We start from the raw sequence: 103,977 nt of genomic DNA on the forward strand, positions 1-103,977 counted from the left end.
CCGTGTCCAAGGGTAGCACACCCCGCCTTTTGACAAAATGATTTTTCAATTGATGATTGTATAGGGGTCCTTTTACACATCTCAGTCTTGTGCGATTGACCCCCAAAACCCCTTTCTGCCATGTACATTTTGTAGTTTTACTTAAAGAAATCCTAATATGATGCGAATACATTTATGAATGAGGCTCCTTAGAAGTGATAAGTAATCTATAATGTGCTCAGACTTCTTCCAGGTAGGGATGACAACTGTACCCTGTCCATCGATGGTCACCATAGATGGTGATGGTGGCACAAACATCAATAGTAAGTAACTATTCCTGTGGTACCTTTGAATGTTTTGCCATCAGTGTTTTTTTGCATGTGTACATGTGTGTTCAAGAGCTGGACTTGGAATAACCACTAAGCCTGTCAAGGAGACGGCCCATCCAATTCCCCAGCGAATCAAACTATGTATATTAATGCGGGCAGGGCAGAACCTGCTGGCAGACAGTAAAACTGTTAATTAAAAAAGAAAAAATGTTCCATGGCTACCATCAATAGGGAGAAACCAACTTGCTCTCTTCCACTGATTGTATAATTATTCAACATCAGTCAGATCATCAATGGTCAGTTATCAATGACCATTCCTCCTTCCAAGTGGCACAAGATTGCTTCCTCTGTGTCTAAAGGTGGCCATACACACGCAGATTTATCTGCAGATCTGTCTGGTCAGAACAAAAACATGGTAATGGATGAGAGCAAATGACAGTTGACCATTTGCTTGGAAATGCTGGAAAACTGCCAAACTGTCACTCATCCATAACCATGTTTTTGTTCCAACCAGCCAGATCTGAAGATAAATCTTACTAGTGTATGGGCACCTTAAGATGGGGACACACCTTAACATTTATCTGTCCAATCTGTCTGGTGGGAACAAAAATCTGGTAATGTATTAGAGAAAATGACAATTGACTAATTACTACCAAATACTGGAAGAAAAGACCGTTATCGTTGACACAAATGGGTTAAATTCATTGGATTGTTTGGGAGGAATGGTTGATTGTCATATGCTTTTATTCATTACCAGACTTACGGTCACACCAAATCTGTAGGTGTGTACTCTGTTGTACTGCTGGGAATAGACTCACGAGTTGTCGGCACCCAGGGGGTTATTTTGGTTCACTTCTGACAAATTCCTTCTTGGATGAACAAAATCATGTGCACGGCAGGGGGGGCAGATATAAAATGTGCAGAGATAATTAGATTTGGGGGGGTTATTTTGGTTCTGTGCAGGGAAAATACTGACTGCTTTATTTTTACACTGCAAAATATCACTTTGAAGTAAAGCCCCACCCAAATCTAACTCTACACAAGTATCATCTGCCCCACCTGCAGTGCACATGGTTTTGTCCATCTAAGAAGGAATTTGTTAGGAGTGAACCAAAATAGTCCCGATGTGGGGATGCAGTTACAATCCCGGCGTTCAAAATCCCGATGCCGGAATCCCGACACTTTCTCTCCCTGTGAGTGTCCACGACACCCATAGAGGGAGAATAAATTAGTGGGCCGAGCGATCCACGTGTCCTTCCCCCATGTCGGGATTTTGAACGCCGGGATTCCGACCACCGGTATTTAGAACCAATCTCCCGATGTGATGTGACAAAGAAGACTACGCTTCTCAATTTAATATGCGACACGTTTGTATACAGTATCTGTGCGACTGAGTTTGACTCTGTATATAAAGTACCACAATGACACGGTAATAACCCCGACACCTTCACTGGTCAGTGATGGATGGATGCCCAAGCTGGTTTTGCCTTTACATGATTGCTGCTGTATAACATTGGGCAGACTTGACAACATTGAGCTGATGTCTGCATATCTGGTTATTACAAATCCCCCTAGCATCAGCAGAACTATGAGATGGTCGGGGTGTTCACAGAGCCACCAATCCCAAGGTCAGATCAGGAACGTGGGGACAGCTATTCTGTGGCTTTGCTGAGGTTATGCGCTCTCTATATAGTTATTGCAGTTTGTATCTAGCATCCATGACATCAATATTGCTATTGGTCACTAAGGTCTCAATTTAGGAGGAGTGACATTGATAGTCTTCCTGTATATGGTCATTTAGGTTGACATGAATTGGGTGGACCACTGAAGGTCGACAGGCCTTAGGCCGACACCTGAAAGAGGTCGACATGAGTTTATCAGAGTTTAATTTAATTTTATTTTTTTTAGGCGAGATTTCACACCAGAGCGTGGAGGGAGAATAGAATAAGGACTGTGCCCAAAGCATGGCGAGCGGTACACTTTGTCGGTGTCCATGTCAACATTCAGGACAAAAACTATGAAAAACTCACCTTTTGACTGTCAACCTTGCCACTGTCTACCTAATGCTTGTGTCGACCTTCCAACCCTGTTGACTTTAGCCACATCTACATATTTCGTGTGTCCACCTAAACCATGCCAACCTTAAGTGGTTGACACAATTCATATCTACCTAATATTGGTCGACCTATTGACCCATACCCTCCTGGCCATAGTCTCCTTTATGTCCTCGTAGAACACATTGTCCATTCCGGAGGTATTCTCCTCTAATGCAATCTCAAACTACCAGTTCAATTGGTTTTGTTGTATTGCACGAACTAGATTGCCTGGTCTCAATCAGATCTGCAACCCTGAAAAGAGCCGGTAGAACCCACTACAAAAGCCTGCTATTAGAACATCACTGTATCCGATTACACTTGCTGCTAAAGCGCACTACAATTGCGCCAAGCCTGTAGGGAGAACATAACACAATACTATTACATTATGTCTTTCCTGCACTAGAACCACTTGTATCGTCTGGAGTGTTTAACTTTTGTTTCAACCTTGGAAAGTGTTGCTGAATATTTAACTTTAAACACAACTGTATTTAATATTTTTTTGTTATGATTCTTATTTATAAGAAAAAAATGGGATGAATATAATTGTTTGTCTTCATTTACTCTAGTGTGTTTATCGTACAGAAAACATGATTCCCGTTGTATACACAGTCGTGTTTATTTAGGTTTAGAGAGTATGTTTGGAAAAGGGGGAAATGCATTATGCGATAAAACCGAACTGCGTCATTTTATAAATATATTCACCAGCACTTAAATATATTGCACATACTTATTATCGGTACTTGTTTCCTATCTGGGCGCCCGCTAAGTTAATTGCGCACCATGCTATTCTCCGTATAAAAATCGGATACCACAAATACACATACACGATATTGAACGATGCGATGCGATCCGATTCGATTTCCCATAGGAAACAATGTTAAATGGATCAATTTACCCAAATCAGCATAGGGAAGAATGGTAAATGGGCCAGAAACCCCAAAAAAACCCACAGAGCAGTGGAATGTCCCCCCAAAAGTAGTTGACGTCACCCCGCCATCAACGTGAACCCGAAGCGTGGCGAGCCCGCAAGGGGCGGCGGTACGCGTCCTCCGACCTTTTCATGCCCTACTATCCACTAGGGCGTGGAGTGAGAATAGAATAGGGTGGCGAGCGCAGCGAGCCACCGAGCCCCGCGAGGGGACGCGGATACCTTCACAGGTAAACGCGTCCCTTCGCGGGCTTCCCAGGTGTCCGCGTCGCCATGGACACCTGGGAAGCCCGCGAGGGGACGCGTATAACTGTGAAGGTATCCGCGTCCCCTCACGGGGCTCACCACGCTTCGCGCTCGCCACACTATTCTATTCTCACTCCACGCCCTAGTGGATAGTAGGGCATGAAAAGGTCGGAGGACGCGTACCGCCGCCCCTCGCGGGCTCGCTGCGCTCGCCACGCTTCGGGTTCACGTTGATGGCGGGGTGGCGTCAACTACTTTTGGGGGGACATTTCAATGTTCAGGGGTGTTTTTGGCCCATTTACTATTGTTCCTATGATAATTTGGCTAAATTGAGCCATTTCACATTGTTTCCTATGGGAAATCGAATCGGATCGCATCGCATCGTACATCATCGAGTACCAAATCCGATGCGATCCGATTTCATTACGGTGCCGTACGTAGAAAACCTGGGCGCCCAGATAGGAAACAAGTACCTTATTATCTGCCCTATATTTAGTTTACATAAAAATATATTTAATCAGCCACACTATATAATAAAAAATGACCAAAATTCTGTTTTGATTGTAAATGAAGTATAGGATCTGCTAGTGGAGATTGTTGTAGTTACACAGACCTGGTAGACTGTGCCCAATACAAGCACTCAAGCACAAACCAAAATGTATTTGATGATTGCATTGAAATATATATGTATTTTTTGTAACCAACTTGAGTAAGGTTTGTGTAGAAATTAGGATTTAACCAAATGTGTACCTGTCCAAAACCGATAATGAACATATGAGAGCTTTGTGTATTTACCAATATATGTATGTTATTATACTGGTAAACATCTAATATATTGGTATTTGTGTCGCAGCAAAACAACAATGACCATGTTTGCGGGTCATTGCTTGTAAGCACTTAATGTTGTGCGCAGATCATGGTCACTGTTTGTAGATTTAAACAGTAAATCTACAGCCAGACTTTTACTAATGATCTATGCAAACGCTTGAAATATTGTAATTGATCTCCATTATGGCTAAGGTGAATAGTAAATAATTTACAGTTTGAGTAATCAGAAAATACTATTGTGCAGTAAAAAGGGGCATACACATGGGGCAATTTCAGCTCCTTTTTTTCTCTCTCATTTGTCTAAATATATGGATTACATCACTAAATACAGCAACTTGTACAACGTTTTACACATATACAGCATGAATATTAGAAAATACTATTTTCTCTGCAGGATCCAGTGGATGCAAGATAAGCTACTGTCTCTATACTGTGTGCAGTGACTGAGAATGTGGTACTAGCGGCTATCCGGAGGCTGTGGAATACAATCTTCACGCTGTAAACTGTGATGTAAGTGAGCTGTCAATTCTTTAGTAAAATTATACTTCTGTGTTACCCACTGCGTGCGCCTTCTATTCTATTACATGAGCTGGTATTATTGCCTGTGATTGAGACTAATTGGAGGTAGCGGCACTTGACATCGGTTACCATTGGAAACGGCAATGAAAAAGATTAATGGAATAATTTGCACAATCAACTGCAAAACATTTTGTTCGTTTTTCTCTGGGTTGTTTATATTTTAATCTAAATATGTTTTTATGTTTGTTTGTTTGTTTTTTACAGAAAAAGATTTTTCAGTTTTGAGTTATATGTATTAGTTCTCTTTATTGTTCATTTGGTTTTTGTTTCTTACCCTTTTATTTTATATTACAACTCATCATTTATTTCTTCCTTTTCTTTTGCGGTGGATAAATAGTTGGTATTAAATATGCAAAAACAATGTTTCTAATGATTATAGGCACCTGCACCATTTAAAAAAAATATATATATAACAATTTAAACTGTCTATTAACCATTACTAACACCGTGACATGTTTGTTAATGACTGTATTATATTTTAGTTATCCCCCATAGCTTCTTATACTAAAATGTAGCAAAATGTTAATTCTCATGTTACTCATACAGGTGCCAAAAAAACAAACATCTAACCTAACCTTGCTATATATAATACCCTTGCTGTAAGTTAGTTATCGGGTTCAAAATCATACTGTAGCTCTGAAAATAACACTGACCCATTACAACATTTGCTGCAACAAAGGCCGGTACCCCACAAATAGAAGTAATAAGTTACCTAATTATGAATCCTATCTACAAAATACATGCATGACTGATTTGATGGCTTCAGGGGTAGATGTATCAAGCAGTGATAAGGGAGAAGTGATAAAGTGCCTGGTACACCGGCCAATCAGCTCCTGACTGTTAATTTACAGGCTGGGTTTAAAAAGGGACAGTTAGAAGTTGATTGGCCAGTGATAATGTACCAGTCACTTTATCACTTCTCCCTTATCACTGCTTCATACATCTACCTGTCTGTCCTGTCACAAGTGGGGAACATTGCACGGAGAAGTCTCACCTTTGTACTAATCCAGGTGCGACAATGTCATATTCTTGTGGGTAAGTATTACACCGGCCGAACAATAACCTAGACCTATTTTAGACCTTTTTTGTTGAAGGGGAGCACGTAAAATGCCAACTTTATACATTCAGGTTTTACTTTCTCACAGTGACCTACACAACATAAATGATAAATCACACAAATAGAAAAGGTCCTTAGTCATTCCGGCTTTCTTGTTTAGGCGCTGCAGGCATCTTTTCCGAGGGTCGCTCAGCTTTTGTGTCGCCTCTGCCTGCGTCCTGAGCTGTGCTTAGAGCAGCTGGCACAACAAAAGCTACTGTAGTATTCATTGGCACAGAGTTGGGCATAAACAATAAGGTCACAATTAGCCAGTTCAGGACGGTCAACACATTCACTGTTGGTATTCGTGTTTTTAACTGCGGTAGCTGAATGGAACAAATAAAAAATAATTCACTTTTTTTATTTCTTTGTATAGCCAGCAATGGAGTAAACATGTTATTTTCATATATTCATAAATAATTATATTACAATGTTTAAGGGCTTAATTTGAAATAAATATATATCTGGTCATACATTTTTGTTTGACGTTATTTTCATCAGTACACCTGCTTTTATTCTGTCTTTTCAGGGTTAGGGGGCTATCCATCTGTGCCAATATCCTGACAGGGGAGATATCGTCCACTCACCTATTCAATGCTGCCGTTAACGACAACATTGAAGGGTGTCAGATTTGGCTTTTTGTAAAGTCTGATCTGTTTTGTCGGAAATGGCCGCCGATTGTCGGATTTGCGGCAGTTTTTCACCAATCTGCTGACTTTTTAGCTGATCCATGGACTTTCCAACACTAGACAGTTTGAACATTGATCCAACAATGTTTTGAAAGTTGGAATCCCGGATTGAATAATCCAGTTAGGGCTGTGTATGAGTTCTCACTGGTGGAAAATATCCAACAGATGGGAGAAGAAACACGTCATCTACATTAGGAGATGAGTGTCCACTTTTGTTGTATTGTTATATGTGGAATAGGAGTGGTCTCCTGAGTGAGACATTGTGCAGTAGTCTTAGGGCACGATATAAAAATATCTGGTTTTATGTTTTCTAGAACATTCCTGTTCCTTATGTGGGAAGACACTGAGATTAGTCCCAACCACATGGGTAGAACAGTAAAGAGTGCCGATGGCAAGCGCCATTGGTTAGATCATGGGTCCTCAAACTGCGGCCCTCCAGATGTTGTGAAACTACAAATCCCAGCATGCCTTGCCACAGATTTAACATTCCCTTATAGCAAAACTGTGGCAAGGCATGCTGGGATTTGTAGTTTCATAACATCTGGAGGGCCGCAGTTTGAGGACCCATGCGTTAGATAGAATCCAAACATAGGTTTGCGCTAATGGGTACTTGTGTATTTTGGCGGCGCCCCCGATCTCCATCGTGCAATGTTGTAATCACATCGCATGCCATGCACCCGATGGCATGCGATGCAACGCGATTTTTGCCCCCTATGCGATGAAAGATTGTATAAGCACCCTAAAGGGTGCTTTTAAGCACCCTAATGGGTGCTTACAATGTTAAATGCACCCCCACGCCACCCCCCCAATATAAACGTAAACCCGAAGCGTGGCGAGCGCAGCGGTATGCGTCCTCCGACCTTTTCATACCCCCACTATCCACGTTTGCGTGGAGTTGAGAATAGAAAGTGTGGCGAGCGCAGCGAGGGGACGCGGATACCTTCACAGGTATCAGTGTCCCCTCGCGGGCTTCACAGGTATCCGCGTCCGCTCGCCACACTTTCTATTCTCAACTCCACACAGACGTGGATAGTGGGGGTATGAAAAGGTCGGAGGACGCATACCGCCGCCCCTCCCGGGCTCGCTGCGCTCGCCATGCTTCGGGTTCACGTTTATAGTGGGGGGGTGCATTTAACATTGTAAGCACCCATTAGGGTGCTTATACAATATTTTATCGCATCGCATTGTATGCCATATAGAATGTCATACAATTTTTAAATTGTATGGCATTGTACAATATCGCATTGCATACCAACGCATGCCTTATGGTATGCGATGCGATGGGTGCCGCCAAACTACACAAGTACCCGCTAATGTTCGATGGGCTAGCCGATTTTCGCTTGATGGGACTTTGTGTGCACCACAATGGATGAGAGCCACTGTTTACGGCAGCGCAGTAAGATGGGCTACATCATTAATGGAAAAAAAAACTGCAGGTTCTACTGTACTACTGATTCATGCCCTGAGTTACTGGAAAGGAACAGAGAAAGCCACGTACAATTTACACGCGGATCAGCAATGACAAAAACGCTAAACATTACCCAGTACCCAGATAGTATCAGAATAATGACCTACCCACTGGCTTCTGCCTGTTCACTCTGATTTCAGCACTGGCACTAACTGAGTGAGTGCCACTATAGGCGTTGCATGTGTAGGATCCCTCATCTGCTGCCTTGGTATTCCTTATGATCAAGCTGCCATCATGAGACACATAGGTGTGACGTCCATCCGGCTGCACAGGAACACCATTCCTATTGGTATAAATAGCAGTCTTGTAATAACGTGAAACAAATGATGATCTAGGCAGCTCGTGTTTCAAAAAAGTTTGGGCACATTATTTACAGATGCAAAAACAGCAGCAGATTTGGTCACACCTAACATGTACGTTTATATAAAACAGGAAGAGGTTACCTTGACCACTGAACATTAACGTTGTCACCTCTCACCACACATCTCAGAGAAGCGTCTTCACCCTCTAGCACCGCAACTCTGCTGGGCGCTTCAGTGATTTTCAGCTCCCCTATGATAAAGTGCGACAGAATCACATGTTGTGGTCTAACAAGAATCTGTTCTACACCACACTATATCCTTGGATTTCCTGAGCATTGCTTTGGTTTCCTTCCTGCATTAGGTGTTTTTTGGAGTGTTCACTCATGGTGCCAGCATTTTTAATTCCATCAACACACACTGGCTTTCTCCATAAAGTATATTTACTTGCCCTCACCTCTAACTAGTGGCGGCTCCAGGGGAGGGGCTGCAGCACACCCACTGGCACCAACTGCCATTCCAAATTGACTCACTGGCAGTGGATGGATATTTGAATTTTGAAATGTGCTGCAGCCCCACCTCTGGACCCGCCACTGCCTCTAAACATGTCTCATTTGGATTTTAAGAGATCTAATTGGAAGTTGAATAGATGATGATTTAAATGTTACTAAAATGTAAACAAATATTAGATCTTATCTGCAATAACATGACACAAAGACCATGTTGCTGACCATGTGACCTTTAAGATGTGAGCTTTACCAGGACCCTTGCAAATCCTTTGATCAGTCAAAAAAGCAGAAGAATTTCAAAGTAAACAAATTAGTTCGCTTATCCATACGTTATTGTCTTGGTTCTAGTTCAGTTCCTTTAAGTTGATGCAGACTTACAGCAACCCTACGAATGGATAGCTACCATGAACACTAGATCTTCGGTGTATCAGCAAAGTGTTGATAGTTGTTGTTGTAATAGTATCAAGCCATCTTGCTGCTGGTCTTCCCTTTGGTCATTAGCCTTCAACTCTTCCATGCATAATGTATATATCTAGGGACCCTGTTTCTTCACATGATGTGCCCAAAGTAGGAAAGATGTAGCCTTGACATTGTGCTTCTACGGCGGAGCTTAAGTTTTAGGTCATCGAATATAAATAAATTTGTTCTTCAGACAGTCCATAGTATACGTAATATGCTTGAACAAGTATGCAAAGACACATCTTGGCCCTTGAAAGATCACTCCTGGCTCTTTCATCAATTGATATAGGTCGTTAGGACAAATCCTTCAAATAGTCCTAATGTGTACCCACTACATTGCTAGTAATGTGTGTTTCCGTGGCTTGCTAGTGACATCCCCCATCATCTGTACATGCAGCTTAATTGTGGAATGGCAATATAGTAAAATATATCGGTCAGAAGGGCCCTCCTGAGCAATATATTTTACTATATCGCCTGATGGGGCTTTAGGTCTGCTGATCTCTCTTGTGCCTCTTTCTTTTGTGAAGCCTGCTTGTATTTTAAACAATTCACAGTCTATATACTGTACATTTGTAGTGTTCATTGGATGATATGGAACAGGATCTTGCAAGCATGCGATATATAAAAACAATTGTTCAATAATTTCCCCTGTCAGTTGGATCATCCCTCTACAGTACAATACTGGTGTGAACACAGATCTTTTCTTACCTCATTTTATCATTATTTTTCAAATGACAAAAATGGGTCTGATTTCAGTATGAATCCTAGAAGTGTGGAAATTGCTATTAGGTGATTCTCGCACCTCTACACACGTGCAAAGCTCAAACTGCAGTTATTTCCCATAAGGCTGTAATCGCATTTTGACGAACTATAGTACATCCCACAAGTGGCGACAAAAGAGGGGGGAGGGTACTTTTTACCCGAGCCTAGTGGCCCAGAACAAAGAAGTGACGCGGTACTTTGTACAAGGAGAAAGTAGTGACTGCTGGTACAGCAGTCTCTCTGCCAAGCCCAGCACACACTGACTTACAGTTTTGCACAGAAGGCCTGTCCACACCTTGCAGAGTTGGCCACACCCCCTCATAGTACCAGCGCCCAGCAGAGCTTTCGGCAGCCCTGCATCCCACCTGTAAATAATTAGTTATTGCCACAAATAACAGCAATACAATTTTTTTCATAAATAGAATAAACCTGATTAGTAAATGGGCCCCTATACATCTTTGACCATGTATATGTACTGTAGGTAGTAGATACCAATAAGTCCTGATATTTCATACTTCTAGATGACCATATACAAACCATGATTTTCATTAGCTTTAGTGGCATTACAGACTAACCTCTGATGTTCAGTTGAATTTGTCTGAATTCTCGGCGGGTTCCAGTTGTAGTTGCACATGTGTAAATTCCAGAATCCTCTGAGCTCAGGCGGCTTATGACAAGAGAACCATCTGCTTGTTTCCTATACCTGAAAACAGATTACAGTCCCATGATGATCATCATGACTCGCATGGTGTTGATTCTTTCCCCTTGCATCCTGGTACTTATTAATGTTAAATCTCCCCTAACCCTTCTCCAATAAATTACCTGACTGAAGGCAATGGCAGGCTATCTTTCTGCCATTCCACAGTGGTGCTGGGAGATATTTCCAAATGACAAGAAAGTTTTGTTCGATGACCTAGATTTGCTTCGACTACCATGGGGTCTGTTGATGATGTCCTAAACAAAAATAATGAATCCTTTTTAAAAAAAAATGTGTATATATATATTTGCACTCTCTATTGTAGAAGGTTTTTTTTTTTCATCATATAACTCTACTTTGTAATGGTTCCGCTATCGCGGATCGACAATGTCTAGATCAACAATCACGTCGTTGACCACTCATGGTCAAACACATCTAGTTAGATGCCTAAATATAGTCAGCAGTTTGACAGTAACAGAAGATTGCCGTCAACAAAAGGTTGATTGGAATGTTGTCGACAGTGACCAGGTCAACGCCCGTTTTTCACTATTTTTGTTGTCTATGTTGACATGGACCACTTATAAGTGTACTCTTGTGCTTTGGTCTTTAGGTCCCCTCGTGCTTTGGGCACACAGTGCTTGACACTATTTTATTCTCCCCCGATGTCCACTGGGATGGTGAAGTATGAACAAGTCCAGTGGCAGCTCCTGCCTTTAGGCTTAATGGGGGCTGCAATTTCCTGGGTACTGCTCGTTGCAAACAGTCATTAATTATTTGCAGGTTATTAGTTTGATTTGCTCTGTACCAGTGTTTGTATGCAATTACTGTAACTAAATGATGTACTCGTATGCACATAATCACAGGTACAGAGCAAAATACACACTTTTAATAACTTTATTAATTAAAGTACACAAAATGATACTCTTAATAAAGACCTACCCACACAAATATTATTAAAATAAAATGCATACCTTCCTTCAGCTGCATCACACACTGAAGTCTGGGCATGCTCACTGCAGAGGATTGCTTCTGGGCTGCACAGACAGCAGCCCATAGAAGCACTGTAGCTCTAGTGATTTGCACAGAATGGCTTCCTGCTGGAAAGCTATTGCTGTCATCACTCCACTCCATGTACTGGCAGCCCAAGAGAGGGAGGAGTTTCCAGCTCTGTGTATGATGAGCAGTATCAGTTTCAATAAGAATCTACTACATGCTGAACTCCTCCCCACAGGGTTGGGCTGTTGCTGTGTCTGACCTGCTGCTTCATGGAGCCTGGTGAGAGGAGGTTACCAGCGTGTCAGAGACACAGACAGCCTGCACCAGAGCTCCGGAGGTAGGGGGGGTGCCTGTGGGGGTGTTGTGATTTTAACAGGAGGGGCTGCAGCCCTATAGCAGGAGCCGCCACTGAACAAGTCTATTTAAAATTTTAAAAATCATGAAAAACTTGTGTCGACCTGGTCACTGACAACCACATTCCCGTTGACCTTTTGCTTTAGTCTATCTTCTGTTAATGTCACTCTAGGCATTGCCGATCATTTTTAGGTGTTCAACTTGATGATTTTGACCATGAATGGTCAGCCACGTGATTGTTTATCTAGACATCATAAACACATTGATGTATTTTGCTTTTTATTCCCTAGGGGAAAGCAGTCTTTTCAATTGTAATTCAGCAGATTACCTTTTTCCTGAGTGCACAGTGTGACTGGCGTGTGGGTTATCCCTCGATGTTTGAGCAGAAGACTCAGTCCTCCTTATATTGTCATTAAACCCTCTCCCAGCGCCATGTGATCTTTGTCCTCCATTTGATTCACTTCCTAGAGTAAAGTCACAAGAAAAAGATTTCACACCCAGTAAATACGTTTACATATCGACACCTCTATGGACGTACGATAAGTGCATAAAAATGACTCAGCTCCGTCACTGAACAACTTACAATATGTAGCAGAATGTCTCCCTTGCATTACAGCATATAGCGCTAGTAGCAGTAGACTGCTTCGGTAACACCCAGGATGGGAAGCATGAATAACAAAAATGCAGTCTCTATTAGCACTTCAGAAGTGCTAGCATGCATCAAAACTTTCCAGAGCTTGTATCTGATTGCTATTGATAGTCTGCTTTGCCTAGAGGCCTATGGGATTCTTAACGCAGACTTCCCCAGAAAAGTGTCCCTCTCTGATTGCTCCACACCTCACCTCCCTTTCCCTGCGGCTTGCATATGTGCAGTATTGCAAAACTCAAATAGTAATCTCTTATCGTAAGAGTTGTCAGTTGTGTTTTTAATCAAATTTGTATATGAATATGGTGTTACGTGGGGGTGTGGGCTGTGTGCTGGCGCTGCATCTGCCTCTCTCCCCCCCCCTCAGCACACGGTACTGAGCAACGTGTGCTGAGAGAGGGCGAGAGGCTGGGCTGCTGCAGCAGCCTCTACCCTCTATTCCCATTGCAGACTCACTTAAATGGACTCCTAACCCCTTGAGTGGTGGTTTTTCCTGGGGCAGGACAAACCTACCAGGGCAGGTTTGAAATGCCTATAAATACTCACCACAGAAAGGGCAGCCGTTGCCTACTGCTGACTGCTTCTGCTGTTTACGCCCGCATGGAGAAGTTCGGGGCTGCTTGGGGGGGCACTCAGACATTCATTTGTTTGGGTATTCCTGTGTTTGGATGCCCAAACATAGGAATGGCAGAGTGCAGCCAAACCTCCTCGAGCAGCCAGTGGTTCACCGCTGAAGGCACCAAAGGCCCATGCTTTCTTTACAGTGGCATGCATGGAAATTTCAGCTTAGCCCCATTTTCACTTTACAAAACTTTTGAGAATTGCATAAACTTCCAAGACTAGTAGTTAATATTAGATCATTTTTAAATTAGTAATGTTATACTTTTCATAGTAGGTAAGGGCTTTAAACATACCCTTCACTTCCAAGTGTACTCTGTGTGTTTCTCTGCGGTTGCCGTTGGACACCACACACATGTAGCTACCAGCGTCTTCATCTCGAACATGACTGATCACTAAGGAGTTGTCTGATTGGTACGTGTGCCTGTTTAAAGACAAGCAAAGTTAATGCTTATTGGCTGCAAGTTATGGCAGACGGCTATAAAACCAAACTCAATTTAATCAGCAAGCACTTTAACATGCATAGGCAAAATGATCTAAGTTCAAAGGATACATTATATTAATGTGGTTAGTTATTCACCATTGCGTATTATATAATAAAATTGTTGGGTGAAAACAGTACCCCTTTTACAAAGAGCCAAGAACCTGGGTTATTGCTGAGGAAAGCCATAACTATCCAGGTCCAAGCTTATTGTGAAAGGGTCAATCTGGGTGTTGCATCATGGGCCAGAAACTAGCGTTCTACCTAGGTCACAACCAGGGTTGTGTACGGGGCAGCTACAGGGTGAATGGCATCATTGATGACACAGATCATGCCTAAAAGTCTGCTGATTGCTGGTGCCCACAAAGATGCTTTGATCCTGGTGGCAGTGTGACAGGATTAAGTATATCTGAAGTTCCAATCCGCATTCAGTGAGTGTCTCGGGTTGGTGCTTCAGTGTGAAATGGATTCCAAATTATATATATATATATATATATTTTCATTATTGTTGATTTAAGTATTTTAGTCCCAGACCCAGATAACGTCAATCTTATAGATTTGTGGTTACCAGACATGTATGTTCACTTGGGCCCTTTCCTTCTAGATTTATGTATATTAGATCAAAGGTATTTTATTGACAAACTCTGTTATCAAATTAAAAAAAAGTCATAGCCACAATGTATAAGATCTGCTTACTGCAGTCACTTGTCTTCTGCTATCAGCAAGTGCTGCCTGCTCCCATAAGTAAGCTAAGCTGTCTTGTGCCAGCATGATGGTCGTCAGTCATTAGGTCAACATGGGAAAAGGTCGAAAGGTCGTTAGTTCAACAGGTCATAAGTTCGACAGGTCATAAATTCGACAATGTCTAGGTCAACAGTCAAAAGGTCGACATGGGGTTTTTCACTGTTTTTTTGTGCTGACGTGTACCGACAGGCGGTATTTCATGACCTACCATCCACTAGGGTGTGGTGGGAGAATAAAATAGGGTGCCGAACGTAGCGAGGCACCGTGCCCGATGCATAGCGAGTGATGTGAGGGGATGCGGTGCACTTCAAACTGTATCCATATCAACTGTGTTGACAATCAGGTAAAAAAAAACTAGTGAAAAACCCCATTTTGACCTTTTGACTGTCGACTTAGAAATTGTCGAACTAATGACCTTTCAACCTAGACCCATGTCTACATTTTCCCATGTCGACCTATTGGTGTCGACCTAATGACTGTCCACCATCATGCTGTAGACCAGTGGTTCCCAACCCTGGTCCTCAAGTACCCCCAACAGTGCACGTTTTCCAGGTCACCCAGCAGGTGCACTCATTATTCAGGCACATTTTAAAAGATCACAAGTGGAGCTAATTCTCACCTGTGATTCTGTGTGGAGACCTGGGGGTACTTGAGGACCAGGGTTGGGAACCACTGCTGTAGACCAAATGATCCCAACCCCATATATGGTAAGTGCCGCTCAGGCAGAGAGTGATAATCTGCATACCAGGAAAGTCATTGTTACTGTTATCTCTAGCGATTAGGCTACTTTCAGGATATATCTGTTTATAGAAAGTATGGACTGGTGGTGGTGGTGCTGCTGCTGACAAGAGGTCTAAAATATGGGTAGTGCCTGATATTAGTTCCAACACCTGTGAGATAAGAGCGGCCATTTCAGTGCTCAGGAGAAAGCACAGTCCAGTTCTCAAAGATAAGGTTTCAACCAGTAAGACAGAAGTAGAGTGCTGCTCTGAAGTGGAATCAGAGACCGGATAACAGGCTTCATATGGCTGTATAGGAGACTTTACTGAAGATTTGGAAGGACCAGCATTTTTATTCCTTTGTTGCGAAACCTAAAATATTGTGACCATGAAGCAAGACCAATGCATTGGCATCAGTAATGGCAAAGGCACTTGTTACCAAAGATCAAGCTTCTAAGAATATATATTAAGATATAGGTATATGTAGTAGGCTTTGCATAAAAGTGCTAGTTGGCATTTTTGCACAACCAAATTTATTAGTTACAGGATATTTCCAGCAGCTTGAAATCCTCAAAGTATTGGTAATGATATCAGGACGCAGTGGCTCTGCAAGATCACCTAGTGGGTTTAATTATGGTTTGCAAGTATGAAATTCTAAACAGAAGGTAACATTAGCTAGTGGTATGTGGGTCTTAGTCACAGTATATCAATGTCTGACCTTGTAGAGGACACAGAACTTCCGTCTTTCTGCCATTCCACTCTAGGAAAAGGGTAATCGCTCACTCTACAGAGCAGACGGATTGTCTGTCCAACAGATGCCACCATAGCTGAGGATTCCGCCTTGTCCAAAATTATTCTAAATTGGTGAAATAAATATAGAAGCATTGTAAATTCAGAAAAAGGCCACGTTCTTCTCACATCTAAGTGCCAGGCTAGCCTTACAACTATTTTGAGTGACTGGACAAAGAAATAGGATAATATGGTACTTGTTTCCTAGCACGGCGCCTATCTCGTTGATTGTATGCCTTAAGTTTAAGGCACTTAAAGGCATACAATCAACGAGATGGACCCGATTTTGTGTCAATCACCAGCTAATTTGCCGGTGAAAGACAAAATCGGGTTGATCGTGTCCATCGCGGCCCCTAATAAGGAGCCGCGATGCGACCGACGCGATCAACCCGATTTTCCCATAGGGAACAATGTTAATTTTTTTTTAAAGTGAAAATCAGATTGATCGCGTCGGTCGCAGCCCATTATAATGGGCCGCAATGCGATCAACGTGATTTTCACATTGAATATGGTTAAAAATTATGTTTAATGCCCCTCCCCCATTGTTAACGCCACCACACTATTGACGCCAACCCGAAGCGTGGCGAGAGGAGGCGGTACGCGTCCTCCGACCTTTTCATACCCCTACTATCCACGTCGGCGTGGAGTTGATTTTATATAGTGTGGCGAGCCTGAAGCGTGGCGAGCGGACACGGATACCTGTGAAGGTATCTGCGTCCCCTCGCGGGGCTCGCCACACTATATAAAATCAACTCCACGCCGACGTGGATAGTAGGGGTATGAAAAGGTCGGAGGACGCGTACCGCCTCCTCTCGCCACGCTTTGGGTTGGCGTCAATAGTGGGGTGGCGTTAACAATGGGGGGCATTGGAAACATGAGGGGGGGGGTTTAGTATTAAAATGGGGGGTTTGGGGGCTTTTTACATTGAAATCAATGTAAAATCGGGTCTCAGGGACCATTTTACATTGATTCCAATGTAAAAATCGGGACGATCGCGTCAATCGCATGCGATTTGGTTGGCATGCGATGGACTCGATTTTTCCGACCCGATGGATACAATCAAAATCGGTGGTGCCGTGCTAGGAAACAAGTACCGATAATATTTTTGCCATACAATTGTGTCAAAAAAAGTGTCATTAACAAAGAAATCTGAAGCTTCAGAATCAATAAAACTAGATTAATAATATATATAAACTGTGTCTAAACGTAATTGGAAAAGCTTGTATAACATTGTGACTTGTTCCCTTATTTGTAGCCCTCCCATTCGTATTACAATTTACATCTTTTCTTTTCTGGAATCTCATTGTTTGTGTAATAACGACCAATAAGAAAAAAATATTTTTTAGATATATGGAAAAAGTGACTATAGGTAACAGAAATATGCAATCCAACCCAAAGTTACATATGTGTTATGTTCTTTTAAACAAAATATAAAATGTTTTAAATGAATCCTTACCTGTAAATGGAAGAGTGAGGAGACAAGGAACCTTCTTCAGGCGATGATCCATGTTGGTTCTGCTCTACAGACGGTCGAGGTGCTCGATAACCCATGTGGCTCTCATCCCATCCTTGACCTGAGAGAAGACGCCCTTCAGGGTCTTGGTCAAGGACTCGGACAATGCCTTGAGGTCGTTCCCCTTCTTCAATTCCAAAAGGTGTTCCATCATCAACCCCTGGACGTTCATGTGATAAGCGATCCCATTTCATACCTCGTTTGCGGTACCTATACTCTATAGTACCGGTCGTCCTCCCTGGGATTTTCTTGCAGGAGTTCATGCACTCCTCTTCAGTTGCAAAGTTATTCTTGTTACCATGGCAACCGCCGTACCAGAACCGATTACATTTTCCAACATCCTGAACAAAGTACCAGCGAGTGGTCCAATCGGTGCAAGGCCCCAGAGCGTTGGGAAGGCTGCACATTGTTGGATACCCTATCAAAAATGAAATATCTTATAAGACCTAATAGAAATCACAGTAAACAGTTCAGAAACTAAACACAAAATCATTTCTTTTCCAATGTAACTGCTGCTGTATTCCTTCTACCGCCACTTTTTTTTTCTGTTATTTTAATGCTAAATTGAAATGAAATGTTTTTAATAAATGAACATTTGTAGCCAAAACAATCTTGGTTGACTTACCTTGACTTGGCTGGCTTCGACATCCTTCACCGACTGGGCCTGTGGCTTTAATGATGTTGTCAAAGCAACATCCATATTTTGATGTTCTGCATTCATCTGAAGGCATCTAAATCCACACAGCAGTAGCAATAGTTAGTTCAAAAAATGTCTGTCACCACCTTAGATATTAATGACTAATACAAAATAATATATACTATGAATGCTCACTCATTGGCAGATGTATCAAACGTCAGAAAGTGATAAAATGAAGAGTGATCTACAGCCAGCCTCCTACCTGTCATGTTATAGGCTGGATTTGAAAAATGACAGGTAGTAGCTGATTGGCTGGTGATTTATTACTCTCCATTTTATCACTTTCTGAAACTTGATGCATCTGGCCCTAAAGCCCCTACTAATCAACCCGGCCGATGCCAATATACTTAACTATATCGGCTGTGGCGGTGGGCGGATGATATTGTGCATACACACGGAATGGTGGTATCAAACGCCGATATCTTTCAGTGACGTCAAAGGGACCCCCTAAACATGCAGGTAGTTTGGCTATATAGCCAAACTGACCTGCATATTCAGCAGACATCAATCATCGTTAACAGCGCACGGGAGTGCGTATTGTTAAAGATGTTGAATGTACACACTAGATGATATAGGGAAAGGGCTTTCTGAGCGATATGTTTCACTATATCCTCTAGTGCACGGGTTTTCAAATATCGGTCCTCAGGTCCCCACACAGTGCATGTTTTGCAGGTCTCCTCACAGAATCACAAGTGAAGTAATTAGCTGCACCTGTGGATCTTTTCAAATTTGTCAATGAGTAATGAATGCACCTGCCGGGTGACCTGGAAAACGTGAACCGTGTGGGGTCCTGAGGACTGAGTTTGAGAACCCCTGCTCTAGTGCAGGGTTAGCCAACTCCTGTCCTCGAGAGCTACCAACAGTGCATGTTTTCCATGTCTCCTCACAGAATCACAAGTGAAGTATTTAGCTCCACCTGTGGATCTTTTAAAATGTGTTAGTCAGTAAGGAGTGCACCTGTGTACCAGTGAGGTGAGCTGGAAACCGTGAACTGTTGGTAGCTCTCGAGGACTGTAGTTGGCTACCCCTGCTCTAGTGTGTATAAGGCTTTAGACATTTGAGGCATGAGGCACTAGTACATAAAAGAGCTGATCAATGTAGTCCCACAAAAATGTCTTCTGTCATGTGCTAAATGGACTGTACAGCTGAGAAACTCCAATTGTTTTGAAACATTACATATATCCTATACACAGAAAAGGCAGCCATTTTGTGGTCTTATCTGGTATGTACTGAAATGTATGATGCATCCTTATCAGGGACCAGTGACAGTGAGGCATTGTAGACCAGTATTCAATACAAGCGTACTGTAACTGGTACCGGAATTGAAAGGCTGCAGTCTCATCATGAGTCAACTTGTTCAGCCACAAAATGGCTTCCCCTACAGAATGTGGATGCCAAGTGTGCTAAATTTTACCAACAATACAGGGTCAGTGTTTAGAAAATTATAAGAATGTATGCTACTTGTTTCCTAGCACGGCCTCCGACCTTTTCATACCCCCACTATCCATGTCGGCGTGGAGTTGAGAATAGATAGTGTGGCGAGCGCAGCGAGGGGACGTGGATACCTTCACAGGTAAACGCGTCCCTTCCCGGGCTTCACATGTATCCGCGTCCCCTCGCGGGGCTCGCCACGCTTCGTGCCCGCGATTGTGGCCGTGCTAGGAAACAAGTACCGAATGTAGAAGTAAAAGTCTCTGTGAAATGAAAAAAAGAATAAGCACATAAATTGCTATACGGATGTATCTGTGTGACCCATCCAGATTAATCTTATATAATTGCGGCAAGAATACATTCCCTTCTGCCAGCCGCAGACTAATGTTGGTGGCATCGTATACCAATAAAACATCATAACAACACATTCTAGTCCTAAAGATAAAATATGGCCCATGGCACTGATACTTTGTAAAGAACAAAAACAATTACAGATGATCTGTATTTTACTAACTATAATAGTTAACAAGTCCCCTTTTTATGTTTTAAACAGTATTGGGTACTTGTAGAGTATCACGGCTCCCATCACATGCCAAATGTAGTGGCATGAGATGGCATGCGATGAGATGCGATTTTTACCGTTTTTGAGCTATTTTTAGCAAAAATCGCATGCGATCGCATGCGTTTTTGCACTGAAATACATCCAAATGCATAGAAATGTGCAGCAAACATTGTAAATGCCCCCAAATGTAATTTTTTAGAGTGTACCACCCCCACTATCAACGCCAACCCGAAGCGTGGCGAGCCCGCGAGGGGCGGCGGTATGCGTCCTACGACCTTTTCATACCCCCACTATCCACGTCGGCGTGGAGTTGAGAATAGAATAGTGTGGCGAGCGCAGCGAGCCCGAAGCGTGGCGAGCGCAGCGGACACCGGTAAAGCCCGCGAGGGGGCGCGTATACCTGTGAAGGTATCTGCGTGCGCTCGCCACACTATTCTATTCTCAACTCCACGCCGACGTGGATAGTGGGGGTATGAAAAGGTCGTAGGACGCATACCGCCGCCCCTCGCGGGCTCGCTGCGCTCGCCACGCTTCGCGTTGGCATTGATATAGGGGGTGGTACACTGTAAAAAATGACATTTGGGGGCATTTAACATGTCTGCTGCACATTTCAATGCATTTCAGTGCAAAAACGCATGCGATCGCATCGCATGCGATGCGATTTTTTAGCTTGCGATGCACATCGGGGGAGCCGTGATACTCCACAAGTACCCAGTATTGTATTTTATTTATAGACTGTGCTTTCTCTGTAACTATAGTAGCTGCATATTAACGTAACAAAGCTAAAAACACAGTACATACTGATGGTTCGGCGACTGGGATCCTAGGACAGCCTTCATTGTTATACCCCTGGGCATGTGTTACACCATCAGGGCAGCAGCCAAATCTGCAACAAAATGAGGTGGTTGTGTATAAATAGGAATAGTGCAGGACACCATCTAGCAGATTAAATCACTGTAAATTACGGTAATGATAAAATAATAAATCTGGTTTCCTACATGCAAACAGATTTTAAATGCTTTGAAACGCAAAGAGACTAAAGCTGGGTATATAGCTACAGACGGATCGGGCAACGTGTTCTCCATCTGTCGGGACTGAAATCACAGATGGGCGTGGGCATGCCCACTGACCTGTCAATCATCGGTGGCTCCCGATGCGGCTGTACGGGCAGTCGGCAGATCACCGTACACACAGCACGATGCGCCGATATATCTTTAGATATTTCGGGCATCGGCTGTGATGCACGGCCTATGTGATGTAGATATATAGCTTGTACACACTGGGCGATTGTGCATCGATATATCGGCCATTGTGAATTTACCTATACTGTATTAATATTGTGAATTATTTTATAATTACTAGCTCGGATATGATCCCAATAAGTCTCACACAACAACTTTACAGTATCTACATGTAATTTGATATACCTGGAGACTACACTACACCTGGAGACTATACCACGATTTTACCACCAGGAATATCAGTTCTGAGAAAAAGGGTTTCGAGTTGTTTACATGGTTGGTCAGTAGCTTGTGATGCGATGTCGTCAGACTCTTCATCATAAGGTTTTACTCAGCAGCAAAAGTCTGAGAATATAAAGTCCCTAAACTAGTCATTCCTGACTTTGGTCCTCAAGGCACACTTATGCTGGGTACACTCCTACAGATTTATCTGTCCAATCTATCTGGTGTGAACAAAAACCTGGAAATATATGGGAGCAAAAGGACAATCAAAAATGTGCTCCCAAACACTGGAAAACAGACAATGGTCAGTCAGACAATCAATCTGATACAAGTAATTTTCCAAGCAATTGTTTTTGTCTGTTTTCCAGCATTTGGGAACAAATTTTTGATGCTCCTTTTGCTCCTATAAATTTCCAGATTTGAGAGATTGAACAGATAAATCTGTAGGTGTGTACCCAGTTTAACAGTCCAGATTTTAGTGCTCTCCAGGCTTGAGCAGAGGTGACTTCGTTATTACCTCAGTTATTTTGATCAAACCATCTGTGCTAAATCCTGGATATCACTAAAACCTGCACTTTGTGTGCCTTGAGGTTTGGAATGCCTGCCCTAAACAGGGCCGTCAATAGGGAGGTGCTGTGGGTACAGCTGTCCCGGGAGCTAATTTTGCCCGCCGCAACTCCCGACTGCCTCCGCTGAACAAAGCGGGTCCCGGAGCTTATTCAACCGAAAACGCCGGTGGACAATTAAAATGCTGCACCAGCTATTGAGCCAAGCAGAGCTTGCGTACCAGCAGCCAATCAGGGTGGCTGCCGGTATGCAAACTCTAATTGGCTCACCAGCTGGTGCTGCATTTTAATTGGCTGCCGGCGTTTTCGGTTGAATAAGCCTGCACTACGGGACCTCCGGGCTGCAGCTCAGCGGAAGAGAAGATGGGGGAGCAGGAGCTGGGTGACGGTAAGTCAAGTGAGGAGGGGGAGGGAGACTGCAGAGGAGTCCCGGGCCCAAAAATTCCTGATGGCGGGCCTGGCCCTAAACCACAGGTCGGCAATATGAGGTCCCCTGACTTCTGAAGAGCTACTGTTCCCAGCGTATACAGATTCTGTGTCAGCATAACAGCAGTGCACATTGGGAACTGTAGCCCTGCACCAGTCCGAGGGTCACATGGTGATTTCCCACTAGGCATGGGTGGGTAGATAGGACATGGGCATGAGTGCCCCCTCTAAACTGTCCTACTTGGTGGCATGCTTGCCTATATTTTAAATTGACTTGCATCTAAATGTAGACGAGCTCCGACACAGTTATAATTTGGTACACAGATATACTATCAAGTGGCCATGGGAAAAAAATATTTGAAAATACATGCAGCTGTAGGGCTAACTAATGCAGTCAAGTGATCCAATGTAAATGTTTATATTAAAGTGTGTAACAGCTAGATAATGGGCTAAGATGCAATCGGAGAGATGCCTAATTATGCAATTCTATGCTAATCGCATCATTTTAGCTCCATTTCCTATTCCAATAGGATCCAACTGTGATTAGCTTGGCCCCGCCCCACTTATCCTCTTTGGGCATCTCCCAGAGAGGAAATATTCAAAGAAGGTATTATACATTATTATAAATAAAATGAAATGTCATTACTCATTGCTTGTTTGTTATTTACTATAATAAACAGCCACTTGTCATATGAGAGTTTTGTGGTGTCTTGATTCCTGATCTGCCTCCACTGTGTATCCTATACTGTATAGAAGTTTGGATATCCATGCAGGATACCCCAGGCAATCATTCTAGACCAGAAATGAGGTGGAATAAGACTGAAAAGGATAACAATAGACAGCCTACCTGCTCTGCTTGCAGTCATTGGAATATGGTGGAATAAAGTTATCTTCATTTCTCTTAGGCGGGGAACGGGCTGGAAATACAAAAGGTGTAAAAAGTAGGTATAATTCAAAACCACAAAACAAAACACATGGCAACAATGAGGTCACTTTGTATCCTTCACAAACACTTTATGTAAAAATTTATTTGCTGGATTTATATGCAGAATTTTCCAGACTTTAGTTTCAATCATTTATTTTCACCTACTGCCACTTGGACTTGTGAAACCTGGATACGCTTCTTGGACTATATTATGCTCCACTGGACTAAATATCTGCAGCAGTAGGAAGGATCTCCCAAACACTAACAACTGCCTGATAACACTGAGCACTGCATAAGGTGCAGAAAAGATTTCAAGTCCTTGTTGCGCTACCTGTCGTTTTCAGCTACAGTGGCACAATAATAAACCTTCACCAAGATTAAAACACAATATACAAAGAAATTGGTCACACCAAACGATGCCACAATCAATAGTGAAAAGGTAGAATATATATGTTCTTACATAGATATTCTCTATTTCTGAAAAATGTTCTTAAACAAAAATTCTTTCTCCTAAAATCTCAAACAGAGAAAGACCATAGTGCAGGTTGTTTGTACAAGGTGGAAGCGTAATAGCCAAAGATTGCACTCACATAGATCCGATACTCAACAGCTTATATGGACACGGATAGTCCTGCATGGGTTAATATTAACATATATAATATGGGTAACAGCATAAGATCAGGTAAACCTGGTGTAACCTGCTGCTTCAGGATGGATATTCATGGACACACTTTGGAATCGTTCCTTGTCCAGGATTGGGGGATATATAGGAGCAAATTGAATTCACGTCTTTTGAGATCATTATCCAATATTTTTAATAATTATTCAGGTTTTTGGAGTCTTATTTTAATAAAAATAAAATATATATTTAATGCTTGAATAAAATAATGATGGTACTTGTATACTTTCACGGCTCCCACGATGTGCATCGTACAGAGAAAAATCGCATCGCATGCGATGCGATGTCATTTTTCACAGAAATTATGGACATGAGTTGACATCATGTAAAATGCACCCCAAATGTCATTTTTCACACTGTACCACCCCCACTATCAACGCCAACCCGAAGCGTGGCGAGCTCAGCGAGCCCGCGAGGGGCGGCGGTACGCGTCCTACGACCTTTTCATTCCCCCACTATCCACGTCGGTGTGGAGTTGAGAATAGAAAGTGTGGCGAGCGCAGCGAGACACGGATACCTGTGAAGCCCGCGAGGGGACACTGATACCTGTGAAGGTATCCGCGTCCCCTCGCTGAGCTCGCCACACTTTCTATTCTCAACTCCACACTGACGTGGATAGTGGGGGTATGAAAAGGTCGTAGGACGCGTACCGCTGAGCTCGCCACGCTTCGGGTTGGCGTTGATAGTGGGGGTGGTACAGTGTGAAAAATGACATTTGGGGTGCATTTTACATGATGTCAACTCATAATTTCTGTGAAAAATGACATCGCATCGCATCGCATCAGATCGCATGCGATCTGATGCGATCGCATGCGATTTTATAAAAAAATGCATATAGATACGGGTAAATAACATCGCATCGCATGCCACTACATATGGCATGCGATGGGAGCCGTGAAAGTACACAAGTACCATAATGATTATCCACTGCAGAACCTTTAGCCTTTCCAGCTACATATTAGAATTCTCATTATTTCCACATATATGAATTAGTTTAGGTCTAGGATATGTCTATGAACTATGGATACACCTGAGTGGTGCACTTCAACTGTTTTACTGTACTCCAATGGGCAGATTCAATCAGTCATGAGATTCAGAAAAATATGTAGTTGCCCATACTGTATATCATGTTTTCACAGGAGAAACTTTGCCCACACCTGCTGTATACCAACAAACACAAGCCAGGTTTTCCTGCCATCTGAACCATGCAGCTTCAGCCCCATACACACTAAGCGATATTGTGAACAATATCGCTAAGAAAGGGCTTATCGCCTAGTGTGTACACTCAATATCGTTAACGACCCCCTCCCTCATCCTGAATGTTCAGACGAGGAGGGTCCTCATTAATGATTCCCCCTCTGGCGCCCTCTCACCATCGTCAAGTGTATAGGGGGCGTTATTCAACCTGCCCCCAAAACCTTTAGTTGGTTTGTGAGCTGCTGTGCAGCATTGGCCAGCAAGAAAACAGAGTACAGGTCAAGTCTCCCTTATCCGTGTATTCTAACAAAACAGAATATTCTGAAAACCGTGGTTCTTCAGAATATTTCAGGTTTTTGGCTTTTGTTCCCAACCCCGCCGCTTTTTTCATACTTACCTTTTCCCCCAATGTCCACGGTGGTCTTCGGGATCCTCTTCAGCGGCATCTCTGGTCTTAGGGGTGCATTGCGTGGCCACGCACTTGCGCAATGCACCCCTGGGAGCAGAGATGCCACTGAAGAGGATTCTGAAGGCTGCCGTGGACGTCGGGGGACCATCTGGACACCACCAGGGGTCCAGCTAAGTATAAAAAATTATATATATTCCAAAATCCGCAAGAATTCCTTATCCGAAATGCTTGGGGTCCCGAGCATTTCGGATAAGGGATACTCAATCTGTGTATATAAATTAGGGACATATAAAATAGAATACAATATACCCAAAATAAAATATACAAGGGAAGGCAATTCATACATAATTATGTTTCACAGATTTACTCACTTACTATACTAAGGCAGATACAGTACATTACTATTTGTACCACAGCATATAATAAAATGTGTTTACTTACTTGGTGTCTCTTGCCTATATCGGGTGAGAGAGAACTGGTCAGCATTTTTATAGCCCCAGGTGTCCTGCATACTTGGGACCTCTACACAAAAAAATAGTTTAGTTAAAATCCTAACAATCTATAATATATACAGTATGTCTTGTGTCCGTGTCAGGGTCAAACGCAGGATTTTCAGAAGGGGGTTTCCAGAGAGGGGCGGAGCAAAGCACGGAGATGGACACTTAGGTGACCCAGTATATGCCGGGTCAGTTAACGTATTATAGATAGACCAAATGTATATAAATAATAATAAAAAAAAAATATATATATATATATATATATAGCATAGATAGGTTCTGGAACTCGCTTATCAGTGATTGTTCTGGAACTCGCTAATCAGTTGAACTAAAACCCCATTATTTATTTAATTGATTATTTGAATGTTAAGGTGAGTTAGTTTGTTGTAGTGAGTGCTGGGCCCCCTGTGTTTGTATTTACTAGAGTGTGTGGTCACAGGCCACTGCCCCCCATCCTGGGAAGTGGGTGCTGTTTGCGCCCCATTCTTAGGAATGGTGAGTGTGTTGGTACTTCTGTATCTATCTATCTATCTATATATATATATATACATACATACATACACACACATATATATTTTATTATTATTTATATACATTTGGTCTATCTATAATACTTTAACTGACCCGGCATATACTGGGTCACCTAAAACCTTACAAAAATATCACAAATGCAATCAAGCGGATATGGAACAGGGGGATATGATTACTGTTATAGGCAGGGCGTAAAGTGGTCATGCAGAGGTGGGGGAAATCATTTCCATCTGCCCATTAGGAAATCATTTCCATCTTCCCATCCTCCCATTAGGCAGAGCAAGGGCCAGTGGTGGGGTTTTTGGCACCCCTGCAAACTATAATGCTTTTTTGTTAGAATACTGTTCAGGGCCAAGGTGGAGTTTGAACTACAGTAATTCCACCTGACCATTAGAGTTGGTGGACTCATTTCTACCCCGTTCCCCCTCACTTTAACCCCTGGTTATAGGCAGGATGGTAGACTTGCGTTCCAGTGCGTACTGCAGTCTATCTGGTCCCTACAGTAAATCTTTGGACTCTAGCTTCAGCTAAGGGACTTTTTTTTCCAAGGGGGAATTGGTCAAAAGTAGGCAGACTTCAAATATAAGCACCGGCCATCACTGGTAAACAGATCCACTACTGTGCTGTGGGAACCTGCTTCATGTGGACATTAGTGCAAGGGTGCCCAAATACTAATATAAAACTTACGTTGCTGCAGGTGACATGGCTGCATGTTACAGCTCTCAATAACAGCCGGACGTTCAGGCTCATAGGCTTCACATGTCTCTGGTTCGTGGAAGTTTCGGTCGTTGTCTGCACAGATCACCTGGCGCTTTCTGATGCCATTGTTACAGCTTTTCGAGCACTGACAGTTGGAAATGGTCAAAGATAATATACTGTAAGTACGTGAGGCTGTTATTGTTTGGCCCCTTTCAACCTCTGCTGTTCTCAAAACAAAATTTTTAAATAAAACAATGCTATCAATGTCGGCACTAACAGAACGTACTATGTCTTGGGGAGAGGTAAAGTTGATAGAAATAAAGTACCAGATAATCAGATCCCAGCTGCCAAGTAAAGCAGAAGATATGTTCTACATAAAAAGTCCACATACAATGACAGAAAGCAAGAAATGAACAGACCCAGGACCTCTCTGCTTAAAAAAAAACTAGCCCACCACAGCGCCTAAACAGGGAGAGACTACTAAGATCTTGTAGGAGTGCACTGTATCCAATGGTCTGTTCACCAGAGTTCAGATTCTCACTGCAGTCGTTATTATTAATCAATCAATCGGTAATTTATCATGCACACCTCCAAATCGCCCTGAGTGATTGGGACTGTACCTTACACTTCAGCAGGAGACATTCCTCCTATGGCAGGTTTAATGAATCATTTCTTACCAGGCCCCACTCTCCGATGTGCCAGCCGATTTCCTGAACACAGTTGTCACCAGAGCAGAGCTGGCTATCCGATGGCTTGACCTGTAGCATACAGACAGTATCCTGGACAATAGCCCCCGAGTCCGTTCTGCAAGTTACCGTTCGTTTCTGAATTCCTTCTCCACACTCATTTGAGCACTGAAACAATGGAAAATATTTATGTGGTCTTAAAGCAAATATATAAAGCTGTTCTTGTTTTTATATATCATTTTAAATCAATAACCCCAAAAGGAGAACATGACTTAAAAAATACAAGTACAGCAAGTTGGTATTATGATTACTAGGGTATGTACTATCAGTGTGAAAGGGTATTGCCATAACAAGAGTGTATACTGGGTTTAAGGGGAGGGGTGGAGGGCGTGGCCATATTTAAGATGCGTGTGTAAGCGGGGAAGGAAGCCCAGTGTAGTGGTCCAGATGGCATCCAACATGTCATATAGTAGGATCCGAGCTGGTGCAAGGTTCCTTGGCACATTAAGCAAACTTTGGCCTGCCACATGCAATTACGGGCATCACTGACCTTGGTAACACCCAGTGCGTGAGGTGGACTCCATGTGCGTGCTGTAGTCACACATTGCTAAAAAATGGATTGAGCCTTCATGGGGATAGTCATAGCCTCTAGGCCAGGGCTGGGCAACACCGGCCCTCCAGATGTTAGTGAACTACACATCCCAGGATGTTTTGCATTAGTTTTGCTATGTGGCCATGCTGAAACTGATGCAAGGCACGCTGGGATGTGTAGTTCCTCAACATCGAGGGCCGGTGTTGCCCAGCCCTGCTCTAGGCCCACCCCCACGTTTCCATTACTCCCTGGGTCCCGGAGATGCAGGAGTATCTGTTTGCAGCAATGGCTACTGCACTGTGACAGGAATCAGGTGCGGCATGCAGCGTTACCACCAAGCGGCTCCTGCCACTGAGCAGAAGTTTGTATTTTGGTGTCACCATTTGGCAGGTGACACCTGGGACCGGCCTGCACCTCTGTAGTGACCTGTGACGTGAGCCACCCGCACCGAGCAGGCTTCGGCACATCTGTGTTCACATGCGTATTTCTGGGCTCACCCACCGTTTTTGTGGGAACGTCCAGGAAATTCTGGGCATCCCCATGCTCCAGCCCGTTGAACCATTGGAGTCTACTGCGAATTCGGCTCTTTACAACCCACCCCCCCCCCCCTGCCGCCCCCAGAAGGAAAGATATTGCTCAGAAAGAGCTTTCTGAGCAATATCATTTACTATATCTTCTAGTGTGTACACTCAATATCCTTAACGATGCGCCATTTTGCGTCATTTTAAGACATTGTTAGTTTGTGGACACATGACCCGCGTAGTGTAGTTGTATATCAAATTCACCTGGACCAGATCACATTTTGTAAATGTTACTAAACAGACCAGGACTGAGCTTCTACGGTGATGAAATTGACATAGCGGAATTTACCTGAGTCCATGGTCCTGCGTTCCATCTAGCACATGCCTTCAGATTGCAGACCTGCTGGGTCGTTGGTTTCTCTATGAATGTGGAGCACTCTGCATCATTCACAGTCTGCTGAGACGATCTTCCTTCATAGGACACGCAGTAGACTGATCGAGTCTGAGTGCCTCCACCGCATGTGGCTGAACACGGCCCCCACTCACCAACCTTCCAGCTAAAAGTCACATGAAAATGGCAAGGACCCCATAAACAAGTGGGCAGAACCAGAACCTCGGACACAGAGCATGTGGCAAGAAATGCGAGCACTCAGTGTACCATAGAACACCTGCCAATATTAGCTGGTATCAACAGGAAGGAATACTAAGGGTTGGACAATGAAAATGGTTTTCCATCAAAACGTGGAATTGTTTATTACTCTTTCGAGCATCCACTAGAAACACATTGGGATATGCATAGAGGCAAATCTATGGCTTCATTTAATTATTTTACTAATTAACATGATTAAATATTTCAATCAATGTGTTTGGTGTATGAGTCATTATTTACTTTTTTGGTTTCTGCAATGTGCTCACTTTGCTGCAAGATGCTCTGATCGTTGAGTACTATATATATACATAACACAATGCAGAAGTGTTATCCCATTCCACCAAAGACCTTACGATGAATCAGTTCCACCAGGCACCGCCTCCCGTGATCAGCAACAGACAATTCACCCAATCATAGCCAAGCAAATAATCTAATTATCATTTTGCAAGGAGAATATTAGAGTTTCCACATCAAATCCATATACATCCTATAGGGCAGGGGTAGGCAACGCGAGGCACACCAGCTCCTGGAGAACTGCACATCCCAGCATGCCCTGCCACAGAGATGTGCTGCTACTACAAGCACTCATGAGCATGTCTGGATAGCTAACACCATCTTTAAATGGCATCAGCCATTATAGCGTATGGGCTACATTATACAGATTTCTTTGGGAGAGAGAGGTCAGTACATGTGCGGTAGAGCTGCGGAGTGGCCAGAACAGGAAGTAAAGTGATCGCCTATGCAATAACTTACTTAGCACGTGGTGTGTAGTTAGATGTATACATATGTCACTTCCAACAAAACTTGGAAAAGGCTCATATGCAAACACAGGGGGGTTCCAGATGCCCCCAAACCCCTCTTCCTCTCAGCTTGGCCAACAGCCTCTATATGCATTATAAAAGGTGGAATGGAGCCCAGAGACAGCAGATTTTCCTACCAAGTCTGCTGTGTGTGTCTGTGGATCTATATGCTAAATCATCATACCAGAGAGAGAGAATATGGTAAGTGGCTTATTGTGTCCATTGTGTATGTCTAGAATTATGTATCCTTCATTGCCTAGCAGAAATTGTGCTAAAGTCAATCATTTGAAAACCCACCTACCGAAATCCATTGAGGCTACTGCTAGGTGCACTCACTACAGTGGCAGTGCTGTATAACATACCCATGTGTCCACCTACCGGTCACCTCCCAGTCTCTGCCAGAAACACCCAAAACATTTTCAAGTTATTTCTGAGAGCATGCATCTGAGACTCTGCTGGGAGGGAAGGTTAGGTATAGGGGAAGAGTGGGGGGTTTATACTTACCTGACCCCTGTCAGGATTCCCTCCTTTGGGATGCTTAACGCCGACATCCCGACCGCCTTCACCGTATGTATCCCCACCCATACTTATCTAGTTTTTTGGACTCCTCTCTGGAAAACCCCAGAGTACAGACTCTGCAGGCAACTTCAGAGGCGGGGCCCGGCTATCGCGTCATTAGGCTCCACCCCATAGTGACAAAAATAGTACAATTCACGGGTCCAAAGGATAAGGGTGGCACAAATTACGCAGATTTCTGTTATTTGGTCCCACCTCCTCAAAACACTACTGCGGATCCCAGTATTTGCTCTAATGTCTTCACTAGGACTAAAACATCAAAAATGTAGCTATATTTACAAAGAGTCGTAAATAATTTGTTGAAAGAATTAAATACTTTACTTCAATAGTGAAGTACCAAAAAATCTCATTCTCCCGGTCCACAAAAAACATCTTTGTGAATGAAACATTTTTTTTATCTATATTTGTGAATATGTTATAATCTGTTTATGTAGAAAACCAGGATGCCAGGGAATAAGAAAATCCGGGAGTTGTTGACATTTATATGCCTAATTCTTTATAACGTTAGGAGCTACAGAGCGTCCAACCACCCAGAAAGCTTAGATTTTAGTATTCTCCTTCAGCAGACAATAAATAAGCCATTTTGTTAATCCAAAGCAGAACCAAAGAATAATTTTACTCTCCCATTTACCTGGTCATTTTTGTGTTGGCTACACGACTCCACATTGTCGGCTGATATATGTAAGACATCCTTTTGCACAGAATAAACATGTATGAATAGACATGCAGGTTTTGTATAATAGTTACAGCTATATCCACATCAACTATTTGAGGTTTGCACTAGAAGGTCCAGCTCATGAGGAGAAAAAAGCGGGAAACCAGAATGTACCCCAAATGTGGAAGAAAGACTCCTGGATAAGAAAGATAAGATGGTACCGCACAGGAGGAGGAAACCGATCAGAAAGGTCACAATCCTGAAGTAAGAAGGATCACAGGATCCCCAGGAATATAATTACAATGGATAACTAGGGAAGAAGGATCACATTGTGGGGACACCAGAATAAGAAGGATCAGAATAGCCAGGACCCTGAGGGGAATAAAGAAAATAATGGTTACGATGAGGATCATTTGGGGGATATTTATCAATTCTTGGAGAGAGAAAGATAGAGAGGTGAAGTTGCTACTAGCAACCAATCAGCTTCTGTCATTTATTTAGCACATCGTGTAGACGCATGGGTCTTCAACCTGTGGCCCTCCAGATGTTGTGAAACTACATGTTCCAGCATGCATTGCCACATTTTTTCCTATAAGAGCATGCCAAAACTGTCAGGGACTGCTGGGACATGTAGTTCCACAACATCTGGAGGGCCACAGGTTGAAGACCTGTGCTGTAGAAGAAGCTGATTGGTTGTCTTTTTTCTCTCTAAAGAGTTTACATATTATCTCTGTCCAAGATTTGATCAATATCCTCATGTGAGAGAAAGCTTCTCTGAGGGGATAGTAGCTCTAGAACCGCCAGGGATCCCAGGGGTAGGGTGTGATTGGTCAGCACCGCCGGGTCACATTACTGAAAACCACCAATGAGAAAAGGAATGATTTGATCAGGAGGCAAAAGAGAATAAGGATCAGGGTGAGACTGAAATACATGCATACATATTTGACTGTATACTGAATACAGATGATTACCGGTTTTGTCCAATAAACATTTAGTTGAGTTTGAACCAATTATGTAAGTAGTATAACAATTATCATTTTATGGAAGAACACTAAATCCGCGTAATGAGGTGTCTTACCGCTTTGTCTGTGGGCATGGCTGAGTGCTGCACGTTCTGTTGCTTGCTGGAGCTGGTGTATCCCTGCACATAACATCTGGATATGCTTCATTATCTATGGTGCAGAACACCAAGCGGGACTGGTAGCCTGTCAGAGGGGGAAGTCAGGATATTAAAGACATTAATGTGGGGTTCTCATAGGTTTTCTATAGGACCATAGTGGTGAGTATGTTGTCTTACCTCCCCCACACTCCGCACTGCACTCCGACCAAGAGCTATAACTCCACTGATAGTCATCTGTCTCCCCCTGGTTGGGCAGGTAGTATTCATACTGTACCCCTCGGTTTGCCTCTTGTCCAATCAGCTGAGTTTAAAAGCAACAATTACAATGATTTAGCAAACCATTAGGCGGTGCGCGGCCATTACATCTTCAGAGGGTTATAAGGGATCAGTATATAATGGTTATTATTGCTTATATGCATATCCCCATTGCAACCATGATAGCGACAAGTGTATTGCTTAGAGTAAATGCCAAATAGTTTGTAGAACAAGGTCTACGCTATAATGGTATCCGTTTGATGGGTCCTCAAGTTAACAATCAATAGGTTAACAGGCAGGTGGACACATGGAAAAGGTTGACATGGATTAGGTCGTTATTACCAAAATGTCGACACACACACACAAGGTTGACATGTTAGTGGTCAACGCACTTAAAAGGTCAACTCAAGTTTTCCGGGTTTTTTTTTGTTTTTTACCGACTTGTTCTTACTTCACAATACAAGCCAATACAATACGAGTCATGCAAGAAGATGCAGTACACTTATATGCCCATGTTGACAGATTTTTACAGACACCAAAAATCGTAAAAAAGCGTGTTGATCTTTTACAGTGTCGACCAATAGTGGTTAACCTAGACACTGTCAACCTCATAATCCACACCCACTAATAACACGTTTTGGACATTTGAGAATAAAATAATCTATCTATGGAATCTGTACAGAATGTCTCTGAGTATATCACACAATGACCCACAATACAGTACCTCAATAACTAGAGGTTCACTGGTTGGTCCTCTGGCTGTCAGGACTTCAGGTGCTAGATCCCCTTCAGCGCCTCGATAGTAATGTAGGATAGTACTGGCCACATGAAGGGCCCGGCCGTATTCAATGGTCCAATATCCATTCAGGTAATATTCCCCACGCACATTCTTTATAGCTACAGAGATAGACACCAGTTGTCACAGCCATCAGAAAAAAACCTATGGCTTTCTATAACATTACAATTTCCATTTTGCACGGTTACACAGCTCTCAGTTTACCTAAGAAATTCCTTGTAGGCGCAACTTCCTTAATTTGGATATTGGTAGCTCCTTTTGGAATGGTGAAGAGTTGACTGTAGCCTGGGAGATAAATGACACAATTAGCAGCGATGGCTAATTACAATATTTGTTCATGACATACAATTCCAAATGTGTGAAAACAGAATGTAAATAACTGAGGTAATGAGGCAAAAACCAGCGGAACACTCTGTGTGTGTGATAATTCACCACCATGCTTGTTACAATGTAAAATAATACAAATGTTTAGACAGAAAATAAGAACATAATGTGGGGGTAATGTCACTGGAAACAACCAAAACCTGTCACTCAGACAATGTATCGTAGTTGTATCTGTTTGATTTCAATAACTTCACTGAATGTTTTTGTCCTTTTTCCTGGATGTGTGAGCAAATTGCTCCTTGTCATTTGCTCCCATCCAGTACCAGATCTTTATTCCATCCAACCAACTAGTTGGATGGTTGGATTAGATTAAATTCTGATAAGATTGAAGTAAAAAAAAAATCGCAATCGAATAGACATCGAACGGTTTTCATTCGCATTCGATCATGATGATAGGCCCTGCTGCATAGAAATTGAATAGATAAATAGACTGTGCAGGCAAGACTATATAGTACAGATCTGTAACATATAGTCAAAATTTAAATGCGTTTTGCATGCCGCACGATTCATTCCCGACCGAATCGGGATTGAATAGCAAGGCAGTCGCACCGTGTGTACACCCCTTTATAGCTTTACATTTAGTAGTGAACTCAATAAAATCTCGCTGGTTCCATAATCTTGGAATCTACCACATAGCCCCCTATGTGTGAGATATAAAACTATGAGACACTAGACTTAAGGTCCATTCACACCCATTTTAGCATTCTTCCCCGGGGTGGACGGCTTCCCATGGCAGGACACTATGGAGAGCGGTCTACCGCATCGCCCATCTGCTGGTAATACCAGAAGATGAGTGGCCAGGCCAGCGATGATACGGAAGCACACATCAGCACTCATCGCTGCCCCCTACACACTGGACGGCTTTCCAGCTGAAAGCCCCTTAAACGAGTAAACTGAGCTGCTTTCAGCTCAAATCACCCAGTATGTATGGCCCTTTAGTAGTTAAATGAGCATAGCCCTACTACTTAAGGACAAAACACTGCTATTAATGGTAAGCCAACAGTGCAGATGTTCTTGAATATCTCTGTGGGATCCAAGTAACAGTATAAAATGATAGTGCTGGAGAAACCGTCAGAATGCTTGTCACCTAACAGTCATAGCGGCTTCTTGGCTATCCCAACCCCTTAGAGTCCATTATATAACCTACAACACATTTCACTTCAGCAATGCTGTTTGGTTACATTCCACCATCAGCTCCAGGCTGTGTACCATACATATCAAGATCTTCTTCAGCTCCAGGCTATGTACCATAGATACATAACAAGCTCCTTCTTCAGCTCCAGGATATGTACCATACATAACAAGCTCCTTCTTCAGCACAAGGCTGTGTACCATACATAACAAGCTCCTTCTTCAGCTCCAGGCTGTGTACCATAGATACATAACAAGCTCCTTCTTCAGCACAAGGCTGTGTACCATACATAACAAGCTCCTTCTTCAGCTCCAGGCTGTCTACCATACATAACAAGCTCCTTCTTCAGCACAACGCTGTGTACCATACATAACAAGCTCCTTCTTCAGCACAAGGCTGTGTACCATACATAACAAGCTCCTTCTTCAGCTCCAGGCTGTGTACAATACATAACAAGCTCCTTCTTCAGCTCCAGGCTGTCTACCATACATAACAAGCTCCTTCTTCAGCACAACGCTGTGTACCATACATAACAAGCTCCTTCTTCAGCACAACGCTGTGTACCATACATAACAAGCTCCTTCTTCAGCACAAGGCTGTGTACCATACATAACAAGCTCCACCATCAGCTCCAGGCTGTGTACAATACATAACAAGCTCCTTCTTCAGCTCCAGGTACTGTGCATGACACTGCAAGTTCTACCATCTCCTCCATGCAGTTGGTGTTAGGGATGTAAGGAACCTACTTGATGAGGTAACCTGGCTTTGCTAGCCTGCCCCACAGTGTTTGAACAAAAATTGTGCTGACTCCATGTTAAATTGTAGACGTTAATAAACTGTTCTGATTACCAGTGTTCTTAGTGCTGTGCAGCAGCATTTTCTTTTTTTTCTGAGCACCAGAAAGCTCCATTAGCTCCCGGAAGTGTGTCAGACAATGCAAATTCCACCATCAGATCCAGGCAGTGCACTATACACCACAAACTCCATCATGTGTATCATGTACAGCAAGTTCCATCATCATCTCCAGGATGTGCACCAGACACAGACATCTCAACCCATCATCTCCAGGCTGTGCACCAGACACAGCAAGATCCATCATCATCTCCAGGCTGTGCACCAGACACAGCAAGATCCATCATCGTCTCCAGGCTGTGCAGCAGACACAGTCATCTCAACCCATCATCTCCAGGCTGTGCACCAGACACACCAAGTTCCATCATCATCTCCAGGTTGTGCACCAGACACAGCAAGATCCATCATCGACTCCAGGCTGTGCAGCAGACACAGGTAAGACCAAGAGAAAGCGGTTGCTGGTTCGATGTCTAATTGTATCAATGACCCCGAGTTTATGTGAATAAAAGAAAAACAAAGGGACATTTTTTAAGTAAAACTTTATTTGAAAATTAAAAGATTAAAACAGGTGTGCATCGAACCAGCAACCGCTTTCTCTTTGTCTTACCTTATACATACCATTGGTTGTAAAGATAGCACCCCCACCTGGCAAAATCCGAAACAAGGTGGATTCAACACCCATACATAAGGGTCTAATAGGTGGAGTGCAGATCTACCCCCCCCCCCCCTTGCTCTCTCATGTGCAGCAGACACAGCAAGTTCTATCGTCATCTCCAGGCTCTGCACCAGACACAGCAAGATCTATCATCATCTCCAGGCTGTGCACCAGACACACCAAGTGCCATCATCTGCTCCAGGCTCTGCACCAGACACACCAAATGCCATCATCATCTCCAGGCTGTGCAGCAGACACAGCAAGATCCATCATCATCTCCAGGCTGTGCACCAGACACAGCCATCTCAACCCATCATTTCCAGGCTGTGCACCAGACACACCAAGTTCCATCATCATCTCCAGGCTGTGCACCAGACAAACCAAGTTCTATCATCAGCTCCAGGCTGTGCACCAGACACAGCAAACTCAACCCATCAGCTCCAAGGCTGTGCATCTTAAAAAAGCAAGTTCCACCATCAGCCACAGGCTGTGTCTGTATGATAGTTTTAAAGGCAATAGACCAATAACAAGAGCACTCACCCTATTGAAACTTTCGTTTGCGATATGGGACAGATGTAGTTAGCCTTGGAGAATGATCAAGTAGTAGTAGTACGTTTATTTATAAGGCGCCACAAAGTGTCCGCAGCGCCGTACATAGCAAACAAAAAACAAATTACAAGGTAACGTACAGGGTGTGTTGATAAAATACAGCATAAATAGGGGTATAGCTGGTAGAACTAAAATCAGCATCAGTTCAGAAGTAGGTGTCAAAATTGTCGAGGAGACTGAAGATGAAGTAGAGGAAGGCACCAGCCAATCAGCTCCCAACTGCTATGTGTTTCAAAAAAATTACAAGGAGTTGACTGACTGGTACCTTATTTCTCTCAACATTATAAGTCTCCTAGGCTTAGTACATCTCACCCATTGTCACCTGACTTCTGACACACATTGCTATACGGTGATTCACAACCAATGGCAATTGCTTACACATGTATAATAATAATAATAATATTAAAGATCCCAATGAACAAGTAATCATAATGTCAGGCTCTAATTACACTAAGAATCATACCTTTGGATACTGTGGCTGAATCGTACGAGCCTTTCACCTCATAGCAGGAATTGCCATTCCCTCCACAAACCAAGCACCGGTCCTCTCTTTTGGATGAATCCAGTACGTTATCACAACCAACAGCCTATCACATCAGCATGACCAATCCATGCATGGTTAGAAAATAAATGGACAGAGAAAAAAATGACTGTTAGCAGAAATTCTAAAAACGAAAAAGCACAGAAATAAAAGGAAAGAAACCATAAAATTGGGAACCTAAAACTGTGAAAAACCATCCCGCATCTATAATCACTGAGATAATTTACTGATCGCAAATATGCGGGTCTGCCAGAAATGTCTGTGGAAATTCTATTATTTATCTTGGTGGCCCACTCCCCTCCCCACCCCACACATACTCTATTGGCAGAAGAATATGGTTTACTAGGTGGGTGTGATAACTTGGGAAGCAACACGCAGAAGCGGAGCTCAGAGGTGCTTCAAGAGGAGAGGGCCTGTGTGCAGCTCTGGTTTTCTGACTCCGCCTCTCTGCCGGTGCAGTAGATTCTGTAAAAAGACAGTGACAGACAATTTCCCCAGTGATATTTGCAGCTAAGCAGCCAGTGCTGGACAGACGGAGAGGTGAGTATAACAAAATATGTGCAGTGTGTGGGCCCCCCGTCAACTGGGGGCTCAGGGGGGGTACGTATAGCATGCCCCCTTTATAGATACACCAGTGGTGCCATTATGTCCCAGGCACAATGCCCTAGAATTAATTCTGGCATATATTTGTTTCCTCATCACAGATGTAGAGACAACAATGTTAAAGGTTGGGTAACTACCCAGAACCACCCTGTCCTTGGTATAATAATTTGTTATATACCACAATAGTTATGAGAGTGGCCTCACCCCATCATGGCATTTGATTTACAAGTCAACAGAGAGGGACCATTATAATGCTATTCCATTAGAATGATGTCATTTTTTCTCTGCTGCCTCCTCATAGGTCTATAAATTGTAGGAGGAGTGGCCTGATGACATTGTGCCTTTCCTAACGCTACTCTATCTATCTATCACATCCATGGAAGGAAAGAGAGGGTGTTGCAGCCTAGGCAGACCTTGGGCGGGATTCTCTAATTACTCCCGCAGCACATCGCCGGCATTCACATTTTTTATAATCGCATATGCAGTAACATATGCGATTATTAACGCAAAAGCGATGGCCGGCGATGTGCTGCGGGTACCCCCTCCCCAAACCCTCACATGGCTTCCGGGTGCAGGGAGGAGGAAAAGGAGTCCTCACACAGATCACCGGTCCGGGCAGCACAGCAGGAGGCTGCCCGGACACAGGTGAGGGGAGAGCCGTGCGGATCAACGGGGGCGCAAGGGGCGGCGGGGGACGCGAAGGGAAGCCCATAGGCTTCCATGGGGTTACGCCATATAGAACTGGCGTAACCCCCCGCAGCGAAGCCCCAGCGGTGGGGCTTTGCTGCATATAAAAATGCGGTAAAAATCCCGAAAACAGAGTTTTTACAGCATTTTTAGTTTGGTATATCTCGCCCAATGTTGGTTAACATTCACTGAGGTAAAATTAACTAAAGCTTGAAAATAAAAAGAGGTGAAATTGCCCATAGCAACCAATCCGATTCGGTCTATTCTTTCTCTATTGCATTTCATGTTTAGAAGCTTTAGTAAATGCACCCCGCAGAATAGATCCCTGCTTGTATCTCCCTTAGGGTGGGATGTACTAAAGGGAAAATGCGGTAAAACGGGGGTTTTACCGCATTTTCCTATGTACCAATACCCGTCCGCCCCGTCTTCGCCTGAGGGTGGCGATACCCTATAGAAGCCTATGGGCTTCAATCGCTGTCCGCGCACCCCCCCACTCCTGTCCTCCTTTGATCTCCTCCTCCCCCAGCAGGTGTCACAGCCGGGAGGACATCCGGCTGCAGGGGGAAGGAGGAGACGCAGGAGGACACTGGCAGCCGCCGGGATGTGACGGAGACCCCCGCAGACCACATCACAGGTATCGCGGGGGTCTCCGTCACCGCAACCCGATGCTAGCCGCATATGTTAGTACATATGCGGCAGCATCGCGGCGGCTGTCAGGCGAAGGGCGGCGATGTATGTTAATACATTGCGCCATTACTCCACACAGTCCCTAATGCGGTGGGACATTCTGTCTCTGAGACACGTTTCCCTCCAGATTGTTGCTTTGGTAAACCTGACAAGATACACGCAGTATGGGTAAATGATTCCAATGACTTATAATCGCTTCAACCATTGACTTTCTTTTCAGTGTTTGCACATATGTGGGTACTTGTTTCCTATCTGGGCGCCCAGGTTTTCTACGTACGGCACCGTAATGAAATCGGATCGCATCGCATCGTACACATACACGATCTTGAACGATGCGATGCGATGCGATCCGATTCGATTTCCCATAGGAAACAATGTTAAATGGCTCAATTTAGCCAAATTATCATAGGAACAATAGTAAATGGGCCAAAAACACCCCTGAACATTGAAATGTCCCCCCAAAAGTAGTGGACGCCACCCCGCCATCAACGTGAACCCGAAGCGTGGCGAGCGCAGCGAGCCCGCGAGGGGCGGCGGTACGCGTCCTCCGACCTTTTCATGCCCTACTATCCACTAGGACGTGGAGTAAGAATAGAATAGTGTGGCGAGCGCAGCGAGCCACTGAGCCTGAAGCGTGGCGAGCGCAGCGAGCCCCGCGAGGGGACGCGGATACCTTCACAGTTATACGCGTCCCCTCGCGGGCTTCCCAGGTGTCCATGGCGACGCGGACACCTGGGAAGCACGCGAAGGGACGCGTTTACCTGTGAAGGTATCCGCGTCCCCTCGCGGGGCTCGCTGCGCTCGCCACGCTTCGGGCTCGGTGGCTCGCTGCGCTCGCCACACTATTCTATTCTCACTCCACGCCCTAGTGGATAGTAGGGCATGAAAAGGTCGGAGGACGCGTACCGCCGCCCCTCGCGGCCTCGCTGCGCTCGCCACGCTTCGGGTTCACGTTGATGGCGGGGTGGCGTCAACTACTTTTGGGGGGACATTTCAATGTTCAGGGGTGTTTTTGGCCCATTTACTATTGTTCCTATGATAATTTGGCTAAATTGAGCCATTTAACATTGTTTCCTATGGGAAATCGAATCGGATCGCATCGCATCGTTCAATATCGTGTATGTGTACGATGCGATGCGATCAGATTTCTCTACGGAGAATAGCATGGTGCGCAATTAACTTAGCGGGCGCCCAGATAGGAAACAAGTACCCATATGTGCAGTGGTCATCTGTGCTGAAAGTGACCCTGGAAAGTGCTAGAAAGGCCGTCTCTATAACCAAGGCCGGTTTACCATTAGGCAGCCTGAGTGTTACGATCACAAAATGAAGGATGGCTTATAGAGACGCATTCTTATTTATATTTACAGTTTCTTATATAGCGCAGCATATTCCGCTGCACTTTACAATTGGAAACAATTGGTGGTTAAACAAACTGGGTAGAAACAAACCGACAAAGGTAGAAGGGCCCTGCTCGCAAGCTTACAATCTATAGGATTGTCAACCTCTGTTTCGGTTTGTGTCTACCCAGTTTTGTTTAATCACTGTTGTTTCCAATTGTAAAGCACAACGGAATATGCTGCGCTATATAGGAAACTGTAAATAAATAAATATATGATTCTTGATGAACTTAATGCAAATGGCAGCTGTTAAATTCCTACGACGTCCCCTCCACACATTCACCTGAGGTACTGGAAAGTCGGTTTTGGTCTGTGGGTGGTGGTGGGAGCAGTAAGCACAATTGTTTCAATAATGCCAATAAACCTTGCACCAGTCCTGTCTATAGCCATTTACTGCAGGACACTTCTTATTTTGCTAACTTGACCTTTATGTATCCTACCTTGCAGACCCCCTCTACACAGATGTCTCTTCTGCCTGGCTCGCAGGGTGTCCCGTCCAGCACAGCCATCTTGTGTCTGTAGTAGAAGTTCTCGCCTTTGGGTATGCAATTTAACTCACACTTATTGGATGCTTGGAAGAAAAAAACAAAAAACACATTTACACGTCATGTTACCATTAAATAATGTTATATCACACTGTAAATACATTCTAGTCTGCTATAAGACTACAGAACGCTGGTGAAAAAGTTTATGATGTTTGTTTTTTTAGATAATTATTTTAATAATGATAGATAGAACATTATAACAACTACTAATACATTACAACATATTGAATTATGGCCCTTATTCTGGTTCACTCGCAAAGGCAAATTCCTTCTCAAATGGACAAAGCCATGTGCACTGCAGAGAGAATTAGATTTGGGTGGGGTTTTACTTCAAAGTGAGATCTATATTGCAGTGTAAAAATAAAGCAGCCAGTATTTTCCCTGCACAGAAACAAAATAACAAACCCATATCTAATTCTCTCTGCACATGTTACATCTGCTCCACCTGCAGTGCACATGGCTTTGTCCACTTGAGAAGGAATTTGCCTTTGCGAGTGAACCAGAATAAGGGCCTATGTGTATAATGTCACTGGATAGCAGAGGAAAGGATGCAGTCTCACCAGATTGTTATTTTATTCAAGTTGTGGTGGATGTGTACAGTAATGAGAAGTGGGGTAACAGAATAAGTGAAACCAGAAACAATATCTAATGCCAAGTATAAATGTAGACGTACAGCTTGCACTTGACCCTCATACACTCCATTGCAAAGGTCACTCAATTATTTATAAAGTTGTGGTCTTTGATGGCGTAGACTAAACATATAACCCATCACCTCACAGTCATGTCACACCATGAACCTAACTCACTCCAACTTTCCCATTTTCCTACAAAAACACATTTTTGTTTATGACAAACAAAGTCCTGAAAGTAAGCAGCCGCGGGGCTGTGGTGAGGGCAGTGCCACCAGTGCCAGCAATGTCGCAGTCTCAGTGGCACCTATCCTGGATAACTTGTGGGGTGACTGTAAGGACACCCTGCTGCCTGACGTAGGACTCACCTGGTGACAAGCATCATGCACCTTAGTGTCAGTGTCACAAGTTCAAGGGGGGTGGGGGGCCAATGGTGGCAGGCAAAGGGTGTGGTGGTGCCCTGTTATGCCACTGAGGAAACATATAGGCTATCTGTATTTCATGAGAGATATTTGGGCATTTTAATGTTCTAACATTGAGGTTTGTGAGGTAATAAATGTGATTCCAAAACAGGGAACGCCTGGCCACAATAAAATGGGAATTACTGCGCCAAACCTGCTCCGTGGAGAAAGACAAAGGGAAAATGTGACCCATCCAGATCCTTCCATCAGTAACAGAGAGACCTTATGCACCCAAACTGTCCCGGAATGTGATCATTCGTCAGACTGCATTTAGGTCTACACCATTAGGTCGACTTGCATTTAGGTTGACCTGACTGAAGGTCGACATGGGTTAGGTCGACAGGGTCATTAGGTCGACATGTGTTAGGTCGACAGGGTCATTAGGTCGACAGTGGAAAAAGTCGTCATGTTTTTGTTTTAAAAAAAATTTCATTTTTTAAGCGTCGACACAGTCAACATAGCACCGTTGCGCTCGCCATGCTTCGGGCACGGTGCCTCGCCATGCTTCGGACACACTATTTTATTCTCCCACCACGCCCTAGTGGATGGCAGGGCATGAAATACCGCCTGTCGGCACATGTCGACTCATAAAACAGTGAAATGACCCCATGTCGACCTTTTGCCTGTTGAACTTCCCCATGTCGACCTAATGACCCTGTCGACCTAAGTCATGCCAACCTTCAGTCATGTCGACCTAAATGCAGGTCGACCTTAATGCAGGTCGACCTAGTGGTGTAGACCTAATGCTTGTAGACCTAAATGCTGTAGACAATATGACCGTATCCCACTGTCACTGGCTTCTGGATGCACTGACCTATGCAAAACATGATGCAACACATATGCAGATCTGATCTGCATTATATACAATGATATCTCTCTGGGGGTGGTATATACTGAAAGGAAAATGCAGCCACAAGCCTATTTCTGGGCTTTGGCCACATTTCCTATATGGTCATGTCAATCTAGTCTTATGCATGTCAACAATATGTATGGTGTCGACCAGAACACTGCAACATCCGTGCCGGGATTTATTGCCCCATTTTCTTCTGCAACAATATGCACATCCCTCTACAAGGCCGCTATAAATATGCTGACATTTCACTAATCATCGTTGACACCCTGGAAACTTACACAAGCCCCATATTAGGTGCAGACTGTCCACTAGAGTACGGTTTCTTACATGAACGTCAGATGACACAACCACCTCCGTGACACTACCATAACACAGCAATAAGCCTGACCATGTCCCCGCGTCTGCATAGTTACATCCCTGTACTGCCCAAGAAAGTATCAGGCCCTATTTAATGGGATTTTAAAGTCAGCTGCAGTAAACTGAAAGTTACCTATGTGATTAAATATAAATGTATTTTTCCTTACCTCCATAATAAGGCAGCCACTTGTATCTCTTTCCCTGGAACTCCATCCCATCGTACTCTGTGCACTGCTCAGCACGGAAATCCCGGGACCCGTCAGGGCAGTCCTAGGGGTTGAAGAAAGAATCACAATTATTATCAAATAATAAAGAATGTTCTAAATAAACAAAATCAGCTGTCTTAGCAGATTTAGGAGTACCATCATTTAGAAAACGAATAAAATACATTGGGGAAAATCTCATGGTTTGTGAATATAGTTATAATGTTGACACCACATTGTCGACAGCCCAAATCGCTTCCTTGCCTGGTACGCCCAAGGGTGAGAACAATACAAGGATCTTCTTTCTAAGCTCTTAGCTTTAGTATGCCTCAGCTGTCCTATATTGTGTCATGTCATCCAGGCGTTGACTATTCCACCCAAGGTAACCTATAATGCATGGATCCTCAAACTGCGGCCCTCCAGATGTTGTGAAACTACAAATCCCAGCATGCCTTGCCACAGTTTTGCTATAAGGGAGTGTTAAAACTGTGGCAAGGCATGCTGGTATTTGTAGTTTCACAACATCTGGAGGGCCGCAGTTTGAGGACCCATGCTAATGTATCTCACCTAAAATGGCTGCCTTGTTGCGTACCCTTTGTAAGTGATTATATTAACCATGGAAGTTACAAAATGGTTGCGCAGATCCCTCCTTTATATCTATTATACACATTGTTTTTTTCTTTCTGTAACACTAAACCCTGATGATGAAGAAAGGTGCTGTGTAAATAACATTATTTATTATTATATATCGTCCAAAGGATAAGGAAAAAGTTAAAACAAGAACTGCGGTAGCAATTGTGGGGCATGTGACTGACAAAATATGATCATTTGGATTTTGCAGTACAGCCCCAGCAATCCCCTTCTAGCTTCCAGTTATGGAGTGTGGTATGGGGTTCTGAAAGTCGGGATCCTGACAGTCATTAGCCTGAGATCAGGATCCCGACTGCCCGGACTCAGACAGCGTGGCCAGCGCAACAAAGCCCCTTGCAGGGTCGCTGTGCTCCCCACGCTGCGGGCACGGTGGCTCACTACGTGGGCCACCTATTCCATTCTCCCTCTATTGGGGTCGTGGACCCCCACGAGGGAAAATAGCGGGTGGCCGTCGGGCACCCGGCTGTCGGCGTTTTGACAGTCGGGATTTTGATGTCGGGTAAATGACTGTCGGGATCCTGACTGTCAGGACCACGTCCGGCACCCCCAGTGATGCCCTGTCTGTTATTTCCAGCCCCCTTCTGTCTCACTTTCTCCAACCCTGCTCTCTGTCATTTGCAGCCCAAGCCATCCCCGTATCTTCTTCGTCTGTTTCAGCTGCTCCTCCTCACCCACAGTGGGTCCTCTTTCCTTAAGTGGGGCCGCGTGGCATCATGAGGTTTTGTGCGCCAGTCAGCAAACAAAACAAACTTTATTGCATGGCATGTAGGGGGTAGGAACCCTCTTTCCTGCAGTAGTATCAGGAGGGAGGGGGAGGGGGTGGGTTGGGTGGATGGGGGGCATGGGTGGGACAGACAACCCACTCTTTGTCAGTGTTTCTGGGCCCAGGACTTCAGTCCTGGAAGCCCCACATGATGGTGCTTCTGATTGTGTCATCTGCAGGCTATTTATTAAGCTTTTCTTGTTGGGACAGTGCCCATCCCAGTGAAGAGTAAATATTACAGTGATAGCCCAGGATTGGACAAAACTTGCCTACTGGTCATGTGCGGGCATCAGGACATGCATGTACAAGTATAAATTGGCAGACAGGGATCAGAGAAGAAAGGCATCCGTACATTAATAAATAGGCATTTATATACTTAGGTGATTAATCATAATAAAACATTCCTAAAGGCAGTCATTTTGTGGCATAATCAATATGCGTAAGAATCTAATCTTCGGTGTCCCTTAGTCACATGATCTAATAACAATAGGTTTGTTCTGAATGGCAGCTTACACTACTGTACATGTGGCAGTTACAGCATAAGGCAATCAGATTTTTCTACAATATATTATTAGCCTTAACAAGTATAATGGAGGAAATCGCACACCGGTATACAGCTCACCGTGAAAGGAATACTATATACAGCTTAAAAGAGCAGCACAAAGACAAAACTGAAAACGGCAGTATAGCAATACCGCAGACCACTTCAACTTGGGATAGGTCTTGTGATAGGCGCAGCACCTTCGCTAATGTTACATTTCAGATACTTGTCAGAAACAGGAGCACTATATATGGTGTACTGAAAGTATCCTAGGGAGTACTTACCTGCACGTTGCATGAGCGATAGTTTCTGGTTGGTCCTATACAGTTCGAACCCCCATCTGCCCTAAGGAAGAAGAATCCAAACTGTATTTAGAACTAAGCCTACAGATGAGACATTTCGCATGACTATCACAATGGTCTTACGTTGAATATTACAAAATATATGGTCATACAATGTAATCAACTTTCCTTCTAAAGCTGGATACACACTGAGACAATGTGTACCGGGATGATATCCACATATAGTTACTGTGGGACACAGTGGCCTATCACTCCTTCCTTCAATAGCATACTCCATATCGCTAATATTATTGCATGGTTGGCCATGTAGCAGGGTCGATTGGCTGACATCAATAACGACCATGGGCACCCGCATATCAGGCTGAGCACTGAACGATGTTGTCCCGGTTTGGCCAGAAAGGACATATGTAGGTCCTTTCAGTATGTGGTAATAAAAGTCCCCTTACTAAAGACTAGATGCTATTTTTCTAGCTGTGTGTGAAAATGACATAAGCTGATTGGTTGGAACTCTCGCCACCATTTTCATACATCTCCCCCTTAAAAGCTTATTCTGCCTTTTTTTTTTAAATATATTGACTATATTACTGGATACCATTTCTCCCCCACTTTCTAGAATTATGTGGAGCTTCTCACCACGCCAACACCAGCCAGTCATCCACACCTTCTCACCACGCCAACACCAGTCAGTCATCCACACCTTCTCACCACGCCAACACCAGCCAGTCATCCACACCTTCTCACCACGCCAATACCAGCCAGTCATCCACACCTTCTCACCACGCCAACACCAGTCAGTCATCCACACCTTCTCACCACCCCAACACCAGTCAGTCATCCACACATTCTCACCACGCCAACACCAGCCAGTCATCCACACCTTCTCACCAAGCCAACACCAGCCAGTCATCCACACCTTCTCACCACGCCAACACCAGCCAGTCATCCACACCTTCTCACCACGCCAATACCAGCCAGTCATCCACACCTTCTCACCACGCCAACACCAGTCAGTCATCCACACCTTCTCACCACCCCAACACCAGTCAGTCATCCACACCTTCTCACCACGCCAACACCAGCCAGTCATCCACACCTTCTCACCACGCCAACACCAGCCAGTCATCCACACCTTCTCACCACGCCAACACCAGCCAGTCATCCACACCTTCTCACCACGCCAATACCAGCCAGTCATCCACACCTTCTCACCACGCCAACACCAGTCAGTCATCCACACCTTCTCACCACCCCAACACCAGACAGTCATCCACACCTTCTCACCACGCCAACACCAGCCAGTCATCCACACCTTCTCACCACGCCAACACCAGCCAGTCATCCACACCTTCTCACCACGCCAACACCAGCCAGTCATCCACACCTTCTCACCACGCCAACATAAGTCAGTCATCCACACCTTCTCACCACGCCAACACCAGCCAGTCATCCACACCTTCTCACCACGCCAACACCAGCCAGTCATCCACACCTTCTCACCACGCCAACACCAGTCAGTCATCCACACCTTCTCACCAAGCCAACACCAGACAGTCATCCACACCTTCTCACCACGCCAACACCAGCCAGTCATCCACACCTTCTCACCACGCCAACACCAGTCAGTCATCCACACCTTCTCACCACCCCAACACCAGTCAGTCATCCACACCTTCTCACCACGCCAACACCAGCCAGTCATCCACACCTTCTCACCACGCCAACACCAGCCAGTCATCCACACCTTCTCACCACGCCAATACCAGCCAGTCATCCACACCTTCTCACCACGCCAACACCAGTCAGTCATCCACACCTTCTCACCACCCCAACACCAGTCAGTCATCCACACCTTCTCACCACGCCAACACCAGCCAGTCATCCACACCTTCTCACCACGCCAACACCAGCCAGTCATCCACACCTTCTCACCACGCCAACACCAGCCAGTCATCCACACCTTCTCACCACGCCAATACCAGCCAGTCATCCACACCTTCTCACCACGCCAACACCAGTCAGTCATCCACACCTTCTCACCACCCCAACACCAGACAGTCATCCACACCTTCTCACCACGCCAACACCAGCCAGTCATCCACACCTTCTCACCACGCCAACACCAGCCAGTCATCCACACCTTCTCACCACGCCAACACCAGCCAGTCATCCACACCTTCTCACCACGCCAACATAAGTCAGTCATCCACACCTTCTCACCACGCCAACACCAGCCAGTCATCCACACCTTCTCACCACGCCAACACCAGCCAGTCATCCACACCTTCTCACCACGCCAACACCAGTCAGTCATCCACACCTTCTCACCAAGCCAACACCAGACAGTCATCCACACCTTCTCACCACGCCAACACCAGCCCGTCATCCACACCTTCTCACCACGCCAACACCAGCCAGTCATCCACACCTTCTCACCACGCCAACAACAGCCAGTCATCCACACCTTCTCACCACGCCAACACCAGTCAGTCATCCACACCTTCTCACCACGCCAACAACAGCCAGTCATCCACACCTTCTCACCACGCCAACACCAGTCAGTCATCCACACCTTCTCACCACGCCAACACCAGCCAGTCATCCACACCTTCTCACCACGCCAACACCAGCCAGTCATCCACACCTTCTCACCACGCCAACACCAGCCAGTCATCCACACTTTCTCACCAAGCCAACACCAGCCAGTCATCCACACCTTCTCACCACGCCAACACCAGCCAGTCATCCACACCTTCTCACCACGCCAATACCAGCCAGTCATCCACACCTTCTCACCACGCCAACACCAGCCAGTCATCCACACCTTCTCACCACGCCAACACCAGACAGTCATCCACACCTTCTCACCACGCCAACACCAGCCAGTCATCCACACCTTCTCACCACGCCAACACCAGCCAGTCATCCACACCTTCTCACCACGCCAACACCAGACAGTCATCCACACCTTCTCACCACCCCAACACCAGACAGTCATCCACACCTTCTCACCAAGCCAACACCAGACAGTCATCCACACCTTCTCACCAAGCCAACACCAGTCAGTCATCCACACCTTCTCACCAAGCCAACACCAGACAGTCATCCACACCTTCTCACCACACCAACACCAGACAGTCATCAACACCTTCTCACCACGCCAACACCAGCCAGTCATCCACACCTTCTCACCACGCCAACACCAGCCAGTCATCCACACCTTCTCACCACGCCAACACCTGCCAGTCATCCACACCTTCTCACCACACCAACACCAGTCAGTCATCCACACCTTCTCACCACACCAACACCAGCCAGTCATCCACACCTTCTCACCATGCCAACACCAGCCCGTCATCCACACCTTCTCACCATGCCAACACCAGTCAGTCATCCACACCTTCTAACCACGCCAACACCAGCCAGTCATCCACACCTTCTCACCACGCCAACACCAGCCAGTCATCCACACCTTCTCACCACGAAAACACCAGTCAGTCATCCACACCTTCTAACCATGCCAACACCAGCCAGTCATCACCACCTTCTAACCACGCCAACACCAGCCAGTCAACCACACCTTCTAACCACGCCAACACCAGCCAGTTATCTACACCTTCTCACCACGCCAACACCAGACAGTCATCCACACCTTCTCACCACACCAACACCAGCCAGTCATCCACACCTTCTAACCACGCCAACACCAGCCAGTCATCCACACCTTCTAACCACTCCAACACCAGCCAGTCATCCACACCTTCACACCACGCTCATGCTAGACAGTCATCCACACTTACTCACTACACCGACACCAGTTAGTAATTCACATTGCATTGGTCTGCTAGGCTTGTGGATATCTATACCTTTAGAATGTTAGCTTTCATGAGCAGGGCCCTCTCTTCTAATCTGCTTTACTAAGCCTTGAAGAGTGATAAAGTGGTGAAAGATAAAGCACCAGCCAATCAGCTCCTGCCCTTCATGTTACAGGCTGTGTTTAAAAAATGTCAGTAAGGATTGATTGGTTTGTTGGTTGGTTGGGTGGTTGTTTTTCTCCCTAACACTTGCATATGAAACCATGGGCCTAATTCAATTTCCATTGCTATTTAGAGATTACGAAGTCCGGATGATTATATACAAACACATACATACCCAATGTATATAAAAATGAAAGCACATACATGATATAGCTGTCACCAGCAGGGGGCAGCACACTGCAGAATTTCAGCTGACTATAACAGTAACCGCAGTAGGACTCTGCTTTGTAACTTTTTAGACACATAAATTAATAAAGGCATATTCAACAGAAATGTAGCATACTGTAGTATTTAAACTTTAAACACTGTGCTAAATTGCTAAAATCTTTATGTGTAACATAAACTATAGAATTTTTCTATTTTTGCATATTGGCCAAACTTAGTTTCAGATCTGCGATCTACATAAATACAAACTGCCTAAATACAATTATTAAATGATCATTCCATTTATTGAAGGAAGAAAATGATCCAACACCAACTGTTCTGATGTGTGTTTGCCCTTGTAAGGTGCGTACACACTATACAATATATCAAGCATGGGGAACCTTTGGACCTCCAGCTGTTGTTAAACTACACATTCCAGCATGCCCTGCTACAGTATCGCCATGTGAAAACTGTTGCAGGGGATGCTGGGATGTGTTGTTCAACAACAGCTGGAGGACAAAAGGTTCTTCATTCCTGGGATATATCATTAACAATATGCATGATTACGATATAGCTAATGATCTATCGTGCAATTGTCTCATGTGTACACACTATATCGTTAACTATGTAAGTGATATCCTCCGTCATCTGAGCAAGCAGTCAACTTTTGAGTATATCGTCAAAGTCTGTATGGGGGGGGGGGGGGGGGGTGTGACATCACTGAATGATATTGTTCAGTGCGTATGCACTATATCCTCCACTAATATCGTTAACAACGGCGGAGGGAATTGTATAGTGTGTAGCTTTAGGGACTCGTTCAACCAATAAATCAAATTGAATTGCTAGTTTGGTTAGATTAGACACAATCAGGCTTGATTACTTCAAGCAATGCTGAATATTAACATCACTTACAGTACTTCTTGACTACCCCCGCAGAACATCTAGGGGCCTCCCAAAAAATGGGGTGGCACTCCGTGCACCGCTGAAAGTCAGGCAACTCACATAGTAATTAAGGTTGAAAAAATATGTTAGTCCATTGAGTTCAAACTATCTGACTTGTAACTACTGACTTGAGTAAGTCATATCTATAGGATTCCATGTTCCATGATTCCAAGTGCCCATAAATGTATCCAGTTTTTATTTAAATTCATTAACAGTAGTTGCTGTAATCACCCCCACCGGCAATGAGTTCCAGAATGTTACTGCTCTAATGGTGAAGAATCCTCTTCTTAATTCAGTTCGGAATTTCGTTTCCTGGAACCTCAGTACATGCCCGGGTGTCCTAAGTATAGACCTTTTACTGAACAAATCATCTCCCAGTTCCATATGATTCCCAATCCTGTATGTGAACATACTAATCAAATCTCTGTTTCTCCAGTGAAAACATATTCAGCCTGGTTAACCTATCTTTGTATTCTAGTGATTTGAGACCTTTCGCCCTTCTCTGTACTTGGTCCAATTAATCTATGTCCTTTTTAAAGGTGCAGTGCCCAGAACTGAACACAGTATTCCAAGTGTGGTCTCACCAGTGCCTTGTAAAGAAGCACTATCACATTCAGGGCCGGTGCAAGGCACCGGAGAGCCCCAGGCGAGTCGGGGTGGGGGCGCCCTGGTGCCGGGGGGAGGGAGGGGGGTGGGGTGGTACCTGTGTAAAAAAATTGCTGCCCCGGTGTCCCTGCAGTGCTGGGGCGGTCAGGGGTGTCCGTGCCGTAGGGGTACCTGCGGCGCCGTCATGTGTATAAAGCTGGCTGCGGCCGGCGGGGTCCCTGTAGTGAATAGCAAATAACTACTCTTTCTGTATTGGGGTATGTCTACCATCAATGACCAAAGGGTCCAGAGAATCTCAACCTATAGAAAGGTTCCATCTCTGTACTGGTTATTGCTAAGTTGATCCATTATAACATCTGTCTGGTACGGTACGGGTGCTACCCCCTTTTCGGATTTTATGTATAGCAAATAACTAGCGCTTCCCGCGCTGCCGCGCGCATAGCGCTAGTTATTTGTTATTCACTACAGGGACCCCGCCGGCCGCAGCCAGCTTTATACACATGACGGCACCGCAGGTACCCCTACGGCACAGACACCCCTGACCGCCCCAGCACTGCAGGGACGCCGGGGCAGCAATTTTTTTACACAGTTCGCTGGGGGTGAGGGGTAAACTGCCGCCCTCCAGGTGCCGGCGACCTAGGCAAATGCCTAGAGCTGCCTAGTGGTGGCGCCGGCCCTGATCACATTGGGGCTAGATGATGCAGATACAGCAATGCTGTAAGTACAGACTGATCCTCACTACATAGTCCTAACATGTTACAGTATTTGTACACGAAGCAGAATGACAGACATCCTTGCACTCATCTCAGGAATCACGCAGATAAATAAAACAGGAGAGAACACAGGTAGCGGCTTTTCCAGGCTATGGTGCTGTATAAAAGTAAAAGATCTGCAGTGTTTAGGTAGAGTCATTTGGTGAACCCCCATATGGTCGACATAAGGTTGACAAGTAAACAGAATGGACTGTGGGTAAGGTCGACATGACATTAGTCAACACGATAAGTGTTCTTATTTTTGTATGTTTCATCATATGTGACGGCAATTAGTGCGAGGTTACTATTCACAACTAAAGTTTGCATAAATAGTAAAAAAAAAATTGGGGCTGGATGTAATGACAGCTGAATTCGACAGCCATGCGGGAGATGCTGACCTTACTCGGACTCTTTTTAAAGGGGCAATCACTTAAAAGGCATGGTTTTGACTTGTAAGTGATTGCCCCTTTTAAAAAAAATATCAGCGTTTGGCGGCATCCTGCACGGCCACCAAATTCAGCCATCATTATATCTGGCCCCTAGAAACAGTCAATCTTTTGTACTTGTTAATCATGTGGTGTTCACCTAGACACTGCTATCATCCAGATATTCTCTACCAGCGGCAGCTCTTACCTCTGCGGAGGAGGTGGGCTGCCACAATGCCGCCGCCCCCCCTCCCCCATACTGTGCTCCTGGTCCCAGCTGCCAGTCCTGGTCCCCACAGTGGGGCCGGCGCATGCGCAGTAGCTTCTTCTGTACTATGCATTCGCTGGCCCCAAGATTCTATTAATACAACATTAAATCTAAATAACATTTACTGCACTATGAAGGAGCTGCCTCTTTTTTGGGTTTTTCTTATATTGAGCCTTAAGTATTCAGTGCAGTCGTCCTGGATTTGGGTCATAGGCACTGCAATCCCAGTAATCCTCTGTACTTTCTGATAACTGCAGTATACTGTAAATGAGTAGATTAACAAAAAACAAATACTGTAAAATAAAGGGAACTACTCTTTCTGTATATGGGGTATGTCTACCATCAATGACCAAAGGGTCCAGAGAATATCAACCTATAGAAAGGTTCCATCTCTGTACTGGTTATTGCTATGTTGATCCATTATAACATCTGTCTGGTACGGTACGGGTGCACTCCCCTTTTCGGATTTTATGTATAAAAGGTGTTTTTATTTGGCATTCTACACTATGAGACATTTTTCCTCTCTTACGCATATGAATTTCCTGTCTACTGTAAAAAGACCAAAGAAACCTTGATATGATTTTACCTGCATGTTTAATATAAGTATATATAGTGTGAGCATTATCCATTACCTAATTTCTGTGTGCCGTGATTTGTGGGGGAGCCTCTATGTAAATATAATCTACTTACATTATGTCAGCTTTAATGTGAGCCTCAATGCATCTCCTATGTAACCCCCATGTTGACCTTTTGACTGTCGACCTTGTTCATGTCAACCTAATGCTTGTGTCAGCCTAATGACATGTCAACCTAAACACATGTTGACCTAGACCCATTTCAACCTTTCTGCATGTCGACTCAATGTGTCGCCGAGCCGTTTGAAGGGAGCAGGGTGGATGGCGGTGGAGACAGGTGTCACCAATGGGAACACCCAGCCTTTCACGGGCATCCCCATGGGAATGCAGGCAGGACAATGTGTGCCGGTGCGGTCATATGACGTCAGCCACCCGCCCTGTCTTCCTCCTGGCAGCGACGGCATGCGAGGGGACGTGTCTTTGTTACACATACCCTCGCAATGGTAGTGACAGCACTCGGTAAGATGCGACCCTTGCGGCTTACCGAGATAACCAGAATCATCCCCTTTATGCAGCTTTCTAGTAACACCCAGGTTCCGTTTCATTGTGTTTACTCTGCACTAAGCAGAGCCAGCGTGGATTTGTGAATTGTTCATATGGAGGAGATTATAATGAGTAATGCTGCAGCCACTGAATAGAGATTGTGATTAAGCCAAGAATACACTTGTATGTTTACCAAAATATACCTAGCAAATAATATATATTTCTAGAACTCAGAGCTGACATATAGATATACTGTAGGCTTATATAGATTACACTGCAAAAGACCACAGGTATTCCATCCAAAGCGACACACGTGTTTCATGAAGTCCTGGAAATATTATAGAACCATTACTAGAGGAATCTAGAAATAAGTGACAATTAATAATCCAAATTAGCAACTTCACAAACCCATAATGGGAGTTTTCAGTAACTCAGTTATGCAATTAATCGGATTACTATAATAAATTGAATAGAACCCTTGAAGGCAATTCAATTAGTGAATATACTGTATACCTTGGATCATGATATTCTACAACGCACATCCCTCTATTAGTAGGATCAGCATGGCTAATTTAATTGGTGTGCAAGGACATATTAGAGATCTTAGTTGGAACTAAACAAGTTACTGCCATGGCTACTTATTTATTTATTAACAGTTTCTTATATAGCGCACACATATTCTATAGCGTTTTGCGAGAATATTTAAACAATCGCATCAGTCCCTGCCCCAGTGGAGCTTACAATCTATATTCCCTACCACATGTATACACACACAGACATTCTAGGGTTAATTTTTGTTGGAAGCCAATTAGCCTACCAGTATATTTTTGGATTGTGGGAGGAAAGAAACCGGAGTACCCAGAGGAAACCCACGCAAGTACGGAGAGAATATACAAACTCCGCACAGTTAGGGCCATGGTGGGAATTGAACCCATGACCTCAGAGCTAAAAAAAAAGTGGTGGATTGTAAAGGACACAGAAGTTCTAGCAGGAACAATAACATTTGAAGAAACTTCTTTCAATAATTGTGAAGCTAAATTCAGCTTTAACTGCCTGGGGCCTACAGTAGTTGCCTTCCCTCTTATACCTGCATTGATCATAAGGTTCTAGTGCACGTACAAAAGACTGTCCGGTACTTGTTTCCTAGCACGGCCACAACGATCATGATCGCGGCCATCGCATGCACTAAAAAATCGGGTGCGATGGTCGCGACGCGATGCCCGCGATTTCCCCATAGGGAACAATGTTAAATGCCTCAATTTAGGCGCGATGCCCCCGATTTCCCATAGGAAACAATGTTAAATGGGTCAATTTACCCAAATCATCATAGGGAACAATGGTAAATGGGCCAGAAACTCACAAAAACACCCCTGAACAGTGAAATGTACCCCCAAAAGTATTTTACGCCACCCCACTATCAACGCGAACCCGAAGCATGGCGAGCGCAGCGAGCCCACGAGGGGCGGCGGTACGCGTCCTCCGACCTTTTCATACCCCCACTATCCACGTCGGCGTGGAGTCGAGAATAGAATAGTGTGGCGAGCGCAGCGAGCGAAGCGAGCCCCGCGAGGGGACGCGGATACCTGTGAAGCCCGCGAAGGGACGCGTTTACCTGTGAAGGTATCCGCGTCGCCTCGCTGCGCTCGCCACACTATTCTATTCTCAACTCCACGCCGACGTGGATAGTGGGGGTATGAAAAGGTCGGAGGACGCGTACCGCCGCCGCTCGCCACGCTTCGGGTTCGCGTTGATCGTGGGGTGGCGTAATCTACTTTTGGGGGAACATTTCACTGTTCTGGGGTGTTTTTGGGGCTTTCTGGCCCATTTACCATTGTTCCCTATGATGATTTGGTGAAATTGAGGCATTTAACATTGTTCCCTATGGGAAATCGGGGGCATCGCGGGTACATTGAGCCATTTAACATTGTTTCCTATGGGGAAATCGGGGGCATCGCGTCTGGACCATTTAAGCCATTTTTAGCCGCATACGACGCGACCGACGTGATTTTGACTTTTTTCAATGCATTTCAATGGGAAAATCGGGGGCATCGCGTCGGTCGCGTCGCAGACCACTAAAAATGACACCCGATGCACGCGATTGTGGTCGTGCTAGGAAACAAGTACCGACTGTCCTTTTCTTTAAGAAAGTGAAGTAGTGAAATAAACAAAATAGATGGTTGAAATTGTATCCACTTACCTGCGAGAGTAACACTGACGCTCTCTAAAACTTACACCCCCGCCACAGGTACGACTACAGTCTCCCCAGTCACTCCAGTTGTCCCAGAAATCACTTTGTCTTTTATTCTTACGTGACTGAAATACAACAATTCAACAGTAGTAAAATACAAAAAAGATGAACTGATTATTGCACTATTTTTAGTTCCAACCAGAACTTACAAGGGGCACAATGGTAACTTATGTCTGAAACAAAGCAGGACAATTTTTAGAGTAGTACATTATATAATACAGGGTGTGTATCTACAGAGAGATGTATTGCTCCACCTCAACATCAAGGAGCTGCACAAATATGGCTGCACTAGCACCAAGAGGCTACATGAATAAGGCTGAACTAGGAAGATATCGCTGTTCAACATCTAGTTTGATTGGAGAGATTTTAATGGGTAAAATGAACGCAATTATTTCAGACAGCTGAAGATCTGGGGCATGCTATAGCTCACAGACAATAGGTCTGTGAGCTATAGTTCGACAGTGACAAAAGTTTGACACATGTAAAATGTTGACATAGAAAATAGACATGTCAACACATTAAAGGTCGACATAAGTTTTTGGGTGTCAATTTCAAGACCTGAGCACGTGTACCCCCAATTAGTGTAGCGCCTACCTGCGCTTCGTTCGCCATGCCTCGTTCGTCATGTGCCTTGCTGCCCCTGGCACACATTACCGTTACCGCATGGATGGTAAAGCATCAAAATAGTCCAAAAACGATAAAAAAAACTTTTAAAAACTAATGCCGACCTTTTCCATGTCAACATTTTACTTGCATGTTGAAGTTTTGTCAATGTCTAGCTAACGGTGGCAAAAGTTTGACGCACGTAAAATGTCGAAATGGAAAATGTCAAAATGTTAACACATAAAAAAAAAGAAATATGTTTTTTTTTGGTGTCAATATCAACATTTGAGCACATGGACCCCCAACTGGTGTCGCTCATACCCTTGTATGGCTCGTTTTGCTTGCCATGCATCGGGCCACTTTACTGATCCCAGTCGGAGTCCACATGGATGAAAAACCATGAAAAGATCCCAAAAGAAGGAAAAAATTGTGATCAACTCCAACACAAACTCTGGTTATCTTCCAATCACAGTAGTGCAATATCCTCACAAACTGATTGGTGGATGGTTGGAGTTATCCACCAATCAGAACACATGAAGCCATTAATGAGTAGGACCCACTGGAAGAGGGCATAGCTGAAGGTAGGCCAGCCCAGGTGAGTACTTTTATTGATCTGAGGTCTGATATCCGAAGTAGGGAGATTCGGAAGAGGGGGGGGGGGGGGGGGGTGAAGGTTGCTGTCCTTAATTTTAATAAGGGAGGTGGGTTGTTGCATGTTGATGATGGGTAAGTTGAAGATTTGGGGTACGATAGTTGGAAACAGTCCCCCAAGTCATAGCCAAGGTGAGGTCAGACAACAAAGATTAATTACATTTCCAGTACCTCTGCACCAGGTAAAATAGTGCTCGAAGGTTTTGAATCAATCATTTAGGATTCGTAGCGTTAGGGAAATCTTTTTTTTTTTTATGTTACAATGCTAGTCTAAGGTATGTGGTTACATTATTGTTTTAAAGTTGCAAAAAAAGAGAATGCTTAGGTTTAAATAAAATCAGAACAAGCTAAAGTTCATTATTTCTTGATGACCAACACTGAAAGAATAACAAAGCGTTTAATCAAATCCAGGTTTGGTGATCTCAGCAGAAAGTATTAGCCGCAAACAATAAACTTATGGGCAGACAGAGAGCATTGCTCAATTGTATATTATATGTTCCAAACATTTATATATATTATATGTGCTAAACTTGAATGTGTAGATTTTAAAAAGTGTATTTGACTATAATGAGAGGTCTTTGTATTTAATCTGTAGCTACTCAGCCAAATAAATGCTCCACTAGTTACCAACCAGGTTATTAAAATATTCACAGCAGCACAGATTATTTCAGTAAGTACAGGACTGTCTGTGACAAGCAAAGGCAGGACCTCGCCTTCGCTATCACTGTACTGTTTGATACCCTTAATAAAAAATGTATTTAACATTATTACAGCTTAGACTTTTTATATAAAACATGAAGGTGTCGTTTTCTATGTTATTAATGTAGGCATTACTGCAAGAGAGGTAATTATTGTGCTTTGTGAGATATCCCTGTAAGATTTATGCATTTGGAAAGAATCCAGCACAATGATAGATGGTAAAGCAGCCAAAGAAATAATGATCTCCCCACACATGTGACAGGAGATAAAAAACACCCCACACACAGTGCAGACAATTGTAAATGAACAGCTACCGCGCACACACCCACAGAATAATTCCTATAGTGGGAACTCTTGTGGGAATTTATATAATTAGTCCACAGGCAAAATGATCTCATGTTTGGCATACAAACTACAATCTACCTGACTACTGAACTACAAACATAATTACACTTAAGGATGTAAAGACAGGAGGTTTTATTACCAGAGCTGAGAAGAGTCTGGCGTATGTACCAATGTGAGAGTCTGGCATGTGTACAAATACATCTCTTTGTAAATCAGAAGGTTTCATGGTCTTAGGCCAACAGAATGTAGAATGCACCAAGCAAAGGGTATACCCCATACTTGCCTACTTTTGAAAACTAGTTTCAGGGAGATTATAGTTGGTAGTAGAATTATGCAAAGTGCCCCAATGAGGGGGCGTGTCATGCTCCACCCAAAGGGAAGTGTCTAGTTCCATATATGGAGAGATTGTGAAAAGAGATTGTGAACGTGGCACCTAGAAGCGTGGGTGTGTACTGCTACATCTAAAGGTGCGTACACATGGGGGCGATTTTGTATAATATCGCGGGAAATATGGTCGCTAAGCGGCCATATTGCCCACAATGGGAGTGTGCAACGGCGATATATCGCCGGGTGCGCGCTCCCGTTTTTACCCCTGTAGTGATCGCTGGTCGCTGGAACATGCTCCTGCGACCAGCTGATTACCACTGCCAGGCTCCCCCGGCAGTTTCTTTTTCATCAGCGACCATCTCTGGTCGCTGATGAACAGGAGAAACTGAGCAATATATCTCCCCCGTGTGTACGGGACTTAAGTGGAATCTTTTAAAATGACTTATATACAGATGCAGATGAGCCCCAAAGCAGTTAGTAAGTCTATCTCTCATTCCTTTTCCCCCCAAAAAATGTAACAGTGTAATGTGGGCTAGGTGAAATGAGGGAGATTGCTAGACTAATGAGGGAGAGAAGGAGATTGCTGCTATTCCATGGAGTCTTCTGCAGAATGCAGGAGGGTAGGCAACTGTGGGATACCCAGAAACTCAAAGCTAACCATTAAGCATATGGTGGATTAGTAAAGCACAGGGAATTCTCACTGGCACCCCTAATATGCTTAGAATAAATAATAGGTAATGAAATTATAATTTATATTTAGGGAATTCCAACCTACAGCCTAAGAGACTCCACATTTTTCAATTAGATCCTGAGGTAAATGTTTATAGACAGCGGTTCTATATGGCTGGCTTTGTGCTGCTTACCAGCAAAGTCTGATTGTGTCAGTTGTAAAGTTCCAGGCTTGTATCAGTGAGGTAACTGCCTCTGCCAGATTTGAATTGTAACTTACAATAGAAAATCAGACTTGTTGCTGCGTTTTAATATGCAGTATATTCCCCTATTATCTGCTCTCCTGTTAGTGTTTGAATGCTCAGCTTCCTTGTAACAGTTTTATTCAGACGTAAAGCAGCTGCATAATACTCCTCTCACGCTGACATTATATTTCACCTTATAAATTGGAGTGAAGCCCAATGTTTGTACTTACTGAGTAAGCTGAATTCACCAGCAGAGTAAATGTGACAATCAGCAGTAGTGTCTTCATTTTACCTGACAAATAAAGTAAATTAGCACATTAGAAGGAGCTGTGCTCAAAGCAGAAGGCTATAAGGTACATAATATACACAGTAAGCAGGGTTGCCGACCCTCCCGGAATTTCCGGGAGTCTCCCGAAAATCGGGTACCCCCTCCCGGCCCCCGGAAGGGTGGGCAACCCTCCCGGATTCAGGGGGGACCCCCGCTGACCCCCGGATCGCGGCATTAAAATGCCGCAATCCTCGGGTCTCAGAGGAGGGGGCGGAGCTAAAACGGCACAATCGCGTCATTTTAGCCCCGCCCCCTCCACGGAGATCCGTGAATTTGCTGCTTTAACAGGATGGGGGCGGGGCTTAGCGATGTCACTCGTAAGCCCCGCCCCTGAGCGGCTGCTGAATCTCTCCTCTCCGGGCTTCTCCCGGAGAGGAGAATCTTAAAGTCGGCAACCCTGGTATAATGTAGCTCCAAAACAGAACATTTCATTTTTTTTCCAATCTTCAGCACTTGCTGTCAACACTTGCTTCTCTGCAAGCAATCGGCCATCTTGTGTACCATACCACAGTCCTATGGGAGAGCCTAAGGCAGAGGCGGAACTAGATATTTATTGGCCCCATAGCAACCATTTGTAAGAGGCCCATATGTACTACCCAATGTTGAGAACTGTACATAGCATATGTTACTTTGACAGGGAAGGTGGGCTCTTCTCAGCTGTGGGCGGGCCCCATAGCAACTGCACTCCCTGCACTTATGGTAGTTAGTCCACTTTAGGTGTGCCAGCCCAAATAGCTTGTGTGACATCATCAAATATTTGCTGCCATTAGGAGTGTGATAAAAGGAGTCCCATTAGAGGCAAACATTTTGTGGGAAGAATTATTAATGTGAAGCATTACAACAGAGGGCCTAATTCAGAGATAAACACGCAGCAACTGTGTGATAACGTTCTAATGCCACAGAAGTCATCTTTTGTAAATAGATTCCTCCTTGTCAGCTTCTCTGATCTGCCGCGGCCTCCATGGATGCAGCATTGGATCATCTGCATGGCCCTCGGATTACTCAGGAGTCGGACAGCGACACAACTACTGGCTTCAGCACAACCAGATAAGAGGGCCTGTGTGCACCCATACTTGGCCCCAAACAGCCACAGCCTGTCATAGGAGAGGCTGAGTCTCTCCAGTGCCTACTCACAGCATTAAGGATTGCTGTGGAAATCAGTATACAAATAGCACAAAAAAAAATACCTTAAAAACTTATGAAAAAAAAAACAGAAATGCAAATAATACAATTTCTAAGCAGTCGGCAGACAGTCAACGCACCAGACACATAATTTGTACATTTTAGTGATAAAGTCACTATTTCTAAACAAAAGCTCGGACAGATGTTTGAACTGAAGTAAAAGTGATGTCATTGGCAAACGCTTGATGTTAGAGACACTGAACAGGACTATTGTTAGCTTCCAGAGAGAGGAACCCCAAGCGACAAGTACGTACAAGCTTACCGGTTCTTCCCAAACGCTTGCCTTTGGCTCTGTGAGTGCGCCAACATGCAGAGTGGCAGGCCGTTTCATGCCAAGCTTTGAGCCAAGTTCCAGCCTCCCATGACAGCCAGGTTCAAAAGAATATTCCTGTTTGGCTTCTGTCTGATTTATTCTGTAATACAAGGGGGCTTCATCCAGTAAGCAAACGTCCCAGATACTTGGTAAACTGACTGAGGAAGACAAAAGAAAACGGATATCCTCAGTGTTTAGATCATATTACAGTTAAATGTGACAACTGGAATATAGGACAAAAGTAAAACATACTTAATACATTTGAGCTAGTAAAATACAAATGATGTCCTTAGAACAGCGTATGGCTTATTTAGGGAATGGTGGGAGAAATGACATAGGATGTTTGTTATTATATTACCCACTTATAGAATGTAGAATGCTTAATGAATCCACCCTTGCCAAGGAACACAAGAAAAATGAAATAGTAAGATAAAAAATGTTCTTAATCAATATAATCCAATACTAGGGAAGGATTACCTTTAAAAAGTCAGATTATTTTACCTTCCAAAAATCCTAAATAGTATGTATGATCTGAGGAGTAACCCATATATTATCCTTACATGTACCCTATAGATGGCAGGAACCATATGGGAGAACAATGTTGTCATAAGCAGTAAGCACAGTTCTCCTGGCTGAAAAGAAGTAACGTGGTCTGCATCGGGTTGGGTATGACAAGTCAACACCATAACTGTAGACATTGTGTCGACATTATGAATGTCAACATTGTCATTGTTGACATTTTGACTACATGTTGTATGTATCTTAGCCCGATGGGGGATGATAGCAAAAGAATAAATCCAATAACTTAGCAAAATAAGTTTATCAAGGTAAAAATAAAGTTGTATGTTCTTGTTTTTTGTGTTTTTTTTTTTTTGTAATCTTACTTCTTTTACACATCTGTAAACATAGATCTAGACCAGCAGTTTCCAACTTGGGGTACACTGCAGATTGTTTGGGGGTACTTGAAAATAATATTAGTAATAGCAGAAGTAGTCTCCTGATGGAAGAAGAAGACTCCCATTGCCATGAAGACGAACCATGTCACTTCTGATTTTGCCTGACCAGCAATCCACTGGGAGCTACCCACGCTGCCCTCAGACATCAGCGATCATCTACCCTGCACTGGCGGAGGTAGTACTGGCATTAATCCTACAGGTGTTATCCGGAACCCTAAGGTAGTACACAGCCAGCAGCCAGACACAGAGGGACCTGATATCTGACCGCACACTGCTCCTCCGCTACTCCTTAATAGAAGAACACCTATAACGCCCACTTCCACTTCACTCGTAAGTACTGTGGATATTTCAAATTGAGAGGAGGGGTACTCATAAATGAAAAGCCTAATCAAGGGGTACGAGGAAGAACTGCTTAGTCTATACTTATCACAACTGACTATAGCCATCGTTAATGGCAAAACTTCCATTTAAATTTTGTGCAAAATACACTATAAGGCGGTGGTTCCAAACTTTCTTGGCCTTTTGTGGCATAGAGTACCTGCACTTTATTAAGCCACCCCTAGGGAAAAAAAGTTTCTTATTGATAAATTAAAACTAAAAAATATATTCAATTAAGTACATTGTGCCTCCTTGTCATCCATAGCTTTAGTTATGTGGTGGCGACATGGTTGCTTCTGACTGTCCACGTCTTATGCTTAGCAGTCACTAACATTGGTTTTGCCTATCACTTTGACTAAAAATTATTTGATTTGGTCCTAGACCACCAGTCCGAGGCACCCCTGCAAGAGCACAGCACTAGGGCAGCTTGGGAACCACTGCCATAAGCCAAATATAATGTAACCCATACCTTAAGTGTATTGAACTGCTCTATAAACTTACTATATAGATTGAATACAGATGCAGCAAGCCGCAGGTACACCAATGTGTAATGCGCACGTCAAAGTGGCTTCCGTGACTCATTAAAATGACATTAGCCATCAGCCTGGTGCAGCACGGCACTCCAAGTCGCGGGTGCGCCAAATCTGGCTACATCTGTATGTGTATATATTTATATATATAATTTCACACATTTATCGAAAGGCCAATATGTTTGTTAAAAGGATAAAAACAAACAAAAGTATAACATACAGTTCTGGAGCCTCGTCCAACAGAAGATTACTGAATAAAGTAAAACATCCATTTTTGTATTATGAGGAGAGTAGACAGGGTGGAGTGGCAGATCATATGGAATGGAAGGCAGGAGATGAAAAGGAAGAAGAGGGAGAAAGCAAGCAGGCTAGAGAACAGGGAGAGGCACCTACTAGGACTAGGCAAAGGGACAATGATAACTATGTAACTATAGCCAGGGGCTTCAAACAGTAGGAAAGGATTCTGAGGTTATATATTCCATACGATTGAGATACCACATTCTGCTAACAATCATTTGCCACCTCCCAATAATCATCCATCACTCTTCCACAACATCTCCGATACCGTCTGTCCTGATCCAAACAGATCCTTTGTGTGTACATGATGTGTAACCTATGCACCAAAGGAGTTTTCAGAAATGTTGCAAAAATTGCTCAACTACATGAACATCAGTATTGCATGTGCCTCAGAATCAGACCCAACGAATCAGTATGTTCTGGTTCCGGGTGGTCTCAGGGAAACCCAACGGAAGGAATCCCTAATCTAATGTTGCATTGGCAATAGCAATTAAATACCTAATAGCACCTCAGTGTACACAAAACACCTATAACAGGTGTATAAAATCAAGCACCTAGTCTCCATGCAGTCTCCATTTGCAAACATTTGTGAGGACCTCAGTGACATCAAGCATTGTACAGTGATAGGATGCCACCTTTGTGTGGTACTGTGATAGGATGGTACAGTGATAGGGTGCCACCTTTGTGTGGTACAGAGATAGGATGTCACGTTTGTGTGGTACTGGGATAAAATGCCACGTGTGTGGTACAGTGATAGGATGCCACATTTGTGTGGTACAGTGATAGGATGCCACATTTGTGTGGTACTGTGATAGGATGCCACCTTTGTGTGGTACAGTGATAGGATGGTACAATGATAGGATGCCATGTGTGTGTGGTACAGTGATAGGATGCCACGTTTGTGTGGTACAATGATAGGATGCCAGCTTTGTGCAGTACAGTGATAGGATGCCACGTGTGTATGGTACAGTGATTGGATGTCACGTTTGTGTGGTACAGTGATAGGATGCCACGTGTGTGTGGTACAGTGATAGGATGCCACCTTTGTGTGGTACAGTGATAGGATGCCACCTTTGTGTGGTACAGTGATAGGATGCCACGTGTGTGTGTGTGGTACAGTGATAGGATGCCACCTGTGTGTGGTACAGTGATAGGATGCCACCTGTGTGTGGTACAGTGATAGGATGCCACCTGTGTGTGGTACAGTGATAGGATGCCACCTGTGTGTGGTACAGTGATAGGATGCCACGTGTGTGTAGTACAGTGATAGGATGCCACATGTGTGTGTGTGTGTGTGTGTGGTACAGCGATAGGATGCCACGTGTGTGGTACAGTGATAGGATGCCACGTGTGTGTAGTACAGTGATAGGATGCCACGTGTGTGTAGTACAGTGATAGGATGCCACGTGTGTGTGGTACAGCGATAGGATGCCACGTGTGTGGTACAGTGATAGGATGCCACGTGTGTGTGTGTGGTACAGCGATAGGATGCCACGTGTGTGGTACAGTGATAGGATGCCATGTTTGTGTGGTACAGTGATAGGATGTCACCTTTGCAATAAGATGGTTCATGACATTTCATCCCTGCTGGATATTCCATGGTCATATTATTAGAGAGTGGAAGGATTTAGGAACAACATTAACAGCCATGAAGCAGAAGACCATGTAACATCACAGAGCGGGGTTAATGACTACAAAGGTGCATGGTGTGTAAAAGTTTCAAATGCTTTGCTGATTCTATAAATGAAGAGTTCCAAAATTCTGCTAGCATTAATGTAAGCACAAAAACTGTGCGGTGGGAGTTTAAGGGAATGGTTCTAATAGACACAATGAACCTTTAAACATTATAAAAACAAAAATGTTGCAAATATTAATAAAAATGTAACAGCCATTGAAATTGACAATAATATGTACTCATATTGAAAGTATGAATGCAGGCAAAAAAACATTTTCTCTAGCCCAGCACATACTTATAAATGTAATAAGGGGCCTATTGAATTATCATGATTGACATTTACCTTAACTTAAATTCTAAATTACCCCCTAGAAATTAATCACACGGACACCTTGTTCTAATATAATCACACGGACAACAACTGCATAAGTTAAAAGGTGGACAATATTTATTAAGTGGTATGACCCTATTGAAAGGGATGGCTAGGAAAGCGCTTGGAGACCAGCTTAGGTCAAAAAATGTTGGTACTTGTGTAATATCTGGGCGCCCGATTTTTTCATTGTATCGCATCGCATCGCATGCAATATAGTGGCATACAATTCATGCGATGCGATTTTTTCATTGTAAAGAACCGATTTTTTATTGTATAGTCACCCATGGGTGATTTTATACCCCCACTATCCAACTACGCATGGAGTTGATTTTATATAGTGTGGCGAGCGCAGCGAGCCCGAAGCGTGGCGAGCGGACGCAGAATACATGTAAAGTAGTCCGGGTGCAATGCTTCAGGCTCGCTGCGCTCGCCACACTATATAAAATCAACTCCATGCGTAGTTGGATAGTGGGGGTATAAAATCACCCATGGGTGACTATACAATTAAAAATCGGGTCTTTACAATGAAAAATCGCATCGCATCGCATGCCTTAAGTAGTGGCATGCAATGAAAAAAATCAGGCGCCCAGATAATACACAAGTACCAAAATGTTAGTAATGGCGGCGACTACAACGCCCCAACTTATAACCAGGATGGTGAACCGCCCCTATTGAATTTAAGGCACAGCCCGCACTGTCACGGTCTTACCGGCCCTCCTATGGCATAGCGAGGACACCTCAAGGAAGTGGCCAACGTCCCCCCACGGGGGCAGGACTCACCAGCCGTCCTGGCAGAGGGGGGCAATGCCGCACAGTGACCACCTGTACCTCAAAATTGACCGCTGGTCGAGAGCGCCTTCCCGACAATTATTAATTAATTTTGTAAAGCCAAATTAGGTGAAGGCCGAAAGGCCATGTAGCAATTGAAAAAGCAAGGGAAGGAGGGCGGGAATCCAGACTCAAAGAGGAAGCAGCATCATCTGACTCCCCTTTATATACCCCTGCATAAGCTACCACCCCTTTTCTACCTAATTGGCTACTCTAACTATCAATCACGTGCACTTCTATGGGTAATGAACAATTCAACAACTTTATTAGGACAATCACAAAATTCACAGGCTCTTAAATGCCCTCGTGCCTATACAGCCCTATACAGTTTATCACTCTCCATTTTATCACTTTTTGAAGCTTCATACATCTGGCCCATAGAGAGATAAAGTACCAAACAGCTAATAACTGCCATGTTATGAGATGTTTGAGAAATAACAGTTAGGAACTGATTGGCTGGTGCATTCTCTGACATGTCCTGACATGTATCAGAGTCCAGTAGATCTTACTAACGGCTTTGGGGCTCATCTACATTTGGATGCAAGTCATTTTATGATGCGTAGAAATGGGGCTTAAATCGCCCCATGTGTATGCCCCTTACATAACAGGGCCCCATCACACATGCTCTGAATGAACATCACAGTGGGGCCCTCCAGAGAGTGGATCAGAATGTATAGTTTGTTCATTTATTGTTGCTATTCTAAGCCTTTATTTTATTAATATTAATTTATTCGCTCAAAAATAGACTTTACTATGCAATGATCGTCAGAGAATATTTTGTTTGTGTCTTCCCAAAATAAATCCAGCTAATGAAAAGCAGAACTGTCTGAGCGGATTCATTCATACAACACCCCTGCCATATTTTTTTTTTTTTTTACGATTCAGAGCATGAAAAAGTCTCTTTCCCATGGAACAATCCTTGTTTTCATTTCTGAAATTGTTTCCAAATGTCACAGTGCATTGTACAGTATGTCTATTTGTAGTTAATTGATTTTCTAAAAGTTCTAAGCGTCTTCAAAACACACTTTAGATTTATTATTTATTTATTACCAGTTATTTATATAGCGCACACATATTCCTCAGTCAGCGGCGTAACTATAATTTGGGAGCCCCCCCCCTGCCGATAATAAATCACGCCCCCCCCCCCCCTGGCTTCAGAAAGAAGCCAGGGGATCTGGGACCACCGCAGCGAACATAGGTAAAGCTGCGGGGATGGGGCATTATAATAGCACCGCAGCCCCCGGCGCCCGCACTTACCCAGCGCCTCCCCGCGACCACAGGGGCTGCGGTGCTGTAGCTACGCCACTGTCCTCAGTGCTATACAGAGAATATTTGAACATTCACATCAGTCCCTGCCCCAGTGGAGCTTACAAGCTATATTCCCTACCACATGCACACACAGGCATTCTAGGGTTAATTTGTTGGGAGCCAATTAGCCTACCAGTATATTTTTGGATTGTGGGAGGAAATCGGAGAACCCGGGAAAAACCCACACAAGCACGGGGAGAATATACAAACTCCACACAGGCCCATGGTGGGAATCAAACCCAGGACCTCAGTGCTTTGAGGCAGAAATGATAACCATTACACATCTGTGCTGCCAATGAGAACTTCTATTATTCTGCAGGAAAAGTTGTAATTTCACTAGTGGTCATTGGTCAAACCTCCACAGGTGCCATATTATTTCCTTCCGTGGCATACACCTGTAGTATTAAGCCTCTGGTCAGAAATAATTGCAGAAGATCAGTTTGCAGTCTGCAATATATTTTTTTAGGAACGCATTACTAGAACAGGTGCATAAAATGGTAAAGCCTCATAATAATGAGATCAATAAATTTGGATATTAACCCTTTGAGTGCAAACATCTGTGAGAGATGTGCAAAATATCCACTAACAATTCCAGTGTCACTCACATTTGTTATATAAATTCAAATAAAAATGTTACGTAAAAAAAGACTATATTTCATATAAAATTTCCTTATATAGGAAATATAGTTTTTTTTTTATACAACATTTTTATCATTACATAACATTACAGGTCATTATGATGAACACAAATGTTTGATTGGCAATTTGGCAATTTTCAGACCTATTTTGACAAATTCACTTGGCACTCAAATGGTTAAATACCTATCCTTCCTAAATATTACCAATCCTTCCTAAATATTACCAATCCTTCCTATATATTACCTATTCGTATCTCAGCACATCTACTGTGCACACACTTCAAACATATTGACCTAAGGGCAATATCAAGTAGTTACAGAGAATACTGTGGCAGGAGAGGTACTTTGCCACCTGGAAACAACCCTAGGGACTTAATATTGGCTTGTACCACTGATAGAATGGCTGGTGGAAGCTACTCACTGGAGTAGATGGAAAGTGTCCTAAACACCCATCTAAGAACAGTAAGTAGTTATTCGGGTGCACTGAAAATCTAACAATATAAATAAAATATAACTTTATTGATTCAATGATAAAAAGAAAATAACTGAACTGGTGCGGGAATCATCTATATGTGCGTAAGTAGATGGGAAGTGTGCATGGACCAGGTTCCAATCCATTGGGCCCAGACCGGTTCTTATAGGCATCTTAGCCCAAGAAGCTGCTTCAATCAGTCAGCATCTGGCTGCTGGGTTTAAAGCAGAGTCTTTCCCATTAGTCAGGGTGCCTGACAGCAGTTAGTGTCCAGGTGATAGGTCTGCTAGGGACAGTGGGATCCAGAAGGCTGGGGCACTAGTGTCAGGATGCCGGTTCCTTATTAAGTGAAAGGGAGGGAGGCAGGGCCTAACCTCCCTGGTTGTTTGTCTCTCTGATTTTGAGCAATCTGAATAAAATGTATTTGTTTTTGCACAAGCCTGGATTCAGTCACTGGTGGAATTTTTGCAGCAGAGCGCACTCCAGCAAGAAACCTGTTACAATACATTTCCACAACATACCAAAACACCTGGACGCATCTCATCTGGTTAATAATGTAAGTCATGTTATGACATATTACCTACTGTACTATGCAGTACTTCGATATAAACTTGGGGAGAATTCAGTTACAATTCCAAATATTTACATGAACATACTCTAATGTTATAAACTATTTGCTTTCAGGCTGTCTTTTGTGAAACAGAAAAAGTTTCAGTATAAAGGATGACATCAAAGTCCATAGACCGTGTAGGTGGAGTACGGCACAGACACAAAAGAATGCCTTAAAAGTTCGCACCCGGCCCATAAATTGTACAAACCAGCTGCAGTGCGATGTTTAACTCTTCTCTAGAACAGGAGCAGATGAACAGTGTCTAGATAGATAGTCAACAGGTCGATACCAGATGGTCAATAGGTCAACAGGGTCAAAAGGTTGACAGTTAAATGGCCAACATGGATTTAGGTCAACTGGGTCAAAATTTCCACATGCACACGGTTGACATGTTTTATGTTGTTAGAACCTAACCCTAAAAATTATGAAAAACTACTACTACTATGGTGACCAATAACTGTCATTTGACCCCAATTACTTGTTAACCATCGGGTGTCTTTCTACCTGTTGACTATTGATCAAAGTTGTCCTAAAAATTGGATGCCTCAAAACAGTTGCATGATAGGTAAAATTGGTGATAGTTGCTACCAATCATAAAATATGTAGCCAAACAAAAGTGTCATCCTGTCAATCACGTATTTTCTTAAATTAATTTCTCAATACGAATCATTGCAAAAAAAATGCTGATATTGTAGGCAGTGGTGTTGAGGGGGGGGGAATTTTAATCCGGGCCCGGGTCACGCTCCCCCCCTCCCCCATTGCAGGGAGCCCCAGCTCAGCATACGCTGCTCAGTGCGGTGTGCTGCGCTGAGGAGAGATACAGCTGCAGCCTGTCCTCTCTCTCTCTCCCGCTGTGTGTGCAATGATGATCCAGCCGCCACCCCACACCCTGCACAAATTATGTTTCTTTTTATTTTCACAGGGGCGTGACCATGCCCCCTCCTGGAGGCCACACCCCCTCCATTTTACCAGGGTGTGGCCGACCTGTCAGCACCCCTGATTGTAGGACACTGTCATTCAGAAAAGCCAGGGAACCACTGGTCTAGTTACTGGCTATCTTCCATTTAAATGGAATGTACGGCACTGCGGACACTTTGCGGCGCCTTATAAATAAACGTACTACTACTACTAAATGCCCTCTAGAACATTGACAGTATTTGAGAATAGAATATGTATATTAAAGTTTGAATAATAATTTGTTATTTTAAGAAAGAGCATAAAGAAAAGTTGCCACATGTAAAAATCCTTAACCTCAAATACAGCTCCCTTTACGAAAACACAAATACAGTAGGCAAATAATATATTTTTGTTGATGTGACCCGGAGCAAGATTTGTTTAGCAAACTTTTATGTCATTTGTTCTCGTGAAAGCAATAACACAATCACATGACTAACTGGATTGGTCAAAGTCATAATACATAAATAAAAAATGTATTTCAGAAATTGTATTTAGGTAGACTGAGGCACTCATTTATTATATTTATCTTTTCTTCTGGACTTGCAAGTTGGTGGGACTGCTATGGTATTACGCAGGGCTGGGCAACACTGGCCCTCCAGATGTTGATGAACTACACATCCCAGTATGCTTTGCATTAGTTTTGCTTTGTGGCCATGCTGAAACTGATGCAAGGCATGCTGGGATGTGTAGTTAATCAACATCTGGAGGGTCGGTGTTGCCCAGCCCTGCTATTACGGGTGCCTGTCCTTGTGGTTCCCTCCTATATCCCTATAGATTGTAAGCTTGCAGCAGGGCCCTCCTACCTCCAAGTCTGTCTGTTGTTACCCAAAGAATGACACTCCATAAAACATATGAATAAAAAGATAAATCCTTGTCCTATCTGGACACTATTTAAACATAACAGATTCCCTCTTTCGGGGTGGTAGGATGTAATGTTCCTACCACAAACGCAAGCATATGCACAGTCAGCAAATCACAGTACAGTATCTCATAACAGGACCACTACCCGTTTTCTAAGGTAATGAGTCCCTGAGCAAAGTCCTGACACAGCTTATCAGCCTCTTACAGGTGAAGGTAGTAATTGGCCTACTCTCAGGCTAAAGGCATAAAGACTTGAAATTGGCCTTGTGGATGGAGTTCTCCGTTCCCTCTCACATCCCAGGAATCCTGATCTGGCTTTTACAAAAAGTCCACAGGCTCTCAGCAGAGATTCCACAAACATATCCCCCATTTATCACTTTACCACATACTGTACTCGCCTACCTGACCCTCTCCATGTGGGAGAAAATGCCCTGTTCCTGGACTTCCCTGGTAATGTATGATTGCCATCACCTGTGGTGAAACACCTTTCTTATCAATTACCTAGCTCACCACAGGTGATGGCAATCCTACATTACCAGGGAAGTCCAGGAACAGAGCATTTTCTCCCTGAAGGAGAAAATACTCTGTATATATATATATATATATATATATATATATATATATATATATATATATATATATATATATATATATACACATGACAAAGGAGACCCAAACCGCGCACAACAGTGAGGTTGCAGCAACTCTGAGGATCCCCTGTTAGACAGGACCCCGGTTGGTTTAGAGATAAGAAAAAGAGGTTCAGAGTGCGCTACCAGGAATTAGTACACAATTTGTAAAATACAATACAGTTTAATATAAAAAGGTGCCTCTTGGGCAGCATATAAAACACTAGCACTTTTTTTACAGCATGTATTTGTTGATTCTCCAGATTTTTTTGTGTTGTTATTCTTTTGGTGAAGCAGGTCCAACGCGTTTCGTCAGAAAGGTGACTTCATCAGGGGCTTACAAGCAAAAGTTTGACAACTAAATGGCACTGTAAATTCAATACAGACATTTATGAATGGAAATGAAAGGAGAGTCTATCTTAACATTATTAGAAACAACATATGAGCCGATGAAAAGTAAGATGGTGAAGAGGAGGACGAGAGAGAGAAATGATGATGGAATACAGGACTGGATTGAAATAACTTCATAAAGATAGTGTACCATTTTTTTAGAAACCACTTGTGAATTATAAACCGATCCGTGCAATTAAAGGGTACTTATGTATTATCTGGGCTCCCATGTTAAATGCACCCCATTTTTTCATACCCCTACTATCCAACTACGCATGGAGTTGATTTTATATAGTGTGGCGAGCGCAGCGAGCCACCGTGCCCGAAGCGTGGCGAGCGCAGCGAGCCCCGCGAGGGGACACGGTCTCATAAGAAAAACGGGAGCCCAGATATTACATAAGTACCAATTAAAGTTAATGAGTATTGACGAGTGGACGTTATGAACGTTTAAATTACAGTAGGACCATACTATTCACAGTTACAGTGAATTAATATATAGTTAACAGTAAAAAAATATTTACAAGATCGAGATAATCTCAAAATGAATGAGTGTGGTACACGTGATTAGTCATATAATGCGTGAAAGCCCCACCGAAGGGAAAGAGGAATATTTCATAGGAGTATATATATACCTTTGCATAGGACAAATATGTAAGTAAAATACAACTTTGTTCTCACCATAAGGACATGTATTCACTCTAAATATAGGAGTTTTCAACACATCACTGTATATCTTTCCCCAGATATGTGTTTTAATGATATGCATTGTTGAAGTCATCCGGAAAGTGTGTATGATACTTTATCCTGTGCAAAGGTATATATATATACTCCTATGAAATATTCCTCTTTCCCTTCGGTGGGGCTTTCACGCATTATATGAGTTATATGATTATCTCTATCTTGTAAATATTTTTTTACTGTTAACTATATATTAATTCACTGTTACTGTGAATAGTATGGTCCTACTGTAATTTAAACGTTCATAATGTCCACTCGTCAATACTCATTAACTTTAATTGCACGGATCGGTTTATAATTCACAAGTGGTTCCTAAAAAAATGGTACACTATCTTTGTGAAGTTATTTCAATCCAGTCCTGTATTCCATCATCATTTCTCTCTCTCGTCCTCCTCTTCACCATCTTACTCTTCATCGGCTCATATGTTGTTTCTAATAATGTTAAGATAGACTCTCCTCCTTTCATTTCCATTCATAAATGTCTGTATTGAATTTACAGTGCCATTTGGTTGTCAAACTTTTGCTTGTAAGCCCCTGATGAAGTCACCTTTCTGACGAAACGCGTTGGACCTGCTTCACCAAAAGAATAACAACACAAAAAAATCTGGAGAATCAACAAATACATGCTGTAAAAAAAGTGCTTGTGTTTTATATGCTGCCCAAGAGGCACCTTTTTATATTAAACTGTATTGTATTTTACAAATTGTGTACTAATTCCTGGTAGCGCACTCTGAACCTCTTTTTCTTATATATATATATATATATATATATATATATATATATATATATATATATATATATATATATATATATATATATATATACTGTATATATACACACAGGGCCGGCACCACCACTAGGCAGCTTTAGGCATGGGAGCAGCCCCCCTCCCCCCACCCCACTTGGAGCGAGGTGAGCAGTGCCCCACACCTAACCCCCCTCCCTCCGTCCCTCGCCCCCGGACTTGGCTGCCGCATCACCCCTTCACACACACACCCGGACTCAGCAGCGGGCGCCACATCAGCACCCCGGGAGCAGGTGAGCGTCAGGGTGCCCCCTCTGCCTGAGGCACTGCGGTGCATCGCATCAGCCCTGTACACACACAGATTTCATTGTGTGGCTCTCAGCAGCAGCAACGAATATGTTTACCTCACAACAGTAAAACGTTGGAAAAACCAGTCTGCTGTTATTGTCTTCACTGCATGGAATGCTGCTTGACGAATATACTGCACCTGAGACTCCTAGGGGGTGACCAGTGGGGGAGGATATATTATATTACTATATAAATAGAATACATATTATTTTAATTTTTGTTACTTTTACTTTCTGGTTGTTGGGTCTGTGGGGCACAGCAGGAAAAAGATTTTTTTGCCAAAGGTTGTTGAGGATGAACGCCCTTCTCCACAAAATGAGTGACATAACTTGGCTAGCTTACAAAGAGCAGGTTTACAGCATTGTGTTAGTTAGCAATGGATTTCCCGTGTAGCTATAATAGTCGCCTCCCTATGTCGCCAGGTTTCAGAGATTTGTACTTGCAGATTAACCCTTACAACATTACATATTTTAATACTGTTTTTCTCATTTTACATTGTCTAGGTGTTAAAACTACAACCAGTGGTGAATGTTACCTGCTGTATCTACCACACTGCTCTTTGCCAGCGAATCCAGATGCAATCTCTTTCTGCACTGGCTTCACTTCCTATTGGAAGTCCTACCTGTCATTCATTGGGAGGTCTTTCCTACCTCTGGGACTGCCAGGCTATGGGTTCTTTTAGGAAGCCACTCCCTGCCTTTCACGCTGTCCAATCTTGGGTCTATGGTATGCAGCCAAATCTGTCCATAGTAGTTGTGAGTCTACAAATGTGCCAGAGCCAGTACCTCCTCTCTGGGCACTAGGGTCGCTGTAGCCCTCCTCCTAAAAGAAAGTAGCTATTTCTGCATAACAGAGGAAATACCTATAGCATTAGAAGAAAAAAAAAGAGAAAATACAGGTGCACACTAAACACTGCTAATCAGAGCAATTATGACACACTGCCATTTTCACAGAGTAAAATTAAAGTGCCTTAAATAATATGGGACCATCTACCATAACCAAATGACATCATCCAGAGCATGGGACCCCACACAGGCCATCACAACCCAACCTCCCCAAGGCATCACAACAGTGAGAAGTAGCAGGTAAAGTGTTAAAAGGTGTTACATTAATAAAAAGCAGCAGCCATGTGTTAAAAGTGTTCCATAGGTTAGTGTTAATAATTAAAGCGTTAAAGTGTCACATAGGTAAATAATAATGACCGAAACATGTCGAGGACATTGCACATATACTGAATTTATTCTAACTTTTAATTTTTTGTCTTGGAGAATGTAAAAATAATTCTACATATAGCTTAACATTCTGTATCAAACTGAATGTCTCGTGAGTAACCTATTCCAATATGTTACTTCGCAGAGAGATTGGGATCGGTTAATATTTTGGCTTCTGGTCAGATCCGGATAGATGAATATTTTGGCTTTCGGACAGATTGGAATAGGTTAATATTCTGGCCTCTGGCAGTATTGCATAGTTATTACATAAGGTCAGTACACTGAGGATTATTAGGCCTGTGCGATCCCATTTATTTATTTTACCGTCATGGGTAGTGCAGCGTTAGTAGCTGGATAAATAGTTCTGTAGTGCAGACAGCCGCACATATGATTCACCACAAAAAAGCCCTCATACTGCTTCGGATCATATCATGATTTACACATTAATGGATCAATAATCCCATGGAAGAGCAATCTCATTTTTGACTGAAACATCGGATAACATATTAGCTGGCACTATGGTGAAAAAAATGAAATTATTTAAAGTATAGTCGACTTATTGGAACATTTATATATATCATAAATTATGAATGTTTTTAACTTTTCTTTATTAAAGTATTACTATGCAATTATAGGACTTGTAATTGTAGATATTTGACTCAATTATCCATTAAATAGATATTAGAGGATCAGCAGCTGAAATAATACACAGTCTTATGTAAACATGGGACCTAGTTTGTTATCTTAAGATATAAATATTCCCATGATCCCATGATAATATGATCTGGAAAAACGAAGAACTCCTTATTCCCGGAAGGACAAAAGACTTGTTCAACAGAACTATTGCTATCATTATACAACAATACGCAGTACTTAGTTTTAATGTTATTTTCAACCAGATAAAACAAATTTGTGATTGAAAGGTATTTGGTTGTATTAAAACCCTAGATATGATTGACTACAAAACAAACAAATAAATATTTCATATAAGAACACACAACTCCCCTAAATGTAAAGTATGATGGAACATTCCATCACAGACCGTGTACAAAACAGTATCTAGATGCTAGGTTGTCAGTCAATTGGTCGACACCACATGGTCCACATGGATACCGGGATCGGCGGGATCCCGGTATTTTGGGCATTTTTGGCAGGGAATTTAAGCCCGTGTCCAATCCCAGGATTTCAGGACTGAAATGCAATTCAATCCCTTTCTGTCGGACAGCGCCGAGTACGAGCAGCCAGGAGAACACGATGAGAGAGGTCACGCTGTGCAGAGGCGATGTACTTTTACCACCATTAGTCAGTACATAGGGGCCCTTACAAGCTTTTGCTATGGGACCCACGGATAACTAGTTATGCCCCCGCATCCTAGTCAACATGTTTGTGATTTAGATGGATATTTAGCTAAACAGAGACACACATTGAGACCCGCTTATGGCAGTTTCACAGGACCGGGCAAACCAAGAGGAGCAGTTTAGTGTGACTACAGCAATGATGTATTACAGGGGTGGGGAACCTCAGGCCTGGGGGCCGTATGCGTCCCCCGTAGCTGGTCTGAGTGGCCCTCCCACCTGCCCGGCGGCTTTGCCGGGAGTCAAGTACAGGGGAATTCTCGCGAGAGGTCGGTAGTTCTCGTGAGATTCCTCTTAATCAACAGCAGCCGTAGACTGCCAGTCCTATTCAGCGGCAGCCGCCGGAGCGTGGGATGGCTGCAGCAGGACAATTCGTAAGAGAAATTTTTACATATGGCCTCCGAAGGATTTTTTTCCCCATACAAATGGCCCTTGGCACAAAAAAGGTTCCCCACCCCTGATGTATTAGGACACATCTGTAATGCTATGAACAAAATCACAGGAAACTTATAGCTCTCAGATCACTGATGTGTACCATATTCCAGCTATATGCTATATATACATACACAATAAGTCATTTAAATGTCTCTTATTTACATATGCAGTGCACAGCAAGTGGGAGGAATATGAAATTGTCCTTTTATACACCTGCACAACAATACAAAGCAGGCTGCTGGATATGACTTACATATGATGAAACATACATACGGTATGTAACTATGAATGTGTCATCATGAAACATACATATGTAACTTAAGTACATCATACTGTATTTATCTATCCTCCAGGAAGCTGCGGGAGACTCAAGCTTTTTGGTGTAGTCCCCAACAAGCCCAGGAGGGTCCTTTTCTTTATAGGTTTCCTCCCTTCTTTCACATAAAGTTTTCATTAAATTGTATTAAATTAACGATGTGTGGGTGTACTTGTATTATATGCCATTGTTTAGTACATGCTGTTATAGTTGAAACCTTCTAATCTGGTATAACAGTTATATGACGTCAATAAAACCGAACTTTAATTGTATTTTACATTTACTTTTGTTATTGTTGGCAAGTTGTTAACATGAGATTTCTTTTAAAATACCCAATAAATATGTTTGGGACAAAAAGGCGTCATATGCTATCGTCCGCATTAACCCTATTTACGAGATAATTTCACAGGACGTGAGTTTTTTTTGTTTTCACTTAGATGCAAAAATGTAACCATGCTAATATTTAATAGGATTTTCACTTTTTTTATGCAGCCAGGTGCAAACTTGTGGTAAAATCATGGTACAACGAAAGTAAATTATTTCAGAAAGGAACGTTAGTTTTACTATACCAATCTCCTCAAGTCCCAGGAGAAGGGACAGCAAAGTGAGCAATCTACGGGGACCATGTTTTCTCAAATTTATCAATAGTATCATGCAAAGCATGGGGTATTTTTTCCATAGTGGTAACAAACCATATTTTGGATTACACCATATGTATGGAAGGGTGAGGGCACCTTCTATTGGGTACCCCAATAATGCCAACCATGGGCTAAGAGCAATTTGTGACTGAAGTATCTCTTTTGAAAGAGACTACATTTTGAATCAGTAAAGTCTAATCTTGGGGCAGTTCCACCAAATATGGCTAAAGTCTCCCTTAGAGCCACAATCATGCCAGCAAAATGGTGAAGCTGATGGAAAAAAAATATTTATTGAGCCTGGAGGGGTCCAGATATCATCTTGTATACATTTATAAGAATTTTCTTTGATAATGGAGGAATGAGCTACATTATGTCTAATAATCTGCCAAGCTTCATCATCTGGTGGGGGGCTAAGGTATCTCTCCCTGTGGCTTTTATGGGAAACAATGGGATTGGGGGCCTGCTGTACATAACGTCTAATATAAAATAGAGATAATGCCCTTGCGGAGAGTCATAAAAGATCAGGCATCTAAAGACAGCTGATTTAGGTAGAGAACCTAAAAAGGATCTCAGAAGAAAGTATTCAAGAATCTAAGGTGAGTGATGTGAAATTTATGAGAGATGGTATCTAGTGTGGACCAGGACTTAACTTCAATAAGATCTATAGCAAATCTAGGACGGGTAGGGATCCGATACCAGGAACGTGAGTGAGCTTGATGGGAACCTGGAGGGAAAGCAGGATTGTCCCATAGAGGTGTTGGAGGAGATGTGAAGGTAGTAAGACCGATTTGATGGGCACAATGGAGCCAAATAGTATGAGTAAGAAAGTTGGCTAAATTAAAAATGTGTCCATCCCTAGTGGAGACAGATGGTACTAGGATGGATATGAAAGAGAAGAGATTACATTCGACTAAATCAATTTGTATTCAACGTAAACTAATAGGATAGGAAAACCAAGGAAAATCCCTTTTTTAATATTGGCCTTGGTTCAGAACCCCTGAGATACAGTACTCACCTAATGATTAATCAGGTGGTTAGATGTTTTATAAATCAAGTGAGATTAAAAAAAAACTACATATACCAAAACTTTGTGTATACAGTAATGACATATGTGGACAATAGCAAATCGCACAAGGACACCAAATAACATACATGGGGGAGAATCACTAGAGGCTGATCCACGAAATGGAGATATTGAGACTAGGGGACAGACTTTGTACATGGGTTAAACACTGGCTCCTTTACAGGGAACAGAGAGTGGCAATAAATGGTGCCTTTTGTAACTGGATACTAGTACTGAACAGGGTAACCCAGGGTTCAGTGTGAGGGACACTTTTATTTAACTTATTTATTAACGACATGGGATGGGATATCAAGCAAAGTGTCCATCTTTGCAGATGATACTAAATTGTGCTGAGAGATTCACACAGGTCAGGATGTATCCATGTATCCAGGTTCCCATCAAGCGCACCCACATTTCTGGATTTAAACAAATTGGGGGAGTGGGCAGATAAATGTAAAATGCAATTCAATGATGACAAATGTAAAGTTATTCATCTTAGGAGAAATAATCAGTGAGTGTGCTAGCGATAATCTTAATGGGATAGAGTTAGGAACATCAGAAATGGAAAATGACCTGGGAGTGCAAATTGAATATACACTTGGGTGCAGTACTCAATGCCAAGCAGCAGCAAACAAGGTCAGTAGGATACTAGCGTGTATAAAGAGGGGTATACTGTAGAATCAAGGGATGACACTGTTATTGTGCCACTTTTTAAAGCAATTGTTAGGCCCCATCTTAAGTTTGGAGTACAGTGTGGAACTCACTGCCAGCTGAGGTGGTGATGGAAGATACATTAAATACATTTATGAATGAGATTGGACAAGTACTTGATGGATAACATTCCGGGCAATAATCATCAAGCTATGGTCTAGTGGGGAGATCACCGGGTTAAAAAAATGGGGGATAAAAGGGAGATAATGGCCCTCATTCTGATCTGCTTGGTTAGCTGCAAAGCTTGCAGCTTACCAAGCAGTTGTTGCACCAGTTCCCCTCCCAACCATGTGAGGGGATGTGTCATGAAGGCACATCCCCTCGCATGTGCCCACAGCCGTAAAAATAATTCGATGGTCAGTGACCATCAGATGATTTCACCACGATTCGCAAACAGCCAGTGATTTATATTTGCGGCCTTCCGGCCGAAGACATGGCATGCGTTGTCAGCCGCCACCCCGGCACACCTCGCCCTGCCCACAATCCCATGGGAAAAACCAAAATTTTTTGGGCGGACGCCCATTTTTTTGGGAACGCTCAGTCCGCTACCCCACATCACTTCGTGCAAACGGCTTGGTGACTATGCAAGTCAAAAAGCCTGTTTGCCCAGGGACCCTGCACATGCACATAAATTATTATGCGCATTCGCAGTAAAAAAAACACATTGGTCCACCGTGCGAATGCGAGGGGGACCGAACTAATCTAATCGAAATCAGTGCCAATATCTAGTAGTAGTATTGTGTAGTAGAAACATAGGGTAGGGACACATATGCCCCCTGAGGCTTTGGAATTAGTTAAGGTTATGAGCGCTACCCTCATGGGTCTATCATCCCATATAAAAGCAGAAAGGATACTGTTAAATCCAAAGAAATCCTTTTTAGGAATACATATTGTTGAGCGCTAGTAAAGATATACTGTAGGTTGAATCTTTAAAAAAAGCTTGTTCTTCCCATGAGCTTTAGAGGAAGGGTCTTCCAAGTGTGTACTTTGAAGTTGGAGGTTATAGGGTCAATATTTTGTGCAACATAATCTCCAGATTAAGGTGTAATCCACACCCTTCAAATATCTAAACTGTAGGCCCACTGCAGTGGAAAAAGACAAGAGGAGACAACCAAAGACTTGGAAAATGTTGGATGTATCCCTTCATTTTTTATTTTATTTTAACTCAATGGGTTAAAAGACATGGATCAGGACTATAGCAGTGTTGTGTGGATGGGACAGGTGTTTTTTTTTTTTTTTACAATGCATGTGGCAGTTAACCAATTTTTAACTCTGAGTGCAAAGGGAATTTCTCAAAATTGATGCGAAAGTTGGCAAAGCCAACAAATGTATTCATCATAATGACCTGTTATGTTACCTTATACAGGAAATATCTTTTTTTATTATTTTTTATTTGAATTTATAATCACAAATGTGAGTGACGCTGGCATATTTACCGGATATCTTGCGCATCTCTAAAAGAGATGTTGGCACTCAAAGAGTTAAAGGTTTCTTAAAATGACTCAAAAATCAGCTTACAGGTATTTTTTATGGACCCCTATATTTAACTGGAGCATTTATTTGTTACTCAATTTTCTCAATAATTAATGTGGCTACTAATAGATAAAATTACTGCCCATGTTGTATTTATTGTTTGTTGGATGGTGTGTGAATCTGGAGCCAGCATGGCCATAATAATTTAAAACTGGGCGTATTCAGCAACAATAATCTCCAAGGCTTGGGGTATATATTTATTTACAGTTTCTTATATAGCGCACACATATTCCGCAGCGCTTTACAGAGAATATATGAACATTTACATCAGCCCCAAGGTGTACTACAGACATTGGTTTGAAACTTTAAATGCACAGGAGTTAGTCTTAAATACCTACAAAGTCCCATATGAACTGAAGCACAACGAAACTTGGTGTAAGAAAAAGCCACACCGGCTGCATTGTAGCATGTCACATAGCGATTCAGACAGTCGCATACAAATATACAAGTGTCACATCCAATTGTGAGTGCAATCTAGCAAAGCAGGTTTTATTTCTACTAATTAGACCCATTTTGAGCTATAGTAAATTGGCAAGGTGGTATCATCAGGCGCACTGAGAGGAGCCATCTAGCCTGACTGAAGTCACAGTATAGGACAGGGTTGCCTACCTGACCGTCTTCAGGAAGACAATGCTCTGTTCCTGGACTGGTAATGTATGATTGCCATCGCCTGTGGTGTAACACCTTTCTTATCAATTCCCTAGCTCCCCACAGGTGATGGCAATCATACATTACCAGGGAAGTCCAGGGACAGAGCATTTTCTCCCTGAAGAATGTCAGGTAGGCAACCCTGGTATAGGAGCACAAATCTTTAGATCTTATGCAATATAAACCAATGCCCTGTGAAAAGTACAAAGCTTCTACTGCCTCCAAAGTCGGCTATACATAAATAAATAAATAATTTCTTTCCAACCAGCCAACTAGTTGTCTGTCAGGAATGAGAACCTGGTAATATATTGGAAATGCAAATGACAAGCACTGGAAAACCTCTTTGATTCAATTTACCTCAACAGCCATTTTTAATCTGTTCTCTGGCATTTGGGAACAAATTGTGGATTGTCATTGGCTTCTATACTTCACCAGATTTTTACTCCAACCAGACAACTAAACTAAACATGTTACAGGTTCTTTCACACTTTGCATGAATTTCCAAATGGAATGATAATCTTATTACTTAGAAGTATGCTGTTCCTATCAGCAGATACAGGACTCGTGTATCTTATGTTATGGTAAAGCACGTGAACCTGTAAGAGAGGGAAAGCAAAACAAAGTTTTCATCTACAGAAAATTGAGTAAGTTAATGTGGTGAGTTATATTATAACGCACAAGGTCAAAGTTTGACATGGCAACGGTCACACATGAAAAGGTCGATATGCGTTCTTGTATGCAAAAGCCCCCCTCCCCCTCATGTTAACCTTTTTTCAATTGTCGATCATTACCATGTCATCCATATGGTACAGACCTAGATTCAGTTGGCTACCAGTGTTGTCAAGGTATGGCCACAAGTTCAGGGGTTTCTGATGGTTCTAGACACTAGGAATGACCTTTTGTATATGTATGACAACTTGTTTGCCAGCTGTGTTATTAAAATCTCAGATCTTCAACTTAAACACATATTAGAGATATTTGAACATTTTCCGGCCAATTCTTATATAATATAGTGTTGAAAACTCTTTATTAGATCTATGAAATACAATATGATGTAATAATACCAAATTCCCAAATCAAAACCAAATGTACGGTTGTTCACTGATTCATTAGTGTATTCCAGATATATGATTGGTGTGCAATAAGCTTTCGGACGTGCAGTGCATAGGTAGAGAAGACACATCTGTCTGGTTGTGTTCTGTAATCTCTGACTAAAGTTCTTGGGAAGGAGCCTAACCATATAGAAGCAGCATTATCTCTACAGAGACCACTGGAGATCCGTGATCTTCTATGACTACAAGACGTGGTGTGAAACAGGAAGCACCATCCGGGTGGTATGCAGAATTGGGAACGGGCCGTCTGGGGTCCGCAATCCCTGCAGACAATGTTGCTGCCGTGCAATCCATAGTTAAGGTAGACAACAGAGTAACCATGGCCCAGTTAGAGAAGGAGATGGTCATCTCATCAAAATCCACCTGTTTGATACTCCATGAAAAGCTTGGTCTGAGCAAGGTTTCTGGATGCTGAATGCCCATCAGTAGACTTGAGAGCAGAAGGGCCCTTCCTCATGTTGGCCAGGTTCGATTTTGGTCATTCGTACTCTGTCTAGGAGATCATCAGTGGCAATGAAACATGGATCTACACTTTTGACCATAAAACCAAACAATAGTGGATCCCAATTGTAGGTGCACTGTCACAGAAGTTCAGACATGAGTGCAGCACAGGAAAGCAGATCATGGCTGTTTCTATTACTTAGATTAGTCAAATTTCCTCAGTACCACTCATGCAGAAATGCCCCAGAGACTTGAACACCAACCAATGCCTGCAGCAAGAAATTGCCATGTGGTGTCCAAGAATTATCCCAATAATGCACCTGTCCACAAGTTCAGAAAGAAGCTTTTCTGGCCTTTGACGGCTTCCAGGAGCTTGGTCATCTGCCATACAATCCAGACCTGGCCCATTGGGATTTATGTTATTCTGGAAGATACTGTACTTTCAAAAGAATTTAATGTTCATTCGGTTTGTAAACAATACTTTTTGTACATCGAGAAACTCAATGCACACCCCTCGTATACAAGGGAAATTGTCACCTCTGTTGGTAGCTTGAAGATTTTTTTTTGTTACTACTTCTACACTTCTGCTTCAGTACAGAGTCAATGACACTTATAGGGGCCCAAGTCGGCTACATCACTCCTATAGAAATGAAATGCACATTTTTGGCCATACCCGGTTGCTCTCATCTCTGTGGCATTACCACTTTTATCCTTATGCCTGGCTTCATAGATGTATCAATACCCACTTGCACCAGCTCAATCCTTGGTGTAACAAGTGTATTGAGGATCTGCATAGCAAGTTTCGGCAACACTCCCTCACCAAAAACACTGCCTACATAGGTGACACCTGTATAGTGCCTGATATTTGCAAGATCTGCATTGCTCAAAGTAGTGTATACTTGGTTCTGGACCATGCATGTGGAAACACACAAGCTCAATAGAGAATCTCCAAGGATTGCTTCATGGATGATGGAGGATTTTTTTTTTTTTTTTAGTAACATCATCTGGAAAATAATATCCACTTTGTAGCAGGAACTCCCATAGTTGCAATAATCAATTTTCGATTTCAGATAATCTAATCTTTAGAACTAAGTGATCCTTTAGTTGGGCTGCCCGGATAATGTAATGGTTAGCATTACTGCCTCACTGCACTGAGGTCATGGATTTGATTCCCACCATGGCCCTAACTGTGCAGTATTTGTATACTCTCCCCGTTACCTACAGCTTCTCCGGTTTCCTCCCACAATTCCAAAAATATACTGGTAGGTCAACTGGCTCCCTACAAAACTTTACCCTAGAATGAATGTGTCTGCGTGTATATGGAATATAGATGGTAAGTTTCATTGGGGCAGGTACTGATGTGAATGTTCAGATAGTCTCTGTACAGCGCTGCGGAATATGTGTGTGCTATATAAGAAAATGAATAATCCTTTAGATCCAATTAATCACGTATCAAAGTTTCCCAATCTGATCTTAAATGAAGCCATTACATAGTTACATAGTAGTTAAGGCTGAATAAAGACTTGCGTCCATCTAATTCAATCTCGGTTTTAATGTTTATTGCTTCTTAAAGACCTATTTCAATGAAACCGATATGCATATGCAAAAAAAACCCCCCAAACTATGTCTTATCCAACTTTCAAACGTATTCATTCCCTAGATGTTTTGTTCAATGAAGGCCGATAAGGTCAAGAAATTTGAGAACTCCCTTTTGAACACAATAAATGGAAAAGGCTGAGGAGTGCTTTTGTACAATGCCTGAAGCCTGCGCGCAGAACCTAGACATGCTTCAATATATCTATTGTACTGTATATTCTCTATAATATATACACATTCAATTGGAATATAACAATTTGCATATAAAAATTATCTAGATGCCTGTAATTTGTGGACCATACAGACAATATTAGTGCCAGATACAGACAGATCGCATTGCACTTACCAATGCATGGAACGTGTTGCTAATCAGTGCAGTGGCCGTCATACAAGCTGCATGACTAAATATTATTATATATTTATATGTGCGGCTTTCAATTCATAGTCATATTTATACTCCATGTAGTATAGTATAGTTACATTTATTTTACTTTGTGCTTGTTTTTTTCACCATAAGAAACTTTTTCCATGCGATGTTCCTTTCTTTACGGAGCAGACCTACACTTTTACAAAATGCAATTACGTGACCTTACTGCACAAACCTAAGTAGCAATATCATGCATTAGAGGTAGCCTATCCGTACTTACCAGTAACTTATGTACGTCATCAAAAAAAACATTACAGGTTTTACACTAACAGTGTGCAAAAGATTGAGCCAGAAAAGAACAGATGTGACTAGCTATTGGCAGGGTTCTAAGGTAAAATAAAAACGAACTTCAGAAGCCAAGAAATTTTCTAGGTCAGGAATCACCTTCTACATAATGGCCCTTATTCTGGTTCACTCACTGCTGCGATGTTGCCAATAGCAATCAGTCAGATTCTGTCTGTCATTTCTCTATTGCAGCCATCAAAATGATAGAATCTGATTGGTTGCTATGGGCAAAATCACCTCTTCCTTTTTAGAAGTGTTAGTAAATTTACCCCTGTGGGATGGGAGTTCAGATGGGATGTTGCTATGGTCAATTAAGCAGATACTATCTATTATCTTCTAGAACGGTGGTTCTCAACCTCGGTCCTCGGGACCCCGCACAGTGCTCATTTTCCAGGTCTCCGCACAGAACCACAAGTGAAGTAATTAGCTCCACCTGTGGATCTTTTAAATGTGTCAGTGAGTAATGAGTGCACCTGCCGGGTGACCTGGAAAACGTGACCTGTGTGGGGGTCTTGGGGACTGAGGTTGAGAACCACTGTTTGTTCTAGATGGTTCTAAATAAATAAGAAGTTGATTCTAGCAACAACCCATGTGAAATAGTAAATTTCCCCTAAGTGTGCTGATATGTATATTAGTTATTTTGACATTATTTCACAGATGTCTTCCTGTTTTTGGAACTGGTATAGTATAATAATAATAATCATAATAATAATAATAATAATCATAATAAAAAACATTAGACCAAAAACACACACAGAAAGGTGCAACTTCTGCCCCCCACCCCAATAAAAAGCACCAGTTATAACCACTAGAACAAGCCACATAACCACTGAGAGCATTTGTCACCAAAGTATTTGCAGCTTGAAGGAAGGTGGCTATTATATAGACTCAGAATCCAAAGTATTTTATATTAGTCACCAGGAACCTTTTCATTCTGGTGGACTTTATGCAATAAAGAATATCAATCCTTGTGTATTAATGCCTATTTCCCTATAGATTGTAAGCTTGCGAGCAGGGCCCTCATACCTTTGAATGTTTGTAAATACCCTGTTTGTTGAATCTGCTGCGCTATATAAAGAAACTGTTAATAAAAAATAAATCAAATAATTATCTCTGTGGTACCTGCTCCTAATTTCTCTTTCTTTCCATTAACAAGCATGGAATCCTGGAGACTTCCCAATAAGATGTACTGTATGCAGTAATTATACACACAAGCAAGCGTCTTACCTTGGGCCTGCCCAGGGGGGTGAGTTCTGTAGCACAGCTGTCCTATCTCCAGTGGATCAGAAATATCACAGCTTCCCAAGCTCCCGCTTCTCCTCTAATTCCAGCGTACACCAGTAAAAAGATGTACGGTGTGCTTATGTTCCACCTCTGTGGTCTGCAAAGTTCCTTTTTTTCACTGTAACAGCCAAGTCCACAGCACAGATAAGCAATGCAGCCTGCTCGCACAGAACCTTGCTGAGAATAGATTCCACTTTGAAGAAAAGGTGTTTTTTTTTTCTCCTTGTAGTTTTGCCTTTTTCAGAAGCTCAGTAGGCTTCTTTCTGGGTGGGACCCACTCCACTCGTTTTATTGTAGCCCTGGGTTAAACCGAAATCAGAGTGAAACACTAGACAGATGGGACTTGGGACAGCCTCTATAGTGAGCAGCACAGTACACATGAGAATGAGGAAGTGTCTCTGTGTGTGTAATGAGAGAGGGGAACACGTCCCTCATCCAAGCTCAAAAACAAACAAAAGGAAAAACAGATTTGGGAAACATGACTTATCCTAATCATTGTTAATGACACCGTCAAGCAAACACAGTAACAAAAAACAAACAATAACAATGACAGACCGTAATACAAACAGTCACATAACTCCACGCTTTAGACAATGGGGGTCATTTTTAAGAACAAAGCACTACTTGCACATAACAATGTTTATGCAGATAGAATGCCTGAATATTTCCAGTAATAGCTGTTCCAGTTGTTTTTGCTAAAGTCCATGGTAACAACCTTGTTCATTAATGGAGTTACCATGAAATGGTGAGGATGGGTAACATACCCTTATTAATAGGAGACGATATATTGTTAATGCTTAATAGGAAATAAATGAAAAGATGGGGTTTTTTTGAGAACCACTTGGATGGAATAATCATTCTTCGCTTGTGCAGACATCACTTCAATGTGTGTCCGACTTAAGGCTCTGGAAGAGAGAGAGCAAATACATCGGACTGAAATAAAATTCCCAGTGGTGCGATAACAGAACCAGCGGGCTATAGTGACTAGGATGGAGCAGCTTTGGGATTTACTGTAGGCTATACAGTATATGAGAGAGGGTTCCAAATTTGGCCTATCCAAAGCCAGATATGACAAAGCATTTCGAGATCATGGAGTAGGTGAGCACAACCCACACTATGGGCGAGTGATAGAGTGATAATCCACCAGCCAATCAGCTCCCACCTGCCATGTCACAGGCTGTGTTTGAAAAAGTATGAGCTGATTGGTTGGTGGCTTATCACTCTCCATTTTATCACTTTGCAGGGCTTAGTACATCTCACCCTATATAAGCATATATACATTTCCATCCTCATTCCTCAGGAGTCAAGTGAGAGGAACCCAGACCGGCCCACCTAACAAAAGCCTTTTCATGCGGAGGAGACTGTGCTCTGCTCCTGAGCAGTGTGAGTGCCAGGCTAATAAGCACAGGCTCTTTTTGAGGTGCAGCGGGCACTTACAAGGTTTAAGCGCCAGACTCTATAAAGGAGTGCAGCAGTCCAGCAGCGTGTGTCAGTACCAATAAAGATCTTTCTAATAAAATTACAAACAGACCCTTTGCAAATAGATAGTGGTTTGTACAGTCCTCGCTACTTATTTATTTATTAACAGTTTCTTGTATAGCGCACACATATTCCGCAGCGCTTTACAGAGAATACTTATACAGACCACACAGCTGTACGGTCGTCAATCCTCCCCATTTTATATAATATTATGGGGGGGGTTTATAGGTACAATATATACTATGAACCCAGGGAAACATAATGAGCTGCATATCATGTACATTTAAGAAACAGAGATTGCTTGTACAAAAACAATTGCTTTATGAGATCACAATCCTCTGTACTTGTGTGTCTCATGCTTTGTATTTTAAAATATCAGTACAAAGAACCAGGAGCGGTATGAAAGCTCTACAGTGTCTCGTTAGATAGGTCTACCCCATATGGTTAGCATGCATTCCATCAACAGGGCCAGAAAGTCTGCAGGTAAGAGGTAGACAGCAGTTAAGGTCAACAGGTATCAGCGGTCGACATGAAAATGGTCGAAAAGTTATTTTTACATTTCTGGGGTGTTATTTAGTGTGTTTCATCATATTTGAACACAATTGTGCACAATGGTGTGCTTGCTTCACTCACCTCATTTTTTGCCTTGCTCTGCGACCGCTGCTCTCACCACAGGTTACGATTCCCAATTCTAGAGCATGGGGATAGTAAATCAGGCAAAAGTTGGAAAACATGGAGAAAAAAAAATATTATATATATATATATATATATATATATATATATATATATATATACACACACACACACACACACACACATATATATATATATATATATACATATATATACACATACACACACACACACACACACACACACACACATGTAGCCCCTCTCATTTATTTTCCTTGGCTATCCTATGCAATATCCTCAGCTGCAATACAATACATAGAACAATACAGTAGGGGATAGCAGAGTAATCCTATTACTCACATGATTCTATTAAAGGAATAGATGAGAGTGGCTCCATCTGTATGTATGTATGTATGTATGTATGTATGTATGTATGTATATATGTATGTATATATGTATATATGTATATATATATATATATATATATATAGTGTCGACCATTGCCACACTGACCTCTCAGCCTTAACCACTGTCTACCTTTTACTTGTAGATCTTTTGACTTGTTGTACATTTCGCCCAAAGTAATAAACAAAAAATAATAATCCATGAACAGTTATTACAGCACCAACTAAAAAAACATAACTTAAATTGTGCTGTTGGAAGACCCTGTTCCTTTTACTAACTGCCTCTAACACTGTGGCGGTATTCATTCTGGGATTCTGACTGTTGGAACATCCCAACAGTTGGAATCCCGGGCCATGTTTGCTCTGCTCTACAGATACTCGGATTCAGTACTGAATCCCGGCGGTCGGGATCCCGGCGTTCAGAATCCCGACAGCCAAAATCCCGACAAGGGGGGGGGACGTGGATCGCCCCCCCCCTTGCGGGCTCGCTGCGCTCGTCACGCAGCGGGCCTGGTGCCTCGCTACGCTCGGCACACTAATTTATTCTCCCTCCAGGGACACCCACGGAGGGAGAATGTGTTGGGATTTCGGCGGTCGGGATTCTGAACGCCGGGATCCCGACCGCCGGAATTTTAACTGCATCCCAGATACTCAACAGCCGGAATTCAATGTTCTACCTGTTGAATGTCGAAAAGTGGGCATGTCAGCAAAAATGGACGCGGATTCAACAATTTGTGGCCGTCTATGACAAAACAGATCCAACTTGGATCTGTTTTGTCAAAATCTGCCTTCAGTGCTGTCGGAAACGGCAGCATTATATAGCCAGCAGCAGCCACTATATCCCCTGTCAGAAATAGCAGCCAAGATTGAATACCCCCTTGTGGGTTTACATTAATACATATTTCCATGGATGTGGCTCCAACACCCATCTTCAGAAGGTGACATTTTTGGAGAAGAATGAGGACGAAGTTATTGTAAATACATAGTCCAAGTCAGGGCGGGACTGGCCATCTGGCACTTCTGGCAAATGCCAGAAGGGCCGATGGCCAGGTGGGCCGAATTTGAGTCCTGCTTACCGCTGGCGGTGCATTCTCATCTCTGTTCAGCGGCGTTGGCTGAGGCTTTAAGTATATAGCTGCGGATTCGGGAAAATGGCCGCCGGCCTCCTGCACTGAGGACTTGTCTCAGTGCAGGAGGATATATATCCCCTGCCTGCACAGTTCACCCCAACCACAGTAGCACCAGGTTACTGCAGAGTCCATCCTGTCCTGTGTGGGGGGAATATTTGAAATTGTGCTTGATCCTTGATACCTGGGTGGCTGCAGCTGTGCTTTAAGCTGGTGCAATGGCTGAAAAGCCTTAAGGTGCATTCTCTGGCCTGGAGGCAGTGCAGGGGGAGCGGCCTGTGGTTTCCTGTTATTATACAGGTGGAGTAGCCTGTGGCGTTCTGTCATCATACAGGCGGAGCAACCTGTTGTGTCCTGTTGTTATTATACACGGGGAGCAGCCTGTAGGGTCCAGATTGTTTTATATTCTGTAATGGGCATTACGGTGTGTTCCATAATGTGTAATGGGCATTACGGTGTGTTCCATAATGTGTAATGGGCATTACGGTGTGTTCCATAATGTGTAATGCCTCCTTTTTCTGATGCCACGCCTCCTTTCATGAGACCCCCCCCCCATGGGCCTGTGTGCTCAAAATGCCAGGGCCGATTTCTGGTCCCAGTCCGGCCCTGGTCCAAGTCATGGAAGGAAGAATAAAATGAGAACTTTAATACATCTGGTGGGGGAAACACAATCAAATCATCTGAGTTAGGAAAAATCCAGGTCAGAATAAGAATGTCAGATTAAAGCTTGAAGAATGGGAATGAAACAAATCTTCTGCGTAGCAACAAGAGAATAATCTGAACGGGATTAAATAAAATGGACATGTGTCAACATGTGTCAACAGTGTGGACACATTTTTCCTGAGATCTATTATTGTCAAACAAACAAGAAAAATGTTCAGCTTTCATGTATTCCAGACCTAGGATGGAAAAAGTCAACAGGATAAAAGGTATTCAGTATGTTTGTTGTGGTTTTGAATTTTGTACAACTTGGAGGAATACCAGATTCCCGACGGCTGTATAAACACAGACAGAAAAGTGAGCCGTTTCCATTCTTCTAATCACTATTAGATGGTAGCTATATTTCCATCTCTCCAATGGCATACCTGTTCTCTGCAGAAAGAACGTAAAAATAAGCTAAAAGATGACTTTTTACAGCTTTGATATGCTGAGACAGTGGCGAAACTTGCGGGTGAAGAGCCCAGGAGCAAAACTATAATTCCCCCCCCCCCCCCCTTCCTCCACCCCAACCCAAGTTCATAATATGCAACAAAGCAGTGGGTGACAGGGAGAGGCAGAGGGTGACTGGGAGTTAACAAGTATAGCAGTGAGCCGCTTAGTCCTCAGGGGCTCCAGCACTGCACCTGTTGCACCAATGGTAGTTCTGCCACTGCAGCTAATCTAATACCGGTTCCTACTCCTTACTGAGTGAATAATTACCTCTAACAGAAGACGACTTGGGAGAGATCCAGGTGCTATAATACTGGAGCTAAAGGAAACATCCTTTTTAAACAAAGTACTGGTGGCTTTAATGAAGTCACCATTAGCATTACAACCTTACTTATGCCCCTTTCACACTCGCAGAGCCTGGAATGTGTTCCCGGATGCTTCCCGGGACTCTACCCAGGAATGTACCCTTTCACACTGCACTCAGACCTGGGATCGACCCGGGACAGCTCCATTCACACTGATCCTGGTAAATCCCTTCAAATACATATGCATGTCATTAGAAATGGACTCCAGGGCTCTAAAAGATGACATCAGCATTTGCATTTGTGAGCCCAAAAAAGCTCCAATCAGCAGCTTTATTAAAATCCCGTGTACCCAATCCTGGGTACGGGACCATTCACACTGACCGCTGCCACACTGCCTGGGTAGCAATCCCGGGATGTTCATCCCTGGATATTCTTTCAAGACCCTTTCACACTGAGCTAAATCCCGGGTTCATGTGCAAAAACCCGGGACATTTTTGCAAGTGTGAAAGGGGTATTAGTGAAAGCAATGATAGGAGCAATCAGTCAAGAGTAGTTTGAATGAATTGACAATCATTAATGAAGGAAAGGGTGTGGGATTGGACTTGGACTGTAAACCCAAAATATAGACAGTGCATCCGGAAATTATTCACAGAGCTTCACTTTTTCCACATTTTGTTATATTACAGCCTTAGTGGGTATTCGATCCAGGATTCTGACTGTCGGAAAGTATCATCACCAGGCCAACTCCATCCCTACAGAGAAGCATGGTGGTGGCAGCATCATGCTGTGGGGATGTTCTTTGGTGGCAGGAACTAAGAAACCAGTCTGGATAGAGGTAGAGATGAATGCAGCAATTACAGAGATATCCTGGCTGAAAACCTGCTTCAGACCCCAGACTGGGGAGACCGTTCATGTTTCAGCAGGACATTGACCCTAAGCACACAGCCAAGATATCAAGGGAGCGGCTTCAGAACAACTCTGTAAATGCCCTTGAGTGGCCCAGCCAGAGCGCAGACTTGATTCCTGTTGAACATCTGTGGAGAGATCAGAAAATGGCTGTGCACCGGCGCTTCCCATCCAACCTGATGGAGCTTGAGAGGTGCAGCAAAGAGGATTGCGGATAAATGCCCAAAGATAGGTGTGCCAAGCTTATGGTATCATATTCAAAAAGACTTGAGGCTGTAAATGCTACCAAAGGTGCATCAACAAAGTTTTGCAAACTTTGAAAACTTATGTGTATGTAATTTTTTTTTTTTTATAAATTGGCTAAATCTCCAAAAACTTTATTCAAATTGTCATTATGTTGTATTGTGTGTAGAATTTTGAGGGGGAAACAAATAAATGTATTCTATTTTGGAATAACAAAGGGCCTAATTCAGAGCTGTTCGCTAGGCAGCTTATATTTGCTGCCTAGCAAACAGGTAAACACCACCCCGACGAATGTCCAACCGCCACCGAGCGAAACCCCGCATTACACATCCACTTGCATGCAGCCACATAAAGGAAAAAACATTCAATGGTCTCTACCCATTGATTGATTTTTTTTTTAGCATTCCTAATGAAAAATCAGCCTGGACATAGGGCCTTATTCTGATCTGAGCTCAGTACAAATTTGTTTGGAAAATGAGCAAAAAAATGTGCACTGCAGGTGGAGCAGATGTACAGAGAGAGTTAGTGCCCCCATACACTAGTAAGATTTATCTGCAGATCTGGTTGGTTGGAACAAAAACATGGTTATGGATGAGTGACAGTTGTTTGACAGTTTTCCAGCATTTCCAAGCAAATGGTCAACTGTCATTTGCTCTCATCCATAACCAGGTTTTTGTTCAAACCAGCCAGATCTGAAGATAAATCTGCGTATGTATGGCCACCTTTAGATTTGGGTGGGGTGTGTTGAAACTGAAATCTAAATTGCAGTGTAAAATAATGCAGCCAGTATTTACCCTGCACAGAAACAAAATAACTCTCACAAATCTATTTTAAGGAGGACAGAAAAGAGTGCCTTTTCTTGGTGCACCTAGAGAAATAATACTTAGTAAAACATCACTTTTATTGAGTTCATTTAAAATAGTTGCGAAGATATAAAAAGGACTGGACAACACATAAGACAACAAATAGTGATTTTTAAAAAGGATAAGAATCCTCACCTAGCGGGACCCCACTACCCGTTATCACCGTTATTATTTATAATAGATATAGTGTGGCACGGAAGACTTGTTTATATTACCAAAGTCATGTAATGTGGATAAGTCAGGTTTGTAACTTTATCATATACAATGTATCACAATAGTCCTGAGGCTCACTTAGTGCAGCCACCAGCACGCGCTTGAACACGGATGTGATGCCGTTTCAGCGCTGCTGTTAGGCTTGCTGGAGCCAGTAGTTCCACAACCTGCGTTCCAACCGCAGAGCTGAGTCTGAGGTGTGCCTGTGTGCACTCCCTCGCTCATGTGGATCTAGAACAGGCAGGGACACACACGGCTCTGGCGCCAGAGACCGTGTCAGTGTACTGATTGGGGACCGTGTCCAACGGAAACCCCAATGTAGCCAACAACAAATATATATACAGTTTGTAAGTGGGGAGGGGAAAGTGGGGTATTAGACACACTAGGTGTGTAGTTAGTCAACACACCTAGTGTGTCTAATACCCCACTTTCCCCTCCCCACTTACAAACTGTATATATATTTGTTGTTGGCTACATTGGGGTTTTCGTTGGACACGGTCCCCAATCAGTACACTGACAGGGTATCTGGCGCCAGAGCCGTGTGTGTCCCTGCCTGTTCTAGATCCACATGAGCGAGGGAGTGCACACAGGCACACCTCAGACTCAGCTCTGCGGTTGGAACGCAGGTTGTGGAACTACTGGCTCCAGCAAGCCTAACAGCAGCGCTGAAACGGCATCACATCCGTGTTCAAGCGCGTGCTGGTGGCTGCACTAAGTGAGCCTCAGGACTATTGTGATACATTGTATATGATAAAGTTACAAACCTGACTTATCCACATTACATGACTTTGGTAATATAAACAAGTCTTCCGTGCCACACTATATCTATTATAAATAATAACGGTGATAACGGGTAGTGGGGTCCCGCTAGGTGAGGATTCTTATCCTTTTTAAAAATCACTATTTGTTGTCTTATGTGTTGTCCAGTCCTTTTTATATCTTCGCAACTATTTTAAATGAACTCAATAAAAGTGATGTTTTACTAAGTATTATTTCTCTAGGTGCACCAAGAAAAGGCACTCTTTTCTGTCCTCCTTAAAATATCCTGTCTGTGCCTCTGGTAGCACACCCTCGCATTTACATATATTCAATTAATCAATTATGCTATGAGGGTCCACCCGTTTGTTACAATAAATCTACCTCTGTGCGACTGACAAACCTTTCTCTAAACGTTCTCTCACAAATCTAACTCTCTCTATACATGTTACATCTGCCCCACCTGCAGTGCAGCATGGTTTTGCCCCTTATGAGAACAAACTTGTACTGCGATCAGATCTGAATAAGGGCCTCAGAGTCTGGTGCAAGTATCTTCAGTGTTGTGCTGCCCAAAGCTTCAATCCACAAGTCCACAGTCTCTCTAGTGTCTAAACCTTTCTTCAGTCTGGCTTAGATTTAGGACTTCATCAGGCTTCCCTAAAAGTCCAAGTGTTAGTGTTAGTTATCGGTGCTATTCCAGTGTAGGGTAGCTCATTCTTCCACCATGCATACCTGCTTACAAGGAAGTTACATCTCCAACCTCCCTTTGTACCACCAGGACATCCTTGTACATCTCACTATCCATAGTGGTCTTCTGAAAAAAAAAAAAAAATTGATAGGAAAGACAAAAGTCGTCCCCCCCTCCCCTTTTTTTTTTATATTAACATCTTATGTGATACATTTGGTGCATACTGAAAAACATTTATCTAACAACATTTTTCATAGCTCACCATATCTGAGGAGTAAAAGGTTTCAAACAGTCCATTATAACTATGGGTTACCCCACAATTTTTCTCCCATCAGCCCTATTACTCCAAGGCGGTGTTCTTGACCTCTTTCAGTGCTAGAAAAACAAAACCCATTTTACCAATAAATATAGAAATGACAAGGAATAATGTATAAATCTATAAATAAATTATAAACCCCATAAATTACAAAAATAATTCAAAATCAAACGTTATGGACTAAAAGATAAACATTTTAAAACAAAATACAGTGTACATGTCTGTTCATGGCCCATTTATTTAAATGTATTTTGCTAAAAAATCTTGTCACGTTAAAGAATGTGTTTTGTAGAGCCACATATTAGTTATGATTCAACTTTTGATAACATTTCCCATACCCTTCCCTTTTACAAAAATGTACAAAATTTAAAAACTCCCACAAAACCGGTTATTCTTTCACAAAAAAATGAATCTGTCTGTCAGATGATACACATCTGCGCTGTTTAAATGTTTCTGTAATTTTAATAAATCCAGACATGTCATGAAATGTTAGTGAACAACCGGTTAGTTCAAAAATGAATGTAGTCATTATAAAAACTCTATTAAATAAACACTTACATAATAAAATTACGTAAGGTAGAGCAAAACACACACCTCCATCATCAATACTTTCAAGATTAAATAGGAAAAAGGCAAACAGGTGAGTAGAAAATTAACCCAAATTCAGTTCAATAAGAAGAAATAGTTCAATCAGTTTTAGTTTCAGATATCAGCAACTTACCTACTAGAAGATCAGAGCTGCAAAATGCATTCAGCTGGGAAATTTCTAAAAAACCTAGTAGTGTAATCAAAACATACTTTACAATAAAAATCTACAAATTATTTATACGGGCAGTACGGATGGTGTAATGGTTAGCATTACTGCTTCACCCCTGAATGCAAATTAATGACATTTGTAAGATTTCAGTGAATGTATAACCTAAGGACCATGTAGGTGCTCTACATAACAGTTGTGCAGAAGCTCTATGCCGCGCTGCTGACAAATTTAGCAAGTAGAAAAAGCATAAAGGTACTTGTTTCCTAGAACGGCGCCTACTATTTTCAATCGTATGGCATCTTATGCATTGTATCGCATCGCATGCCATATAGCCGCATGCGATGCATATAGCGTGGCGAGCATAGCGAGCCCCGCGAGGGGACATGGAAAACTAAGCAAATAGCTTAGTGGGCGCCCAACATACATATAAGTACCATCAGCCTATAAAAATGTCAAACTGGAAATCTAAATGAAATTTCAATCTCACTCCTCCTTTCATATATCCATGACAAACCAATTTAGTTTAATCACAATCTTAACACCTTTTTAGGAAGTTCCACAAGATTCCCTGGAGGTCATTGGCTAAAAAAAAAAAGGAAGTTGACCAGTTCACATCAGGTCAGGATAAACACCATACATCTTACTATTTGAGAATGTCTAGAGTAATTTGTCTCCAAATACCAAAGCCTCCTAAAGCAAAGTATCTTATACATTCCTTATAAATATGTAGTCTGTGCGTTTAAACATGCAATTCTACAACCAGTAGCTGGCTGATCACAAACAACATGCAAGAACTAGGGCAGAGGAAACAGGTTCAGATTGTGGCGGCAGAAGATTATAAGACTTGTAGCAGTAGCAGGCATTATGAGGTCCCCTTCTGCTTAGTGCCAGTGCCACACTGATTTGAGCTGGAAGCTCACCAGGAGACAGTGGAGGAGAGGGGTGGAGCCCGGTAGTAACTTCACTGGTGGAGCCCCCGTTGGCAAATGCGGCAGCAATGGACTCCATTGTCTCCAGCAGTTCCACCATTGCATATACTGTAGCTTTATGTCACTGTGTCTCAAGAAAAGAATTTAAAACTAGCTGTCATTTAAATCTGGTTGCTCCATAGGCCTTGCATTAGTACATAATTATATGGGATTAACATTGATTTGTCTGCTTCAAAAACAATAACAAGAAGAATCCAGCCTTAACAAACTGCATAATTTTTTTTCTATTAATTTAAACCATAACTGAAGTATCACATAAATCTAAAAATGTTGGACATATGGCCATCTGGTGAGGGAAGGGAGCCTTGAATGAAAAACAAGTAATCCTTATTAAATGTGACGAGCAATCTCTTAGAAGCTGCTTCCAATCCTTTTACACAAGATTTGCATCAGAGCTCTATCAGCAGTGAATAAAAGTCATATGTAATTAGTGGCACTACTTCAGCTCATTACACAAGATCTTTTCAATCAGTAGGAAAAAATAGAGATGACTGAAAGGAGCAAGTTCATTCTACCTGATGGTTCTGTCCATATAATTGTAATAAATTATTTGAACATCAATATGTATTAATTTCACATACCTCCCAACTGTCCCGCTTATCGTGGGAACGTTCCTGTTTTTTGGAACATCCCAAGTCATTTCCGGGGCCGGCAGTGTCCCACGGCAGGGGGCAGTTGGGAGTCGTCCCCCCCCTGTAACACATGAATAGACACGGAGCTGCTGGGCATGCCCCCACAGCGCGAAAACGGGGCGTGGCTCACACACACTGTCCCTGTTTGGGACATTCAGAAGTTGTGAGGTAGGATTTCATTACATCACCCAATTTTTACCACCATTGTTGCAATAATACCATGTTTAATCTGTGTTTTACTCTGGTCCAAAGAGAAACTTGAGGTAGTTTGAGTATGGAGTGAGAATGGCGCCATTTAGGTCCACACCTTAAAATGGCTACTTTTTAGAGAGTCACACAAAAGAGAAGTAATTATGATAAAGAACACAAAACCATGATAAATATGCAAAACAACCAAATCATGATGCTACAGAAGGTGGATAGTACAGTGGGCATACGTAGAATGGATTGCAAGTTACCCCTAATTGCTCCCACATTGTTGCAATCCAAGTGGACGACAACAAAGCTCCATGGTGGCATCTTGCAATTCTTCTTATAGAAGACAATGGGAGCTGAAGGGATCTTAGGAAAAAAACAAAAAAAGACAAAGCCTGCGACTTTCACTTTAGTTGAGTGATCTTTTCAATTTGATTCCACAAAACATTTAGAGAAAACTTTATAGCAACCCTCCCAATTGACATAAAGAGAAACCAAATATCCAGAGAAGGGAAGACATAAAATGCCATGTAACTTAGGTCAGTATATTTCGTAATTGCTGAAGTACATAGTCTCTGTCCGTGAGAGCTAGCATTGCCATGGCAATTTAACTATAGGTCAGTGGTTCTCAACCTTGGTCCTCAAGGACCCCCAACAATGCACATTTTCCAGGTCTCCTGGTAGTTGCACAGGTGTGGTCATTATTCACTGACACATTTTAAAAGATCTGCATACAAAGTCAAAGGTGCAGGTGCACAAATCAAACTCCCAATTTAAAATATTGCAATAAAATGTTGCATTTTTAGCGAGGTTCTTCGCTTATTTATGGCCATAAGTAACGGCTTGCCCACCGCGTCCAGGTGACCTCATTAGTCGGGCAAGTCCCTAACATTTTGGGGGGTACAAATCTAGGGCACAGGGCACCACAAAACGGTGCAGCCGAGTGACCCCAGGGCAACACAAGACTGAAAGAAATATATAGTGAAACAAAGTGAGGATAGGTTAGTGAGAGAGGACCCTGCGGAGACCTTTCAGTAGAACTGCATACAAAGTCAAAGGTGCAGGTGCACAAATCAAATTTGTTTCACTATATATTTCTTTCACAGTCTTGTGTTGCCCTGGGGTCACTCAGCTGCACCGTTTTGGGGTGCCCTGTGCCCTAGATTTGTACCCCCCAAAATGTTAAGGACTTGCCCGACTAATGAGGTCACCTGGACGCGGTGGGCAAGCCGTTACTTATGGCCATAAATAAGCAAAGAACCTCGCTAAAAATGCAAAATTTGATTGCAATATTTTAAATTGGGAGTTTGATTTGTGCACCTGCACCTTTGACTTTGTATGCAGTTCTACTGAAAGGTATCCGCAGGGTCGCACCTCTCAATTGGTGTGCACACCAGGACCCCACCCCTGTACATTTTAAAAGATGACAGGTTGAGCTAATTCGTTCACCTGTGATTCTGTGTGGAGACCTGGAAAATGTGCACTGTTGGGGGGTCCTGAGGACAGAGGTTGAGAACCACTGCTATAGGTTACGGAAGTCAGACAAAACAAAAAATAAATAAAAAAAAACAACGAAAAAGAAGAACAAAATGATTATAAGCATTTAGGGGAGAGTCTCGCTGCCATCTATTAAGTCACAATGTATGTGCATGTTTAAACACTGGATTCCAAATTACTCCAATGGGCCCAGATGGGTGTTTTAAATACACGATTGGATGATACAATGGTTAATAAATGTAAGCGTCTCAATGACATCTCATGACCATATAGATATAAATCTCCAATGGAATTGCTGCATATTGCAAAATATGTCCACAATAACTCAAACTGCTTCATTGCTGCCAAGTCTACTTGGTTTGCATAGGTTTTCAGGATAATAGGATACAGTGTAAATGCCCCCATGCACTAGACCGATTTGACCTGGTCCTGTGCGCATCAGATGGGATCGGGAGGTCGGAACCCCATCCGGCAGTGGGGAATGAGGTCACATGTTATACATCACATGTGAAAGGACCACATCCCCGGTGGCTTAAGGGGGTCAGATGGCCTCACACTGCTGCGATAAAATCACAGTAGTGTATGGCCAGTTCAGGCAGCTCAGAATAGGAATATCAAGAGAATAAAAAGCATATATAGATGAGGCAGAGAAACTGGAATGCTGCTTCCTACAGTGTGCATCATTTCACAGTGAACTCTGGGTGTGCCCCAAAGCCCCCCCCCCCCCCGCCACCGCGGGGAGCGATAGTTATGCCACTGAAACCAGTGTTATGCTGTGCACACCCAGTGCTAGTCATGGTAACTTTCTATTGGATATATAAGGGGTATTGGTCATAGTCAAAAGAAATTAGTTCGGCAGTCAATAGGTCAACCACTATACATAAACAGTCAAAAGGTCGACAAATGAAAAAGGTTGACTTGCATCTTACAATGCTCTTCCTACCTTGTTTGAATTCTGCTACCCATTTCTTAACCAAGCAGTAAGAAGGAGCACGAGGACTCCCCCCGTGTCAAACATGTCCTCACAGATCTCTGTGGGCAAAAGACGCTTAATGATGATGACTGGGTTATGAGCAATAAACTTCATTTTCTTTATATCGGTTATCCTGTCCAATTCAAAAGTATATAAAAGAAAATAAGTTATTAACTTGAGACCTGTTATGTTATTCGAAAAAAAAAAAAATCAAAAATTTATTCCACAGACGCTAAGCAATTTAAAAATACTAGTGACCTTCCACAACTCCAACCGAGAGCAATTTTTAATCTACATGTATTTCAACCTACAGTATATTCACTTTCTTTTCTGGAATAGGGAGATATTTAATCCTGGATGATATTTATGACATGTGGCAATATTGTCCATTTCCAACAAGATTAGGTCAAATTGACATTGGACTTCGGGTGTCAATGTCGGGTCCATTCTTCTAACTGTCAAAATAGATTCAGACAGTCCATGGATCGGTAAAAATGGCTGCCTATAGTCAAAAGCGGCCACGGATTCGACAGTCAAGCGGCTGTTTACGACAATGCAGATTTTACTTTAAACAAAGGGAGCTCTCCATAATGAAAAGAGAGCAAGTGAGAGGGTTATATAGGGCCTGCCACCTATTCAACTCAAAGGCGGATTCTGACAAAACAGATCCAACTTTAAAACAAGTCGTATCTGTTTTGTCGTAAAAGTCGGATTGAAGAATTTGCGGCCATTTTTCGACAATCTGTGGCGGTTTTTG

The 103,977-nt window shown here is 43.0% G+C and overlaps 1 protein-coding gene and 1 long non-coding RNA gene across 5 annotated transcripts; both read right to left on the bottom strand.

Moving 5' to 3' along the window:
• Positions 1 to 2,948: 2,948 nt before the first annotated feature.
• On the bottom strand, positions 2,949 to 89,482 carry PAPLN (papilin, proteoglycan like sulfated glycoprotein). 4 transcript variants are annotated; one of them, XR_014466335.1, is made up of 30 exons: positions 89,039 to 89,482; positions 63,257 to 63,465; positions 61,715 to 61,776; positions 57,895 to 58,010; positions 47,391 to 47,451; positions 45,116 to 45,218; positions 42,544 to 42,674; positions 38,652 to 38,775; positions 34,761 to 34,841; positions 34,485 to 34,657; positions 33,683 to 33,806; positions 33,464 to 33,590; positions 32,362 to 32,421; positions 30,055 to 30,262; positions 28,584 to 28,760; positions 27,895 to 28,051; positions 26,621 to 26,701; positions 23,817 to 23,886; positions 21,316 to 21,400; positions 18,450 to 18,555; positions 17,768 to 18,242; positions 16,241 to 16,378; positions 13,871 to 14,002; positions 12,643 to 12,774; positions 11,090 to 11,221; positions 10,843 to 10,970; positions 8,682 to 8,790; positions 8,346 to 8,521; positions 4,052 to 6,407; positions 2,949 to 3,130 (listed from the first exon to the last, which is right to left on the bottom strand). XR_014466335.1 is itself a non-coding variant. In XM_083167631.1 (29 exons), exons 3-29 carry the CDS (start codon positions 61,769 to 61,771, stop codon positions 6,232 to 6,234), a joined length of 3,639 nt encoding a protein of 1,212 aa, XP_083023757.1. In that variant the 5' UTR covers positions 61,772 to 61,776; positions 63,257 to 63,465; positions 89,039 to 89,480; the 3' UTR covers positions 3,939 to 6,231. The 4 variants fall into 4 exon arrangements, 1 of the variants encoding a protein (XP_083023757.1); XR_014466334.1 differs by having other exon boundaries at positions 2,950 to 3,130; positions 12,643 to 12,778; positions 13,875 to 14,002; positions 89,039 to 89,480; XR_014466336.1 differs by lacking the exon at positions 32,362 to 32,421 and having other exon boundaries at positions 2,951 to 3,130; positions 12,643 to 12,778; positions 13,875 to 14,002; positions 89,039 to 89,479.
• A 1,724-nt stretch (positions 89,483 to 91,206) lies between these two features.
• Positions 91,207 to 98,221, bottom strand: LOC146050220 (uncharacterized). The gene is made up of 3 exons (XR_014466284.1): positions 98,124 to 98,221; positions 97,906 to 97,987; positions 91,207 to 91,265 (listed from the first exon to the last, which is right to left on the bottom strand). It is a non-coding gene; the product is annotated as an uncharacterized LOC146050220 (long non-coding RNA).
• Positions 98,222 to 103,977: the final 5,756 nt, after the last annotated feature.

This window comes from Crinia signifera, chromosome 12 (assembly GCF_055691185.1).
Source record: "Crinia signifera chromosome 12, ASM5569118v1, whole genome shotgun sequence".
Taxonomy (NCBI): domain Eukaryota; kingdom Metazoa; phylum Chordata; class Amphibia; order Anura; family Myobatrachidae; genus Crinia; species Crinia signifera.

What these genes read in the sequence shown, in the direction of transcription:
- PAPLN (XM_083167631.1), bottom strand. Translation starts at nt 61,771, where the DNA reads ATGAAGACACTACTGCTGATTGTCACATTTACTCTGCTGGTGAATTCA. An exon ending in TCGAAGCCAGCCAAGTCAAG is followed by an intron (nt 18,243 to 18,449) that starts GTAAGTCAACCA and finishes CATTTTTGATAG; the next exon opens with GGTATCCAACAATGTGCAGC. An exon ending in CTGCCATTGCCTTCAGTCAG is followed by an intron (nt 10,971 to 11,089) that starts GTAATTTATTGG and finishes ATCTGTTTTCAG; the next exon opens with GTATAGGAAACAAGCAGATG.